General features: G+C 40.8%; 4 protein-coding genes and 3 long non-coding RNA genes across 14 annotated transcripts; 4 read left to right on the top strand and 3 right to left on the bottom strand.

Moving 5' to 3' along the window:
• The first annotated feature begins 4,872 nt into the window (after positions 1-4,872).
• Positions 4,873-9,776, top strand: LOC112843854 (uncharacterized). Of its 2 annotated transcripts, XR_003216387.1 has the most exons (4): positions 4,873-5,354; positions 5,634-5,695; positions 6,130-6,257; positions 7,706-9,776. It is a non-coding gene; the product is annotated as an uncharacterized LOC112843854 (long non-coding RNA). The 2 variants fall into 2 exon arrangements; XR_003216386.1 differs by lacking the exon at positions 7,706-9,776 and having other exon boundaries at positions 6,130-7,266.
• Positions 9,777-12,401: 2,625 nt separating this feature from the next.
• Positions 12,402-18,210, top strand: LOC102077477 (uncharacterized). Its single transcript, XM_019350940.2, has 4 exons — positions 12,402-12,420; positions 12,599-12,634; positions 17,058-17,318; positions 17,734-18,210. Exons 1-4 carry the CDS (start codon positions 12,402-12,404, stop codon positions 18,087-18,089), a joined length of 672 nt encoding a protein of 223 aa, XP_019206485.1. The 3' UTR covers positions 18,090-18,210.
• An 11,215-nt stretch (positions 18,211-29,425) lies between these two features.
• LOC102076924 (CXADR-like membrane protein) lies at positions 29,426-37,271 on the bottom strand. Of its 5 annotated transcripts, XR_002059716.2 has the most exons (7): positions 37,016-37,271; positions 36,202-36,528; positions 33,500-33,832; positions 32,485-32,652; positions 32,286-32,381; positions 30,834-30,918; positions 29,426-29,854 (listed from the first exon to the last, which is right to left on the bottom strand). It is a non-coding gene; the product is annotated as a CXADR-like membrane protein (long non-coding RNA). The 5 variants fall into 5 exon arrangements; XR_003216327.1 differs by lacking the exon at positions 30,834-30,918 and having other exon boundaries at positions 29,427-29,854; positions 32,286-32,378; XR_003216324.1 differs by lacking the exon at positions 30,834-30,918 and having other exon boundaries at positions 29,428-29,854.
• A 28,195-nt stretch (positions 37,272-65,466) lies between these two features.
• LOC109199278 (selection and upkeep of intraepithelial T-cells protein 7-like) lies at positions 65,467-69,912 on the top strand. Its single transcript, XM_019354577.2, has 4 exons — positions 65,467-65,720; positions 66,901-67,236; positions 67,475-67,684; positions 68,798-69,912. Exons 1-4 carry the CDS (start codon positions 65,660-65,662, stop codon positions 68,905-68,907), a joined length of 717 nt encoding a protein of 238 aa, XP_019210122.1. The 5' UTR covers positions 65,467-65,659; the 3' UTR covers positions 68,908-69,912.
• Positions 66,467-68,789, bottom strand: LOC112843865 (uncharacterized). 2 transcript variants are annotated; one of them, XR_003216406.1, is made up of 2 exons: positions 68,761-68,789; positions 66,467-66,755 (listed from the first exon to the last, which is right to left on the bottom strand). It is a non-coding gene; the product is annotated as an uncharacterized LOC112843865 (long non-coding RNA). The 2 variants fall into 2 exon arrangements; XR_003216405.1 differs by lacking the exon at positions 68,761-68,789 and adding an exon at positions 66,871-67,007.
• A 29,729-nt stretch (positions 69,913-99,641) lies between the features above and the next one.
• Positions 99,642-119,926, bottom strand: LOC102076757 (neural cell adhesion molecule 2). 2 transcript variants are annotated; one of them, XM_019354566.2, is made up of 8 exons: positions 119,582-119,923; positions 118,639-118,971; positions 109,786-110,124; positions 109,030-109,365; positions 104,974-105,066; positions 102,815-103,147; positions 102,308-102,397; positions 99,642-100,792 (listed from the first exon to the last, which is right to left on the bottom strand). In XM_019354566.2, exons 1-8 carry the CDS (start codon positions 119,649-119,651, stop codon positions 100,536-100,538), a joined length of 1,851 nt encoding a protein of 616 aa, XP_019210111.1. In that variant the 5' UTR covers positions 119,652-119,923; the 3' UTR covers positions 99,642-100,535. The 2 variants fall into 2 exon arrangements, with proteins under 2 accessions (XP_019210111.1, XP_019210114.1); XM_019354569.2 differs by lacking the exon at positions 102,815-103,147 and having other exon boundaries at positions 119,582-119,926.
• Positions 119,927-126,582: 6,656 nt separating this feature from the next.
• On the top strand, positions 126,583-129,663 carry LOC102076656 (butyrophilin-like protein 8). The gene is made up of 3 exons (XM_005464422.4): positions 126,583-126,735; positions 127,844-128,176; positions 128,857-129,663. Exons 1-3 carry the CDS (start codon positions 126,675-126,677, stop codon positions 129,108-129,110), a joined length of 648 nt encoding a protein of 215 aa, XP_005464479.2. The 5' UTR covers positions 126,583-126,674; the 3' UTR covers positions 129,111-129,663.
• Positions 129,664-144,179: the final 14,516 nt, after the last annotated feature.

Genomic DNA, 144,179 nt, shown 5'->3' on the forward strand with positions numbered 1-144,179 from the left:
ACCCCCTTGCTGACATGGAGGAAAGAGAAGGTGGACAAACAATTGAGCCAGATCCACCACCTGAAGGAGCAATGGCTGATGAGGATGATTTTGAACCAGTAGTACGACCTAAGCAGACTGCAGTTGGTGTTGTGAGTAAAGAACTTTCTGAACCGGATATCTTTGATGAAATTAGAGCATTTATGCGGCATTCCAGAAGAACAGAAGCAATACTGTTTGAACAGATTAAACAACTGAGTGACAATATACCAAGGCTGCAACATGATGTACATTCTGAACTTCAGCCTTCTGTCCAGAGTGACATTTCCACAGCAGCTGTTTTCCCAAAGCAAGAGACTGGGCAACTGCCTCCACTATCAGCTCTGCAGCCACCTCACGGAGTCGCTGAGCACCAAGCTGAGCTGCCTCCTCCATCTCAACCACTGCATGCACAGCCTCAAATGCATGTTGTTCAACCTGCTCCAGTGCAGAGAGCAGAAATGCACCATGGTGCTAAGCCAAGAATACCTGACTTCAGGGAAGGTGAGGATCCTGAAAGTTTCTTTGTACGATTCGAACGTATAGCTAAAACGTGGGGATGGCCACAAGTTGAATGGGCAGCTAGAGTGGTCACGTTATTGACTGGAAAAGCCCTTGAAGCTTATGCTGGCATGGATGAAGAACAGTCTGACTCTTATGATGCCATTAAAGCTGCAGTGTTATCCAAGTTTAATGTAACAGAGGAGACCTACAGATACCGGTTCCGGAGCACCAGTGTCCCAGTGGGTGAGAGTGTGCGTGAAACCTACAATCGGATAAAGGGACTCTATAAGCGATGGATGCATCCTGACAGTCGGAGCAAAGAAGAGATTGGTGAAACCATTATTTTGGAACAGTTTCTTCGTGTGCTGCAGCCAGATGTCCGCACATGGGTGAAGGAGCACAACCCAAAGACAGGAGGGGAAGCTGCAGATCTGGCTGAACGTTACCTGGCTGCTCATCGTGAACCTTCTAAGTCAAAGATGACTGTGGGGAGACCAAGGTTTGGGGAGGTAAAACCTCCAGGGGTGGCTAGTGTTGAAAGCTTGGACACTAGGGGTGGTAAGAAGCCTATACATTGCAGTCAAAGGTACAACCTCATTTGCTATTACTGTCAGCAGCCAGGTCATAAAGCTTCTTTATGTCCCCTAAGAAAACCAAAGTCAGTAGAGTTGTGTGTAGTTCCCTCTACAGGCCTTGAGGGTGAACTAACTGGTGATGGTTTAGTGCCACATAAGCATGTGGTAGATGTTTCAATAAATGGCCAAACAGTAAAGGCTCTTGCTGACACTGGTAGCTCACAAACCTTGGTTAAATCTTCTATGTTGAGCAATGTATTACCTGACTTTAACAAACCTGTAAATATTACTTGTGTTCATGGGTGTCAAAAAGATTATCCAACAGCAGATGTCACTATTGAAGTTGAGGGCCAAGCATTTATGTTAACTGTAGGAGTGTTGGATCAGTTAGCATATGATGTCATTCTGGGAGAAGACTTGCCAATCTTAGACAGTTTGGTTCGCAATAACTCTGAAGCCTATTCCTGTGCTGTTGTCACTCGTTCAATGAAAAGGGGTTTAGAACCACTGCCAGATGTAGATGAAGACTTATTTGAAGGAGGAAGTAAAATTAGGAAAACAAAACAACAACATAGGCAGGAGAAAAATAAAAACAGTGGTAGGGCAAAACTTCCGGAACCAACCTTACCAATGTCTCCACCTATTGATCTTCAGTGGGAGTTTCCCAATAATTTTAGAGAAAGACAGGAAAATGATCCATCTTTACAACCTCTCTTTAAGAAAGCATGCAACGTGGATGATGGAAAAGAAAATGCAGTAGGGCTTAAAAGAGTAACTGGAGAACCTTTCATAATAAAGGATAACCTTCTGTATCTAGCAGACATGGAAAAACCCAGACTTGTTGTACCAAAAGAGTACCGATCAGTAATTCTGCATTTGGGCCACACTGTACCATGGTCAGGACATTTGGGACAGGCAAAGACTTATAATCGTGTTGCTCAACGTTTTTACTGGCCAGGATTATACAAAGATGTGGTTGACTACTGCTAAACATGTCATGAATGTCAGAAAGTGGCTCCCACCAAACTTTCAGACCGAGCTCAGTTGCAAACGTTACCAATAATGGATGTACCTTATGAGAGAATAGCTATGGATATCATAGGTCCTTTACCTAAGAGCAGTAATGGTCATAAATATGCATTAGTCATTTGTGATTATGCCACAAGATATCCGGATGTTTATCCACTGCGTTCTCTGCAGGTCAAACACATTGTTCGATGCTTAGTAGACCTTTTTTCCAGAGTTGGCATTCCAAAGGAGATCCTGACAGATCAGGGTACCAGTTTTATGTCACATTTGGTAAAGTCTCTTTATGACCAACTTGGTGTAAAAGGTATTCGAACTACTCCCTACCATCCAGAAACGGACGGTTTGGTGGAACGATTTAATGGTACATTGAAGCAAATGTTGAGAAAGTTTATTGATGATACTGGCAAAGATTGGGATAAATGGTTGCCTTTTCTATTGTTTGCATACAGAGAAGTGCCACAGGCTTCAACTGGTTTCTCCCCTTTTGAGCTGCTCTATGGAAGGCAGGTTAGAGGCCCTCTGGATATGCTGAAAGAGAACTGGGTGGCTGGAGTGGCACCGGGGTCTACTGAAGTGGCTTCGACGACCAACATCGTTTCCTACATATTGCAGATGAGGGACAAACTGGAAACATACAGAGAAAAGGTTAGAGACCATATGCAGAAGGCGCAGCAAAAGCAAAAGGTATGGTATGACAAGCATGCCTGTGAGAGAGAACTAAAGACTGGTCAAAAAGTTCTAGTACTTTTGCCTACTGGACCAAGTAAGCTGCTGGCTAAGTGGCAAGGACCTTATGCTGTGGCCAGAAAAACCGGCCTAGTGACATATGAGGTCGTTTGTCCAGACAGACACAAATCAAAGCAACTGCTACATGTAAACTTGTTAAAAGAGTATCATGAAAGAAATGCCCCGGAACCAGTTGTAAAGCAAATCCTGATGGTACGGGATGTTCAGCCTGAAGACAGTGGCATTTTGGAGGTTGGAAATGCTGAGATGAGTCCATTCAGAGACATGCCCAAATCTGAAGACCCTCCTGAACATCTGACTGAAGATCAGTGGCATCAGTTGAATGAGGTGAGGCAATCTTTTCCATCTTTGTTCTCAGACAAACCGGGCCGAACAGATGCCATAACACACAACATCATCTTGAAAGACACAAAACCTGTTCGTCTTAAGCCTTACAGGATCCCAGAACGGATGATGGGACCGTTGAGGAAGGAGGTTCAGATGATGCTGGAACTCGGAGTGATTGAGCCGTCAAAGAGTGAATGGTCAAACCCCATTGTACTTGTTCCAAAGAAAGACTCCCCTCAACTACGATTTTGTTCTGACATGAGAAAGCTAAATAGTATTTCCTGTTTTGATTCTTATCCAATGCCACGGATTGATGAGCTACTGGAAAGACTAGGAAAGGCTAAATACATTACAACCTTAGATTTGTGTAAGGGTTACTGGCAAGTGCCTTTAGAGCCGTCCTGTAAAGAATACACAGCCTTCCAAATTCCAGGAATGGGCTTATTTCAGTACACTGTGTTGCCCTTTGGTCTTCATGGGGCACCTGCAACTTTTCAAAGGTTGATGGACATTATCCTTGATGGTTGTTTCAAGTTTGCAGCTGCCTACCTGGATGACGTGGTGATTTACAGTGAGTCTTGGGAGGAACACCTGCAGCATCTAAAGGTTGTGATGGCGAAGATCCAGAAGGCTGGTTTGACTCTGAATGTGAGCAAGTGTGCCTGGGCACAAGAAGTGAAGTATCTGGGATACATTGTTGGCCATGGACAAATAAAGCCACAAGTTGGAAAGGTAAAGGCTATACAAACAATTCCCAGACCTAAAACCAAGAAGCAAGTGAGGTCGTTTCTGGGCTTGGTTGGCTGGTTTCGGAGGTTTATTCCCCATTTCTCAACCTTGGCAGCCCCTCTTACAGATCTCACGAGAAAACACACTTCTAAAGTGATGTGGAATGACGACTGTGAACATGCCTTCCAATCATTAAAGAGACAGATTTCTGAAGCACCTGTTTTGCAAAGCCCGGATTTCTCCAAACCATTTGTTGTGCAGGTAGATGCCTCTAATGTTGGACTTGGAGCAGTGCTGGCACAGGGAGAAGCTGGTGAAGAGAAACCTGTGCTTTTCTTAAGTAAGAAGCTGTTTGACAGGGAAAAGAACTATTCCACAGTGGAAAAAGGACTGGCAATTAAATGGGCAATTGATTCGTTGAAATATTATCTCCTTGGAAGAGAATTTATTCTTCAGACAGATCACAGACCCCTGGTGTGGATGCACTCCAAACAACATCAAAATGCGAGGATACTGCGCTGGTGCCTAGCCCTCCAGCCATACCAGTTCACCATCCAGCATTGTCCGGGTAAGAAGAATCTTATTGCTGACTATCTTTCCCGTTTGCCGGATATGTGTCAACCTGAAGGGGGGGGTGGTGAGTAATGTTGGGAAGCAATCATGTAATAAGAGTGTTTTGCAGGTTACCTCTGTGGTGGCCATCTTGTTTTCCCAGTAAAAAGGTGGCCTGCCTCAATTGCAGCTCTTTTATAGGCCAGTCTGATTGGAGAAGGCGTGGTCTTTAGGGTATTTAAAGGGAGCAGGAAATAGATTGGGGGCCATTTTGAGAAGTTGCTATCTGTATGTGCATGATATTGGCATGAGATAATAAAGCAATTACTTCAGTCGAGACAAGTATGAAGCCTAATGTTTTCCTCACCGTGCCTCTCAGCGTAACAGAAGCCATTAATTGTTTATTGGTTAAAGGCGTTTCATGTCACCCAGAGGGCATTTGTGCAGATTTAGGGGACAGGGGCTAAAGTAGTTTGGTTATGAAAACAATGTCTGTGAGTGATGTCTGTTTATGGCTCAAGGCCTCGACTGAATTGTTTACTGTGCTTCACACAGCCTGATAAGGAGCAGTGGTACAGAGTGAAAATGATGAATTAACGGTGTGAGTTTTATTTCGCAGCGCCACATGTTTGTGATTGAGACTTAATTGAAGGAGGATCACACTGGGGAAAAAAAAGGGATTGGCCAGCCCTTGTGTAACATATGTGTTAAATACCTGTGAATTTCACCCAAAACACCTTCTTTTGGATTAAATATGTCATTTTGCATCTCACTCTCCTACCTGTGGGATCTGGGTCTGTGTGTGTGCGCTGCGTTGTGACGTAGGCGCGTGCATGTGTGCCCCGGTCACAGCTCCTTTCAGCATGGCCGGAGGTAAGTCAGTGCCACGTTGCTCTCTGTTAATTAAAGTTTGTTCAGAGCCCAAGCTGCAATGTAAATATAGCCGAACCGCAGCGTTTTTGTTTGTCATTAAGAGATTAATTCGGGGTAAGTTTTGTGGAGGGCGGAGTTCGCTAATATATGTTTTTAATGAGTTTTAGCCGAGAACGCAGCTGAAATGCTAGCATGCTAAGTTAGCCTGATCGCTAGCAGCTTGTGAGCGTACTCGCGGCAGTCTTTTTTAACAGCGTGCACCCTTTTTTCCTTCGTCAGGAGAGGTGCACTGGCAGACACATGACACACACGCAGATCACATCCATATTTCTGTGTTGCAGGTATGGAGATGTTCTTATGTTTTGGAGATGCAGTCTTTCATTAATTGTTTTTATGGTACAGTGTTGCATTGCCTGTTGCATGGCGGTTGTTAATGTGATTGTACTGAAGTGTACTGTTTGAATTATAAGCATTAGAATATTGAGTCCTGGTTATTGAATTGTATTTATCTGACTGTTTATTTGTTTTTGAATTATTTTGTTTATTGTTCTTATAAGTTGTTTTTGATGATTTTTCAGTGACATTATTTATTTTGTGCTTTTTTTTTTTGAGAGCTTAAGTTAATGTTTTAAAACAATTTGTTGTATTTGATTTATTATATTATTGCAGTGTTAATGAAGCTGCAGGCACAGCTCCTTTCAGCATGGCCGGAGGAGAGGTGCACTGGCAGACACATGACACACACGCAGATCACATCCATATTTCTGTGTTGCAGATGTACAGTAAAGAGCCAAAGACCCAGTACTGTCTCCTGCCTCTTACTTTCACGCCAGAACACAACGCAACGACAGCAGGCGTAACACTTGAACGGGTTGCACTTGGATTTTATTTACTTGGATTTACGTAAGCATCTTACGTGTATTTAATACCATTGCCTCAGGCTTTAAAGATCTGTACGAAATTCAACAACTTAATTTGTTCTCGTTGAGATGACACGATACAATCTAGTCAGAGTGTTCAGTTACTGAACTCATGGAATTCAGGAATAAGACCGCATAAGATTTCAAACTGCAGGAAAATACCAGGAGTTATAAGAGGCAGACAACGACACACACACCACATGCATGCCATTGCTATTTATTGTGGATTAACCTGTCAAGGACAAGAACAAAAGAATTCTGCATTAAATGCAGGAAATCATAGCTTTCCTGCATTTCCTAGATTGTTGGCACGCTGGTTAGTGCTGTTGCTCCACAGTAAGAAGATCCTCGGTTCAAGTCCACAGTCTGGCTAGTTTGCAGTGGTTTTTCTCTGGGTATTCTGGTTTCCTGCCACAATTAAAAGTCATGCAGTTATTAGAGCTAGGTTAATTGATGATTCTAAATCACCCGTGAATGTAAGTGTAAATGGTTGCTTGTTTTTATGTGATAGACTTGTGAGCTGTCCAGGGTGTACCCCGCATCACTTAAGGGTTATTTCCCAGCCCTCCTGCAACCAGGATAAAGATAGGAGGATGGTAGTTGTTGTAGACCCATTCAATTTTTATGGTAACCGGGATCTAGACTTTGTTGAACAGTGTGTAATATGAAGACAACATGTAGTATTTAAGTGACCAAGTAGTATTTGGATAAGAGTTATTAAATAGTGTTGCAATAAAATGACAGAATCGTGAAGGATTAAAATATTCCAAGAGCTCAACTTACTTCATCTGAACATGTTTCAATCGTGTTTTATGAACACAAAATGCACAGGTTTACTGAATATGAGAAAGTTGTGTTGATTTAACTCAGTTGTTTAAGTGTCTGACAAAGCAAAACATCAGGTGTTTCATCAGATTTGAGGTGTTACCTCCTTTGCACAGCATCACAGTTTCAGCTTAAAGCACTTGTTGCAGGCTGCTGAGTTTGTATCTTTTGCTGTGAAGTACAGCCAGGCCTTTGACCGCTTCTTGGGCATTTTTAATCACCAAAATAAAGCACCGAAATGTGCGCTGTTTTTCGGTCTGGTTACTACCGTTTATGTCAGAACCGGTGCTGTCATGGCACCGGATACCGGTACCCATCCCTAGTCAGCAGTACGATTTACTCTTTACTGTCTGAGTTTCGTTGACCTTTCATGACCTTTGAGTACTGCTGGTCTCTTTGTGTGAACACTTTTCACTGGAACTGGAAATCTGAGTTTGTATGAAGTTCTGTAGATTACAGATAATCACAAGTCCGACTCAGGATCCGGTGATCGGCTGAATGATGTACTCAGAGTTTATTTGTTTGTTTGTTAATAACACAGTGTTACAAATGTTAAATAGCTGCTTGTTTTGAATTTTTGGCCTTGTATGTGTGTTTGTGCTTCAGAGTCTGTGAGCTGCAAATGTTTGTATGAAGGACAGAAAAAAAAGGTCAGTGTGAAGAGTGTCTGTGTGTTTGAACAATAAACTACTGGATAATTTGATCCTGTTGTTTCATGAATGAGTCTCAGTCGCTCGTTACTTTGGTATAAATTATTTATTCTTTAATTTGTGTTGTTGGCAGAGAAGCTACATCATGTGAACTTCATCATCATGTCACATGTCATCACAGATTCAAAAGATGTAATATTTGTGCCCCCAGACACCAAAACATTGCCAGCAAATTGAAACAGAAAAAAAAAACTGTAAGCAAAAAAAAAGATGTAAGCATGAAAACTTTTTTTCTGTTTTAATGTCAATATTTACAGTGTCAATTAATCTTTTTTCATGATCAATATATTTATTTCAATTGCAATATTATTTTTCAGTTTCATTTTAAGGTGGCATCGTTTTAACCCCAACAAAACAAAACAAAAATGACAGAAAGTCTGATGTTTCCATCCTCAGTATTGGAAACATGTTAAACTGCATTTCCTATAAAATAAAATAGAATCATAATAATCATGGGAATTTATTGATCTAAATTCTGTTCTAGATTGAGTGGCAAAAAAAAAAGAAGAGCTGCTGTTTGTTTGTGCAAGTGCAAGAAATACACATAACATCCTTCTGCTAATGTTTAATATACTGAAATTAATTCTAATTAATGAAATTAATGCCCTAATAAATTCAAAGAACTGAAGATAAACAGGCCACAGGAAGCACTTTGTCACCTATGCTGTGATGTAAACTGTCGTGGTCCCTCAGACCTCGTCATGTGATCTGACATTTACTGTTTGATTTTGTTTGTTGTCAGGCAATCAAAATATTCATCATTGTAAAAACTTTATCATGAAGCATTTTTGATGAGCTACATTCCTCTTAAGTTTTGGTTTGGTTATTTATTCATTTCCATCCTTGTTCTTATTGATTTGACCATCACAGCACTATGAACTGTGGGTAATCCCTCAGGTCCACAGAGATGAGGACTTATAGAAAATGTGAATAAGGACTCAAAGTGTGTGCAGAGAGCAGTCATGCACTTGATAACATGGCAACAGGACGGCCCTGAGCCCTCAGAGGCCGACACAAAGCTGTGACTGTTTATCTGCACGTCTCAAACACTCCTCCATTTGTCTGCATGCTAAGTGACCCGACTGAGCTCAGGGCACCTGGCTGCAGCCACAGGGGGAGCGCCATATTGCGACCTCCACACTAACCGGAAACACGTCACTTCAGTTAAATTGACTTTGAGAGCAAAAACTAAATTGTGTATTTGTAACTATTGATGCTGCTGATAAATAAATTTGGTTCTAAGTGTTTTTTAACACTCTGGGTTTGTTAAAAAAAAAAAATCACCATCCCTTCAGCTTGTTCGTGGCCAAAAGTGTCCATGTGTTATGTTTTTGTTTCTTTGCTACTTTTTCTTTACATATATCATATCACAAATCACATACAAGGAGACAGGAGGAAGCAGAACTGAAAACAATAACAAAACAATTGTTATTGTTAGATTGTTAATATTAGATTGTTAATATCAACAATCTAATATCAATCCTAGATATTAGGGTGCAGGAATGACAGGTGCAGAGGCCATGCACAGAACTTGACTGCATGCAGAGGTGGAGCCCCTTACCCTACCCAAGTTAAATAAATGTTAGTGTTTGAAAAAAATGTACCTCTAAAATACTTTTATTGCACCATGTTCATTCACTCATGTGCTGTTGTAACATGAATCAACAGGCTGATTTGGCACCTCAGCATGCAGTCACGTGCTATAGAGTTTTACTGATAACCTACTAATTTTATTCAGTTATGTTGCAGCAGGGAAACATGGAAAAGTTTCGGGACACCGACCCTCGAGTTTGACACCCGTGCTCTTAGTGCTTCTTAGTCTTCTGGGTGTTGATCCTGCTCAGTCTGAAGGTGTGATGCCAGGTCAGATGGCCCAGGATGTGAGTGGGCGTTAAGGCGTCTGGGAAGGGATCTCAAAACTGGATTATAGATGGCAGACAGTTGGTGTCATAAAAGACTGCCTCTGTTCAAAGATGGTCGCTCACAGTGGACATAGACTGACCTCAGGAATTCACATGATAAGGTGGGGCCAGGTTTCACAATGAGCTCACCCGAAACCCTGGCTGATTGTGACACACACTTTCACACCTTGGCTCAGGCGATTAGATTTTTCATCAGGGGGTCCTTTTGTCCCTCTTTGGCGGGATACTCCCACTGGGTTTAAATCTGGGACTCTCGGCCATTTGAAGCTTCTCGGATGAGAGGTGAAACGTCTTCAAGCAACTTAAAGAAGTCCAGACGCTTTTCTTTCCAAGCTCCTTTGACTACGATGACCTGGATGACTGAGAACCTTCACAGACATGTTCCATGATGTTGTCGTTCTTTTTGCTCAAAGAGCCGATTCCGAGAACTCACGACCGCGGTGTGCTTCCCCAGATGTGATCCAATTTGCGCTCAGAGGTGTTATTCCGAGCGAGCCCCTCCAGAAATAATCCAGTCTGCACTCAGAGGTCTTATTCTGAGTGTTCACTGCAGCCGTAAGCTTCGCCAAGATCTTGTCCGTGCTGCACTCAATGAGCCCATTTTGAGAAACTCACGCCTCGTCCCATCATTTCAATCCCAGCGGGCAGCCTTGTGCGGGTTTGAACAGCTGGTTCTGCTTCCTTAATTCTCCAATAAGGGCCAAGCCAGCTCCGATCAGCAAGAAACCTGTTATCATGGTTCCAAATAGGTAGATATCTTCAGCGCTCAGGCTCACCCGAGCCCAAACTTCTCGTTGAGAAAAGGGTGTCAATTGCATTTAGGGACCACTTGATCCAATCCATAATTCCTCTTTTAGGTTTTAGAGAACAGACTGTGGTACTTAATATAATTTATCTTATTCAAAATCATGCATAATGATGATCCAGAGACACTTTTTTTTAATCTTTCACAGTCCTGCAGCCAGGCTCACTCACACAGACACCAATCTGCCAAGGATGAGCTGGATCATCTGTGAACCTTCCCTTAGTTATGATGCAATGAGCTCAGGCTGCAGCAGACATCCAATGATGAACTCAGCTCTTTCACTTCCCTCATGCTTCCTGTACACTCATCATAGTTTCAACATAATCACGATGGGCATGAACATCATGGTAATTTGGGGCTTTTAATGATTTCTGTGAACTGCAGTTTTTTCAGGGTGGAATGATTGTACAGCATAAATCCTTAATGCCTTTAAAAAACAAGACCACATTCAGATAAAAGTGTAAATGATCCGTCAATCAAGAATAATGTTGGATCAGTGTTTCAATGTTTATATCTTTTATTAGATGTACATGTGGTTTGGTTATTTGCCTTTTGCTTGAAAGTACACTGAGAGAGGACTTTTTCATTAGTCATCTAAATAGTATATTTTTTTAATATTAATGTCATTTTTTCATCTAATTGAATTCAACCTATTTGTATGATTGTCAGTCCGAAGAGTGAGAGAGGGGAAAGAGGAGAACGTGAGGAGCAAGTACAAGGTCAGGAAGAACAGAAATAGTGACATGCAAAACAGTTAAACTTAAAAAGAGAAAAAAACTAATTTTACTTATTAAAGCTGCTATACAGAATCTGCAAAACAAACTGGGTTGAAACATTTTTGACCCTCTTTACCAACATTCCAACATAACATTATCATTGATTGGGGAGATTAAAATTAATGATATATTTTATGTGGTTCAGCCACAACTCTGCTAAAACCTCAGCCAGTAATAGGTAGGCCAACTTTTGGACCATCTAGTTGTCTGTATGACTGCTGCAGTACGTACATCACATTTGCTCACTATCAAAAAGTGCCAAACGGAGCCCTGGTGGAGTGAGGAGCTGTAAAGAGAAGCAGAGCGCTCTGTTTATATTCTAAAAATGTTTTAAGCTTGTTCCAAAGATTCTGTACTGCAGCTTTATATGGTTCCCAAAAGCACACATACACTTATCAGTGTTTCTCAAACTTTTTACAGTGTGAGAAAATGTCAAGCTCTCAAGTGCCACTATGAAAGCATGAAACTCATAAATCTTACAACACAGAATTCCAATCTGTAAGTACGATATGTTCTTCATCTGTATGTACAAGACGTAATAATTACCTTAAACATTTCACCAGAAAACATGACTGCAGTTCTGTTGTCTTCTCCAGCCAAACTGGTCTGAAGCTTCAGTACCAGCAGTATTTCCAAAATTACTCAGTGATGTTCTGACTTTTTTCTGTCTAAACTTTGTCTAAAATAAAAGAATTTTTGTTCAGGAGCTTTCAAAACATGATTTTCTTTAAAGTCATCTTCATGATGAAAAAACACAGAACTGCATCTCCACTGAATGGAGGCTGTAAATTAAATAAACGAATGCATAAATGCATAAATGTTTCCCTGTCGAGTAGTCTTGGGGAGAAGAAAGTTCAAACACTTCCTCCACCCTGAGACTCTTTTTGTGGCAGCAATGTTTCCAGTTTTAAAAGACTTTGACCTGTTAATCTTCACCAGGTAGTGACAAAGAGTTAACATCCACCTTCTTTTTCTTTTGTGGCCTATTTCTGGCTTTCTCAAGTGGAAAACCTCATGAGAGCAGGACCTAGATGCACACATCGATAGATATAAAAAATAGCAAGTGGATGAAACGAACCCTGGCCATAAATGGGTCCCCGAAGACCAGGTGAACATTAAGAGTTGAAACATTTTAGGATGGGATTGATGATCTGAAGTAGATCAACAACAGTCTCACAGAGAAAGAGTGAAGAGAAAAGAGCGGGTGGTGGTGTTGCGAAAGTTTACAACTTCTGCTTTTTCCAAGTGTGAAAAATCAAAATAATGTGACTGTTGCCTCCTTTCAGTTCCCACTTTACTGCTGAGCTGCACAGGATACGGAGGTCAGTAACTTTCTTCTGTCAAACTTTGAAACTCACAAATTTCAAGGCAACAAAAGGACTGTATGAATATAATGACACTTTAACAGTGCAGCGCTGCTCCAGCCTTGATGCAGCTCAAAGATGTCACTCCTCTCGTTTCATCAGAAAAGCAGGATAACGGCTCCATAGCTTTCAGGGGAAATTCCCCACAATCACACAATCATCTATGAGTAAACACTGGTGACAGTGGGGAAAGAAAACTCCTTTATAACATTAAGAAACCTGCAACAGAACCAGGCTCAGGGAGGGACGGCCATCTGCAGCTGGGGGTGAGGGAAACACTGTGGGGGATGAATGACATGTAAGAGTGAAAATGTAAACTTTTTAAGACAGAAGTTGTGTGTGTGTGTGTGTGTGTGTGTGTGTGTGTATTAGAAAAGGATAATAAAAAGGTTATTTCTAATTAAACTGGTGCCTTTGTGACATTAGAGGGCGGTGACGACGGGAGCTGGAAGCTGCATGCCCGTTGACTTTAATTCATTGTATTTGCATTTGTTTAACACACAATAAACAATAAAAGTGAGACTTATAAATGCTTCAGCTCCACATGAGGCAGACATACTGGAGCAAGACTCTCTGAGAGAGTCAGGTGCTTCTCCACACAACAACCAGTCTGCACTGAGAGGCTTTTAGACTGACAGTTCAAAATCTCAGCATAGGGATTCACCAAACTGTTAATAAACCAGGAAACGTATAATCAGTAAAGAAATTTCAGGCAGGCTCTCGCTTTGATCAGTGAGAATGAGGCTGACTTTAACCTGATCCCTGTAAAACAGCTCCTCCTCCTCCTCTCCCAAAGTCAGCCAATGGTGAGAAGCCAGAAGCTCTCGACTGCCTGAATTTCAGCTAATGCCCAAAACCCTTAGCTGACGGTTTGAGATATGAGGTGGGGCTCCTCCCTGAGGTGGCCCTACCCCTAACATTTACCAATTCGATATGGCCGATTAGAAACATGGCCAGATTTATTGCCCTGAGGTGTTACGGGTTAGAGGTGCGGATAGAGCCCAAATGAACAGCGCAATAAAATGTGCAAAGATGCACAGAAAAGAAGATCAGACACCAGCGAGGGAGGATAAGAAAGACAGACGCAACAACATTGTCATCCCCTATGTAGCCGGTGTATCAGAGAAACTCGGGAGAGTTTTCTCCAAGCACGACATCCCAGTGTACTTCAGACCCAGCAACACACTCAGACAGAAACTGGTTCACCCGAAAGACAAAACTCCAAAACACAGACTGAACAACGTGGTGTATGCGGTACAGTGCAGCGAGGAATGCCCAGACCTCTACATTGGAGAGACCAAACAGCCACTTCACAAGCGCATGGCACAACATAGAAGAGCCACCTCCACAGGACAAGACTCAGCAGTCCATCTGCATCTAAAGGTCAAAGGTCACTCTTTTGAGGATGCCAACGTTCACATTTTGGACAGAGAGGACAGATGGTTTGAAAGAGGAGTGAAAGAAGCCATTTACGTCCACTGTGAGAGACCATCTTTGAACAGAGGCGGTGGTTTACGACACCAACTGTCTGCCATCTATAATCCAGTTTTGAGTTCCCTCCCCAGACGCCTTAACGCCCACTCACATCCTGGGCCATCTGACCTCAGGAATTCACATGACAAGGTGGGGCCAGGTTTCACAATGGGCTCACCCGAAACCCTGGCTGATTAGGTCCCACACCCGCTTTCACACCTTGGCTCACGTGATTAGGTAGAGGATCATCAGGGGGTCCTTTGTCCCTCTTTGGGGGGGATACTCCCACTGGGTTTAAATCTGGGACTCTCGGCCATTTGACCTTAGAACTGAAGAAGCTTCTCGGATGAGAGGTGAAACGTCTTCAAGCAACTCAAAGAAGTCCAGACGCTTTTCTTTGCAAGCTTCTTTGACTACGATGACCTGGATGACTGAGAACCTTCACAGACACAATAAAATAGCCTGAAAGTTTTTTTCCATCAATATGACCATGAGATCTTATAACCTCTTCATGTTCAGTCAGACAGCCGTCAGATGCTACAGAGCGTCTGCAGTGACACCCAAGAGGTGGCAGATGCGTATATGTAGAGTGCAGAGACCTGATGAAGAAACTCTGGAGGAGCAATGAAATTCCTCCACAGTCTGGGGTTATGCATTTAATCACAGAGCTAGTGAGCTCTGTTTTTACCAGCTAAAAGCCAGTGAAGTTTTTGGGCCATTAGTGACAAGGATCACATTGACTGCATCTGATTGGGCAGTTCTGAGTCTAATCGTCACCTCCAAGCTGCACAGAAGCCTGCAAGAGACACGTCAGCAGGCAGACATCAGGATGAGAAATCCACTTACACAGACTCACTATCCCTCTGTGAAAGAGGAAGATCAACATCAGCCTTTAAATCTAATTAAAAGAGTTATAACCTTTGGCCCTGGGAAATAGAAGTACTGCCTTCTGTAAATTATACTGCAGAGTCTCCATCAGATTACAGACGACAGCACTAACACAGACGAGTTCATCAGCAGCTCTGTTTCATACGGTACTCTGAATCCCTACACAGGATTGGTTAAAAATGATGAGCGAAAAAGCCACAAAATTCAAAGAACTGTTCAGACGGAGCCAAAATTCAGTAGAGATAGTTCTGATTTGGAAAGCTCAGAGATGTTAAACGAAGCACTGCCTCTCAGCACCCCCGTGCCCCCCTACGCACTAGCTCAGGCTCCTTCCCCACCAGAGATGTGACATGCCTTGTCCCAGTCACTAGTCTCTGTAGCGAGGGGTTGGTCCACCAGGGTCCTCGCCCCTTGGCTGCCGCCCAGCACACATTGCACCCAAACCCTACGGCACCTACTGTGGGTGGTGGGCCCATGTAACCTTTTCAGGTTGTGCCCAGCCGTGGACTAAGGGCCGGCCACCACCTACTTCATCACTGACAAGAGAAATATTTCACTTCATATTTTTTAGAAAACATCAATTTCTCCTCCTCCTTAATGTAAAGCATTAAAGTCTTCCTCATTTAAGACATCTGATGTACACCCTGAAGATTCTTGTTTTTGCAAAGAAAATTAATCACTCTGTCTGTCCAAATGCTGTACCTCCACTTTTTTAACTACTTTGTAAGGCTACTTTACTTTTCTAAGGCTTAAGTAAATTTAGGAGTGATCGACAACCACGTCAGAGCTCTGTGTTTGTTTCTATGGTTACAGTGCCCCTCCTGGTAGTTCATCTCAGTGCATATTTGACAGAGCGTAAACATTTCCCTGATTTAGTTTTAGACGGTAAAGCAGGAAAATATAAGCCTCTAAGGGGGAAATGCGACAGCTTCAGTAAAGCCAAAGTAGTTTTTTGGATCCTTAAAATCATGAAAAATAATTTCAGGATGACCAAAAGGACAGGTACTGCTGACGTAGTGATTTATAGCATTTGTGTAGCACTGCTGCTATATTTGTATTGCAGCAGTGCTACACAAATACATTCTTTAAAAATCATACATGTGATTTCCTGAATTGTTTCTTAAATGCTGTCTATCACAGTGGGAATGCATCTACTCCATGATTTCTAACTGGGAGAACTTGCAAAATTGCAGGGAGTTCAAATACTTATGTTCCTCACTAGTCTCACTTTTATTGTGATTATTTTTTTCCTGTTAAACAAACACAAATAAAATGAATTAAAGCCTTCCAACGGGGCATGCAGCCTCCAGCTCCAGTTCCTCCCAGTGTTACTGGAGGCCAAGGTAATGCCAGAGTAAGAATCTGGTTAGATACGATATTACTAAGATTTTCAGGGCCGAGTACAATAACCTGAATTTTATCTTCATTTAGAAGCAGAAAATTAGAGGTCATCCAGGTCTTTATGTCTTTAAGGCGTGTGTGTTATCTAGCTAACATGAACTAACATGTAGTGAGTCGTTAAATCTTTAAATGACATTTGTAGAATTTGCCCGCTTCCTCTCACCCACCAGTCAAAGCAGAGGGGAGGGAGAGAATCCTGTGCATACACAGAAATGAACAGCTGGCAGAAAATGGACCCTGGAACAAATGCTCATCCTCTGAAAACTATGAGGTCTGCAGATTTTTTCACTGTCAGCAGCAGTAATTTCCACTGAACCAAATAATCCTAAAAATGTTTTTAAACCTTAAACCTATGAAGGCCAAAACGTGCTGGTCAAGCAACAAAGTTGTTCTTCATATTACTAAAATGTTGGAGCTTGTGCCTCTTCAGATGTTTGCTCTTCTCTGTGCTACTTGCAAATAGCCTGCAAACGCCAGAAACCTCAGTCCTGTTTCCACAGCTTTATAACATCAACCTGGTAGAAAATTATTTTTTCAGTATTCAATCAGGCCACCAGGGGGCGGAGTTATTCCAGTAGTTTAGTAGTGAGTAATATCTGACCTCTCTTCTTCCTCACAGCTCGTCTGACTGTGAGTCCCAACAGCTCTAAATTTTCTGAAGGAGATTTGGTGGATCTAAACTGTGAGGACGAAAGCTTTTCTGATCAGACTCTGAGGAGAAACACAAGCAAACGACAGAGGACTAAGTGTGGAGATGGGTGGGGAAAGCTACATGGTCAATCGTGTTCGATCAGTACGCTGGTGCCTCACGACACCGGAGTTTACTGGTGTGAGTCCAGTAACGGTGTCATCAGTAACCTGGTTAATATCACAGTCACTGGTAAGCTGATCACTCTGACTTTACTTCTTATTTCATCCACAAATTGAGCTGAACAGCTGAGATTCTCTGTGCAGGTACATAGATTCTGTGCTGTTCTTCATTCATCACCTGCCTGACAGAGTAATGAAGGAGTGTACTTCCCTCCCTCTCCCTACTGTCCAAACAGAAACATATAAGCAGACACTGATGCTTTATATGTGTGTGTCAGTGTGATGTGTTGTAGTGTCAGGAGTCAGTATACAGCTACAAAGCTTTTTGTTCAGTGTATACAAACAGCTGTAGCTACAGAAAAGGCAGCATGTCAGTGAAAAATGAGGTTATACACAAATGACCCTCACTCTGATTGGCTACTGCAGAAGTGAGCAGTTGTACTTTGACCTTTAACCTCTCTGCTCTGTGTTGTTTCCTCTTTCAGGCCCGAAAAACATCACAGCTGAGTCTGGACAGAACGTCACTCTGACATGTCGAGCTCCAAACAACAACATCACAGCTGTAAAGTGGAGCAGAGCTGAACTGAAGCCAGATTATGTCCTTTACTACAGAGATGGTCACTTTGTTCCAGACAGCCAGCATCCATCTTTTAAGAACCAGGTGGATCTGCAGGACAGACAGATGAAGGATGGAGACGTGTCTTTGATTCTGAAGAATGTGACGACTACTGACACTGGAACATACAAGTGTCACATTGCTCAGGGAAAACCAAACCAAGAGAGACCCAGTTTCGAGTTCATCAACAGCACCTACCTTCATGTTGTTCCTCCAGCTGAGTGAGTAGAGTTGAGTGTGTGTGTGATCAGAGGTGAAGCTGCTTCCTGGTTGTTGATGTTTGTTTCTAAAGATGTTGTTGATGAGACTTTGTAGAAAGCAGCTGGTCTGAGTGATGTGATCAGAGTGCAGTAGATAATGTCTGACAGCAGTTTGAAGAGGAAATGGATTCTGTTCTGTTCTTCACTCATCACCTACCTGACAGCTGACACCTCACACCTGTTTCTCACCTGCAGGTCAGCCAGGAGGGTCTGTTGGACTGATTGTCGGTCTGTTAGTTCTTGCCTTGCTTGTTGTTGTTGTTGGTGGTGGTATCTTGATCTACAGAAAATAATAAGAAGACCCAGGTTTCATACCAGCCTCCAGCCGAACTGCAGTCTGTTTGAAAGGTTTTTCCAGCTTAACTGTGAGTCTTCTGCTGCTGTTCCAAGGAATATGATCTAGGTCCTGAATCTGGGCCCTGTGCTATGAAGCGAGTTCAACATACCCAGGGTATCTTTGCATTGATTTACGCTAACATTGTCAATCAGGATGAGCACATTCATATGTAAGGGGTGGGATGGGCATGTTTTACATGTATTGAACAGTAAGACTGGAAAGGAGCTGCTACATCAATAAAAGTTCAACCTTTTTGAAGGCAGGAAGAAAAGACTATGCCAAGTGTGTGAGTTAACAAATGTATTAGTATCATAAGTCTGTCTTTAATACATGGGAGAAACTGAAAGGTTATAATTAAGTATTCTGCTCTATGCTCTGGGAGCAAGTAAGAATCAAATGTAGGCTTAGTCCACTTGCTGTTGTTGTAAAGCCCACAAGTGCAAACAGGTGTCCCGATTTATATAAATGTTCATGAAACAAGAAAATTGTTGTAAAATTGTTTCCAGCCAAAAGAATACAGCTGCATCTAAAAGTCTGTATTTTTTTTTTTTTTTTTTTTTATGGAAAATGAGTGACAAAAACAAGCATAGCCTTCAGACTTAATAATTCATGATTATTTACCACAGGGTGGGACTGCAATGAGCTCCCTGTTGCAGCTACTGTGAACCAAAAGTTTTGCATGAGAGACAAAAGCAGGAAGAAAGCACAATACAGTTGCCCTGGGGCGGACTCAAAAACAGGACATTAATCACATGGTGTCTGTTACCTTTGACAAACAGGGCACTCACTTCACCTGCTGTCTTTGTGTCAGCAAAATTTAATGTTGGTCTTACTGCAACATTGCTTTACCAGAACACAAAAAACCAACACTCTTACAGCTACTCCTTGCTAAATAAATCGATTCCACTTATAAGTCCAACAGTTCTTGTGTGTTTATGACATGTTGTTTTAGTTCTCTGCAAAGGCCTCGGCCGATTCACATAGACTTGAACTGCAATATTAACTTTTTTGGCCACTTGGAGGCACTGTGTTAGTTGCGTATTTATATACCTGCACCTGAACAAAGGATGAGATTATATTTACACCAGCTATATTTGTGTGTACCTTAATCTTTGCAGTCATTTATAACACTTTATCTCCCTGGTAATAATTATTTGGCTATAGATCGGTGCAGAATTTCACCCAGCTTAACATTATACACGAGCTTATGATTAACCTTTATAGCGATGATATTAGACTGTCACAAATGTAGTTTTGCTTTCAGTCCTATAAACACTTTTCGAATATGAACACGAGTACTGAAGACAGAATCATTTATGCGACTTTCTCTTCATAGCATTTACATTTTAGGATAAATTGTTTCTATTTTAGTGAATCTGTGTTTCTTTTGCCCGCAATAATAGCTGAAGAGTGCGGTTCAGCTATTATTGGGTATTTAATAATATTAAAAAAAAAAAAAAAAAAAAAAAAAGTCTGTATTTATTACTGATGCTCACTGTGGAAACAGACTAGTGAAACGTGCACAGGTCAGAGGAATCCTCCAGGAATGCTGGAGACTCATTGGTCAGTAGGCAGTGATTTCATACCCGCTGATCTCTAATTTGGGACTTAACCTAATCAGCAGATATGAAACGGACAAACCGTCGGTACATTACGCATTGGGAATGAGAATGCTCTCGAAATTTGAATCAGCATTCCTGGTGGATCCCTCTAATGTCTGCACAAGGAGAATTCTATCTAAAGTGTTTGTTTTTCTGATGGGCATCAGTCATAAATCCAGATTTTTACAACTACCTGGTCATCCTCACCTGAGGAAAGACAGCATTTTCATGATATCGATGCAATAAAGTGTGTGTTAGGGCAAAATTAAATAACTGAAGCAAATAAATAAATGAATACAATAACAAATATAAATGTGATATAAATTAAAAATATAAATAAATTCAATAAAGTAATCAAATCTATGTCAATTATATCCTAATTAGGGATCCATCTGAATAATTCAATTCACCACTTTGTGTTGACTGTCTCAAAATGAGTTTGGACGTACCAAATCAAATCAAATCAAATCACTTTTATTGTCACGTCACATTACTGGTACACTGGTACAGCACATGTCAGTGAAATTCTTGTGTGCAAGATTCACAAGCAACAGAAGATAAATACAGAAAATACAAGAAACATAAGATACAAGCCAAAAATAAGAACAACAATGTGAGAATTATAAGAATAAATATATGTACAAATATAAGTCTCTATGCACATTACTAATATGTATACCAAATATATAAATATACATATTGTAACAGCAGTTTGGCGAGGAAGGAGCGGCTAGCAGGTCCAGTGGGCATGTGGTGTGGTGGTTAGCCAGATAACTCGAAGCCAGTCAGTTAAATCAAACAGAACTGTATTCGTTGTTTGCAACATAAGACCATACAAGCCAGGTCTCCACAGCTCTACTCTGCCTGTACATACATGTGCGGGGATCAGTAGTTGCCGGCGCCAGCACATTACAATGATAAGGTCTCTCTGAATAGACACACCAGCAGCATGTAGTGGCTGCTAGTGGTAGGGTGAGTACAGGAGAGGGCTCAGTACACACCCCTGTGGAGCACCAGTGTTCAGTGTGATGGGGGATGAGGTGATGCTGCCCAGCCTGACCACTTGGCGTCTGTCAGACAGGAAGTCAAGCGTCCAGCTGCAGAGAGAGCTGCTCAGTCCTAGATCAGTTTCCTGTCCAGCTTCAAGGGAACGATGGTATTGAATGCTGAGCTGTAATCTACAAACAACATTCTCACATACGTGTCTCTCTTCTCCAGGTGTGAGAGGGCAGTATGTAGTGTCAGGGCTATGGCATCATCAGTCGAACTTTTGTGGCAGTATGCAAATTTTAGAGGGTCCAGTTTGTCGGGTAGTGCAGAGCAGATAAAGTCCTTGACCAGCCTCTCAAAGCATTTGCTCACGATGGGGGTCAGGTCTTCCGGTCGCCAGTCTTTCAGTGATGAGATGGTGGAGGATTTGGGTACAGGGACGATGGTGGCCGATTTGAAGCAGGCTGGGACTACAGACAGAGAGAGGGAAAGGTTGAAGATGTGTGTAAACACTCCAGCCAGCTGAGCCGTGCATGACTTGAGGACACGGCCGGGAATCCCGTCCGGATCAGTAGCTTTGCGTGCGTTCACCTTCCTGAAGCACTTCCTCACATCCTCCTCAGACACAGTGTGCACACTGGCGTCAGCCGCGGTCTCGTCACTGTCCGGTCTCGTGGTGTTCGCTGTGTCGAATCTAGCGTAGAATACGTTTAGATCCTCGCACAGAGAGGCCGTGGGCTGCAGTCTGCTGGTTTTCCTGCTTATGAAGAAAACCAAATAAAAACTGTAAAAATAGGCTGTGTCTGTACACATTGCCATGGATAATGGAGAGATTAGAATAAGTGCATCCTGATTTAAAAATATTGGAGATTATGTATCGGAATTTCAGGAACAAGACCACGCCTCCAAACAGGCTCCTTCCAGTTGTCATCTATATAGGTTCCCCCCAGTTCTGCAAGCTGTTCATTCTCGTTTATGTGCCCCTCCCTCCCTCCTTGTTCTCAATTCTTTAACTTCTTCACTCCTATTTAGTACATGGGGATCTGTCAGGCCCGGGAGCCGTTGCCAGTCCCCTTCGAGGCCTTCCCAAACCGTAGCTCAATTCATGTCCAAGCATTCACCTTTACCTACTAAAATGCTGTCAAACCTAAAATGAGGACGTGGGCCCAGCTAGTGAAACCAGTCAGTATCTTCTTCCCCTTATCCAAACAAGGGTCTGGGGGAGAGGGGTTCAAGTTTTAATGTACTTCTTTAAATATTTCTTTTAAATATATAAATATTAGGTATGCTAATATTAGTGTGCCCTTCTTTTAATTGATTCCAATCCTGTAAATCAAAAAAATAAAATGAAAATCATCACTGTTTCTGTTTTCGTGGTCTGTTTTTCTCTGCCTGGGTTCTTTCCATTAGAAGTGAATAAAGTTGAGTGATGGTGTTCATGTAGGTCTGAGAGAGAGAGATGTTTCAGCACTAAAGGTTTAAAGATGAATAATGTTTTCACCCTAACGACACATTTCCTGACATGAAAACATTCATGAAGGAAACTTTCTATCAGTTATTCATTGAACAAAGTCCTCTCTGTGGAACACACGATGATTTGACTCAATGGAAGATAATAAACTGACAGCACTGACTTTCCATGGCTACAGTATTTAACAATAAAACTAAAATCAGAATTAAACTCAAATTGAGCCACAGTTCGCAATGAGGCTGTGACTGTAGTTAGAAACAAAACGAGTGCATGTTGCTGTTTGAAGTTCAGCTCCCCGATTGTTTATCACAGAGAACAGAGTTGTTCTTCTTCTGTGACTCTAAAGTACAAACTAAGCCTGATGTGTGAACACACTGCTGATCTTTGATTCAGCTGGTCAGATTGATGAGTGTCTCAGTCAGACTGAAGTGAACTCATCACTCCGTACCTCTAATGAACACCTCCAGCTGCTGTGTTAACATCTGCACATTAACTCCTAAATAACAGCTGGTTCGCTCTTAAAGCTGTAGCTCACTTCCTCAGTATTTTCTTTGTTAAGGCCTAATCGTTCCTATTCTGATTTTTGTTTTTCTGTGAATTTGGTGAATTTGGTGCCTATTCCTGATGTCATGAACCTATTTGCAGAAAGTCTTTCTACCTTAAAATTGACTCATGATTCCAATCTTTAGGAACCTAAAGGTGGTTTAACTGTCTGACTTAAGTGGCAGACTCTGTAAATATAAGATTATTATCAGTAGCATGTTGTACTGTAAATGCTTTGGACAAAAAGGTCATTTGTATTATTCCTCTCAAAGTCATCTTAAAGGCATCATGTGGGCAGAATAAAGCTGACAGGTAAATACTTTATGATCATCAAACAAGCCTAGTTTTGAATTCTGTTTCATGGCAGTCAGGCTGAGTCTGTGATTACATACTCAGATTGTAGTTAAATCAAAGTATTTTACTTGTAATTTTACAGTATTGTTATATTGTGAGTACTTTTTACAGATGTTCCTGCCTTCAAATAAAACAGTGCTAAATGTAACAAGTAGACAGCAGCACTGATGTCATCAGTTTGAAAAGCTTCCTCTGTGGTCCATTAAAGCCTTAAGAAGAATAGCATGATTCTAGAACATCACATTTTATAATATGACAGTAAAAATAACTCACAGAGATTGTGTTTAATATCTTCTTCCACAATCTGAGCTCAGAGCTCCCTTCATTCAGTAACAGAGGAGCTGCTGTCAGAGGGAAGCACTGCTGAGCATAAGTGGGGCGAGCCTGGGTCCAGCTATATGAGTGGTGTCTTGCTTTGGTCAAGATTTTGAATTGCTTGGCCTTTGAGGCCCGTGTGGAGCTCATAGAGTAGGCTGACACTAAGAGCAGACACTCCCACACTGAGAGAAGTGAAGTGGAAAATGTTGGTGTCACTGTCGTCTTCATGAGTGTGAAACCTCAGACTAACCTGCTGCTTTCTTTTAGTTCTGACTGCAGTGCTGATCTGCACGACACACCAAGGTCAGTGAGCCTCTGTTACCAGTGTCTGAAAGTCAGAAATAAGAAAAATAATCTGATGTTTTGTGCATTTATGTTCAGGCTGTGGTGCAGCTCTAAGACACCACATCCTCTCTGCTGCTGTCATGCAAAGATTTCTAGCTTTAACTGCTGCCTGAGCAAGAAGGAAGAAAGAAAAGACCCAAAGCTTAAAATCTGTATGTTTGCTGCTCTCTAAAAATGTTTGTGGGTCTTATAGACAACAGAACAGATAAGAAACTATCCCACAAGTACAAAATAACTTAAACAGGTTACAAAGATGTTGATTCTGAAAGATGTTTAAACAACATTAAAACTGAAACTTTATTTCTTTGGAAAAAGATTTTAAATCTAAATATAATGGAAAAAAAAATCAACACTTCTGCAAATTCATGAACAAAGTCAAACCCACGCTCCCTCCTGTGAGGCACCAGTGCTAACCCCATGATGATCCCATGATGCCCACACATGTGGAAACAACAATGTTCAAGTTTCCAACTCACAATCTCACAGACAGAAACATCATGTACATGCAGAGACAGACACTGCTGTGCAGTAACACCAGTCTGTGTATCTCAGGTGGATGTTGTTACAGGTGTTGGGTCATTTGTCAAAATCTTTTATGTATTTCATATGATCTAACTATTATAAAGGACAGGGGCTCCTTCTTTTAACCCTCTGGGGTCCAGGGTATAATTGGCCGTTTTTGACTACTTTTGATTTTACCTTTATATTTCACCTTTAAAAACTTTATCTTGAATTGTTTGGTAGCACAACCTCAAATATCTGAAATTTGAGTTATTTTTTCATTTTAGCATACTATATTAGCACAACTGATCTAAATACAGACAAAAAATTCAAAATCCGAGTAGAAAAAAGTTATATTTTTTACTGTAAAATCCACAAACATGTTTAACGAATCATTTTCATAACTTAAAATGCTAATAGAAATTGTACATTTCTAAAAATTATGCACAAGTTGTAACGGTATAAACAATGAGAGGTAGTGGATTGGCCAGATGCTGGCCGATGTGTAAAAATAACTCAGTTGTTTGGTGGTGGCTGTGGCGTAGCTTCCACAGAGGCCAGCAGGTAGATGAGGGAAAGTGGAGGCAGGAGGAGCAGAGACCCGAGGCGGTGAACTGAACTTCAGGTAGTTATGAGCTGCAGTCTATCTGGGTCAGATATAAACCAAGTTTAGGTGGAGTTTATTTTCGTTGTGCTGAGTTTTTACAGTCAGTTACAATAACTCGTACTGTGTACTAGCTAGCATGATGGAGTTTCTATACAGCTGGGTGGGTGCTATTGTTACACCCCTGAAAACAGGGGGAAAAGAATCACGAGAGTGATTATGACTTGCGTCTCTCATGCAATCATTTATTGCAGTCAAAATGAACAGAAACATTTCACATTCTGTACTGCTTAATGTCACATGGTGGAAGAAAACACTAAATAATAAACCGAAATACTAAAGTGCTTACTATACATATACTTGAGCAGGTTTCCTGACAAAGTCGCTGACAATAGCGGCGTTTTTAGCTCCTGCCGTTATCTTACTGGCCATTACACAGTACAAAACCGAGGCTCAAAGCCAAAGTATATGTGCACAAAACTGTAATATAATGCTTCTAAAGCTTACAAAACAACTAAGGATTACCTCTTAAATATCTTAACAGTGTACACATTGGAAATATATCAACTTTTAAACACTTTTACCTGAAAACAGGGGGAAAAGAATCACGAGAGCGATTTTGACTTGCGTCTCTCATGCAGTAGTTTATTGCAGTGAGGAGAACACGCGAAAGCCCCCTAGTGGAGGATAGAGACACTACTAATCGATCCCAAAAAATGCTTACTAGCCGATCACTGATGTATAGATTGCAGTTCTCTTAAGTAACATGAAAGCCATTAATATAACATGAAAAATAATGAACTCTTAACCATTTTCTTACCATATTTACATTATTTTTGTCCTTATATCAACTGATATGAATTAGTATTAAGTGAACAGTTTTATATGCAGTAGACCTTCAACAGTAGTCCTTCAACCTGTCACACTATGATGTTACTGATAGTCAACTTTATTTTATTTATAAGGTTAGTTATTAGAGTTTCCAACCGTCCCATAAAAAACGGAATCGTCTCGTATTCAGAGAAAATATTACACGTTTCGTATTGAGCTGAGAAGGAACAGTTCGTCCCGGACTTCAGCTACAATGGAAAAAAGACCCAAAGCTGAAGTTATTCTGTGTCTTTGCTGCACAGCTACCTCTTCTCCTCTCATTCTCTCCCCTCTCTCTCCTGTTTCTACTTCAGTCATGAGACTGATCAATGACCAGCTGATCAGCTTTTCTCTCTTGTTTGTTTAAGGCTCACTTTGCGCCAGAAAGAGGAAACCAGCGGATGTCGCGTTAAACAACAGCAGCACGTTTAAGCTTGATCAGCTGTTGTTAGAATTTATTTAATATTAATTTCTAGTATCAGCTGATGTTTGCTGGAGCCACAGCTGTAAAAGCTGCTGGTCATGATATCGGTTTGGACATGTGGTGAGAGGGAAACATGCAGATGAAACCAGGAGATGTCCTTACTGAATCATCAGAGCTGAACAGGTGATGGAGAAACAGGTTTACCTTTTAGGTGACGTGAATGAGTTGAAGGGAAGTTATGAGCTGTTTCTGAGAGACAAATAACACCAGGATCCTTTTCTACGTAGCTGACAGCTGGTAACTGTGCAGGGGCGAGTCTAGCAAAATTTTGCCAGGGGGGCAGGTAGGGCATTAACAGGGAGAGGGGGGCACAAAGAAATACTTTTCTTTCTTATTCTCATTTAAAAATGTCTACCTTTAATAAATAATTGTCTGAATCATTTTTTGTCCCAGTCCAGCCCTGGGCACGACACGCAGTGAATTAATCTGAGAGGGCATTAAAAAATAAATGGCCAGCGGTGCACATCGCAAATTAGCTCACATAGACACATTAGTTGTGCCGTTTCTTAATGACAGTATCTTAGCTAACAACCCCAACTACCAGATTCAACTTGTAATTGGCTAAAAATAACTTAGCCTACCGGTGAGAGTGACGTTGCTAGCTGGCAGTTTTTTCGAGCGATGTTGAAATTTCCACATTCCGACACTTCAAATGCTTCAGGAGCTGTCCGCTCAGTGCAGCATCAGTACCACGGAAATACATGGATACATCCGTAGACTCGAGACTGATCAAACCAGAAAGCTTTAATAAGCAGCTGGATTTGTCTCGCATTAACTTGTTGAGTTAATGCGACATCGAAATGCAGCCCCACTTTGTGGGGGTCAAAGTTTGCAGAACTACGAACACAGCTGGAATCCATAGCTGTGCGTGTTCATGGAGCTTGCATTTTCACCTGCTGGACATCACTACCTGAGTGAAGTTTAACTGTCTTCAGAACATTGCAGAGGCCTTATTGACAGTATTTGGCTCTACATATCTGTGTGAGCAGATTTTCTCTCACATGAGTGTCCTCAGAACTCACAGCTGTTATTTTAATCAGCCTGTCTCAGTTGTTTTAACGCTAAGTATCACAAAGTAATGTGGTAACATCTGGACTGACGAGTTTACTGTCAGCATTTCAATCGCTAGTTTAAAGGCTGTAGGTTGCAGCCATTGCTCTAACACTGTATAAATGTAACAGGGCTCAGTGCTGGTTCTAACAGTCTGAGCTGCTTCCAGCTTTATTTGTGAAGAGCACAGCAGCTTACAAAACCCGTAGCTAGCTCGTACAGCTGCGACGAAAAAATTTCATAAGCTAAGATGACCTTAAAATAACGAGGCTACGTGCGGTGATGCTAGCGTTAGCCATATTAGCACGTTACCTTCAACTGGTGGTCAGACTGAGTAAACGGGCACTCAGTCAGAGGTTGGCTCTCCGTTTCGCTGCAGGGTCCCTTCATTCTTCACATATCCGTGTCGAGCTGAGTGTAAATCCCGAGGCTGAACGGCCTTTGTACAAGCACACACCCAATCAGAGAGCTCCTTACATCCCACGGTGTGTCTAATTTGAATAGCCGCACGATTTTTAAAATGAAGTTGTTAATCCAACTGCTAATCCAGCAGCTAATCCAAAAGTTAATCCCTGAGCGAACAGGAAAGGGAAATGGATTTTGAAATGAGGAGTGGAATCGCCATTTTAAAAAGCATTTTGAAAATCACTTTATTAAACTGCAGTTCGAAAAAGGTTTTTGAAATGCAGTTTATTAAATTGGAATTCAAAAATGTTTTTTGAAATGAAGATTTAAAAGGCATTTTAAAAATCAGTTTTTTAAATTGGAATTCAAAAATGAATTTACAAATGCAGAATTTATTCTACAATTCATTATTTAAGCACAGAGTTCTTCATTTCGATGCGCATGGCTCTTGTGGTCCTCCATACATAGCGGATGTAGCAAGGTGTTACATACAGTTCGCCAACTAAACTATCTTAACTCTATTTTTCTCGACAGCATTTTTCTCCACTTTTTTATGACACCACCCTCGCAATATGGTATATAACATTACAGGACACAACACTATGATTGGCTGCTGTAGAAGTGAACAGTTGTACTTTGACCTTTAACCTCTTTGCTCTGTGTTCCCATATGGAAAAGATATATATAAATCTTATAAAGTTTGTATCTGTCTTGTGTGAAACTTTTATGAAAAGCATACAAGAGTGAAAAATTATATAAATAAAACTTGTATGTTTTGGATACTTATTAAAACAATTTATGAAAGTAATGAGAAAGTGGCCACTTTCATGAGTAAATCATATAAGCCTGATATTATTCACTATATGAAGTAGGCCACATCTTATGCAAGTCTTTTATAAGTTTTTTTTCTATTTCTTTTCCATATGGGTTGTTTCCTCTTTCAGACCAGAAAATCATCACAGCTGAGTCTGGACAGGACGTCACTCTGACCTGGGAGATGAATATGTTCTTATTTACCGGGATGAGCACTTTGTTCCAGATGAGCAGCATCCGTCTTTTAAGAACCGGGTGGATCTGCAGGACAGACAGATGAAGGATGGAGACGTGTCTTTGATTCTGAAGAATGTGATGATTATTTGTTCCTGTGCTGCCATGATTAGTGCCTCTGTGCTGTCTTTCAGTCCAGCTTTGTCCGGCTCCTGGTAGGACTTCTGGATGTCAGCCACTTCTTGTATCTGCTGGTGGTACAAACCGTGCAGGAACCTGTCCTTCCATGATGATTCCTCAGTACTCACCCTAGTCTCTGGAGGTTTTGCTACTGGCCACTTAATGGTTCCCGTTTGTCTAAGGCATCTCTCTCTCTCTCTCTCTCTCTCTCTCTCTCACACACACACACACACACACACACACACACACACACACACACACACACACTGAATGATGGTCGTGCTGTTTATAGTCTGTGGTTGTGGTTTAATGTTTGTTTCTGCTATGAAGGCACGTGTCTGACTGTTCGCCACAACCAAACCAGAACAAGTCAAATTCTCCATCAGACGTCTTTGTGAAACCCACAGAACCACATGAGGAAAAAAACTCTGAGACCAAACGTTTATTAATCCTGCAGAGAAACTGCTGTGGGAACAAAAGCCAACAAACATCAAGTCAATGAACTGACTTCCAGTAATTAGTTCTGGGTCATCAGAGTCATCATAAATCTGTAACATGTGGATGTCCTCTGGTCTGAGGTGCTGGGGGAACCAGTTAGAGACCAGTTAGAGACCAGCAGCTGGACGTCAGTGGTTGGACTGGTGGACTACTTCAGTGAAGAGTAGACGACGTCTGGCTCTGGTTTAAAGTCTGAACACAAACACACACAGTTCAAACAACAGGAAACATGATTACAAGCTTTGTAGTTCAATCAAGACCTCCAGTCTCCACCTCTCTGCATCACACACAGTCCCAGTTCAGACTTTACTGGGAACCAGCTCAGATACAAATCACAGAGCTTCCATACTGCTCACAATTTAACTGTATGTTGAAATCACATTGGGTGTGATTCAGAGTTCAGTGCTTTAATTAGAAAATCGACTGGATTTTCTATAAACGATTCTATAAATATAACATCCAGAGGTGGTCTGTTGGATTTAGGTCAGGTGAGCAATGTGGGCCAGTCAGTGGTGTCAGTTCCTTCATTCTCTTAGATTTAGTGTTGCCACATGAGGCCGGGTTTGTCGTGCATCAGGAGGAACCCAGGATCCACTGCACCAGAGTAGTGTCTGATAACAGGTCGAGGATTTCATTCTGAATCCTAATGGCAGTCAGAGTGTTGTTGCCAAACCTGGAGAGGTCTGTGCTTCCCTCCATGGTTATGGGTCAGTTACCATCACTAACCCACCACTAAACTAGTCATGCTGAATTATTCTAAAGGCAGCATAAAGTTCTCCACGTCTCATTAGACCTGTGCTCAGACTGAACCTGCTCTCAAGCAGGGTGACAGAGGTGGACCTGCCAACTGTAGTGTCAGAATCAGAAAGCCAAATGCAAAACTAGTGAAACATGAGAAGGGAAACATGTCAGTAACCTCCAGCTGTAAAACCATTCCTGTTTTGAGGGTTGTCTCATTGTTGTCTCTAAAATGCACCTGTTGAGATGAAACTGAATCTTGCTCTTCACAGATTCTGTGTATACTGTTGCTCCTCTTTCAAGATAAAGTAAAGCTTGTCATTTTTTTCTCCTACTGTCATGGCAGATTATCTTAGCTTAGCATCTTTGACTGTGGACAGGGTGAGCAGCTAGCTTGTCTCTGTCCACAGTCAAAGATAAAGAGCAGCTGTACCTGGGCCTCCTTGTTCTGATGGTTGTTTGTCCATAACGGACATCTTCAGTTCTCACTGCTGAGTAGATCACAGCTGAATCAGTCTCTGTGCAATAAACACAGTAAAATCACAGTGCTGTGATATTATTACACTACAGTCATGGAGACATTTCATTCTGTTCTTTTATGCTTTTTTAAAAAATTCAATTTTGTCTTTTCATAAACTGCAGCAGCTTTTCACAGTATTTATTTTTAATCTTAACACCTCTGCTGTGAAACACACTGAGCACAAAGAATTCAGGATGTTTCTGAGAAAAGGAAGAAGGGCGACCACAGAGGTGCAGACTGATGCACTTTTACCACAGAGCAAACATGCATGACCACTATTATCAGCCAAACCCAAACACTCTGCAGCAAGAAGCTCCATCAGTGTCAGACTAACTGGAGTCAAAAAGAAGCTGCTGTGTTTTACATGCAGATCAAGTTTAAAAGAATAAAAAGTCACTGATGGATGTAAAGGACATTCTGTTCAGTCTCTTCATATGTCTCATGTTCACATGAGCCATATCTTAACTGTGTGTGTACCAACACCAGATAACACACATGTGTGGGCCTCGTCTGAGCTCTGACATTTATGGCTCAGTCACAGCTGAATGTGATGTCATCCAACAACAAACACCTGCTGTAGAGCTGCAACAAAGTCCTTCCAGAAGCAAATCCACCCACTCTGTCTATATGGCTGAGGACACCATTTAAACACTGAGGCTTCAAAATGCAGCATCTACAACACTGTCACTCTGCCTCCAACCAGCCTTTATTTAGATCTAATGCTACAGTCTCCATGGTGATGAGTACAATTGACTGCGTCTTTACTGTGATAAGAAGCTGAAACTGTTGTGAACTTCAACATGAGTCATATTTCCTGTTTCAGAGCTGCTGATTGGCTCTTAGAGCCCTTTACCTTCAGGAGGTCATGGACGAAGCACTGAAGTCGTTCATAGAGAGAAATGTGAACTGATCAAGCAAAGAAGCTGAAACATTTCAAATGGAAGAAACTGAACTGTTTCCTAGTTCCTGTGACTCTGACCTTTGACCTGTGTATTTATTATGTTTAGCCAAATAATTGGAGCAGAACTTAAAATCTATAAGCTGTAAAAAGTTTAGATTTGAAGACTGAAAGAGACCCAGGAAGAGGTCACAGGACGAGGGTGACAGACTGTCTGAAGCAGTTAGAACAGGACAAGGCTGTTGGACCAGGTGTGTTTGCTTTTGAAACTGTGTCTTAATTCCACCTGTTTCACATACAAGGGTCTACAGGCAGGAACATGGGTGTGCCGTGGGCTCCCCAGTTTCACCCATTGTGGGTAACTTGTATATGGAAGACGTGGAAAAGAGGGGTTTGCTATCGTACGCTGAAACACCACCAAGTCATTGGTTCAGGTATGTGGATGACACCTGGGTGAACACACAAACCTCTCTCTCTGGTTTCTTTGACTGGAGGTTGTTGATGATTTGATGACTTCACAACACTGTATGTGATGCTACTGGTGATGTCATCTTCTCCATCTGCTGAAGTGAGTTAAAGTAAACACTTTTATGACTTAAGAATCTAAATTATGACCACAGAATGGAAATAAAATACCAAAATGAATAAAAACGAATATGTACAAACCTTCAAGTTTCCTGTGAACACATCGTCTCACCAGCAGAATCAGTAACACCAGTAGAACCACAACATAGACTGACCCAATGGGCAACAGCACAGAGAGAGGAGGAGGAAGAGTGATGGAGGTAGAACCAGCAGGTGTGGATGTAGGTGGAGGTGTGGTGGTGTGTTTGTCTGAAATAAAGCAAACACAGTCATTAAGTTGTCGTCACATTGTGAATGTTGAAACCTGCAGAAACACAGACAGGTGAGTGTGTCACCTGTGACAGTGATCCAGCTGTTAGTGAGGGGAGGGGCTGTGTGTCTGTGAGGGTGTGTCTCAGCTGGAGGAGCCAAAGATGACATGATGGTGTCCACATTGTTGGAAATGAGGATCTGATAATATTGATTTTAATATTGATTTATTTTCAGAACCACTGTGAGACTGTTTCTATTTTCAGTGCCTAACAGGGAACCTGAGTCTAAATTTGGTCAGATGAAGTGTGAGGTTGACCCCGTGAAGACTCCCCAAAGCTGGTGCCAGGACTCTAGCGGTCCATTTAAACAAAAGGCACTTAGAGTAAAACAGATATACGTGTGTTTGCTATACCATATATCAAACACAAGAGAAGATACGACCTCTCCTAGGAGGTGTGTGATCTATGCCAGAACACTCTGAAGAGGAGTGAACGCACTCCCCTCTTCATGCTACACAGAGTTGTTACAGACCTCCTAGGATGAGACATTCTTTCAATATGCCTTCAACTATATACTTCTAAACACAAATGATTACATGCAGTATTCTACCATATGCAAACTTATATCATTAATAGATTATACTGACTACTAAGTACAATTTTCCATTGACATTACCCAAACAATGCTGCTCTATAACTCTAGACTACCAGCCACAAAGACAACAGCTGGAGAAACATCTGTCTACCTCTGACATCCACCAGCTCATCCATACAACAAACACACATCAACAACCAAGAAGCAGCTTCACCTCTGATCACACACACACTCAACTCTCCTCACTCACCTGGAGGATCAACATGAAGATAAATGATGCTGAGATCCCATGAGTGTGTTTCTTCCATGAAGACATGACACTCGTATGTTCCAGCATCATTAATCGTCACATCCTTCAGAATCAAAGACACGTCTCCATCCTTCATCTGTCTGTCCTGCAGATCCACCCGGTTCTTAAAAGATGGATGCTGCTCATCTGGAACAAACTGATCATCCCGGTACAAAAGCACATATTTATCTCCCAGGTCATCTCTGCTCCACTTTACAACTATGATGTTGTTGTTTGGAGCTCGACATGTCAGAGTGACGTCCTGTCCAGACTCAGCTGTGATGATTTTCTGGTCTGAAAGAGGAAACGACACAGAGCAGAGAGGTTAAAGGTCAAAGTACAATTATGATCAGAATGATTGACTTTAAATATTTTGTTTATTTCCTTTGACATTTGAGTTTTTAGTCATGTTGGATTTAATGAACCTCTGAACATCCAGCAGGTCACCAGTGACCCACTGAGGGGGAATTTTAGCCTCATGCTAAACATGCAAAGTGTCAGAAACTACAAGATGTTAGCTTCCACAGAACAACAACATGTGCTGATAATAAGTGAACATAATGTGTGAGAGAAAGCAGCCTCTCATTATAAGACACTGTGAGTCTCTGCATGCTGCCTTTATGGAGCTACAGCTGTTTGTATACACTGAACAAAAAGCTTTGTAGCTGTATACTGACTCCTGACACTACAACACATCACACTGACACACACATTACACTTCTTTGTCTCTGTCACAGCTGGATTACAGATGTTAAGTGTCTCCTTCACACAAACTGAATCAATATGAACATAATTATTAGAGAAATATTATTAACATGTAAACAGGCTGATATTCTTTATCTCTAAAATAAACACAATTTGGTTTATACCGACTAGCTTTCACCTGGCAAGCAGAATGACACAGTAACAGCAGACATCTCCTCGTTACTGTTACTGCTGATCCTACACTTGATTTATCTAAATGTCAGAGTTTAATTGTACCTGCCTAACAGAGAACTTGAGTCTAACTGTGATCAGATGAAGTGTGAGGTTGTGATAGAGCTGGGCGATAGAACGATAACGATATGTATTGCGAAATAACTTTTTCTTGATAGAAAAATTAAACTATTGTGATAGGCCTCATCTCTCTTGTCCTCTTAACAAAAAAGAAGAACAGCCAATCCAAATTAAGTAGCGCAGAGCCGAACCAATTACAGCCACAGCGTCACGTCACGTGACTTGTTACGTACAGCACAAGCCGCACGTGTGTATTTGTTTGGGAAGCAGCCAGCCGAGAGCGTGAGTGTAGGTTATCGAAGAGAAAAACAGATGATGGTTCCAATGCCGGAGAGCTTGTCGAACGGAAGGGCCATAGAAGTTCCGTAGTGTGAAGGTATTTCGGCTATTTCAAGTCTGACAAAAAACAGAGTAGCGCGCACTGTAAATTGTGCCGAAAGCAAGTCTGGAAATACAATAAAGCGGTGCATGCTCAATCTGACTGAAAGCGCTAATTCGTCATTCGGCTTTTGTCAGACCAAAGTAACTGTTAAAACTGTTTGAAAAGCTAAGCTACACAACAAGGAGAGATTGAGAATTTCCTTTTAGTTCTCAGTTTATTTGATATTGACAAAAGTTAGTCAATTTTGTCTGTTCTTCTGTAAAACGACCTAAGATTTATTTTTAGAATTAATATTTTGTTTCTAAGTGGAATTGACAATTTAGTAGTCTGTTTTGTTTGTTCTATTTTGAAACTTAAACGCTTTAGCGGCTGCCTTTTGTGTAGTTTGCAATATTTGCCTTTATTTATCTGAAAAAGTCTCATGTTCCTTAAGTACATCTACCCTGTTGAACTTATTATGGGAAATAAATATTTAAATCAAGACAAGCTGCTGATTATTTCACATTTTACTTGTGAGCAACAGCACATTTAAATCTTACAAATATAGTTATTTGGCTTATATCGTGATATATATCGTTATCACCTGAAATGAAAAAAACAAATCGTGATATGAAAAAATCGCCCAGCTCTAGGTTGTGAGAAAGTCTCTGCCTGCATTCATAGATGTGTCCTTTCAGCTGCTCTGATCCAACCTTTGGTCTCTAAGGAAGAGGCTTCAGGGAGATGTTTGCTACGTTGGACTGTAGGACCATCAGAAATGTGTGCAGTAACAAAACAGGCAGCACTGAAAGGAGCTCTAAGTGTTTGTGTTGTTCAATGATTTGTGCACAACAACAAAAATGGGACCTCTCTCATCCATCAGTCATCATGTGGACATTTGTCTGACACACTTTGAAGCTGATGGACGTTTTTTGTCTGCACTAAGTACGTTTTCAGCAGCTATGGCACCGGCAGGATTCACTTTCACAGACTCACAACCAGCAGCTTCACCCCTCCCCTCCCCCTCCAGCTGTAGGCTTTAACATTGAGTTTCCCCACACATGTTTACAGACGAGTTAGAGAGCAAGAGAAGAAGAGACTGATTCATAAATGTCTTTGTTTCTGCTCTAACCTTACCCAAACAATGCTGCTCTACAACTCTAGACTACCAGCCACAAAGACAACAGCTGGAGAAACATCTGTCTACCTCTGACATCCACCAGCTCATCCATACAACAAACACACATCAACAACCAGGAAGTAGCTTCACCTCTGATCACACACACACTCAACTCTACTCACTCACCTGGAGGAAGAACATGAAGATAGATGATGCTGATGGTGCTCCATCGCCATGTTTCTTCCATGAAGACACGACACTCGTATGTTCCAGTGTCATTAATCGTCACATCCTTCAGAATCAAAGACACGTCTCCATCCTTCATCTGTCTGTCCACCCGGTTCTTAAAAGATGGATCCTGGCTGTCTGGAACAAAGTATCCATCCCAGTACAAAAGCACATATTCATCTCCCAGGTCAGCTCTGCTCCACTTTACAATGTTGATCTTGCTGTTTGAAGCTCGACATGTCAGAGTGACGTTCTGTCCAGACTCAGCATTGATATTTTTCTGGTCTGAAAGAGGAAACAATACAGAGCAGGATTTAATTGATTTAATGAACCTCTGAACATCCAGCAGGTCACCAGTGACCCACTGAGGGGGAATTTTAGCCTCATGCTAAACATGCAAAGTGTCAGAACTACAAGATGTTAGCTTCCACAGAACAACAACATGTGCTGATAATAAGTGAACATAATGTGTGAGAGAAAGCAGCCTCTCATTATAAGACACTGTGAGTCTCTGCATGCTGCCTTTATGGAGCTACAGCTGTTTGTATACACTGAACAAAAAGCTTTGTAGCTGTATACTGACTCCTGACACTACAACACATCACACTGACACACACATTACACTTCTTTGTCTCTGTCACAGCTGGATTACAGATGTTTCCACCCAGCCTCGTGTCTCCTTCACACACACAGACAAACTGAATCCAGATGAAAATAATCCTCCTGCACTTCTTGTTATCTCAGAGAGAAACTCAGTTTAGTTCAATCTCACCTGCTGGGACGAAGACATGGACGAACAGCAAAGTGGAGCAGAGCAGCGCAGTGCCAGCAGCCATCTCTGTGTCAGTATTTGTGCTGATCCGACTCTTAGTTTGTTCTAAATGTCTGAGTCTGTCACTGTTTTCAGTTAATAACAGAGTCTGACTGTAAATACTGACTACATCAGATTAGATTTAAGCTTGAAATAAAGCTGAAAGTCTGCTTTGAAGAACAGATCTGACTTTCAGCGGCTCACTCGGACTCTGCGGTTTGTGGTGCATTCAAGAATGGCAGCTGACGTCACTCCGTGGTTGAGCGCAGCAGTGAAGTTAAAAAAGGAGTGTTTGCTCATCATCAATATACTATAGAGGCTTTCACGCATCAGTAGAAATACAGACATATATCTTGTTGTTGTGCTGAAAGCTGCTGCAGCACATTCATGGACAGAGTCTGCTCACTGCTCCGTCTGTGGCTTTTTCAGCGAGTCACAACACTGCTGCGCACATTCAAAGACTCACACTTTCACCACTGTTTACTGTTACCAGGGTAACTGCTTTTTTACAGGACTGCTTGGATCTGGTTAGACATACAGATGTGATCCAGATGTTGTCTACAGATAACCATCCAATCTCAGGCTGGACTCAAACCTGTGAGTTTCTGTAACAGAAATAACTAGCCGACATTTTCCTTGGACATCACCGAGCTGCTGAGCTGCATACATCCTGTTCTTTCTGCTGCTGTTTAACACCTGCTGCTGATTTAGCAAAAGTACAGAAGCAGCTCTGTTTAGGGTTAAATACCTGGAACTTCTCTTTTATAATATTTTATAATATTTTATAATAATTTCAATTGAGAAGTGAAAATGTGTTCAGGGGTGGATTGTGAGATTTTTCTTTAAGTGGCAAAGCCATTGTTGTTTACACATATGAAAGTGTTACATCTGTAATATGTATTATAATACATGGTTAAAACGATTCAAATGCAGTAAGTATACACATTTCATATAAATATAGTCTATAACTTTATTTTCTTTAACCCAGATAAAGATAAAGATTTCAGTTAGACAGAATTTTGATTCTATGTATTGTGTAGCCTGTATAATAAATAAATATGTAGCCCATTAAGTATAAAATCTAGAAATCTACACTGTCATGACCACTTTTTAAAATCCACTATGTTAGCTGACATGTCAGCGCCCTCCAGAGGCCAAGAAACATAAGACTCATACAGGTCTGATTCCAACTCACATATGCATGTTTTTACATGTGCATGTAGAAAATCATCTTCTTGACACACTGTTGATAATGATGGATTTAAACTGAAAGTGATTCTTTATTTCAGTAAAGCAAAATGCAAACAAAACAACTAAAGACTAAACAACTAAAACCTAAACTGGGAAAAACTGAAAAACAAGAATAAAGAAAATAAAGACCTGAGATGTGGACCATGCATCATCAAAACCTGAACATGGGAAATGCAGTGAATAACACGCAGACAATCCAGCAACCAACCGAAGAAGAAGACAAAGGGCTTAAATACACAGAGGGATAACGAGGGAATGAGACACAGGGGGAGAGCTGAGCTGGGAGAAATCACATACAAGGAGACAGGAGGAAGCAAAACTGAAAACACTAACAGCACACGAGACTGTCAAAAAGGAAACATGAGACAGGCAGTGACAGACTATTAATAATAATTCAAAACAGTCACAGACCCAGAACCATGCCAATTGTAAAGTGGTATTAATTTAAAAAGAGTAAAATTGTATTTTTCACAAAAGTTGAGTTCTCCACTTGTTTCAGATTAGGCGAGCTTAGACAATGGCTTTGCAACAAAGTGAATCTGGGATGAATCGTTGTGGTCTGCAGTCCTGTGGTCTGGGCTGGTGGGCTTCCCTGGTGTTGCGTAGACTGGGACTGCTTGTCCCCACCCCAGAGTAAAGGGAACGATCCCCTGGGTCTGGTGGTGGATTGCTCCTCTGGGTGTTGATGCCTGGACCTGGGAGTATAGAATGTGTATGGGGAGTGTTTGTATGATGTTCATTTATGTGTGTCTCCATGTTGGGTGAGTGTGTGAGCATACATATATACATATATATATATATATATATATATATGTATATGCGAGAGGAACTGACCTGAAAGATAGGACCATGGCCAAGCTTGAAACCTGGATCCCCCGTAGCCGGTTACCAAGATTATGTGAAGTATCCTCAGAAGGTCTGCTCGATGATGTTAATGCAGCACTACGGACGATACCTACAGCCACGCTTACCGACACTAACAAGCTGATCTACAACACGGCAGCAGTGATCAGTGAGATGCTTGGCTATAAGTTGAACAGCCACAAGGGGCAGTACCCTCCATGGAGAAGGAGGCTAGAGGGCAAGATCAAAGTAGCACGGAGGGAGATTAGCCAACTAATGGAGTTACAGAAAGGTGCGACAAAGAAGGTGCATAAAAAATACAGCAAGCTGTCCGTACCTGAGGCCTTGGAAACTGCCAAGCAAAGACTCAAAGCATTGGCCAGCCGCTTGAGGAGGTACACCAGAGAGATAGAAGGCAGGAGAATAAACCAGCTGTTCTCCACAGAACCAGCAAAGGTGTACTCTCAGTGGCAAGGGAACAATAAGAGAACAGCACCACCAAGGCTGGAGACGGAGCAATAGTGGAAGAGCATATGGGAGAAGGACGCAACCCATAACGGCAATGCTCAGTGGCTAGTGGATCTGAGGGCAGACCATAGCGACCTCCCTGAACAGGGTCCAGTAACCATCACAGTGGCAGATATCCAAGCAAGGGTCTCCAGTATGAAGAGTTGGACAGCACCAGGCCCCGACATGGTTCACGCCTACTGGCTGAAGAAGCTGACTGCACTCCACGAGCATCTGGCAGCACAAATGAATGATCGGTAGTTGGATGGATGAGTGGGGCACAGAAAGGGATTGGCAAGAATACAACTAAAGTGTGCAGTTTACTTTGTGTGCACCAACACGGACTCCAATCAACTAGCGCCACCTCTGGCCAAGTGCCATAGCCTACAGCAGTGGTTCCCAAACTTTTTTTGCTGGGCCCCCCTTTGTTTTACAAGAAAAATGTTCGCCCCCCCCCCTTCTCGCGCATGCACGCGCGCACGCACAAACACATCCTCCAACCACACACACCCATATTTTGCTCCATTGCGGTTTATTTCACACCTCAAACATTTAGTAAACAATTAAGCAAATACAAGTAATCTGCAATAAATTACAGGTAGTAATAAAATAAACTCTAACTCTTTCACGCTACGTCCACACCTACAAGGGGATTTTTGAAAACGCAGCTGTTTCGTCCACACGTAAACGGCGTTTCGAATCACTGAAAACGGAGATTTTTTAAAACTCCTTTTTTAAGCTTAGGTGTGGACGAGGAATACAGAGTTCGTCACGCAACGTCAAAGGTATGTGCCTTTTTTCACGTCACGCTGTGCACCACGTTATTGTTTACATGAGATGAGTTGCAGAATGGCAGATAGAGACAAAATACTGTTACTGTTAATCTGACTATCTTCAGGTTTTACACGCTTACATACACACACGCAGTTACTGTCCCTCCATCTAGAAATGCAGAGGCGTCACGGTGTGATTATTTTACTGTAGTTGGGGTTTTTTTTCATGTGTAATAATATTCAACATTGCTATCAATACATTTTTCAAAAAATGTTTCTCTGTGCAAAATGGGTTTAAAAACATAAACAACTGTGGGATGCTGTTAGTCCGTGATTTGAACAGCCCAGCGCGTGCTCCCGACACAGGGGAGACCTACCTCGGCACTTGTGCAGGTGAAACCAAAGGGAAGATATGCTTCACCATATTTTCTAGTCTTTGGCTTAGAATGAAGTTGGTTTGGAAACATATTCAGCAATGCTTCATCTCCTGCTTTGCGTTTCTGTGGGCGCCCCATGCTAGCAGTGTCCAAGCGTTTTGGGGTTTTTTCCCCCCCTTTTCATACCGCGCCCCCGCTGCAATGGCTCTGCGCCCCCCCTCTAGGGGGCGGGCTCCACACTTTGGGAAGGTCTGGCCTACAGCCAGATCAAAGTGTGACACACTTCTGCACCACGTTTGAATTCGTTTTGTGCACAATACATTTATAACTTTCAATGTTGTCTGTTTGTGCATCATGCAAATAAACATTTGAAATGAATGAAATGACATCATGTATTTATTGTTGGCCTACATTTGTACAAAATTCCAAATTATATACACAAAGTCATAGGAATCACCACCCCTGTTCATCATGATTTTAATATTTTTGCCCATAAGAAAAACGTCTTGAACAAATATATGACACTAATATTTCACTAGTGTTGTAACGTCACATGTCGTTAGCGTAGTCTGCCTGTGTCTTTTCTCTGCAAATGAACATTTTAGAGTTGGTTGTTATATACAGTCTGTATAAGTGTGGTCAATCTAATAAACATTTGTAAGGAGATGGCAGTTACTGTGAATGTACAGCAGGTACACAGTTTTTAGTAATAAACAGTCAGACAATGACTCTGACAGTCTCATTCAATCTTGCAGATTGACTGCACCTTCTGCGGAAAGTGGTACCACACAGTGTGTGTGGACTTCCCCTGTGCAGAAGGCGACTACAAATGTTGTGGGTGCTAAATAAACAGAAAAAATTGATCCCTGTTGTCTTTGCTTACTGATTGTTTTTAGTCTTGACAATCCACATTGCTGGGATTGCATCTTTCAACATGTTTGTGGGTAGATTTGGAAGTACCAGGGGTAAGTGCAGCCACTCAGCCTCTACTCAATGTGATCCTAGAAGTAGGTGCAGATGTGTCACAAGTTAATCTAGTAGTAGGCTCTGGTACTTGGCCACAGGTGGCAGCAGTGAACTGACCTCCATTGGAGACTAGGGATGGGTACCGGTACCGTTCTGACATAAACGGTAGTAACCAGACCGAAAAGCAGCGCACATTTTGGTACTTTATTTCGGTGGTTTTTTTCGGTGCTTTTTTTTCCCCTGAGATGTCATACGCTTTGGATTTTAGCCAATCATTTTACCTTTGCAAGCGTAGTAGGCGGGCCCGGGTACGTACGTTCTCTTAGAGCAGAGCTACAGATTAAAAATGCCCAAGGCGAAGCGATCAAAAGTCTGGCTGTACTTCACAGCAAAAGATGCAAACTCAGCAGCCTGCAACAAGTGCTTTAGGCTGATACTGTGATACTGTCAAAGGAGGTAACACCTCGAATCTGATGAAACACCTGGCGACGTATAGCATTTTGTTAAAAGCCGAGAAATGCACCGTATTTGATAGCTTGCTGCGAGACCTCACACCGTGCACATCTACTGCGGGTGTGGTGCCTGTTATCGGACCCAGAGTTAGCAACATCCCCCAAAAACCCGAAGAGGAGAGTCCTGGGCCCTAGCCCTGTCAGTGTAGCAGAAATGATGACGGATGATGATTAGGGATGGGTATTGATAAGATTTTCACGATTCCGATTCCATTTTCGATTCTGTTTAACGATTCGATTCTTTATCGATTCTCTTATCAATTCTTTTAAAAAAAAAAAGGAGAACACTAAGGTCGATTAGCTTAGAACTTTGTTTTATATCTTCTCTTTGAACAAGATAGAAATTTAGGAGTAGCATGGCCTTACAAACCCAACAGTGAGATCTTAAGAGATCCTTAAGAGATCCAGCCTACGGCTCTTCAATGGGGTGTCACAGGGTCCCCGGGGAAAAAATTGTAAATGTAAAATAATAAAATAAATATTCTTCTGTAGCAATAACAAAGTATAACATAAATTATTCTGTAGCAATTACACAAGAATATCCAGTAATGTCCCTGCCTACAATTAAACACATTCACTTACCGAAAATCGAGGGCATCTGCTGTGGGTGCACAGTAATGGCAGGTTTTGTAATAAGGCAGATCGCGCTAACATAATATGCACTGTTAGTTGATTATTTACCTGCCGCATTAACGGGAGAGGACGTGCAAACGTTACCGCTGCTGCTGCTGGGTTGAGATTCACGAGACCGGAGCGGAATTAAAAAGATGACATTCATTTAAGGTTATCGCGTGTTTTGTGAGCAAATGCTTTTGTATATTCATAGTGTTTCCTCCCTTAAATGAAATATCTACTTTGCAAGTATTGCAAGTTGCCCTGTTGTCATCCGTTCTCGTAAAGTATGACCAAACTTTTTAGCGTTTGAGCCGCCGTGTTTCCTGCCAGGTAAATGACGCTCCGCGACGTGGCGATGTCATTCGGGGCGATGGGAATCGATAAGGGAATCGTTTGCAAAAATGGCAAACAATTCCAAGGAATTGAAACAGTGGAAACCGGTTCGCAACAAGAACCGGTTTTCGATACCCATCCCTAATGATGATGGCAGCAGCAGCTGTTCTTCTCTGCGTGAGTAGCTTCATGTTGTTCATGTGTAATTTACGTTGAGTAGGCTAACCACGTTATTAAATTAATGCACGTAAGGTGAACTAGCAAACACCGTCGTAGTTACATGCGGCTGTCTTCTTGTTTGATGCCAGATACTCCCTTCACCCTGGCCAAAAAGGCTAAAATAAAGAATAAAGAAAAAGTGGGAAACAGGTTTTTAGACAAAATTGGTGTTTTTTCCATTGATTAAGCACTGCTTCCAGCCAAGAGTGATACCATATATGCCCTATAGCTACAGAAAAGGCTAACATTGTTATCTTTTTACAAAAAAACAGCTAAACATGAGAGGTTTTTGGATCAATTTTGTGTTCTCCATTCTTTAAGCACCAGTTCGAGCACCGGCTTGAGCACCGGTTCGAGCACCGGCACCGTTTCAAAAGTACCGGTTTGGTACTGGTATCCGATAAAACCTAAACGATACCCATCCCTATTAGAGACTGCTCCAGCTGCTATGTGATAGTCAGTAGATGGGCTCCAAATTGAAGATCATCATATTAGATTAACCACACTTATATAACTACCAACTCTCTCCAGCCATGTTGGTGACTTACCTATATTGGCTGAAAATGTTCATTTGCAGAGAAAAGACACAGGCAGACTACGCTAACGGCATGTGATGTTACAACACTAGTGAAATATTAGTGTCATATATTTGTTCAAGACGTTTTACTTATGGGCAAAAATATTAAAATCATGATAGACAACAAGAGTGGTGATTCCTATGACTTTGTATATATAATTGGCATTTCTTACTAATGTAGGCCAATAATAAATACATAATACCATTTCATTTGGTTCAGATGTTTATTTGCAAGACACACAAACAGACAACATTGGAAGGTACAAATGTATTGTGCACGAAACGAATTCAAACGTGGTGCAGATGTGTGTCACAAGTTAATCTGGCCATAGGTAGGCTAAGGCACTTGGCCAGAGGTGGCGCTGATTGGCTCGACTCCATTTGAGTGCACACAAAGCAAACTTTAGTTGTGAAGCAAAAACGCTGAAATCGGAGTAATAACATGTACGAGGGGGACGATAACAAAGACAAGAGTCTCCCGATCGTTTACTCTTGCTGTCCCGTGAGCAACATCGGCGTGGTGTTAATTGTTTGCTGTTTTCGCGATCACGTCGCACATGAGAATGTCACCAGGTAAACTCGCGACATTTTTAAACATTTTGTTGTTCAACAGCATCAAGACTGATGGAGTGTGTTTGAGATAACCTCACAAGTGTCACAGATGACACATTTGGTGTTTATTTGCTGTTTTGTCGGTAGCAGCTCCTGAAACGCAAGACTGCCACACATCTGTTCGACCAACGCCAGTTAATCTACGCGCCAGTTAATCTGGAACAACGGCAATTTGGAGTAATACGGCGACTCTGTCTGCTCCAGATTTAAAGTTTTATTTATGTCTGTCTCTCTGCTGTTTTGATTTGTAGTTTGGGTTTTTGTTACACCACTGGTAGAAGGCCCTTTTTCTAGCTGCGGATCACCAGAGTGTTCCTGAAGTTGGGCTATCCCCAGCGTGTGCATATTAGTTTTGTGGGAATATATTATAATTTTCTTTGTTTCTTTTGTTCAGATGCGGAGGGCCTGACGTGGAGGAGACTGGGGTGCCTTGGTGGTGGGATCCTTTGAGTGTTACACACCTGCCTTTTTAGTTTATTAGTGTGAGTGTGTGATCGTGTGCTGCACTTGTGTATTGGTGAGTTTTCTTTTTGAGTTTGTGCGTGGCATCCCTGCCCCTCCACTCAAACTCTTATACCCTCTAGTGGCCCCCACCTAGTCATAAAAGCCTACACATTCACATTCTTTCTCTCACACGGCGCCTAAGCTACGACCTTGGCTCCCTGTTTATCTGCTCCTGCTGAGATGGGGCAGAAAACCTCTCTGGTATATTCTGTTCTCTTCTAATCAGACAAATAAGGCGATGACTCTCTGAAAACAGTATTTCTTATAACTCAGCCGTATAATGCATCATAAAACAATATCATTCATTCACAACAAATCGGCAGTCTAATGTAATGCAAATCAGTTTAACAAATGTAATAGTTATCACCTTCTTCTAATTCAGGAGAATAATGTAAACTAAAACTACATAATAATTCACAATCTTCAATTAGGGGTCTAACATGGCATAAAATAATATTATAATCCCACACTCCCCCTTTTGAGCTCTTTAGAATAAAGAGCTCACCTACACCCTGAAAACCAGTGTTGCTGGGTTCATTTCTTCTTACCCCTGAGGCCCTCTGTCCCCCTTTAGGTGAACCATATGTGAGATGACCTCTGTGTTTGCGCAGTTCAGATGCTAGAAAAACTATTATTACAACAACAATAGTAGGTACAGATGACAGGTCAGGGGATTATTCTGCCCCGATTTCAAACAACGATCTGTGTGTTTAGGGGTTACAGCTGTGTCCCCCTTTTGACCAAAAGCTTCTCGAATGCTGTTGGTCTGGTGTTCCAGGATTTTCGCCAACCCCTTCATGGACATTGCTGTGTTTACGGGATCCTTCCTCTCCAGGTCGCTAGTCGGAGCCCAAACGCCATGACACTTCATCCCAGTTGCTGTCTTGGCAGTCTCTGTGTCTGTCTCTGCTGCAAAGGATCCTCGTATCTCTGTGACCTCGTCTAGTGTCTGTTCCTTTCTCTGTAAGAGACAGAAAACCAACACACCTCTCTTCCTAGCCCTAATAATCTAATGTTGTTATCCATTGTTCCTCTAGTGATTCAAAATCGGTTTAGCACATCATGTTCAGGACCTCCTGACCAATACCTGCAATATATCAATCCGGACCGTCACGCCGAACGAAGCTTATGACCTTCAAAAGACCGAGTGCCAACTCATTATAAGCACATTTGCAATGTGTGTATTAAAATTATTAAAACCACTCATTTTAACAAAAGACATCAAAAACAAATTAGCCATTTTTAATTCTAACATTTGCCCCCCTTTTCACAAAAATCATGTGTTTCAGTCTTGTCATCCTGTGTTAGGGAATGAAATCAATTTAATTGTCATGTTAGATCTGGTCAGCTCCAGGCTCCGCCCAGAGCCTGCGTCCGCAGAATTGCCTAGAAACAAAACCTGTATTACTATGAACTTCACATATAAAACGCCCCCTTTTTAAATTTTATTCCCCCTGTTTTTCCCTCACTGACCACAGCACAGGGGAATCTATGTCTTGATTCAGCCATGAATCCAGCTCACCTGATTCATCACTGAGCCCCACCTTCACTGGCATCTGATAGTGTGGCACTGCGTATTCTTCCTTTAATGTCACTGTTTTCAATCTGTTAATTACAGTTCTTCAACATCAAGTAGACTGAGTCTATAACAAGTCAATACAGCTGTAAATGTGGCCAATTATCAATCTATTACCAATCAATAACAAAAGATAGCTTATATCTTATGCATGCTTTTAGTCAACCACTCACCCAGAGGATCTTCCATCCCAGAAAATTCCTGCTCCTCATTTAATAAGGCTGTCCTCCTTCCATGCCCTGATAACTGGTCCATCCAGAGCCATATCATCTTGAAATATACATACAACAAGCCAAACCACACCTTGGTCACACCGACCATTTTCCACCCTGAGGATGTCCAACGCCATCCCAGTCTGGACTGTGAAAGTTGACTTTAAGGTTTACTGTTCTGACATTCCTGTTTATTACATTCCCTGGTCAGATTAGCAAATCTCTGCACACTAGAATAAACATAATCAACATGGTCAACAGTTTATTGCATGTTATTTTAAAATATTATAGATTCAAACCTCCATCCTCATGTGGTTTGCTACATTATGTTTATCTAGAACTCCACTCTGTCTCTAAATGTTTGAAGAATTTTTCATGTTTGGTGTCAAATTCTAAGAATTTGACCATAAGTGAAATTTATGGTGTTATCACCCCTATCCAGGCTTACCTTTCACACTTCTGATGATATTCCTCCCTATTCTTTGCAAGTACCCCCTTTTGGTGGCGAGAAACTGTTGGTGTGGTCAAGTGGGTGCTGTAAAAACAAAAGCTCAGGACAGAACAGTTATCAGTCATGTGCTTCATACAAAATTTGCATATATTTTGATTTCATATTGATCCTCTGAGTGTAATGGTACACTTTAATTTGAATTGATCAAAACTAAACACAATAGGTTTTCTTTCTCTACTTTGCTCTTGTTCTTTTGCAGCACTGCATCCTATCACATGTCCCTGTTGGCTATATCTCTACTTTTTAAATTGCTGACCATTTCAAGAAAGAACCTAAATCACATGGGCCCGTGTTTGTTATTACATATCCCCATTTTGAATGTGACAAGGCTATGCTTCCCCTGTTATTCATAGGTATTGTTAAAGTTTTGGCTTTTTTCCTCTATAAAGTTAATTGGCTTTCTACAGTGGCCTGCTATGGTTAATAGTAAGTAAGTAAGTAAGTAAAATTCATTTATATGGCACATTTTCCCAGATAAAAATCACAAAGTGCTTCACAATAAGATCAGACATACAAGTTAAAATTAATTAAAAGCCCATTTGTATAAAAATGTCTTCAGCTGCTTTTTAAAGGAGTCAGTAGAGTCTAGACAGCGTAAAGACAACTGCAGGGAGTTCCACAGCCTAGGTGCCAGTGCCTGAAAAGCCCGATCCCCACGTGTTTTAAACCTAGTACGTGGGACCACCAGTAGCCTCTGACCTGAAGACCTAAGTGCTCGGGATGAAGCATGAGGTTTCAACAGGTCAGAGATATACTGGGGAGCTTCACCGTGCAGAGCTCTAAAAGTTACAACTAAAATTTTAAAATGAACCCTAAAATTTACAGGCAACCAATGAAGAGAAGCCAAAACTGGAGTAATGTGAGACCTCTTGTTTGTACCAGTTAAAAGTCTCGCTGCTGCATTCTGTACAGACTGAAGGCGATCCAGAGCTGATTTGTTGAGACACGTAAAAAGACGTGTTCAGTCATGAGTGAAATCAAACCTTTTCTTCACTTTAGCATTTAACATTCCTAACAATATAATGTGATACATTAATCGAAACACAGCTAATAAAACACAATTTTCTTAATACAAACATCAGTAACTCAAAATTAGCCACCAAAGGGTTAAGTCTGCAGCTCCACACTCTCATGTGAAGCTACATTCTCCCCTTCTGCTCTCTGTTATCTTCCTGTTCCTGCAAAAACAAAACAAAGCAAGACAAAACATCCACCCTTCTTTTACAGGCTGGGTGAACTGTTTGTGGACATTTATTAATCCTAAAGTCTGTGTCGTTTTGTCTCAGTATCGAGTCAGTCAAAACTTTTAGTCGTCAGTCTATCATAGTCCAGTCACATGCATACATTCACACACATTCATACCAGATATTGCTGATAATGGAGTCTCACGCGCAACCTATTCGAGTATCCATCACCAGCAAGATGACGTCATCATTTTAAAGGAAAACAGTTCCTTGTTTGTTTTTTTTGACTGGATTGACTTGCTGCAATCCTTTTAGGCTCAGGACTATCTCATGTGATCAGTGTCTCATATAAGGGAACTCATTTCATAGCGCTTAAAGTTCATCTCTCAGGCTGGATAAAGAGTGATTTGTTAAATCAGGAACTCACCAAATACCAAAATATCACCACCGGTGGATCACACCTCTCAGATGTTCTTATTTCAGTGCACTGTAACAGAAGCAAAAACAAACGTAACCAATAAAATACTCATATAAAGTAACAAACACTGGGGCCCGTTGCAAACATGTCCCAGCATAAAACCATATTTCTCTCTCTTAGAGAAAGAGAACAATCCAAACCTCACTGATGAAATCAACCTAGTGTTAAGCAAAACCAAAAATCAACCAAAACTTCACGAGAAAGTTTTTCTTCCTCCCGGGACAATATTGTGTAGGTGCCGTATCTCCTTTTTGCACTGAAAAAAAAAAACATGTTGGATTTACTTAATTCAATAGTGGACACTGGTTGCACACAAATGTTTTGCTTTGGCAGAAACTTAAACAACTGAGTTAAATCAACACAACCTTTTCATATTCAGTAAACCTGTGTTCATAAAACACGATTGAAACATGTTCAGATGAAGTAAGTTGAGCTCTTGGAATATTTTAATCCTTCACAATTCTGTCATTTTATTTCAACACTATTCGATAACTTTTATCCAAATACTACTTGGTCACTTAAATACTACATGTTGTCTTCATATTACATACTGTTTAACAAAGTCTAGATCCTGGTTACCATAAAAATTGAATGGGCCTACAACAACTACCATCCTCCTATCTTTATCCTGGTTGCAAGAGGGCTGGGAAATAACCCTGAAGTGATAGGTTACGAGGCGGGGTACACCCTGGACAACTCACCAGTCTATCACATAAAAACAAACAACCATTTACACTTACGGGTAATTTAGAATCATCAATTAACCTAGCTCTAATAACTGCATGACTTTCAACTGTGGCAGGAAACCAGAATACCCAGAGAGAAACCACTGCAAACTAGCCAGACTGTGGACTTGAACCCAGGACCTTCTTACTGTGGAGCAATAGCACTAACCAGCATGCCAACAATCTAGGAAATACAGGAACGCTATGATTTCCTGTATTTGATGCAGAATTCTTTTGTTCTTGCCCTTGACAGGTTAATACACAATAAATAGCAATGGCATGCATGTGGTGTGTGTGTCGTTGTCTGCCTCATATAACTTTATATAACTGTGATTTTCCTGCAGTTTGACATCTTACGCGATCTTGTTAATTCCGTGAGTTCAGCAACTAACCACTCTTACTAGATTGTATCGTGTCATCTCAACGAGAACAAATTAAGTTGTTGAATTTCGTACAGATCTTTAAAGCCTGAGGTAATTGTGTTAAATACACGCGAAATGCTTACGTAAATCCAACAGCTTTTTTTTTTTTTCCCAGTGTGTTCCTCCTTCAATTAAGTCTCAATCACAAAAATGGGGCGCTCCAAAATGAGACTCACACCGTTAATTCATCATTTTCACTCTGTACCACTGCCCATCAGGCTGTGTGAAGCACAGTAAACAATTCAGTCGAGGCCTTGAGCCATAAACAGACATCACGCACAGACATTGTTTTCATAACCAAACTGTTTTAGACCTTGTCCCTTAAATCTACACAAATGCCCTCTGGGTGACATGAAACGCATTTAACCAATAAACAATCAATGCCTTCTTGTTGTTTTAGCAGATTCTGTATTTGGATGTTTGTGTGCAGCATTTTGCGTATCAGCATAAGCATTTGTTAGTAAAGCATTCTTCATTGCATCAGCATGTGTGTGTGTGTGTGTGTGTGGATCACTTCTCAGTGAATTGAATCAGTAATTTCGATTTGTGTGCGTGTGTGTGTCATTTCTCACTCAATCAACGAGTGCATATGTGTGTTTCTCTTCATTCTGAGTCAATGTATGTACATGTGTGTTTGTGTTCATCACTTTCCTGTTCTGGTGTCTTGGGTAAACCACGGCCTGAAGCGTGCCCTGGGGTCCTGCCCTCCTCCTTTTCAGTCCGTTTGCGTCCATTGGTGCTGCTGCTCAAAGTTCTGTCCATACTGGTTCTGGCCCCAATTGAGGCAGTCCTTTTCTCCAGTGTCCTGCATCTTCTCCTTGTCCAGCTCCTCCTTAACTTGACCCTTTTGCTTCTGTAGCTCCTTCAGGGTTTGCTCCTGCTGTTGGAGCTTCTCGTCAGGTTTGGCGACCTCCTGCTCCAGCGAGCTCCGGCCTGATTCCAAGTCCTGTATCTGGGACTCTAAGCCTGACTGATGGGTTCAATTAGCAGCCAGCTCCTCCTGAGCCATACTCAGTTTCTGCACTGATGCCTTGAGCTCTTACTGAGGGCAGAAACCTCAGTCTTTTCCGTACACGTCAGATTGAAGTTTATTGATGTTTTGCTTGCTTTGCTCCAAGGCCTTCTGCAGCTCTGCTGTCCGGCTCTTCTCAGAGGTCAGCTCCTGGCCGAGCCCCGACACCTGTGCCTTCAGCTTATTTTCTTCTGGTGCTTTTGTCCATTCTGAGGTGCCTTCTGACCTCAGTTACTCCTCCTGTCTCTGGCACGCCCTTTTTGCTGCCCGATCATCCGTGTTGGTCCATCACTGTCCTGCACAGTTTTAATGCAGAGTTGTTAAGGTCAGCATTCTTTTGCTCGCCCTCACTTTTCATTCGGGCCTACTGGGCATCCCGTCACAGCTCTGTCAGCTGAAGCTGTCTGGAAATCTCCCCCGTGTAGTGAAACGGGCCTTGGATTTAACGCTCTCCATCTCCGCTGCATGAGATCGCTTTCCCACAGCACTGTTGACATTTTTAGATTGTTGTTGTGGGTCCAGCTGCTGCAGCATTTGGTCAGGGTCACGTCAAAGATGGTAGAGGGGAGAGCAGGAGTCCAGGTCAGCCTCGGCTTTCAGGGCCGGCAAAGCAGCCTGTAATTAAACATAAAGAGAAAAAACAAAAACAAAACAAAAACAGACGAACAGGAAAATGATGTTGTTTTGGCTGTGTTATTCAGAGAGGGGAGAAACACCGGGCCAGGCCCTGTGTCAGCCTTCTCTCCCCCCTTTTTATGTTTTTTCTCACCATATAATCAACTCATAACCCACCAAGTTGACAGGACAACACAGTTAGATATTTAAATTCTTAAGATCACATTTAAAAGCACAAAAAGGAATCTTCCTTAATTCAGTACAGGGGCGATTTTAGCCTAGGTTTGGGGGTGCTGAAGCACCCCAAAATGAGTCAAAGCACCCCCAAAGATTTCTTACTTTTTTTTGACAATATTTGCTGTTTGTGTGACACACTGCTAAAAATATAAAAAGCATACAGTACTTGGTTGAGACGGAAGATTTTAACAACAAAAGTATAGATAACCCTTCCCCCCCTCCCAAAATGGTTTGTTCCAGCTCACCCCCACTCTGGCTCTAGGGTCGTTGCTGCCAGAGCGATGGTAGCTGAGACGCAGCGGAGCGGAGGTGGAGTGCCTGGATTAAAACAGGACATATTAGCAGCATTTAACCTTCAGTTACTCTTTATGTATGCCGTTTCTCAATTCTCAAGTACGTGAGTACATACTCGCGTTCTCGGCGAGTACGTACTCACGTACTTGAGAATTGAGAAACGGCCTTTGTCTGAGTTTCGGACGAAATGCATTCTGGGATATTTAGTTGTACCAAGTCCACACAACTCACCACCGATGCATGCTTGATAAAACGGGCGGAGCGAGAACACATCCGGGACTTTTTCGCGTTCTCGGTTTGATGCGTACTTCGAATTGGAACAGTACTTGGTCTCCGACTGATGACGTATCACGAGTACACGAGAATGCACAAGTACGCATATTGAGAAAGGCCCGTAGTTAGATAGGAGTCATGTTTCTTTTTAGCTGAAAAACCTTACACCAGGTAACCTGCAGTGTTGAAAACGTGTTTTCCAATGATGTTTGCTACCCTACAATCCGTCCTACTCTGTAGTAAAATCAGCGACATTTGACCGTCCTGTTGCTCCCACTGAAATGTATACAGCCTATTTAAAATCTAAAACTTAAAATTGTCCGTAGCCTGCTGTTGTTACCGCTGTCCTGTTTGAAATGGATACTAACTAGCTAACTGACTGAATGTCCATTAACCTTATAACTCCTGTTGTGTGTGTGTGTGTGTGTGTGTGTGTGTGTGTGTGTTTGTGTAGAGAGAGACAGCCAGGTTCATAATGGATATAAGGAAGTTTTTTCAAAAACAGGAGCCACATTCAGGTAAAAGTGTAAGAACAAATGATCCATCAATAAAGGATAATGTTGGATCAGTGTTTCAGTATTTATATCTTTTATTAGATGTTCATGTGGTTTGGTTATTTGCCTTTTGGTTGAAAGTACACTGAGACAGGACTTTTCGTTAGTGATCTTAATAATTGTTTTTTTCATATTAATATAATTTTTCATGTAATTGAATACAATCTATTTGTGTATGATTGTCAGTCCAAAGAGGGAGAGAGGGGAAAGAGGAGAACGTGAGGAGAAAGTACAAGGTCAGGAAGAACCAGGTAAGAAAACAGACAGGGAACAGTGACAGGCAAAACAGAAACTGTTAAACTGACAAAGAGAAAAAACCTGATTTTACTCACACAATCAGGAAGTTGTGTCCTCCCTATATTAAAGCTGCTATACAGAATCTGCAAAACAAACTGGGTTGAAACATTTTTGACCCTCTTTAACAACATTCCAACATAACATTATAATTGATTGGGGAGATTAAAATTAATGATATATTTTTATGTGGTTCAGCCACAACTCTACTGAGAAACACTTATCAGTGTTTCTCAAACTTTTTACAGTGTGTACCACCTGATAAAAATGTCAAGCTCTCCCAAGTACCACTATGAAAGCATGAAACTCATAAATCTCACAACACAAAATTAGTATTATTAAATTAGTCAAATTAGTATCTGCAGTAAAGATTTTTTCATACATTGTATACATTCTACCACAGGCAAAGTGGCCTCGATTTTTATAGTTTTTTTATTAATATTTTGTAATAATTTATTCTGTTTTGGGAGTGTTTTTTATGTATCTATATTATATTATACATACACATTAAAAGTGAATCTCTGTCCAAAACATGCGCTCAGTTTACTTCTTACTCACTATGAGCATCATTTAAATAACCTTTATCAGATTTGATGGTTTTGTTACAGACTTCTCAAAAAAGTGTTTTGCTTTTCTTTCACAAATGTGGGGATATAATTGTGTTAAAATGTACAAAACGGTGATGTCATGTTTTGTGATGAGGACCCAGGCACAGAGAGACTTGATGAATTTAAGAATCTTATGATTTAATAAAGAAATTTGCAGACTTGCACAGAGATGGTAAAATTATGATGACTGATAGCAGAGATGAAGACAACAGACGATGAGGACAGGGAGGAACAGGGGTTTAAATGCACCAAGGAGACAGTCAGAGGGAACTCGGGACAACTGGAGACATTTAAGGATGCAGGGACTGACAGAGACAGGGAAGAAGTCTCATCGTGATGTGTAAAGTTTACCTTGCCTGGCTGGGCAGCTCTCTGGGTGCTCAGCACCCCCCAAAGCTCTGATCCTAGAATCGCCCCTGATTCAGTAATCACTTGTATTAATCAATCAGCAGAAAACATCTCACAATTTGATTCTTTTAACCACTAAATTTGTTGTTTCATCACTGGTTGGTCATACCAGAGTGTTTCTTTTTGAGGTCAAGTTGTTGTCCTGCAACCCAGAAAGTTTATTTGTTAGTAGTGGATAAACTTTATCATTTAACAACAGGTGTATGTTAAGTTTCGCTGCTTTAACCTTGCTGGAAAATCTGCACATGTTCATGAGTGTAAGCTGCTTTTCATTGCGTGTGTGTGCGTTTGTAGGTGGGTTATTTTAACTTTTTTTTTCTCAAACAAGGCATTTCTGTAACACGTGCCTTTCTCATACATTTCTCTGGTTGTGTGTGTTTTTATTTTGCTTCCCAAATTTTGATTTCCCACCTTAAATAACAGCATTCCTTGTGTTCAGCCAGGAATTAGAGCTTGGTTGTGAGATTCAGGGACACATGGCGCTAACAACAATTCAGCCAAAAACTTGCCTGAAAATTTCCAGTGATGGTAACCGATAACTGGAGGAGAAGATGTCCTTTAAGCTTCTTTTCAGGGTGGGGACAAAGTGACAGGTCAAGCTGTAAAATTTTGAGCCAAAGCTCGGCCTGTCTGTCGTCCCAGACAGTTAATCTATCCTTTCGTTTCGTCGCTGTACTGAAGTTTCCAGGTTGAGAGAAATCCACCTGTATTAACACAATAAAACATTCAATTACTCTTTCTTTCCTTAACACTTCCCCTCACTCCATCTGCCTAGATTTTACTCTCTCTCTCTCTGGGTGCATACTTCACACAGTACGGCAGTTGCCTTTTATGGGCATGCATAGTTCCTGTTACACACACACAGTTACTCACACCCAGCGGCTGCAAAGTCGTCTTCACGTTATCCATCCACACACTCAGCCACAATCATCCGCTCCTCAATATGAATGTATAAAACCAGTAATAATTATCCCTAGAAACACACACTCAAAAATTTTTTTTACTGTATTTAATCATTTATTCATACTCATTGCGACAAATGCAATTCATGTAAGGAAGATCCCCTATAGGTGAAATTTCAATTCGGCACGACCCCGAAATAAGCATGCCTTTTATCTAAATAAAATGAAATTATTACACCACATCTAGTGCTGAAATTCGTGCTTGATCACACCCTATATTATGATAAAACCAAAAGCAAATCAAATGTAACTGCTTATATTATTGAACTGAAACAAGAACCACTTAAAAATCTTATAAATCCTGCTTCACACCACAACAATCAAACAAATCACCCCCGCATTTATCACTCAAACATTATATTAACACCAAAAGGTAACTGGGTTCATCAAGCATATTTATCTGTGCTTTCAGGCTGGAAGAAAAAGACACTCACACTCTTATAGCATCCCATATACCTTGCTTGAATCAAAAGCATTTTTAAACTTTCAAATATTCAGCCTTGCAGCCCAAGAGAAATATGCCAACCGCAGTCATCAATCATATATTCACAGCAATAACTCAAAATTCATTTATACTATTATGGTGAACAAAACCAGCATCTTATTTACAGGCCTTTAACAGTATTTGCGAATCATAATTACAACACTCAATAACACGCTAAACAGGAAGTGAAAGTCCTCTGTGCGCTTCACAGCAGCCACCTCATTTGCATTTTCACACACCGTCTAAAAATAGCTCGCAGCGCTGCAGCGCGCTGACGTCACACACAGCCTCGTCTCACACACAACTCTATTATTTTATATTACAAAGACGTCTTATATTTACAATCACTCTCAGGCCTGACAGCTTTAGCGCCTACACAATTTTGACAAATTTAAGATAACGGGTCCAACCGAAGAAAGTCCACCTTTTTTGTAATCAATTAACCAGTATCTGTGCAACAGTTTCTGGCCTCATCTCTAAAGTCCCTAACTCAATTTAAAAGTGTTTCAACACCCAAGGTCCAACCTTTGCTACCCAAAAAAGCGCACACAAAGAGACTCAAACTCTTAGCTTGTTCCAGGCTGCCCTGTAATCTGCAGTCAAGCCAACTGTGTTATCCCTATTCGCCGATAGGTCGATGGCCCGCGTCCGAACCAAAGAGGGAGCACAACCTCCGGGCTCTGCGCTTCTTAGCAGCCGCCCCTGCCGTTCTACAATAATTTATAACACTTTGATACAACAATCAACACCCCAAAACAAGAGTATGACTGAGGCAGGTGCAACCTTGTGATCAATGGGGCCTCTAACCCACAAGATGACCAATTCCCTATCCAACTACTTGAGCCTCTAACTCAATTTACTTTACAAAATGCACTTTCAACGTTTTATTATCATTACTTCAGCTTAAATTCTCATGAGATTTTTTCATCAAAATCAAAACAGGCCTTCACCAGCAATTTCAGTGAGTAGACTTTAATTTTATCATGTCCAATTCGGCACACTTCGGATAAAATCAACAGGTAGTGCCTACCTCTTTTATAAAGGCGCCTGTCCACTCAGTTCGATTGCCGGATAATGTCTGCCCATCTGACCACCTCGGACTGTCCAAGCCTCCAACTTCCACCCCAATACCACAGGACGAGCCCCCAAACTGTTACAGATTCAAATATTGGGGATGGATACAAGAGGAAAACCAAAATAACAACACTGGTCTGGCCGGGTTGAGTCAAATGATGATTTGAATGAATACACGCGTGGGAGATGGACACCGTACGCAGACAGCATCAGATCTCAAAGTGGTGGAGCATTGCTCAAACTCTTATACCCTCTAGTGGCCCCCACCTAGTCATAAAAGCCTACACATTCACATTCTTTCTCTCACACGGCGCCTAAGCCTGTTTCTCACCTGCAGATGGATCAGGACCGGGTGGAACTGGATCTGTTGGAGTGATAGTTGGCCTGATAGTTGCTGGTGTGGCTGTTGCTGCTGGTTTATCGTTCTGCAGAAAACAAAAGCCACAGAGTCTGGATTCCTTCCAGCCTCCCGATGATCAGGACTAGACTGTCTGCTAAACTCTAAACTGAGTCTTCAGCCGGTGCTCTAAACTCTCAGTGCTGACACCAAACATGATGAAATACAGATAATCAATGTCATGCTGGGCATCATCATCACACTTGATAGCAGAACAGCGACTCCGATGATATAAATAGACAAAGTTTAAGGTTATTGTGGGATTATAATATTATTTTATGCCATGTTAGACCACTAATTAAAGATTGTGAATTATTATGTAGTTTTAGTTTGCATTATTCTCCTGAATTAGAAGAAGGTGATAACTATTACATTTGTTAAACTGATTTGCATTACATTAGACTGCCGATTTGTTGTGAATGAATGATATTGTTTTATGATGCATTATACGGCTGAGTTATAAGAAATACTGTTTTCAGAAAGTCATTGCCTTATTTGTCTGATTAGAAGAGAACAGAACATACCAGAGAGGTTTTCTGCCCCATCTCAGCAGGAGCAGATAAACAGGGAGCCAAGGTCGTAGCTTAGGCGCCGTGTGAGAGAAAGAATGTGAATGTGTAGGCTTTTATGACTAGGTGGGGGCCACTAGAGGGTATAAGAGTTTGAGCAATGCTCCACCACTTTGAGATCTGATGCTGTCTGCGTACGGTGTCCATCTCCCACGCGTGTATTCATTCAAATCATCATTTGACTCAACCCGGCCAGACCAGTGTTGTTATTTTGGTTTTCCTCTTGTATCCATCCCCAATATTTGAATCTGTAACAGTTTGGGGGCTCGTCCTGTGGTATTGGGGTGGAAGTTGGAGGCTTGGACAGTCCGAGGTGGTCAGATGGGCAGACATTATCCGGCAATCGAACTGAGTGGACAGGCGCCTTTATAAAAGAGGTAGGCACTACCTGTTGATTTTATCCGAAGTGTGCCGAATTGGACATGATAAAATTAAAGTCTACTCACTGAAATTGCTGGTGAAGGCCTGTTTTGATTTTGATGAAAAAATCTCATGAGAATTTAAGCTGAAGTAATGATAATAAAACGTTGAAAGTGCATTTTGTAAAGTAAATTGAGTTAGAGGCTCAAGTAGTTGGATAGGGAATTGGTCATCTTGTGGGTTAGAGGCCCCATTGATCACAAGGTTGCACCTGCCTCAGTCATACTCTTGTTTTGGGGTGTTGATTGTTGTATCAAAGTGTTATAAATTATTGTAGAACGGCAGGGGCGGCTGCTAAGAAGCGCAGAGCCCGGAGGTTGTGCTCCCTCTTTGGTTCGGACGCGGGCCATCGACCTATCGGCGAATAGGGATAACACAGTTGGCTTGACTGCAGATTACAGGGCAGCCTGGAACAAGCTAAGAGTTTGAGTCTCTTTGTGTGCGCTTTTTTGGGTAGCAAAGGTTGGACCTTGGGTGTTGAAACACTTTTAAATTGAGTTAGGGACTTTAGAGATGAGGCCAGAAACTGTTGCACAGATACTGGTTAATTGATTACAAAAAAGGTGGACTTTCTTCGGTTGGACCCGTTATCTTAAATTTGTCAAAATTGTGTAGGCGCTAAAGCTGTCAGGCCTGAGAGTGATTGTAAATATAAGACGTCTTTGTAATATAAAATAATAGAGTTGTGTGTGAGACGAGGCTGTGTGTGACGTCAGCGCGCTGCAGCGCTGCGAGCTATTTTTAGACGGTGTGTGAAAATGCAAATGAGGTGGCTGCTGTGAAGCGCACAGAGGACTTTCACTTCCTGTTTAGCGTGTTATTGAGTGTTGTAATTATGATTCGCAAATACTGTTAAAGGCCTGTAAATAAGATGCTGGTTTTGTTCACCATAATAGTATAAATGAATTTTGAGTTATTGCTGTGAATATATGATTGATGACTGCGGTTGGCATATTTCTCTTGGGCTGCAAGGCTGAATATTTGAAAGTTTAAAAATGCTTTTGATTCAAGCAAGGTATATGGGATGCTATAAGAGTGTGAGTGTCTTTTTCTTCCAGCCTGAAAGCACAGATAAATATGCTTGATGAACCCAGTTACCTTTTGGTGTTAATATAATGTTTGAGTGATAAATGCGGGGGTGATTTGTTTGATTGTTGTGGTGTGAAGCAGGATTTATAAGATTTTTAAGTGGTTCTTGTTTCAGTTCAATAATATAAGCAGTTACATTTGATTTGCTTTTGGTTTTATCATAATATAGGGTGTGATCAAGCACGAATTTCAGCACTAGATGTGGTGTAATAATTTCATTTTATTTAGATAAAAGGCATGCTTATTTCGGGGTCGTCTGTTCCCACAAACCCGCTAATTCTAGAGACTTATTCATCATGAAAGAAAACAAGACAGTCAGCGATCGATCGATTACTTGCGCAAGGGAGGCCTCATCTGTGTCCAGCACGAAAATGACCCCGACGATGGCCTCCTCTTTCTGCCTTTTATTGAGAGACAGTTCACACAGCAAAGCAACGCCCACATGGTTCTAAGACAAGGCTTTGTATGTATATGTGTGAACTTCTGTATGTAAGTAAGAATGTGTGTGTGTGTGTGTGTTTTGGGGCTGCGTTTGTGTGACCAAAGGGGTCATAAAAGCAGGAAGCTTACAACACAAGAAACAGATCTTTAAGATACGATGTATCTACAATAAAACCTCCCCCAACACAAAGTGGTTAGAGGTGCTCAGGATCAAAGGAATGGCTTTGATAATACTGCTTGAAATAAGACTGTACAAATTTAAGAAACACAATGGCAACATTCAACAATTAGACCTAACACTGTTTTATTGTTAGACAATAATGCTGGCATTTTTTATTAAAGTTTTATTTGGGATGGTGATATAATTTTGTTTGATTGCTAATATCAGTGGACTATTTATCATTATTATTATAATTATTATTATTATTATTATTATTACATTATTTTTTTTAATTGTGGCTGTTGAGCTGGACACTTCATTTTGCATTGTTAAAGGAAAACACTTCATTGGTGTTGTGTTACTGAACTGACCCTAATCAATCATCACGAATAGCAACTTTGCTATCCATTTCAGACACTTTAAAGAAAAAACACTCCACAGACCTTACTAGCATCACATGTACATAACTCAAGTGTCATCTTATCAATATGTTATGTGGTCTTCAATGTTTTTTCTTTTATTTCTGGCAGATACAGACATTTAATTTAAAGTCTTGATGTTGCATCTGTCTACATACTGTTAGTTACTAACCCGAATGAGCTGTTGTGTTTTATTTTGGGCTGGATTTACATAAATGCTCACTGAATGTGTTGGCAATAAAAAGAAATTTTAAAAAAATAAGTTGGATGTACTTAATTCATTTGTGTGGAACCTGTTGACATAATAGATTTATGTAAAAACTAATTAGTAAAGCACAAGGTGGCTGAAAATACAATATTTGAATTAATCTATCTTAAATTTAACATTTTACTGACACAAATAAGAAATGTGTTTAAGTAACTAATCTAAACTATCTAACCTGTAAATATATCATTTATGTTCATACAACATAATTTGATTTAGGTAGTCTTAAATATCTCTTGTTAATCCTAAGTAGTTTATTAAAATTAGATGACTTAAAGATTTTTGCTTTAAATTAACACAATGCAATTTCGTGGAACCTGTTGACAAAATAATTTTAATTAAAGTCAACGTTTCATTTTTTTGAGTGTGGACTTCCAGACCAGCAGGTTTAGGGAATTCTTTATGGGATCACCCACTGACCCCCCACTGGATCAGACTGAGCTGACAGTTGATTATGGCTGATACTGATCAGAATCAGCTGAATAAACATGTTAACTTAAACCAAAATGACAGTAAGAGAATATAATGTGAAAATGTGATGGTGATTCTAATATTAGGACGTTAACTAAAAAGCCTGAGTAGAAACGGCCATGAGAGATATCAGGGTGTGTTTGAGTTTGACAAGCAGTTATTAAAACTTGACACTCTGATATCTGAATGCTGACTTTTTAAATATGTGATTGAATAAAAATACCTTCAGTAAACTGTGATTGACAAACAGTTTTAAAGAGAAATCATGTTTGAAATAAAATGGATTCAGTCTAAAATTAATGTACTAATGAAATTTAAATGTGATGGAATTTCTGAGTTAAGAAGTGATGGCAATGAAAAAAAACCTTTGGCTTAGTTAACAGGGGGTGAAAGGTCAGAGATGGAGAGAACGCCAGGCTGGGGCTGAATATCAGTGAACTATATTCAAATCTGATTGGATGACAGGACAGAGCATAAACTGAAGCTCACAGGGTGATGCTCTGGGTCTCCTGCCTCTGTGAGATCAGCAGGTCAAAGATTCAATACCAAAGCTTCAGCGTTCCAGCAGCGACGCCGAGGGCAGTGAGCGCTGCCCCCAGCTGTGCACTCGGCTCTTTCTCTGCTCGTCTTCATCGTCCCCATGTTGGATTATAATTCTGTGGAAGATCTGGATTTCCATGGTGGATGGACGGCATCTTCCATCTCTGACAAGATTTGGGAACCGGCTGTATTCATAATATTTACGGAATCTTGCTGTCCAGTTTAACGGGAAAGCACCTCTCTCTCAGTGAAACATTCCTGCTTTATGCCCGTCGGCCTGTGGCAGTTGCTGCTGGGAGCAGTTATTACTGGGAGGGAGATGTTATCAGAGTCGTTATCACAGCACCAACACTTTGTCTCTGTCAGTGAACTGGGATGAGCTTCTTCTTCTTCTCTGCTGGACCTGAAACAAAGGCAGCTGTTACTGTGTTAGATTAACGTCTGCATGTTGAAACATCTTATTAAAAGTAAAGATGTGCACATACAGGCACGTGTCACAGTGACAGCTGATGATCTGACAGTGAGTCATGACTCTGTGCTCTTCCTCACATCACACAGGTCACTAATGCAGCTCTCACAGAGTCTCAGTCTTCAGAGCCCTCTGCACAGTGCTCAGGGACTTCCTCATATTTCATGTTGTCTGCCTGCACTGTGACTGTTTATCTGCACGTCTCAAACAGCTCAAATAGCTGCTGTTGACCCATGATATGGGTCAACAGCAGCTAGATATGATACTCCTGAAATTACATCAATCAAGTAAATGTAAGTTAATTTCACATAGTCAGGCTTTATGCGCTTTAGAACAGCACATCAACACCATATATGAGCGAGCAGAGTGAGGAATGGGGTTTTGACACACCAGCGTTCTCCATTCTGGGGCTGGAGGCTGGGAGAAGGACTCCAGCTGTCTGGTTGGGCTCACTCCTGGTGGCTGCTTGGCTGCCCGGTGAGCACTTATTATTATTATTTATTATTTACTGTTATTTAAGCATATGTTGGTAGTTGCTGTGGTTTCCTCCCTACTGTGTTATTTTTTCTCTCTCTCCCTCTCCTTCTGTTAACTTTCTCCCAACTTGTCTTACTTTTTTTCCATCCCCTGGTTTTGTCTGTTGTGAATCAAGTGAATCATTATACTGTAATGGTCGACTTGGGAAACTAAATCTGTTTGGCATCTTTTGGCCTTCAGACAACAATTCAGATTTTTACACTGCTGGACCGAAAAATATGCAGATTTATGGAACGTGTCCATAAAAGGCTGAAAATGTGTTTCACACAGACCTCATAGTCATCTGTGAGCAAGTCTCAAAGTCTGTTTATTGCTGCGCCACATTCACGGTCATATTGACTTTTCTGATAATAATCAGAGAGGAAGTGCTGAACTCCTCTGAGCTGTTACAGGAACAGATGTTGGCAGATGTGTCAGTGACAGAGTTACAGTCAGAGAGGTCAGTGAGCAGGATTTCTATCAGGATTCATGTCAGAGTTATTATAATGATGTCTGCTGGTTCACACTCACGGCTGCTTTGGACTGATTCCAGCTCAAAGAGCATCAACATGTTTTCATGTTTCCATCATGATGAGGAGCAGAAACTCTGAGGATTCTCCTGAACTCCTGACTACAGTAAGTCATCCCACAGTTTCTGTTTTATATTCTACATATTATTCAGTAAATTATAGATTATTACTGATAATCAGACACTTTCAGAGGGGAAAGGAGTAAAGAAAAATCAATTAAGTAGAAGTACAGAAACTCAAGCTGTACAAATACTCTGGTAAAACCTGAAGTACTAATTAAACTACTTTACTGAAGTAAAAGTGAAAAAGTAAAGGCTCTGAAAAGTACTTGAGTAAAAAGTAATCGGGGTTAAGTGGACGTGGCAGGTGGAGGAACTGACTGAGTGTGGAGGTGCAGCGTGGGATAAAGAAATAAGTCAGAATAATTTGTTTTTTGAGCTCCAGCTTTTTCCAGGCTGTGAAACCAGTTCAGTCTTTATCTGCAATGATTTTTTAAACCCAACAGATGGCGCTCTTCAGTGTCACACCAACACAGTGTCGACACAGCAAAATGAATGTGCCACACTCCATGAGGCTACATCTGATCTACTCACCATTATCTATGGGGATGAGTAACTATGACCTTCAGGGGACACAGCTGTGAGGGAGAACACAACAAAGAGCAAAAAAGACTGAGACAACATGTACACACAGGATAACATGTGGGAGCACAGCTAAGCCAATCACAGAGGACAAGACAGAGGAAGTAAAACTAGACACAGGAAGTAGAACTCACTGGTTCTCCATAAAGAACAAAGATTTGCTCTGTGTGGCTCCAACACAACTTAAAGACAATCAAAGGTGGACAAAGTTCTGCAGAACAGCCGCACAGGAGGTCATGACCTTTGACTTTATTCAGGTTTATCTCAATTCACTGACAGACAGAGTGGAGGTTGTCTCTACACGTCTACCTGTTGCATTGGAAACAAGTTTATTTCCTGTAACTGTGACACCTTGTTTTACCTGTTAAACAGGACAGCAAAGTGAAACAAGAGTCAGTTGGTTCAGCTGTTTGGCACAGAGGTCAGTTCAGCCACAGATTTACATTTTTAGGTTTTTTTTTCTTTTTTAATCGCTCACTTTTTTAAAAAACAAATTACTCACCTAAAGTAGTTTCTTTTGAACCTACAGACAAAGCAGGTGGATTAAACCAGCCTCACAGTTTTTATCTTCAAGTGGATTTTTGTTCCATCCTGATGATCAGACGAGTGTTTGAGGATTTAACAGATCTCTTAAGAACAACAGTAAGTGTTTGCTGCCTTTTTCTAAAATCATTTTCAGTTCTTTAGGTAAAACGTTTCAGTTTTCTTGGTTACAGTTTGGTTAACATCAACCCACAAAAATATTTGAACAGAAACTCCAAAAACGAGTGAAACTAAATTTAAAATATAATTTCATTTTCAGTGGATGTTAACCATGAAAAGCCTCAAAGATCATTGGTAGAAAATTCAAATTTCTTTGGTTGAACATATCACACTTCCAAAGAATCTTCCATACGTGACGCTTGTCTTGGAAGTGTTGAGTTTAAACAAGCAGCTGAACAACAGATCAGCTCTAACCCTCAGGGACATTCAGATTTATTTAAACCTTAAATTTAATCTGATGTGTTCAGGTTTAAACTCAGGTTCAGTTATTGAGTGAAAACACCAACAGACTCAGACATTTAGAACAAACTAAGAGTCAGATCAGCAGAAACAGAGAACATGGACATGTCTGCTGTAACTGCGTCACTCTGCTCCACGCTGATGTTTGTCCTGTTCGTCTCTGCAGGTCAGATTTAACTTTGACATAAAACAGGAAGTTTTGGCTGCAAAGTAAAAATAATTCCCTGAGACTTATTTTCATATTGTTTCAGTTTTTCAGTTTGTGATGAAACGAGAATCAAACTGCCGTCAGAAACAAAACGTTCTTCTGCTTCAGCGACTGAAACACAAACTGTTCATACATGACGACACATGAGAGCTTCTGATTTTGTTCTGTGGAGATCGTTCAACAACTGAACACTAAAACATTTTTCAATTTGCCGCGTTTGTTGTGACGCACTTATTTCTGCGCATCCTCAGTCCGACCTACCAAACGTGACTCTAACGCGACGTCCTCACGAGACACGGAAGAGTTTGAACTGCAGCTTTATCTTTATTTAAACCTTAAATGTAATCTGATGTGTTCAGGTTTAAACTCAGGTTCAGTTATTGAGTGAAAACACCAACAGACTCAGACATTTAGAACAAACTAAGAGTCAGATCAGCAGAAACAGAGAACACGGACATGTCTGCTGTAACTGCGTCACTCTGCTCCACGCTGATGTTTGTCCTGTTCGTCTCTGCAGGTGAGATTTAACTGTTAGAAACTAAACTGAGTTTATTTCTGAGATAAAGAGTCTCAGTCTGGTTTACATGCTGATAATATTTCTCTAACAATTAGTTTCTGATTCATTCAGTGTTGCGATCGACACAAAGCTGGGTGGAGTCTGTGTGTGTTGGTGCAGTTTGCAGCACAGAGACAAAGAAGTGTAATGTGTGTGTCAGTGTGATGTGTTGTAGTGTCAGGAGTCAGTATACAGCTACAAAGCTTTTTGTTCAGTGTATACAAACAGCTGTAGCTCCATAAAGGCAGCATGCAGAGACTCACAGTGTCTTATAATGAGAGGCTGCTTTCTCTCACACATTATGTTCACTTATTATCAGCACATGTTGTTGTTTGTGCAACAGAGTTATTGTAGTTTTGTATTTTCTCATTAGTTTTTATTCCATTTGGACTTTTTGTGTTTAGTTCAGTTTAGTTTCCAGATGATTTTCTTCTTTTTCAGGTTTGATTATTTATTGCTTGAAGAGTTTTTAATGGTTTTATTCTTTTTTCATTCTTACTGTTTGGAGGTTTGTGTCAGAGGCCAGATTTAGGAGCATCAGTACAGCTGTTCCAATAAAAGCAGTGACTCAGTCTGACAGACATCCAGAGTCTCAATGAACTCGTCCATCAACAACATTTGATCAAACTAACAGATTCTAAAACTAAAGATTTGTTTTTATTTGTTCACAAAATGGTTTCAGATGATGTTTTTCATCCATCTCAGTCTTTCTCATGAACTTTGTCTCCAAACCTCTCAGCCTGAGCTTCCCTCTGATCAACTCGTTCATAATCTCGTCCTTTCTGCTCTCAATGAAAATCTGAACATGTTCAGCTCGGCCTCCTGTCTTTGTGTCAGAGTCTCCAAAGCAAACATCACAGCAGCTCACTGCCATCTTTAAACCTTCCCTTTCACTCTTGCTGCTGTCCTTCTGTCACAAATCAGCCCTGATGAAGATGCTCGGGATCAGGTGAGGAGGAGGAGAAGACTCGCTGTGGTGACGCCTGAAGGGAGCAGCTGACACAAGAAGACACACAATCAAAGATCATCATCTAATAACAGAAGACAATCTTTTATTGTGTGTTTCTGATTGGCTGCTGTAGAAGTGAACAGATGCACTTTGACCTTTAACCTCTCTGCTCTGTGTTGTTTCCTCTTTCAGACCAGAAAAACATCACAGCTGAGTCTGGACAGGACGTCACTCTGACATGTCGAGCTCCAAACAACAACATCATCAGTTTAGAGTGGAGCAGAACTGACCTGACAGATAAATATGTGCTTTTGTATCGGAATGGTCAGTTTGTTCCAGACAGCCAGCATCCATCTTTTAAGAACCGGGTGGATCTGCAGGACAGACAGATGAAGGATGGAGACGTGTCTTTGATTCTGAAGGATGTGACGATTAATGACACTGGAACATACGAGTGTGGTGTCGTCCAGACAGGAACAGAGTATTTGAATCCCATCAACACCACCTACCTTCATGTTGTTCCTCCAGGTGAGTGAGTAGAGTTGAGTGTGTGTGTGATCAGAGGTGAAGCTGCTTCCTGGTTGTTGATGTTTGTTTCTAAAGATGTTGTTGATGAGACTTTGTAGAAAGCAGCTGGTCTGAGTGATGTGATCAGAGTGCAGTAGATAATGTCTGACAGCAGTTTGAAGAGGAAATGGATTCTGTTCTGTTCTTCACTCATCACCTACCTGACAGCTGACACCTCACACCTGTTTCTCACCTGCAGGTCAGACAGGAGGACAAGAGAAGGATGGAGGCAACAAAGATGGAGGAAAGGAAGACAAAGAGAAGGAGGAGGATGGATCTGTTGGACTGATAGTTGGTCTGTCAGTTCTTGTTGTGCTTCTTGTTGCTGGTGTTGTTGGTTTCCTGATCTACAGGAGATGTAATCTGAATCCTGCTGATCCACATGAAGCAGAGCATCTTCAGCCTGAATGTGAGTCAGATGAACAAACACAAAGATAAATAAATGATGGTGAACATCCAGCAGACGGCTGTAGAAAGCTGGATGTTCAGAGTCTGATGTTATTTCTCTGATGATCATCATGTTCAGACTCAGACCAACAGTGTGTGTCTGTGCTGTCTGTCAGTGACTCTGAACTACAGTTTATTCATCTTCAGGCTGTTCATGAGATTTACTGACACAAAGTCAAACTGTGTTACAAACACACATGAATTTCTGAGCTCTGATCTCAGAGTCAGTGAGTGTTTTTGTGTTGGAGCTTCAGCTGTTTGTAAGAACTTGTTCTGTGAGAGATGAACAACACAGACCTGAGATCAGCTGTTACACACACTGAATGAAGTGACAACACAAACGCTGTGTGATGATCTGAGTGTAGATGAAGGTCTGTGGATTATAGACGATCAATAATCTGCCTGATTGTGTTCAGGATCATTGATCAGTTACAAATGAATGAGCTGTGACTCAGTTTGGATGTAGAAATGTTGTCTCAGTCAAACTGAGCTCTTTCATGTTTCTATGAACTTTGTGTGTGTTGAATGCAGCAGGAAGAAAAACAAAGTGTGTGTAACAACCCTCTCTGTAACTGATGCTGCTTATTTTACACTCAGCAGGTTTCATCATCTTTTCATTAAATACAGCTGAGAGTGTTTTACAGTCACAGTGTTATGATTGTTATGAAGCTACAGATTTATGGAGCTGCACACTCAGAGATTTCTGTCTGATCCTGATACTCTGAAACTTTTATTGAACTTTTGTTACAGAACAAATATAAATAATGTTCAGCTCCATATTTACATGTGTTCAGCATACGTTACCATGGTGATTTAATCAGGTTTGTGAGAGAAAGACTCTGACTGTTTGCCCGACACAGCTCACTAACTCATCACTCTGGCTTGTAGTTTCTGACACTTTGCATGTTTAGCATGAGGCTAAAATTCCTCTTCAATGCGTCACCTGTTCATTAAATCCAACATGACTAAAAACTCAAATGTCAAAGGAATGAACAAAATATTTAAAGTCAATCATTCTGATCATGATTGTACTTTGACCTTTAACCTCTCTGCTCTGTGTTGTTTCCTCTTTCAGTCCAGAAAACCATCCCAGCAGAGTCTGGACAGGACGTCACTCTGACATGTCGAGCTCCAAACAGCGAGTCAGAGAAAATGAGCGAACAGCTCCATCAACTTGATTATTGATCCAGAGAGTTAGTTTCCTGCTTGGCTTCTCAGTGTCCTTGTCTAGTCTCGTCTACTTTTCTACTTTTCTACTCTTTCCCTGGAACTCTCTCACAGTCTGTTCTCTAAAACCTAAAAGAGGAATTATGAATTTGATCAACTTGTCCCTGAATGCAATTGACACCCTCTTCTCAACAAGAAGCCTGGGCTCGGGTGAGCCTGAGTGTCCTGGAGGGACATTCCCTGCCGGTACATGATGGACGGGTGGAGGAACTGGAGGGTCGTGTGCCTGGCGGGACTGTCAATCGAGGACATTGAAGACATCTACCTGTTCAGAACCATGATAACAGGGTTCTTGCTGATCGGAGCTGACTTGGCCCTGGCTTGTCGAAGATTAAAGAAAGTGGAGTCGGCTGTTCAAAACCCCACAAGGCTGCCCACTGTGACTAAAACTTCTCAAAATGGGCTCATTGAACACAGCACGGATCTTGGAGACGCTCGAGGCTGTCGTGAGCACTCAGACTAAGATCTTTGAGTGCAAAATTGATACCATCTCGGAGAAGCTCACAGCTCTCCAATTGAGAGACCAGTCACAGACTGTTGTACCAAGTGTGAAATTGACATGCAGTTGCTCGCACTAAAGGAAAACCACCATTATTTCGGCGCCAGCTGTGGCCTCAAGGCTGGAGCTGAACATAACAAATTCTCACCCTGATTACAGACTGTGTTTCGACTGTTCCTTGTTCCTCGTTGCTTGTCATGTGGTTTATGCTGTTGTGATGTAAATATGTGTGCTCTCTGTGCAGAGGAGTTTTTTTGTTATCTCTTCGTGGTACAGAGTGAAAATGATGAATTAACGGTGTGAGTTTTATTTCGCAGCGCCACATGTTTGTGATTGAGACTTAATTGAAGGAGGATCACACTGGGAAAAAAAAGGGATTGGCCAGCCCTTGTGTAACATATGTGTTAAATACCTGTGAATTTCACCCAAAACACCTTCTTTTGGATTAAATATGTCATTTTGCATCTCACTCTCCTATCTGTGGGATCTGGGTCTGTGTGCGTTCGTGTGTGTGTGCGCTGCGTTGTGACGTAGGCGCGTGCATGTGTGCCCCGGTCACAGCTCCTTTCAGCATAGCCGGAGGTAAGTCACTGCCACGTTGCTCTCTGCTAATTAAAGTTTGTTCAGAGCCCAAGCTGCAATGTAAATATAGCCGAACCGCAGCGTTTTTGTTTGTCATTAAGAGATTAATTCAGGGTAAGTTTTGTGGAGGGCGGAGTTCGCTAATATATGTTTTTAATGAGTTTTAGCCGAGAACGCAGCTGAAATGCTAGCATGCTAAGTTAGCCTGATCGCTAGCAGCTTGTGAGCGTACTCGCGGCAGTCTTTTTTTAACAGCGTGCACTCTTTTTTTCCTTCGTCAGGAGAGGTGTACTGGCAGACACATGACACACATGCAGATCACATCCATATTTCTGTGTTGCAGGTATGGAGATGTTCTTATGTTTTGGAGATGCAGTCTTTCATTAATTGTTTTTATGGTACAGTGTTGTATTGCCTGTTGCATGGCGGTTATTAATGTGATTGTACTGAAGTGTAGTGTTTGAATTATAAGCATTAGAATATTGAGTCCTGGTTATTGAATTGTATTTATCTGACTGTTTATTTGTTTTTGAATTATTTTGTTTATTGTTCTTATAAGTTGTTTTTGATGATTTTTCAGTGACATTATTTATTTTGTGCTTTTTGTTTTTGAGAGCTTAAGTTAATGTTTTAAAACAATTTGTTGTATTTGATTTATTATATTATTGCAGTGTTAATGAAGCTGCAGGCACAGCTCCTTTCAGCATGGCCGGAGGAGAGGTGCACTGGCAGACACATGACACACACGCAGATCACATCCATATTTCTGTGTTACAGATGTACAGTAAAGAGCCAAAGACCCAGTACTGTCTCCTGCCTCTTACTTTCACGCCAGAACACAACGCAACGACAGCAGGCGTAACACTTGAACGGGTTACACTTGGATTTTATTTACTTGGATTTACGTAAGCATCTTACGTATATTTAACACAATTACCTCAGGCTTTAAAGATCTGTACGAAATTCAACAACTTAATTTGTTCTCGTTGAGATGACACAATACAATCTAGTCAGAGTGTTCAGTTACTGAACTCATGGAATTCAGCAATAAGACCGCATAAGATTTCAAACTGCAGGAAAATACCAGGAGTTATAAGAGGCAGACAACGACACACACACCACATGCATGCCATTGCTATTTATTGTGGATTAACCTGTCAAGGACAAGAACAAAAGAATCATGCATTAAATGCAGGAAATCATAGCTTTCCTGCATTTCCTAGATTGTTGGCACGCTGGTTAGTGCTGTTGCTCCACAGTAAGAAGATCCTGGGTTCAAGTCCACAGTCTGGCTAGTTTGCAGTGGTTTCTCTCTGGGTATTCTGGTTTCCTGCCACAATTAAAAGTCATGCAGTTATTAGAGCTAGGTTAATTGATGATTCTAAATTACCCGTGAATGTAAGTGTAAATGGTTGCTTGTTTTTATGTGATAGACTTGTGAGCTGTCCAGGGTGTACCCCGCATAGTAACCTATCAGTTAAGGGTTATTTCCCAGCCCTCTTGCAACCAGGATAAAGATAGGAGGATGGTAGTTGTTGTAGACCCATTCAATTTTTATGGTAACCGGGATCTAGACTTTGTTGAACAGTGTGTAATATGAAGACAACATGTAGTATTTAAGTGACCAAGTAGTATTTGGATAAGAGTTATTAAATAGTGTTGCAATAAAATGACAGAATCGTGAAGGATTAAAATATTCCAAGAGCTCAACTTACTTCATCTGAACATGTTTCAATCGTGTTTTATGAACACAAAATGCACAGGTTTACTGAATATGAGAAAGTTGTGTTGATTTAACTCAGTTGTTTAAGTGTCTGACAAAGCAAAACATCAGGTGTTTCATCAGATTCGAGGTGTTACCTCCTTTGACAGTATCACAGTATCAGCTTAAAGCACTTGTTGCAGGCTGCTGAGTTTGCATCTTTTGCTGTGAAGTACAGCCAGACTTTTGACCGCTTCTTGGGCATTTTTAATCACCGAAATAAAGCACCGAAATGTGCGCTGTTTTTCGGTCTGGTTACTACCGTTTATGTCAGAACCGGTGCTGTCATGGCACCGGATACCAGTACCCATCCCTAGTCAGCAGTACGATTTACTCTTTACTGTCTGAGTTTCGTTGACCTTTCATGACCTTTGAGTACTGCTGGTCTCTTTGTGTGAACACTTTTCACTGGAACTGGAAATCTGAGTTTGTATGAAGTTCTGTAGATTACAGATAATCACAAGTCCGACTCAGGATCCGGTGATCAGGTACAGCTGAATGATGTACTCAGAGTTTATTTGTTTGTTTGTTAATAACACAAAGTTACAAATGTTAAATAGCTGCTTGTTTTGAATTTTTGGCCTTGTATGTGTGTTTGTGCTTCACAGAATCTGTGAGCTGCAAATGTTTGTATGAAGGACAGAAAAAAAAGGTCAGTGTGTGAGTGTCTCTGTGTTTGAACAATAAACTACTGGATAATTTGATCCTGTTGTTTCATGAATGAGTCTCAGTCGCTCGTTACTTTGGTTTAAATTATTTATTCTTTAATTTGTGTTGTTGGCAGAGAAGCTACATCATGTGAACTTCATCATCATGTCACATGTCATCACAGATTCAAAAGATGTAATATTTGTGTGTTTGTTATTAACGATCGTGCCCCCAGAGGCCAAAACAGTGCCAGCAAATTGAAACTGAAAAAAAAACTGTAAGCAAAATAAAAAAGATGTAAGCATGAAAACTTTTTTTCTGTTTTAATGTCAATATTTACAGTGTCAATTAATCTTTTTTCATGATCAATATATTTATTTCAATTGCAATATTATTTTTCAGTTTCATTTTAAGGTGGCATCGTTTTAACCCCAGCAAAACAAAACAAAAATGACAGAAAGTCTGATGTTTCCATCCTCAGTATTGGAAACATGTTAAACTGCATTTCCTATAAAATAATATAGAATCATAATAATCATGGGAATTTATTGATCTAAATTCTGTTCTAGATTGAGTGGCAAAAAAAAAAAGAAGAGCTGCTGTTTGTTTGTGCAAGTGCAAGAAATACACATAACACGCTATCCATCCTTCTGCTAATGTTTAATATACTGAAATTAATTCTAATTAATGAAATTAATGCCCTAATAAATTCAAAGAACTGAAGATAAACCGGCCACAGAAAGCACTTTGTCACCTCTGCTGTGATGTAAACTGTCGTGGTCCCTCAGACCTCGTCATGTGATCTGACATTTACTGTTTGATTTTGTTTGTTGTCAGGCAATCAAAATATTCATCATTGTAAAAACTTTGTCATGAAGCATTTTTGATGAGCTACATTCCTCTTAAGTTTTGGTTTGGTTATTTATTTGTTTTCCATCCTTGTTCTTATTGATTTGACCATCACAGCACTATGAACTGTGGGTAATCCCTCAGGTCCACAGAGATGAGGAGTTATAGAAAATGTGAATAAGGACTCAGAGTGTGTGCAGAGAGCCGTCATGCACTTGATAACAGGACAGCCCTGAGCCCTCAGAGGCCGACACAAAGCTGTGACTGTTTATCTGCACGTCTCAAACACTCCTCCATTTGTCTGCAGGCTGAGTGACCTGACTGAGCTCAGGGCACCTGGCTGCAGCCACAGGGGGAGCGCCATATTGCAACTTCCACACTAACCGGAAACACGTCACTTCAGTTAAATCGACTTTGACAGTGAAAACTAAATTGTGTATTTGTAACTATTGATGCTGCTGATAAATAAATTTGGTTCTAAGTGTTTTTAACACTCTGGGTTTGTTAAAAAAAATCACCATCCCTTCAGCTTGTTCGTGGCCAAAAGTGTCCATGTGTTATGTTTTTGTTTCTTTGCTACTTTTTCTTTACATATATCATATCACAAATCACATACAAGGAGACAGGAGGAAGCAGAACTGAAAACAATAACAAAACAATTGTTATTGTTAGATTGTTAATATTAGATTGTTAATATCAACAATCTAATATCAATCCTAGATATTAGGGTGCAGGAATGACAGGTGCAGAGGCCATGCACAGAACTTGACTGCATGCAGAGGTGGAGCCCCTTACCCTACCCAAGTTAAATAAATGTAAGTGTTTGAAAAAAATGTACCTCTAAAATACTTTTATTGCACCATGTTCATTCACTCATGAGCTGCTGTAACATGAATCAACAGGCTGATTTGGCACCTCAGCATGCAGTCAAGTTCTATAGAGTTTTACTGATAACCTACTAATTTTATTCAGTTGTGTTGCAGCAGGGAAACATGGAAAAGTTTTGGGACACCGGCCCTCGAGTTTGACACCCGTGCTCTTAGTGCTTCTTAGTCTTCTGGGTGTTGATCCCGCTCAGTCTGAAGGTGTGTTTGCCAGGTCAGATGGCCCAGGATGTGAGTGGGCGTTAAGGCGTCTGGGAAGGGATCTCAAAACTGGATTATAGATGGCAGACAGTTGGTGTCGTAAACCGCCGCCTCTGTTCAAAGATGGTCGCTCACTGTGGACATAGACTGACCTCAGGAATTCACATGATAGGGTGGGGCCAGGTTTCACAATGAGCTCACCCGAAACCCTGGCTGGTTGTGACCCACACTTTCACACCTTGGCTCAGGCGATTAGATTTTTCATCAGGGTGTCCTTTTGTCCCTCTTTGGCGGGATACTCCCACTGGGTTTAAATCTGGGACTCTCGGCCATTTGAAGCTTCTCGGATGAGAGCAACTTAAAGAAGTCCAGACGCTTTTCTTTGCAAGCTCGTTTGACTACGATGACCTGGATGACTGAGAACCTTCACAGACATGTTCCATGATGTTGTCATTCTTTTTGCTCAAAGAGCCGATTCCGAGAACTCACGACCGCGGTGCGCTTCCCCAGATGTGATCCAATTTGCGCTCAGAGGTGTTATTCCGAGCAAGCCCCTCCAGAAATAATCCAGTTTGCACTCAGAGGTCTTATTCTGAGTGTTCACTGCAGCCGTAAGCTTCGCCAAGATCTTGTCCGTGCTGCACTCAATGAGCCCATTTTGAGAAACTCACGCCTCGTCCCATCGTTTCAATCCCAGCGGGCAGCCTTGTGCGGGTTTGATCCGCTGGTTCTGCTTCCTTAATTCTCCAATAAGGGCCAAGCCAGCTCCGATCAGCAAGAAACCTGTTATCATGGTTCCAAATAGGTAGATATCTTCAGCGCTCAGGCTCACCCGAGCCCAAACCTCTCGTTGAGAAGGGGTGTCAATTGCATTTAGGGACCACTTGATCCAATCCATAATTCCTCTTTTAGGTTTTAGAGAACAGACTGTGGTACTTAATATAATTTATCTTATTCAAAATCATGCATAATGATGATCCAGAGACACTTTTTTTATCTTTCACAGTCCTGCAGCCAGCCTCACTCACACAGACACCAATCTGCCAAGGATGAGCTGGATCATCCGTGAACCTTCCCTTAGTTATGATGCAATAAGCTCAGGCTGCAGCAGACATCCAATGATGAACTCAGCTCTTTCACTTCCCTCATGCTTCCAGCACACTCATCATAGTTTCAACATAATCACGATGGGCATGAACATCGTGGTAATTTGGGGCTTTTAATGATTTCTTTGAACTGCAGTTTTTTCAGGGTGGAATGATTGTACCGCATAGGTCTTTAATGCCTTTAAATAAATAAATATAAATAAATAAATAATTTTTTATTTATATAGCACCTTTCTAGACAGAATCACAAAGTGCTGCACATAAGATTAAAAGTCATAAAAAGATTTAAAAAGAGAAAATAAAACAGGCAAATAATTAACCAAAAGCAATTTTAAAAAGGTAAGTTTTGAGTTGTTTTTTAAAAACAGCTACTGAGTCCACAGTTCTTAATGCTTGGGGGAGAGAGTTCCACAGTCTCGGGGCCACATTGGCAAAAGCTCTGTCACCCTTAGTCCTCCTCTTAGTATTTTTTATAGCAAGTAAGCCCTGATCAGATGACCTCAAAGACCTGCTAGGGACATAGGGCTGTAGCAGATCAAAGATGTAGGCAGGTGCCAGTCCGTGCACAGCTCTGTAGGTCAAGACCAGGATCTTAAAATCAACTCTAAATTTAACAGGAAGCCAGTGTAACTGAGATAACAATGGTGTCACATGCGAGTACTTGGAGGATTTGGTCAAAAGCCTTGCTGCAGCATTTTGCACAACCTGCAGACGATCCAGAGAACCTTTGCTTAGACACATAAACAGCGAATTACAATAATCCAACCGTGACGAAATAAATGCATGTATAGCAATCTCCAGTTCAGAACGAGATAAAATCGGGCTTAGCCTAGCCACATTTCTTAAATGATAAAAACAAGACCGAACCAGAGAATTGACATGCCCATCCAATGTGAGACTCGAGTCAAAGGTGACACCTAGATTCCTGATAGAGGATTTAACATAGAGTGAGAGAGGACCAAGGGCTTTCACTATCTGCGATAGAAATCTATCAGGGGCGCATACGAGGACTTCGGTTTTCCCCTCGTTGAGTTGGAGGAAATTTGCAGCCATCCAACGTTTGATCAAATCTAAGCAGTCATTCAGCCGCTGAAGCTTAGATAAATCCTCAGGCATAAAAGAAACGTACAACTGAATATCATCAGCATAACAATGATAAGAAATATCCTCAAAAGAGCCCATTATATGCTGGAGGGGAAGAAGATAGATTAAAAACAATAAAGGCCCCAAAACTGACCCTTGAGGGACACCATAAGTAAGGGAGGTAGAGGATGACCTAAAATCGGAAACTGCCACAGAAAAGGATCGGTGATGGAGATAAGAGGAGAACCAATCTAAAGCAGTTCCAGATACACCAACCCAATTTTTCAGTCTTTCAATGAGGATGTGATGGTCAACTGTGTCGAAAGCTGATGTGAGGTCCAACATGAGTAGAACAGAGCATTTTCCTGCATCATTATTCATCAAGATGTCACTTGAGACCCTAAGAAGGGCTGTCTCCGTGGAGTGAAATTGACGAAAACCGAACTGAAACTTATCATAAAGGTTATGTTTATCTAGAGCTGCCCTAAGTTGCTTAGCCACAACCTTTTCTAGAAGCTTAGCAATTAACGGTAATTTAGAAATAGGTCGGTAGCTGCTCCAAAAAGAGGGGTCAAGTTGAGGTTTTTTTAAAAGTGGGAGAATAGCAGCATTTTTACAATAAACTGGAACTATACCAGACGTCAGTGAAGAGTTGATTAAAGTGAGCACACATGAACCAATAGACTGGAAAGCATTTTTGAATAATGATGCAGGTATAATGTCAAGTAAGCAGGAGGATGCTTTCACTGAATTCACTAATTTCACTAGCTCAGGTAGTGAAACTGGAGAGAAAGTATCCAAGACAATGGGCCGGGATGGGGTAGAGATTGAGATAGCAGGTGCTGAGTATGTAAAACTCATTCTCACATTATGAATTTTTGCCAGCAGAAAAGAGAGAAAATTTTCACAGTCCTCATTTGATGAAATAGGGGCCGCAGGTAGAACAGGAGTAACAATGTCACTAATGGTGTTGAATAGCACCTTAGGATTGCCTCTGCTCTTTGTAACCAAGTGTGAGAAATGGGCAGCCCTCGCATCTATGATCGCATTATTAAAAGAAGCTAAAAGGTCCTTAAGATAGAGGAGGTGAACATTTAGATGAGTTTTCCTCCACCTGCGCTCTGCTTTACGACAATCACGCTTTAGACAGTGAATACTGTCATTTAGCCAAGGAGGAGATTTAGAGGCAGAAACACTCCTCGTCTTAACCGGACAGATTTCGTCTAAAATAGAACGGCAATAATTATTAAAAAGACTAGTTAAGAAATCAACATCATTTTGAGGAGATAGCTGTAAGTTAAAAGCATCCACAAATTTCTCCGCTGTGGAGGAGTTTAAGATGCGAGACTTAACCATCCGTCTGACGGGGGACAAAGGCTCATTAAAAGACAGGTTAAAAACAATAACATAATGATCAGAAATAAAAATGTCCTTAGAGCAAATAAGATCAATATTTAAACCCAAAGTAAAAACAAGGTCCAGTGTGTGTCCTTTGCTGTGTGTAGGACCGGACACATGCTGAGCAAAATGAAAAGAATCCATAATGTTCATAAAGTCTCTGGCGAACGGGTCGGAGTCATCATCAACGTGAATGTTGAAGTCCCCAACTATAAGCACCCTAGACAGCTTCATAGTAGCGGATAAGAAGTCGCTGAGCTCCGACAAAAATAACCTGTTATATCCAGGTGGGCGATACAACACAGCACAGAAAAAAGGATCCTTTTTACCAGTTTCGAGCAGCTGCAGCTCAAACGAGCGAAAAAATCCAGTTTTCACGGAGCGGCAGGAGAAACGGTCCTGGAAAGCCACGGCAAGCCCGCCACCCCGACCAGACAACCGAGGCTGGGTTATAAAACTATAGCCATCCGGGCAGAGTTCAATAAGTGACGAATAGTCTACATCCCGCTGCCAGGTCTCAGTCAGGAATAAAAGATCGAGTTTTTTAGATAATATAAAATCATTCAACAAGAATGATTTATTAGAGAGAGATCGAGCGTTAAAAAGCGCCATATTCAGTGAGCTAGAAGCCTCATTATTTGCAGAGGCTCGAGTTAAGGGACGTAAATACACAGGGTTCGAGCCGTCACGCTCGTAGAATCCACTCACCGAGGGAAGAAAAAGCCAGCCCGAAGAAGAGTCTGGATAAACCCTCCTAAGGTGGCACGGTCTCAAAGAGCCGGGCCCAGCGTATCCAAACAGGGCCGTGGAAAACAAGTTACCCACCATGGAGCTTTTCTGGTCACAGGAGACAACACATGCTCGACGTTGCTTACCAGCCCAACCACGCCGCCAGTACATCCTAAGCTTCACCTGAATACCTCCTCTTCTCCCTCTCCTTCTCCGTGGTCTAGAGGGACCACTGAAAACGCCTGACGAGGATCCAGCTAATGGAGGAGGAAGGAAAGTGCCAGAGGACGACGAGACATTGTGTGGCATCATAGAAGATCGGATGGATAGCAAAGCCAGGCGATCATACACCAGGGCAGCAAATACATCATTAAAACTGAGTGAGAACAGTAGAGCAGAAAAAAACAACGCAGCAGTAGTAGAGCGCAACACACTGCAACCGGCAGCGGCAGAGCCAAACACAGGCGCCATCATACCGGAAGTTGAAAGTTAAAAAACAAGACCACATTCAGATAAAAGTGTAAATGATCCGTCAATCAAGAATAATGTTGGATCAGAGTTTCAATGTTTATATCTTTTATTCGATGTACACGTGGTTTGGTTATTTGCCTTTTGCTTGAAAGTACACCGAGAGAGGACTTTTTCATTAGTCATCTAAATAGTATATTTTTTTAATATTAATGTCATTTTTTCATCTAATTGAATTCAACCTATTTGTGTATGATTGTCAGTCCGAAGAGTGAGAGAGGGGAAAGAGGAGAACGTGAGGAGCAAGTACAAGGTCAGGAAGAACAGAAATAGTGACATACAAAACAGTTAAACTTAAAAAGTTTAACTGATCATGGCCATTGATCAGTGTTCTTTGATCAGTGGGTTTTGGTCAGTGGTTGTTGATCAATGGTCATGGGAATTTGCATAATTATGATTAAGGAACTGACCTCACAGCCCATTGTTCCTTCACTGGGCTGGTTTCAGTCATTATGCAAATGTACTGTTTATAAGGTTTGGGGAAACCTGCAGTCAGCTGAGACTGAAGAAGTCACTTGGATGAGTGACGAAACGTTTCTCCCACAAAACGCTACGTCCAGATGAACAGATTCAACTTTTGGAGATTCCAACATAACATTATCATTGATTGGGGAGATTAAAATTAATGATATATTTTTATGTGGTTCAGCCACAACTCTATTAAAACCTCAGCCAGTAATAGGTAGGCCAACTTTTGAACCATCTAGTTGTCTGTATGCTGCTGCAGTACATACATCACATTTGCACACTATCAGAAAGTGCCAAACGGTGCCCTGGTGGAGTGAGGAGCTGTAAAGAGAAGCAGAGTGCTCTGTTTATATTCTAAAAATGTTTTAAGCTTGTTCCAAAGATTCTGTACTGCAGCTTTATATGGTTCCCAAAAGCACACATACACTTATCAGTGTTTCTCAAACTTTTTACAGTGTGAGAAAATGTCAAGCTCTCAAGTGCCACTATGAAAGCATGAAACTCATAAATCTTACAACACAGAATTCCAATCTGTAAGTACGATATGTTCTTCATCTGTATGTACAAGACGTAATAATTACCTTAAACATTTCACCAGAAACCATGACTGTAGTTCTGTTGTCTTCTCCAGTCAAGCTGGTCTGAAGCTTCAGTATCAGCAGTATTTCCAAAACTGCTCAGTGATGTTCTGACTTTTCTCTGTCTAAACTTTGTCTAAAATAAAATAATTTTTGTTCAGGAGCTTTCAAAACATGATTTTCTTTTAAGTCAACATTATAATGAGAAAACATAGAACTGCATCTCCACTGAATGGAGGCTGTAAATTAAATAAATGAATGCATAAATGAATAAATGTTTCCCTGTCAAGTAGTCTTGGGGAGAAGAAAGTTCAAACACTTCCTCCACCCTGAGACTCTTTTTGTGGCAGCAATGTTTCCAGTTTTAAAAGACTTTGACCTGTTAATCTTCACCAGGTAGTGACAAAGAGTTAACATCCACCTTCTTTTTCTTTTGTGGCCTATTTCTGGCTTTCTCAAGTGGAAAACCTCATGAGAGCAGGACCTAGATGCACACGTTGATAGATATAAAAAATAGCAAGTGGATGAAACTAACCCTGGCCATAAATGGGTCCCCGAAGACCAGGTGAACATTAAGAGTTTAAACATTTTAGGATGGGATTGATGATCTGAAGTAGATCAACAACAGTCTCACAGAGAAAGAGTGAAGAGAAAAGAGCGGGTGGTGGTGTTGCGAAAGTTTACAACTTCTGCTTTTTCCAAGTGTGAAAAATCAAAATAACGTGACTGTTGCCTCCTTTCAGTTCCCACTTTACTGCTGAGCTGCACAGGATACGGAGGTCAGTAACTTTCTTCTGTCAAACTTTGAAACTCACAAATTTCAAGGCAACAGAAGGACTGTATGAATATAATGACACTTTAACAGTGCAGCGCTGCTCCAGCTTTAATGCAGCTCAAAGATGTCACTCCTCTCATTTCATGAGAAAAGCAGGATAACGGCTCCATAGCTTTCAGGGGAAATTCCCCACAATCACACAATCATCTATGAGTAAACACTGGTGACAGTGGGGAAAGAAGACTCCTTTATAACATTAAGAAACCTGCAACAGAACCAGGCTCAGGGAGGGACGGCCATCTGCAGTGACCAGCTGGGGGGTGAGGGAAACACTGAGGGGGATGAATGACATGTAAGAGAGAAAATGTAAACTTTTTAAAACAGCAGTTGTGTGTCTGTGTGTGTGTGTTTGTGAATGTATTAGAAAAGGATAATAAAAAGGTTATTTCTAATTAAACTGGTGCTTTTGTGACATTACAGGGCGGTGACGACGGGAGCTGGAAGCTGCATGCCCGTTGACTTTAATTCATTGTATTTGCATTTGTTTAACACACAATAAACAATAAAAGTGAGACTTATAAATGCTTCAGCTCCACATGAGGCAGACGTACTGGAGCAAGACTCTCTGAGAGAGTCAGGTGCTTCTCTACACAACAACCGGTCTGCACTGAGAAGCCTTTAGACTGACAGTTCAAAATCTCAGCATAGGGATTCACCAAACCAGGAAACGTATAATCAGTAAAGAAATTTCAAGCAGGCTCTCGCTTTGATCAGTGAGAATGAGGCTGACTTTAACCTGATCCCTGTGAAACAGCTCCTCCTCTCCCAAAGTCAGCCAATGGTGAGAAGCCAGAAGCTCTCGACTGCCTGAATTTCAGCTAATGCCCAAAACCCTTGGCTGACGGTTTGAGATATGAGGTGGGGCTCCTCCTTGAGGTGGCCCTACCCCTAACATTTACCAATTCGATACGGCCGATTAGAAACACGGCCAAATTTATTGCCCTGAGGTGTTACGGGTTAGAGGTGCGGATAGAGCCCAAATGAACAGCGCAATAAAATGTGCAAAGAGGCACAGAAAAGAAGATCAGACACCAGCGAGGGAGGATAAGAAAGACAGACGCAACAACGTTGTCATCCCCTATGTAGCCGGTGTATCAGAGAAACTCAGGAGAGTTTTCTCCAAGCACGATATCCCAGCAACACACTGTAGAAATGTTTAGCTTATTTTAGAGTTTAGATATGTAGGAATGTTTAGTTTGCTTTAGAGTTTAGAAATGTGTTAAGATAGAATGTAGAATTATGGTAGAGACACTGACACTGCCCTGGATATAAATAAAGGCTTGACTGTGTCATGAACTTAGGAGAAGATCTTAGGAGACCCTCCCCAGTTGAACTGTGAAAGTAAGACAAAGAGGAGTTATTGCTGAGTGGAAATTCCCCAGAGGATACCTGTGTGGGGGTCTCAACATTTGTAACTTTATAACTGTGGTCTGGAAGGGAGATGGAGTTTTATGGCCGGCAGGGAGTCACGTACGCAGAGACACACACAGTGTTTAAGCTGTTACACTCACACATTCACATGCACACTCACTCATGTGCACTCACACATACACACAGGTACGCACATACATTCACTCTCGTGCACACACAGGCACTCACGTGCTCGTGCACATAGACACAGACACAGAGTTTCCAGCACACTGTGGGGGATTTATGATGGGGTCGCCTCTATAAAGCTGGCTGGAACTAACAAAGGGGTGAAGATTGTTTCAGAGGGACACCGGCCTCGTCTTCCCTTCTAGAAGTGCATGCTTAAATGAAGATGAATAAAGATGAATAAAGATTTTGTAAAAATGACTACTGGGTCCGGTGCCATTTCTGGATCCCTCGACGAATCAAAGAACCGGGGCGAAACTGATTTCGTAACAACACTCAGACAGAAACTGGTTCACCCGAAAGACAAAACTCCTAAACGCAAACTGAACAATGTGGTGTATGCTGTACAGTGCAGCGAGGAATGCCCGGACCTCTACATTGGAGAGACCAAACAGTCACTTCACAAGCGCATGGCACAACATAGAAGAGCCACCTCCACAGGACAAGACTCAGCAGTTCATCTGCATCTTAAGGATAAAGGTCACTCTTTCGAGGATGCCAACGTTCACATTTTGGACAGAGAGGACAGATGGTTTGAAAGAGGAGTGAAAGAAGCCATTTACGTCCACTGTGAGCGACCATCTTTGAACAGAGGCGGTGGTTTACGACACCAACTGTCTGCCATCTATAATCCAGTTTTGAGATCCCTTCTCAGACGCCTTAACGCCCACTCACATCCTGGGCCATCTGACCTCAGGAATTCACATGACAAGGTGGGGCCAGGTTTCACAATGAGCTCACCCGAAACCCTGGCTGATTAGGTCCCACACCCGCTTTCACACATTGGCTCACGTGATTAGGTAGAGGATCATCAGGGGGTCCTTTGTCCCTCTTTGGGGGGGAAACTCCCACTGGGTTTAAATCTGGGACTCTCTGCCATTTGACCTTAGAACTGAAGAAGCTTCTCGGATGAGAGGTGAAACGTCTTCAAGCAACTTAAAGAAGTCCAGACGCTTTTCTTTGCAAGCTCCTTTGACTACAATGACCTGGATGACTGAGAACCTTCACAGACACAATAAAATAGCCTGAAAATTCATTCGAGAAACCAGATGAGAAAAAATAAGAACGTTTTTTTCCTTTACATGACCATGAGATCCTATAACCTCTCCATGTTCAGTCAGACAGCTGTCAGATGCTACAGGGCGTCTGCAGTGACACCCAAGAGGTGGCAGATGCGTATATGTAGAGTGCAGAGACCTGATGAAGAAACTCTGGAGGAGCAATGAAATTCCTCCACAGTCTGGGGTTATGCATTTAATCACAGAGCTAGTGAGCTCTGTTTTTACCAGCTTAAAGCCAGTGAAGTTTTTGGGCCATTAGTGACAAGGATCACATTAACTGCATCTGATTGGGCAGTTCTGAGTCTAATCGTCACCTCCAAGCTGCACAGAAGCCTGCAAGAGACACGTCAGCAGGCAGACATCAGGATGAGAAATCCACTTACACAGACTCACTATCCCTCTGTGAAAGAGGAAGATCAACATCAGCCTTTAAATCTAGTTAAAAGAGTTACAACCTTTGGCCCTGGGAAATAGAAGTACTGCCTTCTGCAAATGGTACTGCAGAGTCTCCATCAGATTACAGACGACAGCACTAACACAGACGAGTTCATCAGCAGCTCTGTTTCATACGGTACTCTGAATCCCTACACAGGATTGGTTAAAAATGCTGAGCGAAAAAGCCACAAAATTTAAAGAACTGTTCAGACGGAGCCAAAATTCAGTAGAGATAGTTCTGATTGGGAAAGCTCAGACATGTTAAACGAAGCACTGCCTCTCAGCACCCCCGTGCCCCCCAAATCAAATCAAATCAAATCAAATCACCTTTATTGTCACGTCACATGTGCAGGTACACTGGTACAGTACATGCGAGTGAAATTCTTGTGTGCAAGCTTCACAAGCAACAGAGTTGTGCAAAATACAATAACGTGCAACAAGCAAAATATAAAAATGGTTAATCTAAAAAGTAATAAATATATGTACCATATATAAAGGTATATACATTACTGAATGTGTGTACTAAATATGTTTTTCTACGTGTGTGTGTGTGTGTGTGTGTGTGTGAGTGTGTATATACATGTTTTACAAATGAAATAGAGTAAACAATAAAATAAGATATATATATCTTATTTTTATATCTTATATCTAGGCACTATCTCAGGCTCCTTCCCCACCAGAGATGTGACATGCCTTGTCCCAGTCACTAGTCTCTGTAGCGAGGGATTGGTCCACCAGGGTCCTCACCCCTTGGCTGCCGCCCAGCACACATTGCACCCAAACCCTACTGCACCTACTGTGGGTGGTGGGCCCATGTAACCTTTTCAGGTTGTGCCCAGCCGTGGACTAAGGGCCGGCCACCACCTACTTCATCACTGACAAGAGAAATATTTCACTTCATATTTTTTAGAAAACATCAATTTCTCCTCCTCCTTAATGTAAAGCATTAAAGTCTTCCTCTTTTAAGATATCTGACATACTGTGGTTACAGTGCCCCTCCTGGTAGTTCATCTCAGTGCATATTTGACAGAGCGTAAACATTTCCCTGATTTAGTTTTAGATGGTAAAGCAGGAAAATATAAGCCTCTAAGGGGGAAATGCGACAGCTTCAGTAAAGCCAAAGTAGTTTTTTGGGATCTTTAAAATCATGAAAAATAATTTCAGGATGAGCAAAAGGACAGATACTGCTGACGTAGTGATATATAGCCTCTGTCAGTGCGCCCCAGGGTGGCTGTGGCTACAACGTAGCTTGCCATCACCAGTGTGTGAATGTGTGTGTGAATGGGTGAATGACTGGATATGTAAAGCGCTTTGGGGTCCTTAGGGACCAGAAAAGCGCTATATAAATACAGGCCATTTACCATTTTACCATATAGCATTTGTGTAGCACTGCTGCTATTTTTGTATTGCAGCAGTGCTACACAAATACATTCTTTAAAAATCATACATGTGATTTCCTGAATTGTTGCTTAAATGCTGTCTATCACAGTGGGAATGCATCTACTCCATGATTTCTAACTGGGAGAACTTGCAAAATTGCAGGGAGTTCAAATACTAATGTTCCTCACTAGTCTCACTTTTACTGTGGTTATTTTTTTTCCTGTTAAACAAACACAAATAAAATGAATTAAAGCCTTCCAACGGGACATGCAGCCTCCAGCTCCAGTTCCTCCCAGTGTTCCTGGAGGCCAAGGTAATGCCAGAGTAAGAATCTGGTTAGATACGATATTACTAAGATTTTCCGGGCCGAGTACAATAACCTGAATTTTATCTTCATTTGGAAGCAGAAAATTAGAGGTCATCCAGGTCTTTATGTCTTTAAGGCGTGTGTGTTATCTGGCCAACATGAACTAACATGAGTGAGTTGTTAAATCTTTAAATGACATTTGTAGAATTTGCCCACTTCCTCTCACCCACCAGTGAAAGCAGAGGGGAGGGAGAGAATCCTGTGCATACACAGAAATGAAGAGCTGGCAGAAAATGGACCCTGGAACAAATGCTCATCCTCTGAAAACTATGAGGTCTGCAAATTTTTTCACTGTCAGCAGCAGTAATTTGCACTGAACCAAATAATCCTAAAAATGTTTTTAAACCTTAAACCTATGAAGGCCAAAACGTGCTGGTCAAGCAACATAGGAAAATTATTTTTCAGTATCAAATCAGGCCACCAGGGGGCGGAGCGGTCTCAGAAGTTCAGTCGTGAGTAATATCCAACCTCTCTTCTTCCTCACAGCTCGTCTGATTGTGAGTCCCAACAGATCTAATTTCTCTGAGGGAGATGTTGTGACTGTAATCTGTGAGGAGGACCGATCTGATTGAACTGTGAGGAGAAACACGAGCAAACTGCAGAGGACTGAGTGTGGAGATGGGTGGGGACAACCAACTGGTCAATTATGTTTGATCAGTGTGCTGGTGCCTCACGACACTGGAGTTTACTGGTGTGAGTCCAGTAACGGTGTCATCAGTAACCTGGTTAATATCACAGTCACTGGTAAGCTGATCACTCTGACTTTACTTCTTATTTCATCCACAAATTGAGCTGAACAGCTGAGATTCTCTGTGCTGTTCTTCACTCATCACCTGCCTGACTGACAGAGTAATGAAGGAGTGTACTTCCCTCCCTGGGTGCTTCTTAATGTGTGAGGATATTCTCCATTACTGAGGGAAGACTGGTTTCCTTATTTAGATCTAAGGTCTGGATTATCTTGCATGTCTTGTGGCTCCCAAATGGCTCTTAATTTATTATCATCTGTAGCCTCATACTTTAGCTTTACTTGGCAAATGTGAGTGCTTTGTGTGTTGATAAACCCTTTTGCATGTAGTGTTTTTATGAAAAGCCTTTTAATTGCCTAATTTTGTGCTTTTGTTCTATTACAAAAGCAGGGCTTCTTACTGTTGTTTAATATTTTAATCAAACCTTAATAATTAATCAAACCTGCACTGTAAACAAATCCACAGAACAGAAACAAACTAAACTCAGCAGCCAAACAGTTTGTCCTCAGTGCAGGTTGACATTCAGAAAAATCAAATCCCTCAGCTTGGATGGGCTGATGTGGTTTCTCCTTAGTCTCCGCCCTGTTTTTGAGAAGACTCTCCGAAGGAACAGATGTTTCCACAATGCACAGTCTCCCCTCCATCACCTTCAACAGGTATGGAAAGACTGTGGCCTCGGCCTGCCACCAGCTTCGTGGGCCTTCTCCATGTTGGATGAGGAGCTCCTCAAGATAACATTTCATCTCCATCATAACATCAGCTGTAGTATTTCTCTTTGCAGCATCTCCTGTAGCTCTTTCATCAAAGAGGCTCCACACAGCAGATGTTTGTGGCTCCTCCTTCACTTGGCCCTGTGATGGTGGAGCTGGGTGGGAGTGCACTTTGCTGCTGCGGCAGTTATTCTCTGAAGTGCCTCATCAACAGCTCTGTTGTCACTGAATGCAAGCTTTTTAAACCTACCATCCAGTAATGCAGTTTCTGAGAGGACGGTGTTGAACTCCACACAGAAATTTTGGGTCCATGAACAAAGAGCTGCAACCACTTCCTTTACTTTCTGCACAGTTACTGTCAGTTGGTGTTGGGCTGTGACTCACTGAAGACCTTTGCAAAGCAGGAGCACTTTGGAGGCTGTGACATAGCTGAAGGAGAGAAAAGTGCAACTTTTAGAATTTGTTATTATTATTATTATTATTATTATTATTATTATGCGTCGTATAGCTTTTTGCAATTTAGTTTTGTCAATCATATATGTTGTTTTTGCTTTTAGTGACTGAATAGTAGTAGAAAAAAAAAAAACATCCTAGTTACCTGTCTGCATTTATCTCCACAGTCACCTCCTATGGTTGCAGGATGGTGCAACCATTCCTCTTGACTTAACGTATCAACAGGTGCATTGATCAGGGCCAGGGTAGAGATGAAGACATAGTTTGTTTCAAGAATGTGTTTCAACATATAAAATGTTGGGTTCCACCTGGTGGCACATTCTTGTTTAGGCCTCAACTCCGTCTGGCGCTGTGTGGACTTCAGCCTCTCTGCAGCTACTGTGCTTCTGTGGACAAACTTCAAAATTACCCTGTCCACGGTTGTTTTCACCACCTTCATTAGGTTTAATGTATGAGTCAGACATGGGTGGTGGGTCCACTTAGAATTTTTATGGCTTTGGAGATGTTTGCAGCATTATCACTCACACAGCACTTTGTCCTGTACTTGCCTCTCTTAATAGCTCCTCTACCAAGATTTCTGCAGTGTGTCTGTCAGTGATGTGAAAGCAGTCCAGCAGGCAAAATGTCATCTTATAATTTTCAATAAAGTGACAAGTGATAGACATGAAAGAGCAGGTGGTTGTAGAGATCCAGCGGTCAGTTGTCAGGCACACTGGTGGAGTTTTTTTCACCCTGTCTTGCCATAATTCACATTCTGTGTCATATAGTTTTGGGATCATTGCTATGGACAGTGGGTTTTGACTGTCCCACATACACTGGTAGAGTGTACGTGGGATTTAAGGCTTGGACAAAACTTTTAAAACTTTTGTCCTCCACAATGGAAAAAGGCTGGAAATCAGTGACAATCATTTTAGCCAGCTCCTCATCAATGCTGTGCTGTTTGGCTGGGGTCATCTGCTTTGGTATAAACTGACTTATTTTGATTTTTGTTGCAGTTAGATGGGTTATACTTGCACTACTAGTAGCTGCTGCAGCAGTTGTTGATGGTTTAGGACCAGACACTCCAGGGTCAGTAGATGTTGACCCAACTTGCCCTCTCTCCTCCAACTGCACTGTGGGATGGACAGTCTGTGCAGGTTTGTGGTGGAACCTGCTCTTACAGTTATTTTTATTTTACAGTGAATACACTCTGCTCTGCTATTCCCAATATCTTTCACCTGCAGCTAGATGCTGCTTTGTTTACAGGTGTCAGTCATATTTATGTGTTTTTGTGTCGCACTCGCACTCTCCTCCACACTGCTGTCTACCATCTCACAGGTACTGATGATCCTGAAATATTGATACTTCCATACCAGTGTCTCATGTTGCAGGATCAATTCCCATATGAAAATATCAATATCTAATTTGATTAGATTTGTGTTTAATTGTAAATAAGAAATACAGACAACAGTAAAATTGGCAATTATCGGGATAGTCAGTAATACCATGTTAATAGGAACTACAGACACAATCTGGACTTTGTTCACAGATCGTAACTGCATTTACGTTCAGCACAGAAATTATTCTGTGTGTGATGTATGTGAGACCACAGTTAAATACTGTGGCAACATAACAAGACTCATTTAAAAACGTTTGCAGCCGGCTCTCACTCTTCTGTTTCACTACAAAACAAAAGCATCGGCTAATTTGTGCATGACACATCACGAGTCACTGCAGACACAGATTCCTGTGTCATCCACTTCCAGTAGTGCACAGCCAGGATCTTGGAGGTCTGCAGGAGATGAGCGCATCTGGGTGACAACCCGTCTCTCTGTCTACTGTCAAAACAAAAACATATAAGCAGACATTGATGCTTTATGTGTGTCAGTGTGATGTGTTGTAGTGTCAGGAGTCAGTATACAGCTACAAAGCTTTTTGTTCAGTGTATACAAACAGCTGTAGCTCCATAAAGGCAGCATGCAGAGACTCACAGTGTCTTATAATGAGAGGCTGCTTTCTCTCACACATCATGTTCACTTATTATCAGCACATGTTGTTGTTCTGTGGAAGCTGCAGGAACTGTGGAGTCTTTCGAAAATTATCTGGTGCTGATATTGAAGCATTTCTGAGAACTCCAGAGCGACAAAACATTTTATTAAAGCATTTAATATTAAAAATGAGCTCCTTAGTTATCAGACACCGTTCATATAGAACCTACTTTTAAAACTGTCAGTGAAAAATAAGGTTTGACACAAGTGACTCTGATTGGCTGCTGCAGAAATGAGCAGTTGTACTTTGACCTTTAACCTCTCTGCTCTGTGTTGTTTCCTCTTTTAGGCCCCAAAACTATCACAGCTGAGTCTGGACAGGACGTCACTCTGACATGTCGAGCTCCAAACAACAACGTCACAGTTGTACAGTGGAGCAGAGCTGAGCTGGGAGACAAATATGTGTTTTTGTACCGTGATGAGCAGTTTGATCCAGAAGGCCAGCATCCATCTTTTAAGAACCGGGTGGATCTGCAGGACAGACAGATGAAGGATGGAGACGTGTCTTTGATTCTGAAGGATGTGATGGTTAATGACACTGGAACATACGAGTGTCACATTGCTCAGAGAAAACCAGACCAAGAGAGACTCCGTTTGGAGTTCATCAACAGCACCTACCTTCATGTCCCTCCAGGTGAGTGAGTAGAGTTGAGTGTGTGTGTGATCAGAGGTGAAGCTGCTTCCTGGTTGTTGATGTTTGTTTCTAAAGATGTTGTTGATGAGACTTTGTAGAAAGCAGCTGGTCTGAGTGATGTGATCAGAGTGCAGTAGATAATGTCTGACAGCAGTTTGAAGAGGAAATGGATTCTGTTCTGTTCTTCACTCATCACCTACCTGACAGCTGACACCTCACACCTGTTTCTCACCTGCAGGTCACACAGGAGGACAGAGTGCAACTGGATCTGTTGGTCTGACAGTTTCTGCTCTGTTTCTTGTTGCTGGTGTTGGTGTTTTTTGATCTACAGACAATCACGCCCTTTTTTCCTCAAAGATTTGTTTGTCAGCTGAACGCGTTGATTGAAATGATTTCACTCTATTTGTATTACAGATGACTGAACAATACCAAGCTCAGGACAACATCTGAGTTTAGATTTGATGACTCGTTTTACATGTCATAGCCTTTAAACGTTCATCCAAGTCCACGAGTGAGTTAATCAAATGTAGGATAATAGAAAAAGAGCATAGATTTATTAGCTGTCGTTACATTAAAAAGTAAAAGGAAGGTAATAATTTTCCAAGAAAAATTTACTATTATTATTGTTTTCAATTCTGCGTTTGCTTCTGTCCTGCTAAATTCTTTAAATAAAAGTTCCTGCAGTTAAAGTCTAATTGTGGACGTTACATTCTTATTCCTTTGTGAAACAGTATCGTAGCCTTTAAACACTCATCCAAGTCCACGAGTGACTGAATGAAATGTAGGATAATAGAAAAAGAGTTTTTAGTTCTATTCAGACATTTGAAGAAATGCAGACATTTATTAGCTGTCATTACATTATGAAGTAACAGGAAAGTAATAGTTTATCAAGAGAAATTTACTGGAAAACCAGCAACAAACAGCTGGTATAATAGAGCTGCCACATACATTGGATACAGCTAGATATAGTCTTCTGTTTGTATTTAAATACAGCTGTTAGAAAAGTGTCACAGAGACAAAATCATGTGTGTGAACTCATTTTTCACACCTGTCTCAACACAACAGGTCACGGCCTTCTCTTTTAAAAGATCCACTTTAAATGTGTTTTAAATGTACGCGATCCAAAAGGAATTTAATATTTCATCTTTAGTTTGTCAGTTAGCATCAGGTCAGATGGATGATGCTGGGTGAGATGGAGCAGACAGAGACTGTCATCACAGCTGAGAGGAAGCAAAAGTCCCAACATCGAGGCTTAAAAGTGATGTAGAGAGCTAAAGCTAAAGCTCTGCTTTCTTTGTACACTTCTGCTAACAGTAACTAATGAGAAATGTAGTGAAAATTGTCCAGTTTTGTCCTTTTATATTCTAACAAATGTGAAGTATAAGATAAGATCATCTTTATTAGTCCCACATGTGGGAAATTTGTTTTGTTACAGCAGAAAGTTACATAGCAAAAATTAGAGAACACTGGAGTAGAATAAGAATAAGATACTGTACACAACTGTACCGGATAGAATAGAAAACAATAATGGGATAAAAATAGAAAACAAATTCTATATACAACTGAGTGCAAATACAACTTTGTCAGAAAGAGTATTACACTTAGTCCTATTGCACATGTGTGGGTTTGATCAGCTGCAAAGTCTTTGTTGTGGAGTCTGACAGCAGAGCGGAGGAAAGACCTGTGAAATCCCTCCGTCCCACATCATGGCCACTGAAGGAGCTGCTCTGAAGTGCTCTGAAGTTTTGTGTTGATAAATACAGCTCAGATCATACTGAGCGGATAGTTGATTATGACTGATACTAAAGTATGTGTGTGAGAGAGTTTGGACGCTCTGATATCTGAACGAGTCTTTAAATATGTGATTGAATAAAAATAAATTGAGTAAATTGTGATTGACAAACAGTTTTAAAGAGAAAGTGTGTTTGAAATAAAAGGGATTAAATCTATAATGAACGTGTTGATGACGTTTAAATGTGATGGAATTTCTGTGTTAAGAAGTGATGGCAATAAAAAAAAACCTTTGGCTTAGTTAACAGGGGGTGAAAGGTCAGAGATGGAGAGAACACCAGGCTGGGGCTGAATATCAGTGAATTATATGCTAATCTGATTGAATGACAGGACAGAGCATAACCTGAAGCTCGCAGGGTGATGCTCTGGGTCTCCTGCCTCTGTGAGATCAGCAGGTCAAAGATTCAATACCAAAACTTCAGCGTTCCAGCAGCGACGCTGAGGGCAGTGAGCGCTGCCCCCAGCTGTGCACTCAGCTCTTTCTCTACTCGTCTTCATCGTTGCCATGTTGGATTATAAAGAAAAAATTTAGGAACTGGTTGTATTCATAATATTTAAGGAATCTTGTTGTTCAGTTTGACGGAGAAACACTGGGATAAAACACGTCTTAAGACCTGGATGTGCCAGTCTCATCTTCACAAAGATAAGAACAGAAAAAGCATTAGCTCAGAGCAGGTAATTTTGATAAATGAATAAGGTTAATTCTGTATAATTTATTTGTGGTTGTTTGTGATTCTGAGTTTGCTTTGCTTCTGCTAAACTGTTTGAATAAAATTTCCTTTGTGGAGCTCAAAGTCTAAATTGTGGACGTTCTTTTTCCTTTGTGAAACAGTAAAGAGGCCTTTTAAAGTCTCCTGGGGCCGACTGAAAACCCTCCCAGACTAAAAAGCACCTACTCAGGTCTCCAGCTCTTATCAGAGGAGGCAGTGAAGACACCTGAACTTCAAGGCAGTCAGGCTGAGTTTGTGATTACATACTTAGATTGTAGTTAAATCAAAGTATTTTACTTGTAATTTTACAGTATTGTTATATTGTGAGTACTTTTTACAGATGTTCCTACCTTGAAAATTAAACAGAACACTATCGCTATAAATAGTAACACAATCACTAAGGCCGGGTGATTTTTACCCGATATAATATGACCAATAAAAAGTAATCAAATATATCAAAATATGACAACACATGACAAATTAGAGTGGTCGTCTTTTACTTTCAACTGTGCCATGTCTAACAAAATGAAAAAAAAAACTCCTAAAACAAAATAATGACTCTGGAAAGCTGGTCTTTGGTCCACCCATTCCTGGGACATTTGAGACTTCCCTGGTGAAGGCACAGGCTCCTCGACACGCAAACAGCTGCAGGAGAGAGAAATCATGTAAATGTATTTGCTCGGGTGTAAATCACCCAGCGATAGTGTTCTAGGGTTAAATGTAACAACTAGACAGCAGCACTGATGTCATCAGTTTAATGGACACAGAGGAAGCTTTTCTAAGGCTTAAAAAGAATAACATGATGCTAGAACATCACATGTTATAATATGACAGTAAAAATAACTCACAGAGATCATCTCCGCTGTTTTGCTTCACAATCAGAGCTCAGAGCTCCATTTATTCAGTAACAAAGGAGCTGCTGTCAGAGGGAAGCACTGCTGAGCATAAGTGGGGCGAGCCTGGGTCCAGCTACATGAGTGGTGTCTACTTTTGGTCACAATTTTGAATTGCTTGGCCTTTGAGGCCCGTGTGTCGCTCATAGAGTAGGCTGACACTAAGAGCAGAGAGGCCCACAGTGGGTGCACACACAGGACATAGATCCACAAGCACCTATCTGTCGCTCATTTCTATTTATCGCTTTCCGTTGAAGAGGAAGAAGTGTTTCCTGTTTGAACCACTTCCTGCTTTGTACTGAAACACCTCCTTCGCATCATGTGGAAAACAAAGGGAACCTGCTGAGGCTCAAATAACTCTAGCTCAGTGTCTGGAGTGGTCCCAGGCAGAGAGGCAGACAGGTGCTTGTGAGAGCTCTGCTTCTTTAAAGAGGGCGCAGGTGGAACGAAGGCAGTTGGCTCATAGCTTCACCGGTGAGGACCTGATATGAAGCAAACTGGAACGCTGGACAACTGGACCCTGTAAGCTCCTCACAGTAAGACTAGTGGAAATGAGGCTGGAAGGTTGGGCAGCTTGGACGACACTGGAAGGCTAGACGTGGTTCTGGATTATGCCCTGGGTCAGGAGAGCCCAATAAGAGAGAAACCAGGTCGTCCAATGTGATGGAAATCTCAGGTTGAGGATGCTGAGCCCGCCGATGTGAATAATTCTTCTTCTTCTGTGGAACCAGCTTCCAGTTTGGATTCAGGAGACAGAAAGCATTTTATTTGTTGATAAAGCTAATAGTTAGCACTGGATCATCCCTTGGTTATGATAAAAGAGTCTCAGGCTGCTCGGGGGGACATCCAATTTCCGCTACAGTCATCAAGGTGCTTTATGTTGTAAAGTACGGCCCTACAATAACACCAAGAAACCTCCAACGATCACACGACCCCCTATAAGAAAGCAATTTAGCGCCAGTAAACAGGAAGAAAACTTTTAAGAGAAACAAACCTCCAGCAGAACCAGGAAGAGGGAGGAGCGGCCTTCTGTGCGACCAGCTGGGATAAAGGGATGAAGACAGGATAAAGACAAGATGTGGAAGAGAGCCAGAGATGAATAATAACTAATGATTAAATACAGAGGTGACCACCTCTGTATTTATTTCACTCACCACGTGATCCCATCTGCCTGGACTGTCTCTCCAATCTGTTTAAAGCTTTAAGCAGTGAAATCAATAACCAATGATCTCAGTGATCACAGTCTGTGTGAACACTGTCACAGTCTGTGAGCTGCAAATGTTTGCATGTAGGACACAGTGTGAAGGGTGTCTCTATACAATACACTAATGGATCAGTCTGATCCTGTTATTGTTCTCTGTTATGTCATTAATGAGTCTTAGTCGTTCATTGTTTTAATTTAAATTATTTATTTTTTATTTTGTGTCATTGGCAGAGAAACTAAATCATGTGAACTTCATCCTGTGTTCCTCAGCTTTAATTTTTCTGTTAATAAACACTTAGATGTAGATTTATTATCTGTGTTTGTTATTAACAATTTAATTCTTGCATTCTTGGAATTAAAGCTTTCTGAATGACACATGGGCGTGCCTTATTTACAGTGAGCTATAAAAGCTGTGACTGTGGAAAATGAAATCACTGCCATATATAGTTGAAGCCGTAAACAGTGAACGAACTGAACCAGTACATGTAAATAATATAAGCAGAACACATTAGCTGTGTCCCAATTCATAGGCTGCATTAAAAATTATCATAAAAACGCAATTAGACTTTAGAAACAATGAAATATCTAAAGTCTCCACTAAATCAGGGTCAGATGTGTGTGGAGGTCTAAGAAGTTTGCTGGATGAGAATTATCATGTGCAATGCTCCAGTTTGACCACACGGGGGCAGTGCTGTTACACACTCAGACTGCAGAACATAATAACAGTGTTGGAGTGTGAAAGTAAATCAGCTTTTCTCTCAGTGTATCCAGAGTGATTTCTGATGACATCAAACTGTTTGTGTGTCTGTTGTCACAGCAGCAGCAGCCATCAGTGACAGCAGCACACAAAAGCAACACAACAGCAGGTTCAAATACTCAGAGGAACAATTCATTTCTAATGTCTGACCAGTGTGTAGTTTATGTGTCTGAGTTCAGTTTAAGAACTTTAAAATACTGATCACAAGTTTCAAACAAACAACATATAAGAACATAAGATGGAAACAAACACATACAGAGTGAAACTGTGTCTGTTTACTTCCTGGTTTCCTGGTTTTTGTATGTTTGTCACACTTAAATGTTTCAGAACAAACACATTAAAATATTAAACAAAGAAAATACAAAATGAAGTTTGTAAATGTTTGTTATTAAGGGAACAAATCCAAAGCTACATGTTCCTGATCTGAAACATTTAAGTGTAACAAACATACAAAGAACAGGAAATCAGTTTGAACAGCTATAATCAAACTGTCAACCTCACACTTTTTACTAAAAACTCAGAAAATTCTCCACTAACATCACTTTGTATCCACTGCCACACTAAGGGATCCTAGAAAATAAAATAAAACACATTCAAAGACTATTTTCTGTTGAGAAGTTTCTGGCTGTTATTATATTTTCTAAACAAGGAAAACTCCAAACCCGACTCTCCAGCTGCCCTGGAGCAGATTGTAATCATTGCACCAGACGAGCTTCAGCATGTTTCAGACACACCTTCATGCTCAGTGCAGCCGTTACCTGTGTGCTCTGAAAGAAGCAGGAAGATTTAGGGTCAGATTTACTAACATGTGGAGCAGCAGCAGCCACATCACAAAATTAAGCATGTTATTTATTTGTAATTTTGAGTTTTATATCTCTTGGAGATATATCTTTGATATACTTATAAATGCACCATGTGGTAATCTGTATACTGCTGTACTGACAATAAGCTCTTGAATCTTGAATGTGTATCTGTAAGAGTTTCACTGTCAGGACAAAAAACTTAAATGAGTCACACAGATGTGAATTACAAAGACTGTTTCACTGTAACTGCAGGAAGTGAAACATTCCTGCCTCATTACCATTTGCCTGTGGCAGTTGCTGCTGGGAGCGGTTATTACTGACAGGGAGATGTTATCAGAGTTATCATCAGCTCAGAGTCGTTATCACAGCATCAAAACTTTGTCTCTGTCAGTGAACTGGGATGAGCTTCTTCTTCTCTGCTGGATCTGAAACAAAGGCAGCTGTTACTGTGTTAGATTCATGTCTGCATGTTGAAACATATTATTAAAAGTAAAGATGTGCGCATACAGCCACGTGTCACAGTGACAGCTGAGGATCCTCAGAGTCCTCTGCACAGTGCTCAGGGATTTCCTCATCTTTCATGTTTTCTGCCTGTTTGAATTCAAGCACCATCGTCTATAACTGAGCCTCAAACAGCCTCAAACAACCAGAGCCTGAAAATAAAAAGCCTCTCTGGTGGAATTATGCTCATATTTAAAATTTATGTCAGTTACTTTATTTTCTGAGGGGTTTTTTTTTTTTGTTTTTTTGTTCTTAAATTAGTTTTCAGAGCTAAGAGTTGAGTGCAGGGGTGTCAAACATAAGGCCCGGGGCCCAGAATCAGGCTGGCAAAGAGTCCAAATCGGCCCAATGGAAGTTTTTTCCGGCAGCCTCGCCTCTGTCAGTGCGCCCCAGGGCGGCTGTGGCTACAATGTAGCTTGCCATCACCAGTGTGTGAATGTGTGGATGACTGCATATGTAAAGCGCTTTGGGGTCCTTAGGGACTAGTAAAGCGCTATATAAATACAGGCTATTTTTTTAAAGAATGTGAAGGAGGAACTTCTCTGCCATTCATACAAAACCAAATGAATGAAGTAACAGAAAAACAATTAAATGACAGAAAGTTCCTGTTTTTTTCACTATTTACAGAAATTTTTAAAAAGATATTTTCTTTGCATTAACAAAAACCTTTTTACAGATTTTTAGATGAGCTACATTCCTCTGAACTTTTGGTTTGGTTATTTATTTATTTCCATCCTTGTTCTTAATGCTTTGACCATCACAGCACTATGAACTGTGGGTAATCCCTCAGGTCCACAGAGATGAGGACTTATAGAAAATGTGAATAAGGACTCAGAGTGTGTGCAGAGAGCCGTCGTGCACCTGATAACATGACAACAGGACGGCCCTGAGCCCTCAGAGGCCGACACAAAGCTGTGACTGTTTATCTGCACGTCTCAAACACTCCTCCATTTGTCTGCAGGCTGAGTGATCTGACTGAGCTCAGCCTCCATTTTCTACAGGGAGACGCTCAGAAGGGCTTTGGGGGTGTCCAAATCCTCCTGAGGATCCAGCCTTCGCAGTCTACGTGGGCCGGCTCCTCCGAAGGCCAGGTAGGCCAGAAGTACACGGCTGTGAAATGGGACGGTCTAGCCTTCAGATTAGCATCACCGCTGCCTCGGCCGTCTGCTCCTTGCTATCTAAAATATAACAGAATGCTGTCGTAAATTCTCGATCATCTCACACTTCTGTTTAATCGGTTTTCTGTGTGACATTTATTCAGCTTTGTGAAAACTACAATTTTAATCTCAGCCAAACTGATTTACTCATGAACAAATAAAACACTTAAAAAAGCCAAACAATAACATTTTTAAGTTATCTAAGAGACTTATATATCATGTTTAACCTGAGTAGCGAAATAGCGGGGGTCTGAAAACGATGCTATTGTTGGCGCGAGTGACTATTGAACCCCCCTAGTTAGCTATCAGTCTGGTGGGTAACAGACGTCTCCGAAAATGTCGGAGCACTTTTGCAAATATGTGATGTCTTGATAAACCGAGCAGATATTTGAAGTTTACACAGCTACATTCTCGCGTGAAAATATGTTAACAGTTTACTTTGTGACCCAGAAAGATTAATAAGAGTAATGTTAAAAATACAAATGTGGCTTCAGGAGGAATTTGGAAACTCCCTTTCACTCTCATTTCACAGGAACAGCTTTGCTTCGGTTTTATCTGCAGGTGCTACACAGAACACATCCTGTTCAGTCTGTTTGTGTAACTGACTCCAGCTCAGACTAAAGGCTGGATCAGCTGGTTCAACAGCTCAGCAGTTTGCATACTTTTCAGCCGGTTCAACCGTTCAACAGTTCCTGAGCAAAGAATGAGCCGATGATCAGCTCCAGCGAGATCAGAGACGGTCTGAAGTTACCTGTGATTGCTGTGACAATCAGAAGACACTTTTGTGAGGCTAATCTATAGACAAGAAGTCAAAGAATACAACTTGCCAAAGAACATATGGACTGGCCTTAAGAGAAATAGAGAAACATTTTGTGGACTGATGAAAGTAAGATTGTTGTTTTTTGGGTCCAAAGGCTGCAGACCCCAAACACTGAATTCAAGCTACAGTCTCTGAAAACTGTGAAACATGGCAGAGCAAGCATCATGATGGGGTCTGTTTCTCTTACTATGGTATTGGGCCCATTTATCTCATATCAGGGATCAATTTGCTTAAATCAAACTACTTGAAGAGATCACGCTGCTTTATCCTGAACAGGAAGTGCCCATGAAATGGGTGTTTAAACAAGACAACGACCCCAAACACACCAGTAAGTGAGCAGCATCTTGGTTCCAGACCAACAAAATTAGGGTCATGGAGTGGCCAGCACAATCAGTTTATTGAGTAAATATTTGAGTTTTTGATTACTGTTTTCTTCATAAATGGAGACAGACAGACAGACAGACAGACAGACAGACAGACAGATAGATATCATTGTCTTTGTTTTTAAAAACCAAACTTTTATTTCCAGAGACATAAAAAAAAAAACAAAGTTAAACAAAAAGGGAACAGCTGAGCAAAATACCATAAACACAAAAACAAGCTGTTTAAAGAAGGTCACAGAGACAAGAGTACAGAAGTGGAGCAGGGTGGAGCAGTTCAGTGATGTATGTGGAGGCTTCACACTGTCAGGCCATAAAAAACTGAACCTCTAACAGTGGAGAGATGTTTGGAGTTAAAGCTTTGTCAGGCCAGAGAACAGAGCATTAGTCCATCACACTGACCTCACTGCTGTAATGATTAAGTCAGAAATCCAGAATCCACTTCAGGACATGTATGACATCTGTTTTCATGTCACCTTTAAAGGGTTCAGCCATGAATTGGGTCTCAAGCCATATGAGACCCAATTCTGTCTCATTAAAGATGCACAAACATGAGTGTGTACATCATATTTGTGAGTTTGTATGAAAATGTTTTCACAGTGTCAAATTTCCCTAAAATCACAATGTTCCTTAATTTTAGCCAAACTGGTGGATCTGAAAATCCATCTGAACAGATACGAGTCAAATTTCTCCCAAAACATGGTCAGAGTACAAAAGATTGTATCATCTGTACAACAGTATAAAATATTTAAATACATTCATTGTCGTTTATTTTGGGTCAGTTTAGGAAAAGTCACCAAGTTTCAGCCCAATCTGAGTCTATAACAGTTTGTAAACTCTGTCAAATTTGATAAGATGGATTAACAAACTAAAAAAATGTCAGCTAAGGAGAAGAAAGTACAAGCTGTCTTCCAGTGGGCTGGACTTAAGGAGGAAAAAGTCACATGAAGCATCATCAGTTTCTTTCTGTCCTTGATCATCTGTTTTTCGTCATGTTGGGTAACAGTGACTTCATGGAACATCAGGCTCAGCTTTATTCAGCTTTGAATACTTTACTGACCTTTCAATTTCTTTTTTACGTTTCATTCTCTCTTTTTGTTTTATTGTGCTAAAACCCCTCTCATATTTTCTGCAGATCAGATTAATAACAAGAGCAACAACAACAAGAAGCACAGCAGAAACTGACAGACCAACTATCAGTCGAACAGATCTGCCCTCCTTTCCTCCATCTTTGTTCTCTTGATCCTTCTCTTGTCCTCCTGTCTGACCTGCAGGTGAGAAACAGGTGTGACGTGTCAGCTGTCAGGTAGGTGATGAGTGAAGAACAGAACAGAATCCATTTCCTCTTCTAGTTCAGAAGAATAGATTAATACAAACTATTCACAAAATGTATAAAGTGAGAAAATACTGGTGGATTTTTCTTAATTTAATAAAGGAAACAGATGATCTGACTAAATATGACTAAAACTGATCCAGCTGTTCTTTATACTTTGACTGGATTAAACGTTTTAAACAAACTTAAAGAAGTCCAGCTCCTTACAATAGTTTTTTACAGTTGTTACACAGACAAACTGTGTATTATGGCTTTTATGTATTTGCTCTGGCAGGTAAGTTTATAGCACAAAGATTAATGCATTAATTTATCAGCAGTTTATCACAGCTGGTCACAGAGATGCTGATGATTTCAGCATGAGAGGTTCAAAGCCACACTGTGATCAGTCTCAGGAATTTGGAAACTGCTTACAGATCAGTAACTCTGCTCAGCTGGTCTCATTACAGCAAGAGGGCAGCCATGTTTTTAACACAGCTACACTAAAGATATATACTTTACAATAAGCACTGCCTGTATTCACATAAACTGCCAGCTTAGTTTGATTTGACCTAAACATGACAGACTGACAGCAGCCGTCCTCTCTCTGTAACAGCAACACCTGAAACATGCAGGGAGCACCGAGTCTGCTCAGCTACACATGGACTAAACTCTAAGGTTAAACTATCAGGACATAAGTCAGTAAATTAATGAATAAAAAACTAGCTCAGCTGGAGTCTCACATTGTCACAGATGAGGATGATGACACTGACTCCAGAGTGAGCAGGACACATCTGTGCTAAAGAAAACTGATGGAGGCCATCTGAGTGTGGATGGATGCTGGACTACAGCAGTCAGTCAGACGCTCGTCTCCATTTGTACGCTTTGATGCACTTCATATATATATAAAGGGTAACTTGGTTGGATGGGACAGAGCGCTGTGATCATTGACCAGATCACAGGTACAGCAGAGTTTTAGCCTGATGCTAAAGAAGCACATTTTCAAACACATGATTTACTTTTCAAAAGTCTCAAGCCAAACATGACCCCTGACCCCACAGGGGTTGTTAAAGATGTGGTGGGAGTTAAAAAAGATTGGAAATTATATCCATGAATTGTCACATCAGCCAGTGAAATAGTGCAAACGTGCTTTTGTCGCGTTTTGTTCTGGTTGTTTCAAAGCAAGATGGTGACTGTTCTTTTGGCGAGATCACCTGTTTCCTGTGTCATCTAAGTTTCATGTTTACAGACGAGTTAGAGAAGAAGAGACTGATTCATAAATGTCTTTGTTTCTGCTCTAACCTTACCCAAACAATGCTGCTCTACAACTCTAGACTACCAGCCACAAAGACAACAGCTGGAGAAACATCTGTCTGCCTCTGACATCCACCAGCTCATCCATACAACAAACACACATCAACAACCAGGAAGCAGCTTCACCTCTGATCACACACACTCAACTCTACTCACTCACCTGGAGGAGCAACATGAAGTTTGGTGCTGCTGGCTTGAGACACAGGTCCTTCCGTTCGCTGTCCAGACTCAGCTGTCATGTTTTTCTCGTCTGAAAGAGGAAACACAGAGCAGAGAGGTTAAAGGTCAAAGTACAATTATGATCAGAATGATTGACTTTAAATATTTTGTTTATTTCCTTTGACATTTGAGTTTTTAGTCATGTTGGATTTAATGAACCTCTGAACATCCAGCAGGTCACCAGTGACCCACTGAGGGGGAATTTTAGCCTCATGCTAAAGATGCAAAGTGTCAGAAACTACAAGATGTTAGCTTCCACAGAACAACAACATGTGCTGATAATAAGTAAGAACAAGTCAACTCTAGACTACCAGCCACAAAGACAACAGCTGGAGAAACATCTGTCTACCTCTGACATCCACCAGCTCATCCATACAACAAACAAACATCAACAACCAGGAAGCAGCTTCACCTCTGATCACACACACACTCAACTCTACTCACTCACCTGGAGGAACAACCTTGTATACGAAGCTGATGTTCTTCCATGACCCTGTTTCATTCATGAACACACGACACTCGTATGTTCCAGTGTCATTAATCGTCACATCCTTCAGAATCAAAGACACGTCTCCATCCTTCATCTGTCTGTCCCGCAGATCAGACCGGTTTTTAAAAGATCGATGCTTCTCATCTGGAACAAAGTGACCATCCCGGTATAAAAGCACATATTCTGGCTTCAAGTCAGATCTTGTCCAGTTTAAAACTGTAACGTTGTCGTTTGGAGCTCGACATTTCAGAGTGACGTCCTGTCCAGACTTTGCTATAATGATCTTTGGGTCTGAAAGAGGAAACAACACAGAGCAGAGAGGTTAAAGGTCAAAGTACAATCATGATCAGAATGATTGACTTTAAATAATTTGTTTATTTCCTTTGACATTTGAGTTTTTAGTTATGTTGGATTTAATGAACAGGTGACGCACTGAGGGGGAATTTTAGCCTCATGCTAAACATGCAAAGTGTCAGAAACTACAAGATGTTAGCTTCCACAGAACAACAACATGTGCTGATAATAAGTGAACATAATGTGTGAGAGAAAGCAGCCTCTCATTATAAGACACTGTGAGTCTCTGCATGCTGCCTTTATGGAGCTACAGCTGTTTGTATACACTGAACAAAAAGCTTTGTAGCTGTATACTGACTCCTGACACTACAACACATCACACTGACACACACATTACACTTCTTTGTCTCTGTCACAGCTGGATTACAGATGTTAAGTAAAAACAGACTCCACCCACCCTCGTGTCCACACAGACAAACTAAATCCATATTATTATTATTATTATTATTCTTAACAACATGTAAACTAGTCGATCCTGTTCTATTTTTGTCAGATAAACTCAGTTTAGTTTCTAACTGTAAACCTCACCTGCAGAGACGAACACGACGACGACAGCAAACAGCAAAGTGGAGCAACGTGGTGCAGTTAAGGCAGACATTTCCGTGTCATTATTACTGATGATTTAGCGCTTTTTTGGTTTGTTCTGAACTCTAAATCTGACGGTAATTTCAGCGAATAACCTGAGTTTAAAACCGGATGAGATTAAATTTAAGGTTTAAAAAAAAAGCTGAAAGTTTTAAGCAACTGACTCCACACTTCCGATTTAACTACTACTACTCTGTTGCCAACTCCTCGGTAAGGGAAATTTCTATTGGCTGTCTTTAAATGACGTCACCACATCAGCAAACGTATGTAACTGTAAAAGACACTGTCTCTTCCACGATGTCATTTCTCTCTCCTACAAAGTCTTTAAAAAAACAAAACAAAAAAAAAACAAAAAAACACAACACCCTAAAAGAATTTACTATATATTTAAATGACATTTCTTTTAGCAATTATTGTTTGTTTTTATGTCACAATTCCAACCCTCATTCTTTATGATTGGAATGATGCATTTTAGAGCATCGATTTAGTTTAGACACAAACCAATCTACCGCTGCTCCCAACCTGCGTTCAGTCAGTGCGGAAGCAGCGGCTTCGTGTACGATTCGTTTGTAGTTTGGAGTCGTGAACATCTTCTGCGCTGACAGCAGCTGGGGGCGACTGCTGTGTGTGAGCGCCTGTGAGCGCTTTGGCACGGGCGAGGTGCTGACGGCAGCACCCGCTGTTTGTAAGAGCGAAACCGTGGTCATACGTCTCCAATAACACCAAAAACATTGCCAGATTTGTCGCTGGGGGGAAAAAAAACCCAAAACACTAAGGGTGTCTGAAAACTTGCTAAATATTGCGACAAAGTCTCTAAGTTGGCAACACTCTGTCAAATTTGATAAGATGGATTTACAAACTAAAAAAATGTCAGCTAAGGAGAAGAAAGTACAAGCTGTCTTCCAGTGGGCTGGACTTAAGGAGGAAAAAGTCACATGAAGCATCATCAGTTTCTTTCTGTCCTTGATCATCTGTTTTTCGTCATGTTGGGTAACAGTGACTTCATGGAACATCAGGCTCAGCTTTATTCAGCTTTGAATACTTTACTGACCTTTCAATTGCTTTATGTTTCCTTCTCTCTTTTTGTTTTATTGTGCTAAAACCCCTCTCAGCTTTTCTGCAGATCAGATTAATAAGAAGAGCAACAACAACAAGAAGCACAGCAGAAACTGACAGACCAACTATCAGTCGAACAGATCCATCCTCCTTCTCTTTGTCTTCCTTTCCTCCATCTTTGTTGTCTTCATCCTTCTCTTGTCCTCCTGTCTGACCTGCAGGTGAGAAACAGGTGTGAGGTGTCAGCTGTCAGGTAGGTGATGAGTGAAGAACAGAACAGAATCCGTTTCCTCTTCTAGTTCAGGAGAATAAATTAATACAAACTATTCACAATATGTATGAAGTGGGAAAATACTGGTGGATTTTTCTTAATTTAACAAAGGAAACAGATGATCTGACTAAATATGACTAAAACTGATCCAGCTGTTCTTTATAAATTGACTGTTTTGTCTGCAGACTGTGAGAGTTCGTTAAAACATGTCTGAGACTTTTGGAAGGTCAAATCCTCGACTCTCTGAACCTGTTTGTTTATTATGAGGCTGAAACATCCGAACCTCGTATTCAGATTCAAGCTCTGTGGGAGTTTCCCCCCCAAGAGGGACATGGACCCCCTGATGATCCTCTACATAATCACAAGAGCCAAAGTGTAAAAACGGGTGTGGGTCACAATCAGCCAGGGTTTCGGGTGAGTTGATTGTGAAACCTGGCCCCACCCTATCATGTGATTTCCTGAGGTCAGATGGCCCAGGATGTGAGTGGGCGTTAAGGCGTCTGGGAAGTGTTACGGAATAAATATATATTCTTAGTAGAGATGGACCGATCCGATATTACGTATCGGTATCAGTCCGATACTGACCTAAATTACTGGATCGGATATTGGCGAGAAATAAAAAATGTAATCCGATCCATTAAATATCAAAAAAAGCACCTCACAAAACTTGCGACACGGCGTAACTCGGCTCATAACCGTAGCACGTCAGAGCAGTATGCCTCATGTGATAGAGCGGCTGTGTGTATTTGTAGCTTCGCTACCAAACCAGCATTTCATCTCCGAGGAAGTTATCCCAGAGAGAAGTAAAGCAAGTGTGTAAGTTCATTCTGAATGTTTGTAAAGCGTTCCAGTGTTAATCTTAACAACCGATATATGGAGCGAGTGCCTCTCTCTCTCCCTCCCCTTCCTGCTCCTACTTCAATCATGAAACTGCTTAATGATCAGCTGATCGGCTTTTCTGTCGCGAGTCCGTCTCTCTTCTTTGTTTTTGGTCCACTTTGCACCAGAAAGAGGAAACCAGCGGCGGAACAACAGCAGCACGTTTAAGCTTGATAAGCTGTTGTTAGAATTTATTTAATATTACTTTCTAGACCAGGATCCTTTTCTATGTAGCTGACGGCTGGTGCAGGGGCGGATCTAGCAAAGTTTAGCCAGGGGGGCCGATAGGGCATGAACAGGGAAAAGGGGGCACAAAGACATACTTTTCTTTCTTATTCTCATTTAAAATATCTAGCTTTTAATAAATAATTATCTGAATCTTACACCCAAAGTTTTAATCTGATGTAAAATGTATAGAAGTCCATTACTGTATATAGTAACTGTTAAGTCTAATATACCCTAGTAAGCTATAGTACTTTTTCCTTTGGGAAGGTACCATCTGTGCAGCCTGCAATTCTGTTGAAGAAAGATGTTGAATCTATTTAATTATTCTTGAAAAATAATTTAATTCTGTGCATTTTTTTTTCACCCTGCATCAAATTAAAGTTGATTACATCGATTAATCATCATGAGGTGGAGGATTTCTTTCTTCTTCTTTTTTGTTTGCAACCCTATTAGTTAGGTTGCTTAATATTTCTGCTAAGTACTCTTTAAAATCCCAGAATAGGGAGGATGGAGTAGGTTTAAGTTTATTAGATTGATCAGTGTTGCTGAACTATGAAATATTTTGGGCGCAGTGTATTTTTTACATACAGGTATAACAGAATAGCTTTAGTGTTGTTGTTTATTTAAACTTGAGTATGAACTTATACAAAATGCAGCAAGATATTAAAAAAACAGTTTTATTGATTAAAAAACACACTATATCGGATTCATATCGGTATCGGCAGATATCCAAATTTATGATATCGGTATCGGACATAAAAAATAATAAATAAAGGCCTCTATAAAGCAAGGCCAGATGTGAGAGAGAACTAGGTCAGAGCGTGACAGGCCTTAGCAACAGAGGCTTAAGTTAGTGGAAGTTAAAAAAAAAAAAACAGGAAGTGAAGAGCTGCAGAGGCAAAATACTAAGAACAGGAAACCACACAGAAAAAGTGGAACTAAGTAACACACACACACACACACACACGGAGTTGTTTTTATCGAAACTATGTGTGACGTATGACTAATTATATTATACATGTTTTGGCTTGTAAAGCTTCAGACTTCCGGAGGCTTTAGCCTTGTGCATATCTCCATTTCTGGAAATGAATAAAAGAATGATTTAAGAGTTTTGACCAACTGAGTCGTGTTCTCTCTATTCAGTAAAGGGAATAAAAGGATCGGGTGTAATAGAAGGGATCTCAAACTGGATTATAGATGGCAGACAGTTGGTGTCGTAAACCACCACCTCTGTTCAAAGATGGTCGCTCACTGTGGACATAGACTGACCTCTTTCAAACCATCTGTCCTCTCTGTCCAAAATATGAACATTGGCATCCTCGAAAGAGTGACCTTTGACCTTTAGATGCAGATGAACTGCTGAGTCTTGTCCCGTCGAGGTGGCTCTTCTATGTCCATCAGATAGGTAGGATCAATAGGATCAGCAGGTGCTCCATGACCCTCTTGGGGGACACTCCCATAGGGCTTAAAAATCTGGGAGATCCACCAGTTGATCTTAGAACTGAAGAAGCTTCTTGGATTAAACGTTTTAAACAAACTTAAAGAAGTCCAGCTCCTTACAATAGTTTTTTACAGTTGTTACACAGACAAACTGTGTATTATGGCTTTTATGTATTTGCTCTGGCAGGTAAGTTTATAGCACAAAGATTAATGCATTAATTTATCAGCAGTTTATCACAGCTGGTCACAGAGATGCTGATGATTTCAGCATGAGAGGTTCAAAGCCACACTGTGATCAGTCTCAGGAATTTGGAAACTGCTTACAGATCAGTAACTCTGCTCAGCTGCTCTCATTACAGCAAGAGGGCAGCCATGTTTTTAACACAGCTACACTAAAGATATATACTTTACAATAAGCACTGCCTGTATTCACATAAACTGCCAGCTTAGTTTGATTTGACCTAAACATGACAGCGTGACAGCAGCCGTCCTCTCTCTGTAACAGCAACACCTGAAACATGCAGGGAGCACCGAGTCTGCTCAGCTACACATGGATTAAACTCTAAGGTTAAACTATCAGGACATAAGTCAGTAAATTAATGAATAAAAAACTAGCTCAGCTGGAGTCTCACATTGTCACAGATGAGGATGATGACACTGACTCCAGAGTGAGCAGGACACATCTGTGCTAAAGAAAACTGATGGAGGCCATCTGAGTGTGGGTGGATGCTGGACTACAGCAGTCAGTCAGACGCTCGTCTCCATTTGTACGCTTTGATGCACTTCATATATATATAAAGGGTAACTTGGTTGGATGGGACAGAGCGCTGTGATCATTGACCAGATCACAGGTACAGCAGAGTTTTAGCCTGATGCTAAAGAAGCACATTTTCAAACACATGATTTACTTTTCAAAAGTCTCAAGCCAAACATGACCCCTGACCCCACAGGGGTTTTTAAAGATGTGGTGGGAGCTAAAAAAGATTGGAAATTATATCCATGAATTGTCACATCAGCCAGTGAAATAGTGCAAACGTGCTTTTGTCGCGTTTTGTTCTGGTTGTTTCAAAGCAAGATGGTGACTGTTCTTTTGGCGAGATCACCTGTTTCCTGTGTCATCTAAGTCTCATGTTTACAGACGAGTTAGAGAAGAAGAGACTGATTCATAAATGTCTTTGTTTCTGCTCTAACCTTACCCAAACAATGCTGCTCTACAACTCTAGACTACCAGCCACAAAGACAACAGCTGGAGAAACATCTGTCTACCTCTGACATCCACCAGCTCATCCATACAACAAACACACATCAACAACCAGGAAGCAGCTTCACCTCTGATCACACACACTCAACTCTACTCACTCACCTGGAGGAAGAACACCAAGGTAGATGATGCTGATGAGCTCCCGTGAGTGTGTTTCATTCATGAAGACACGACACTCGTATGTTCCAGCATCATTAATCGTCACATTCTTCAGAATCAAAGACACGTCTCCATCCTTCATCTGTCTGTCCTGCAGATCCACCCGGTTCTTATAAGATGGATGCTGGTTGGCTGGAACAAGGTTTCCATTCTCAACAACAAGCCTACATACATCTCCCAGGTCAGTTCTCTTCCAGCGCACAACTCTGATGTTGTTGTTTGGAGCTCGACATGTCAGAGTGACGTCCTGTCCAGACTCAGCTGTGATGATTTTCAGGTCTGAAAGAGGAAACAACACAGAGCAGAGAGGTTAAAGGTCAAAGTACAATTATGATCAGAATGATTGACTTTAAATATTTTGTTTATTTCCTTTGACATTTGAGTTTTTAGTCATGTTGGATTTAATGAACCTCTGAACATCCAGCAGGTCACCAGTGACCCACTGAGGGGGAATTTTAGCCTCATGCTAAACATGCAAAGTGTCAGAAACTACAAGATGTTAGCTTCCACAGAACAACAACATGTGCTGATAATAAGTAAGAACAAGTCAACTCTAGACTACCAGCCACAAAGACAACAGCTGGAGGAACATCTGTCTACCTCTGACATCCACCAGCTCATCCATACAACAAACAAACATCAACAACCAGGAAGCAGCTTCACCTCTGATCACACACACACTCAACTCTACTCACTCACCTGGAGGAAAAACAACACTCAGGTAGATGATGCTGAGAATCTTCAATGAGTGCGTTTCTTCCATGTAGATATGACACTCGTATGTTCCAGTGTCATTAATCGTCACATTCTTCAGAATCAAAGACACGTCTCCATCCTTCATCTGTCTGTCCTGCAGATCCACCCGGTCCTTAAAAGATGGATGCTGGCTGGCTGGAACAAACTGATGATCTTGGTACAAAAGCACATGTTTATCTACCAGGTCAGCTCTGCTCCACTTTACAACTCTGGTCTTGTTGTTTGGAGCTCGACATGTCAGAGTGACATTCTGTCCAGGCACAGCTGGGATGATCTTTGGGTCTGAAAGAGGAAACAACACAGAGCAGAGAGGTTAAAGGTCAAAGTACAACTATGATCAGAATGATTGACTTTAAATATTTTGTTTATTTCCTTTGACATTTGAGTTTTTAGTCATGTTGGATTTAATGAACCTCTGAACATCCAGCAGTTATTTAAATGTTTTAAAGTGGAGTTTTCATAGTTGAACATGTTCTGTTGTCTCGTTCTCTTTAATCTCTCTCACACTCCTGTCACACTGGTGTGTGTGACTGCAGCAGCATCTGCACATGTGCAGCTGTCGGCTGCGCCTCCTACACTCAGCTTCAGTCTAACCCAGTGGTTCCCAAACTTTTTTTGCTGGGCCCCCCTTGTTTTACAAAAAAAATGCATTAATTATACAGACCATAATTAATGAATGGTCTCAAACCTCCTGCCAAGTTTGGTGCCACTGATTTACTATGAGCAACTCCCAGCCTAAAACGCTAAAAACAAAACTTGACCTGTCTAATCTTCGGTGGTGTACCGGGCTCGAGGCAACTTTAAACGCGAACTCGAGAGCAGGCAGCAGACCAGAGATATAGTCTCCTACCAAACTCTGAAGCGTACCCCCACCCAGGATAACCACCAAACACAGTAAACTAAAACAACAAAGCAAAACAACAAACAAGTGCTTCGATGGAAGGGCAGCTCAGCTACCCAGCTGAAACACACTAACTAAAGAGAGTTTGCTCAATTACAGTGAACACCATCACTCACCCACCTAAAAGCAATACAAAAAACTGATATTCAGCCTCCACTAAAATGTCCAAACAATCCCGGACTAGCCCCCACTTATGTTACGACCCGGCTCAAAAGCCGCAACATAAAAAAAGGAGACGAATAGCAGAGTGTAGGTGAGAAGAGGTTTTATCTTAAAATGGACTACCAGGTTGGCTAAAATGGCCGGTGCCACCAAGGCAAAGACAAGTGAGCTCCTTGGAGGCTTCTTCTTCTTCAGTCAAGTTTAACGGCAGCTTGCATCCAAAACTGTTGCATTACTGCCATCTCCTGGCTGTTAATCGTCCGTCACTCCTGAATCCTTAGATCCTCTTGATGAGACCAGTATTTCTCAAAAAACGAAAAACCAACACTTTCCCTTCACCATGACTTAACTTATTAACCACTTGTTCAAACGTAAGTTCCCTTCCACCACTCATTTCACCCCACATCACCCTCCTGTGACTTGCATACTTCCTACAACTAAGGAGTACATGCTCAACCGTCTCCATATCAGTGCACACATCACACAACCCAGTCGGATGTTTTCCTATCCTAAAAAGAGCACCATTTAAAAAGCAGTGGCCCGTTCGTATTCTACTGATAACAACCTCCTCTTGTCTCTTTAATCCGCTACTCCTCTTAGCTTCTATTGTTTTTTGCACCCTATATAAATGTCTCCCTTTTGTTTCATTATCCATGCCATTTGCCAGAAGTTCTTACTTTCTGTCCAAACTACACTTTTCCCTTCAGATTTTGACAATGGTATCTGTACATCTATGTCGACTCTTTTAACAGCTGCTTTGGCCAACCTATCTGCGCTTTCATTACCCAAAATACCCACATGAGCCGGAGTCCACATTATTACCACGTTTATTTTGGTCAGACAATCTATGATGAACAAAAAGAATGTCATACAGAATTTGCTAATGGGTAGTTGTGTATCCTTGTTGAATACTTAATAATGCGGACAATGAATCACTGCATATCAGGACTTTGGAGACTTTGCTGTCTTCCAGCCATTCTAGAGCCAGCAGTATGGCATACAATTCAACTGCATATACACCCAGACGAGTTGATGTTCTTTTCGCAATCTTGATATTTAACTCCGGAATTACCACTGCTACACTAGTTGCTTCAGTCTTAGGATCTTTTGACTCATCTGTATACACCTGTAAAAAGTCACTGTATTTGCTGTCTAATCTGTTATAGAATTTTTGACAAATATCCGTGGTCACTTTCCTCTTTTTAGTGTCCATTAATGATCTGTCTACGTCAATATATTTCAATGTCCATATGGGTCGTAAAGGCCACAACACTGTCTGATTGAAGTCTTTGTCATACACTTTAAAAGTTCTTGCTCTATCATCCCCAACCCACCCAAAACTATTTTTAAAAACCTTTCCTCTTTCCCAACAAGTCCCTAACACTTTCTTAACAGGATGGTTTTCGTCATGACCTTTCAAATTTATCCAATAATTAACCAACAGCTGTTGCCTTCTAATATACAGCGGCATTTCTCCCGATTCCACTTGTAGAGCACATATTGGTGTTGTTTTTACTGCCCCTAAGCAAAGTCTCAGTGCTCGAGCTTGAATTACATCCAGCTTCTTCAAGGAAGTCTTAGCCGCTGATCCATATACCACACACCCATAATCCAATCTTGATCGAATCATCGTGAGATAAATACTCTTAAGTGCAGCAAAATTAGCACCCCATGTCAGTCCCGCTAAACACCTCAAAATACTAAGAACCTTTTTACTTTTCCCCACAACGTGCTCTATGTGATGTTTCCAAGTTAATCTCTTGTCAAAAACCACACCCAAAAAACGAAAACAATCCACCCTTTCTAACTCTTTCCCATACAAGTGTAAGCGTTTATTTCCCCCAATTTTCTTATTTGTAAAAAACATTACTTTAGTTTTCTCAACAGAAAATTTAAAACCCCATTCTACACCCCACTTTTCTACTTTACCTATCCCCTCTTGAAGTTTGGTCGAGATGGTCAACATTCTTCCCCCTCACCCATAACGCTCCATCGTCAGCAAAAAGTGATTTACCATAACTACCAGACACATCTTTAAAAATATCATTGATCATAAGTGAGAAAACCATTGGACTAACTACACTTCCCTGAGGAGTTCCATTTTCTATCACACACGGCTCAGAAACATGCGACCCTATTTTAACTTGAATTGTTCTGTCACATAAAAAGTCTAACACCCAATTAAACATACTTCCTCCTACCCCTGCTTCATGTAGCTTAATCAGTAGACCGTCTCTCCAAAGCATATCATATGCCTTTTCTACATCAAAGAAGACAGCAACCACCACCTCTGTATTAACTTGCGCCTTCCTGATATCATCTTCCAGACATAAGACAGGATCCATCGTCCCTCTTCCTCTACGAAAACCACTCTGATAGGGTGCTAAGACATTTCTTGACTCTAAAAAGTGAACCAACCTCTCATTCACCATCCGTTCCATTAGTTTACACATATTGGAAGTCGGAGCAATGGGCCTATAATTTCCAGGATCGCTATGGTCGTTCCCTGGTTTCTTTATCGGTACAATCAGCGCTTCTTTCCACCGACGTGGGAGACGCCCTACTGTCCATACCTTATTAAACAACATTAGCAATTTATTTAATGCTCCATCACTGAGATGTTTCAGCATAACATAACATATCTCATCCTTCCCTGGAGCACTGTTCCTAGTTCTGCCCAGAGCTCTTTTCAGTTCTCCAATAGAAAAGGGACAACCCATTACATCTGCAGTACTTTCCTTCCTCCCTAAAGCGTCAAGATGTCTTTCTTTAGTTCTCTCTCTTCCTCGTTTACTTTCCTCTGATAAATTTCTCCCACTATGTACATCAACAAAAGTACTTGCCAACAAATCAGTCTTTTTCCCCATCAGTAACAGCTACTCGATTATTCTTTTCAAGAATTGAATAACTCCAGTCTCTTCTGTCTCCCCCCATTTTCCTGATCATCCCCCACACTTCCCCCAATTGAGTATTACTACCAAGTGTACTACAGAAATCTCTCCAGTACGTTCTCTTAGTTCTTCTTATTGTACTTCTGACTCTTGCTTGTGCTTTTTTGTAGTCAATTAAGTGTTGAAAATTATGAGACCGTTTGACCAACTTAAATGTTCTATTTCGTTCTCTAACTACTAACTGACATTCATCAGTCCACCATGGGACTGCTCTCCTTCTAACTCTCCCTGTTGTCTTTGGAATAGCCTCCTCAGCAGCGCTTAGAATACATTGACTGATTTTGTGAGTCATATCTTCGACACTCAAATGATTTTGAACTCGTAAAAGCTTCCTCTCACAAACCCTACTAAACTTCCCCCAATTCGCCTTCCCAAACACCCACTTCCCCCCTAACGTTTCAGGTACCTGCATGTGACCAAACCTTATTTTACTCACAACCAGATAATGATCACTACCAAACGACTTATTGTTTACTCGCCATTCACATAATGGCGCCAAAGAACTAGAAGCAAAAGTCAAGTCTAATACGGATTCCTTACCAGAGCTAATATCAGTTCGTGTCTTCCTCCCATCATTCAAACATACAAGATTTTTACTGTCCAGAAATTCCTCTAACACTCCCCCATTGTAGTCTGTTTTGTCACTCCCCCATAACAAATGGTGCGCATTAAAATCCCCACACCATATAATATTTCCTTTCACATCCAGTTCCTCCAGCTTATTTAACTAACTTTTTACAAGGATTATAAAAATTAACAACCAGAATCACCTTCCCTCCCATCCAAACCTGTATCACTACATACTCAAAATCCCCTTCCCTGTCACCTATCTTGTACGGAATACCTTCCTTAATCAACGTAAGACACCCACCACCAGTCCCTTCTTCCCTATCATACCTAACAGCAATATACCCATACACTCTAAAATCCAAAAAAGGCTTCAACCATGTTTCCTGAATATAAATTAGGTCAGGTTTTTCTGTCTGTTCGTATATAAACTGTTTAAAATCTTGACCATTTGACAAGAGACTCCTGGCATTCCACTGTAAGATTAATATGGTTACAAGAACTAACCACCACATTATCCCTCTTGACTTGCCTGACTAATTAGTTCACCTCTTATATCCTCCCACCTGATATTCTTCATGTCTAAACTATGACATGCCGCCTTCACAATAATCTGGATTCTCTCTGTCTTGGACTTCTCATCTGAAGTTGCATTTATTACCCCCGCAACGAATGTCACCATCTTCTTGTTCTCTTCTTCTATTTTCCTTTCAACCATTGCCATAACCTTCTCCATTACTTGTTTCTCCTCTACCCTGTGTTTCCCAATCTGTCTCTCTTGCTCCACCATTTTACATGCCTCTGCATATGTCACTCTCTGCAGTATCCTGGTTTTTTGAATGACTGTCTGCTGCCTCAACACTTCACACCCCCAAAAAGCAACACTGTGCTCCCCTCCACAATTACAGCATTTAGGTTTTACTCCCACACCACACTTCCCATATTCATGATCACCAGAACATCGAGCACATCTCCTCTTCCCTTTACACACTTTGGCAATATGTCCAAATTCTTGGCAATTGAAACACCTCATTGGTTTAGGCACAAACTCCCTCACACTGAATCTTATTAATCCAAAGAAGACCTCTTTTGGTACTTCTTTCATGTCAAATTCCACCACCACAGTTTCCGTTTCTACTTTCTCCGGACCTCTCGTCATTCTCCTTGCTCCTTTAACTTCCCCATTTCTCAGTTTCAAATTCTCCATCAGGTCTTTCATATTTACATTCAACGGCACACCCACAATAACTCCTTTATTTCCACTAGTGCTCCTTTCCCCTACTCTTGCAGTAGTCTTCACTTTGACTTTGCACACCCCCACAAGTTTCCTTGCTCTTTCCACCTGCACTTCTGTGTTACAACCCACCAGTAAATTTCCATCTCTGAGGATCTTAGCATACTTGATTTCCCCAACTTGTGCCTTAAGTGCTCTTGTCAGCTTAAGTGGATCTATTTTCTTCACACCCTCTTCCTCAAACCTGACAATGACAGTCATACTCAGATTCGTTCCTTCTTCATTACCTTCACTGTCAGTCCCTTCCGTACTACCCTCACTTCTCTTTTTCCTCTTCCTTTCACTAGCTCTGCGCCTCTTCCCCCCCTTTCCCACTTTTTCCCACTCATTCTCGTCATCCTGACCGCCAATCTCTTCCGCTTCACTACCATCCATACTATTCCACTCACTCCTCCCGCTCTCCATCGGGTGCCAACCCTGGTCTATGAGAAGAAGTCTGCAGGAGACCGTTACCGGACCTGTACAGGCCTTCGGCCGACTCTCCTACTTACCTCACTCACACACCAAACCACCAAAAGACAAATCACAAACCACGCCAGTTAACTCAGTGAGGAGCAGACCCTGTACCTGGCGTCGACCACAATAATCGTCTCCCCTCCTTCTTCGCTCCTTGGAGGCTTGCCTCAGGTATGCTTTTATCCACACCTGACTAGGTGTGGCCAATTAGCACCAGCTGAACACATTGAGATGATTAGGGGCTGCAGAGGGACGTAACATGCTCCATTGCGGTTTATTTCACACTTCAAACATTTAGTAAACAATTAAGCAAATACAAGTAATCTGCAATAAATTACAGGTAGTAAGAAAATAAACTACTAACTGTTTTATGCTACGTCCACACCTACACGGGTATTTTTGAAAACGCAGCTGTTTCGGCCACACGGAAACGGCGTTTGGAATCACCGAGAACGGAGATTTTTTAAAACTCCTTTTTTTTGCGTTTACGTGTGGACGAGGAATACAGAGTTCGTCACGCAACGTCAAAGGTATGTGCCTTTTTTCACGTCACGCTGTGCGCCACGTTATTGTTTACATGAGATGAATTGCAGAATAGCAGATAGAGACAAAATACTGTTACTGTTAATCTGACTATCTTCAGGTTTTCCACGCTTACATACACACGCAGTTACTGTCCCTCCATTTAGAAAGGCAGAGGCGTCACGGTGTAATTGTTTTACATGTAGTTGTTTTTTTCCCTGTGTAATAATGTTCAACATTGCTATCAATACATTTTTCAATCCCTCTGCAAAATGGGTTCAAAAACATAAACAACTGTTGGATGCTGTTTGTCCGTGATTTGAACAGGGGGAACAAATTACGGCAGGATCAGCCTGATATTATTTGTATCCCACTGTAACTTTACTGTATAAAGAGCTAACATGTCCAAAATGTCAGGAGTAGTTAGTTATTACAACAAGTGTTTGTGAACTAAAAATCAAGAATGTGGGATTCTGTTTGTCCGTGATTTGAACAGCCGAGCGCTGCTCTGATGAAGGGAAAACCAATTCTGCAGGGGAGACCTACCTTGGCACATGTGCAGGTGAAACCAAAGGGAAGATACTGTATGCTTCACCATATTTTCTAGTCTTTGGCTTAGAATGAAGTTGGTTTGGAAACATATTCAGCTATGCTTCATCTCCTGCTTTGTGTTTGTGTGGGCGCCCCGTGCTAGCAGTGTCCAAGCGTTGTTTTTTGTTTGTTTTTTTCCCTTTTCATGCCGCGCCCCCCCCCACAATGGCTCTGCGCCCCCCCTAGGGGGCGGGCCCCACACTTTGGGAAGGTCTGGTCTAACCTGATGTGACTCTAACTCTGTTCCTGCCATGTGATTGGTTCAACCTGACGCTATTTTCATTGTTGTGTTACCTGTCAAAACAAAGAGGGAATAAATTCTATTGACTTTCTATTGAGTGTGTTTCATGTTTCTACTGAGGAAAAGTTATTTTGCAATAATGATCTTTATCATTTGATCGCCCAGCTCTAGATTACAGTGAGAGACATTGAGCCCACACAGACTCCATCTACCCTGATGATGCCTTCACACACACAGACAAACTGAATCAATATGAAAATAATTCTTCTGAACTTCTGGTTTCTAACAGCTTAATCTGACCTGGAGAGACAAACAGCAAAGTGGAGCAGACTGACACAGTTACTGCAGACGTTTGTGTGTTATTATTACTGCTGATCTACATTATTATAAATGTGTGAGTCTGTAATCTCAGTGACTAACAGAGAACCTGAGTCTAAACCTGATCAGATGAAGTGTGAGGTTGTGAGAAAGTCTCTGCCTGCATTCATAGATGTGTCCTTTCAGCTGCTCTGATCCAACCTTTGGTCTCTATGAAGAGGCTTCAGGGAGATGTTTGCTACGTTGGACTGTAGGACCATCAGAAATGTGTGCAGTAACAAAACAGGCAGCACTGAAAGGAGCTCTAAGTGTTTGTGTTGTTCAATGATTTGTGCACAACAACAAAAATGGGACCTCTCTCATCCATCAGTCATCATGTGGACATTTTTCTGACACACTTTGAAGCTGATGGACGTTTTGTGTCTGCACTAAGTACGTTTTCAGCAGCTATGGCACCGGCAGGATTCACTTTCACAGACTCACAACCACCAGCTTCACCCCTCCCCTCCCCCTCCAGCTGTAGGCTTTAACACTGAGTTTCCCCACACATGTTTACAGACGAGTTAGAGAGCAAGAGAAGAAGAGACTGATTCATAAATGTCTTTGTTTCTGCTCTAACCTTACCCAAACAATGCTGCTCTACAACTCTAGACTACCAGCCACAAAGACAACAGCTGGAGAAACATCTGTCTACCTCTGACATCCACCAGCTCATCCATACAACAAACAAACATCAACAACCAGGAAGCAGCTTCACCTCTGATCACACACACACTCGACTCTACTCACTCACCTGGACGAACACTCAAATAGACGATACTGATGAGCATCAATGAGCCGGTACTTTCCGTGAGGACACTACACACGTATGTTCCAGTGTCATTAATCGTCACATCCTTCAGAATCAAAGACAAGTTTCCATGCTTCATCTGTCTGTCCTGCAGATCCACCCGGTTCTTAAAAGATGGATGCTGGTTGGCTGGAGCAAACTGTCCATCCTGGTACCAAAGCACATATTCTGGCAACAGGTCAGTTCTTTTCCACTCTACAGCTCTGGTCTTGTTGTTTGGAGCTCGACATTTCAGAGTGACGTCCTGTCCAGACTTTGCTATAATGATCTTTGGGTCTGAAAGAGGAAACAACACAGAGCAGAGAGGTTAAAGGTCAAAGTACAACTATGATCAGAATGATTGACTTTAAATATTTTGTTTATTTCCTTTGACATTTGAGTTTTTACTCATGTTGGATTTAATGAACCTCTGAACATCCAGCAGGTCACCAGTGACCCACTGAGGGGGAATTTTAGCCTCATGCTAAACATGCAAAGTGTCAGAAACTACAAGATGTTAGCTTCCACAGAACAACAACATGTGCTGATAATAAGTGAACATAATGTGTGAGAGAAAGCAGCCTCTCATTATAAGACACTGTGAGTCTCTGCATGCTGCCTTTATGGAGCTACAGCTGTTTGTATACACTGAACAAAAAGCTTTGTAGCTGTATACTGACTCCTGACACTACAACACGTCACACTGACACACACATTACACTTCTTTGTCTCTGTCACAGCTGGATTACAGATGTTAAGTAAAAACAGACTCCACCCACCCTCGTGTCCACACAGACAAACTAAATCCATATTATTATTATTATTATTCTTAACAACATGTAAACTAGTCGATCCTGTTCTATTTTTGTCAGATAAACTCAGTTTGGTTTCTAACTGTAAACCTCACCTGCAGAGACGAACACGACGACGACAGCAAACAGCAAAGTGGAGCAACGTGGTGCAGTTAAGGCAGACATTTCCGTGTCATTATTACTGATGATTTAGCGCTTTTTTGGTTTGTTCTGAACTCTAAATCTGACGGTAATGTCAGCGAATAACTGAACCTGAGTTTAAAACCGGATGAGATTAAATTTAAGGTTTAAAAAAAGCTGAAAGTTTTAAGCAACTGACTCCACACTTCCGATTTAACTACTACTGCTCTGTGTTGCCAACTCCTCGGTAAGCGAAATTTCTATTGGCTGTCTTTAAATGACGTCACCACATCAGCAAACGTATGTAACTGTAACGGACACTGTAGGAGAGAGAATTGACATCTTGGAAGAGACAAAGTCTTTAAAAAAAAAAATACACCCTAAAAGAACTTACTACATATCAGGGGTGATTTTAGCCCATTTTGGGGGTGCTTCAGCACAGGACAATATTTGCTGTTTGTGGGACACACTACTAAAAATATAAAAAGCATACTGTACATTTTAACAACAAAAGTAGAGATAACCCCTCCCCCCTCCCAAAAATGGTTTGTTCCATCTCAGCTACTCTGGCTCTAGCGCAGGGGTGTCCAAACTTTTTTCACTGAGGGCCACATACATACAAATGTAGGAGGGGCTGGGCCACTTACTAGAAATTAGGTATATAACCTTAACTGTAGCGTATTAAAGTTAGAAAAATCACTTAAAAGTGGTCAAATGTGTTATATTGTTGAATATAATTAAAGACAAAACTGCCTTCATCACAGCTTCCCATAAATGGATCTTTATTGATTTATTCAGAAAAAGCTTTGGTAGCTCATTCTCAGAACAGCAGCAGATTTCTTCTTAGACAGAAGATTTACAGCACAGAGAAAAAACAATAAAGGGGAAAATGGGACGGGTACATTTCAAGCTTTTTATATAAGTTCTTAGGCTTAGCAACACACCTGTTAACGTTCGTTTGAAACGGTTATCAACATTAACAGACTGAACTGGACTTAATAACATGAGTGCATAATTTTAGTAAATTATTCTGGTGAGTATCAGCTGCGCTGGGTATGTAAATCGGGCCATCCAGCTGCGGTGCTGATCGTGCGCCACTCGTGGCAAAAATCCGGACAAATGTCACTTGATCAAGGAGCAGATCTGCATCAGATGAGATCAGCTGACTTTGCGTGTGCGTGCGCTGTGCACAGCGGTGTGTACTCTGTGTGTTAACAAGAAAAACGCATATAAGAAAGTGGCGCGCAAAAGAATTGATGCGCATTATTGATATTTGAAGCATGTGTACCTGCACATTAACACACGGGTACTGTGGAATATATTTTTTACTCACCTAAAGTGCTCGTGCTCTCGTCCACTCCCCGCAAAAAAATTAGCAGCTGTGCGGTGTCTGTGGCATCAGTGCTCGGATCGCATGCGATGGAGTAAAAACAAAAGCACAGCTTTATCAGACAGTTGCAGTTTAATGTTGGCTGACGAGTCTTCAATGCGTGGCACAACTGTATTTCTGGACATGCTGACGTTGTTGAAGTCCTGCACTTTTTCCGGGCACATTATTTCGGTGACTTTAACGAGGCAGCGTTTTATGAGGTCTCCATCTGAAAAAGGCTTGCCATGTCTTGCGATGAGTTGGGCGACCTCATAGCTGCTATTGGAGCCTTTTCCTGGACACGAAAACAATACTGTTGCTGACCCTGCAGGAGAGCTACCCTTTGCTTTAATTTCTGCTCTCGCTCAGCACCAGTGTAGGATGCATAGGCCTGATGTTTGGTTTCATAATGACGTCGTACATTATACTCTTTCATAACTGCCACAGTTTCAGTGCAGATCAAACAGACGCACTTCCCCTTGAATTCTTTAAAGAAATATTCACTCTCCCACCGTGTCTGAAATTTTCTGCACTCACTTTCTACCTTTGGCTTCTTTGGTTCTGCCATGTTTAGTAACTTGGGGTAAATTTCTTCTGTGATTGTCCTTTTTGGTGGAGCAACTGCCTTGATCAACAGTAGCTCCCCCTGGTGTTAAAACTAAGAAGTGCAATACACTCAAGCAAAAGTTGAAGTGCGGGCCATTTTCTATTCTATTTATAAAATTACTTGAGGGCCAATTAAAAATGCCCGCGGGCCGGACTTTGGACACCCCTGCTCTAGCACCATTGCTGCCAGAGCGATAGTGGCTGAGACGCAGCGGAGCGGAGGTGTGAGTGTCTGGCTTAAAACAGGACATATTAGCTGCATTTAACCTTCAGTTACTCTTTATATAGTTAGGTAGGAGTCAGAACATGTTTCTTTTTAGCTGAAAAACATTACACCAGGTAACCTGCTGTTACCACTGTCCTGTTTGAAATGTAATGAGAGAAACTGGTTATTTTATCATATGTGCATGTGCCGATATTGAACCCAAAGTACTAACTAGCTAACTGACTGGATGCCCATTAACCTTATAACTCCTGGTGTGTGTGTGTGTGTGTGTGTGTGTGTGTGTGTGTGTGTGTGTGTGTGTGTACAGAGATAGCCAGGTTCATGATGGATATGAGGAAGTTTTTTCAAAAAAAGAAGCCACATTCAGGTAAAAGTGTAGGATCAAATTATCCATCAATAAAGGATGATGTTGGATCAGTGTTTTAATATTTATATCCTTTATTAGATGTTCATGTGGTTTGGTTATTTGCCTTTTGGTTGAAAGTACACTGAGCGAGGACTTTTTTTATTTGTGATCTTAATAGTATTTTTTAATCTAATTGAATACAATCTATTTGTGTATGATTGTCAGTCCATAGAGGGAGAGAGGAAAGAGGGGAACATAAGGAGGAAGTACAAGATCAGGAAGAACCAGGTAAAAAAAACAGACAGGGAACAGTGACAGGCAAAACAGAAACTGTTAAACTGGCAAAGAAAAAAAAACAAACAGCTAATTTTACTCATACAATCGGGAAGTTGTGTTCTCCCTATATTAAAGCTGCTATACAGAATCTGCAAAACAAACTGGGTGGTCAGCCCTGGCACTGCATTACCATATTGAGCTTCAGTTAGAGGAAGTCACAGTTGCCAAAAACTTTTTGAAGCTCAAGAGTGAGGCTGGTGCCATTCCAGATATGTTAACATTGTACAATCTTCTGGATAATCAGATTTTCCCCACACTGAAAACTGTTATTCAGGTTGCCCTAACAAACCCAGTTAGCAGCTGTAGCTGTGAAAGGTCTTTTAGTGTCTTGACTCAGCTCCACACGTGGCTGAGAAGTACCATGGGTCAAAGCAGACTCCAGCACCTGGCTGTGATGTCATTTGAAAAAGAGATGCTTGAGAAACTTGACCACCAAAATGTGATAGACAGATTTGCCAACCTCAAGGTGAGGCACATAGGTTAAAAGAAAAGTCTGTGAAGGTTCTCAGTTAAATGAAAAGAAAAAGTCTGCAGAGCCATAGTAGTATCTGCAGTAAAGATATTTTAATACATTGTACCAGAGGCCAAGGTGTCTCCATTTTTCTAATCTTTTAATAATATTTTGTACATTTCAAGGACTCTTCTATTTTTGGAGTGTATTTTTTATGTATCTGTATTATATTATACATACACTTTAAAAGTGAATCTCTGTCCAAATGCACTCAGTTTACTTTTTACTCACTATGAGCATCATTCATTACTCTCCCCCAGTAATTAAGGTTAGGATATGTATTTTTTTTTAAAAATCCAATCCATTCTTCTTTAGCAGCATTTAAATAACCTTTATCAGATTTGATGTTTTTGTTACAGACTTTTCAAAAAAGTGTTTTGCTTTTCTTTCACAAATGTGGGGATATAATTGTGTTAAAATGTACAAAACAGTGACGTCATGTTTTGTGACGAGGACCCAGGCACAGAGAGACTTGATGAATTTAAGAATCTTATGATTTAATAAAGAAATTTGCAGACTTGCACAGAGATGGTAAAATTTTGATGACTGATAATGGAGATGAAGACAACAGACGATGAGGACAGGGAGGAGCAGGGGTTTAAATGCACCAACGAGACAGTCAGAGGGAACTCGGGACAAATGGAGACATTTAAGGATGCAGGGACTGACAGAGACAGGGAAGAAGTCTCACCGTGACGAGTAAAGTTTACCTTGCCTGGCTGGGCAGCTCTCTGGGTGCTCAGCACCCCCAAAGCTCTGATCCTAGAATCGCCCCTGCTACATATTTAGAACTACAACCTTTTTATGTCACAATTCCAACCCTCCTTCTTTATGATTGGAATCAGTGCATCGATTTATTTTAGACAAAGAACAATGTTGTACATCTAGCCCTGCTCCTGTCAGTACGGGAGCAGCGGCGTCGCTCGTGAGAGATTCATTTGCAGTTTGGACCGTAGGGTGAACATCTGTTCTGGCAGCATCTGGGGGCTGGGCGTATACTGTCCGATTTTTGGCTCGGTGAGCCGATTTTTGAGTCGTTCGACGGTTTTGGGGATCGGCCGAGTTTCGCCTTCATCGTGTAGTATACGTGGGGTAACGAGAAGAGATTAACACATCACGACCAGCTCCCGATCATCAATCGTGAGGATTTCAAACCTGTTTGAAGTCCTGTCGACCGTCGTGAGGCTGTCACTGCAGCCGCTCACACTGCGCACGCGCAAACACGTAAACATCGGTGAAAAAGACGGAGCAGCACAGTGCAGCGTGTGATCTGGACACAAGTGACGGAGGCACAACTTGTAGAACTTTGGAAAGCTCATCGGAGCGTTTTCGATGTGGCCTCACAAAATTATCACGACCACAACAACCGTGAAAATAGTTGGATTTACATTGCTGCTCAATCACAGCTGCCTGATCAATGTTTTTCATTAGCAATTGAGCAAAGTTGATGGTGGTGATGTGTGTATGTCTGTGTGAGTGAAAGACAGAGAGGGAGAGCGAGCGACAGATTTTCTGTTATAACCTTCATTTTATGGGCGCACAGTTTGAGCACTCAGGTCGCATCAGAGCATCGGGCCGTATAGTGTGAGACCTGCATCGTGACCTATGAACTTCTAACCCCTGCGAGTCAATCGTACAGTTTGAGCAGGAGCTGAATAACGTGACTGAAAAAAATCGCACAGTGTATGCCGAGCTTAAGGGTGTCTGAAAACTTGCTAAATATTGCGACAAAGTCGCTAAATTGGCAACACCGCTACTACTACTACCTCTTCCGCAATGATGTGTTTTCCTCTGATTGGGAGAGAAGAAAGGGGAGTGTACGGAAAGATTCAATTGTCTGTTTGAGATTGTCATTGTTATTGTTCTAAATAAAGTTTATTAAAAAAAAAATACGACTACCTCTTCCTCTTTTTATCGCAGTTCGCAAACAACTTCAGGTGCCTTAGTGGATCGGAACAGCTTTTTCTCATATTCACAGCAGTTGCTCTCCAAAGCCCAAATATTGTCCTATTAATTACATCACCTGTACTGCTTTGAAATATTTCTTTTACCTTTAACTGAATACAATTCTTCTGTCATTCAAATTTGAGTATTCGTTGCTTTCCTGTTATTTACCACATACATGTTCAAATGTCTCCTCTTGTCCACAAAATTCACAATTCCCCGTGTCACGCTTATTCATATTTTTAAGTGTGTAGTTTAAACATGAATATTATAAATGTGTGACATCAGCCCTCTTACCTTGTGTAGTAAATGAAAATCAGGAGTTGTTTGTTCGTATAACCATGGTGGTAAAACTGAAAATGATACTGCTGAACTAATACTTTTGTTACTAATTCCTTTCTAATGTATTTCTCCCTGTAATTTAACCAAAACTTCTTATTGATTCCCTTTATTTTTCTTGTTTCTGACAAGGTTTAACTATATCATGTGCTATATGTTTTTCACCATGTCATTATAGTTATGTCAAAATCTACACAGATGCATCAAAGAATACAGCCAACCAAAGTGGGATAGCCTTTATAGTTCCTCAATTTAATATCAAGGTGGGGAAAAGGATCAGTGACGGTTTATCAGTGTACACAGGGGAAATGCTTTCAGTATGTTAGCAGTCCAGTGGATTGAGGAAACAAAACCACTAAGATCTGTGATATGTTCAGACTCGAGCTCATCACTGGCCAGTCTGCAAGACAGCCACTCAGACTGCAGACCTGACATTATGATAGAGATCCAGCAAACATTGTTCAGACTTGTTATGATGGGGCTTGTCACATTCTTATGGGTACCAGCGCATCATGGAGTTAAAGGAAGTGAAATGGCAGATAGGACAGCAAAAGTCTCAACAAGGAGACCGATGGTAGATGTGGTTATTAGTGTGAGTGGGACGGAGCTCAAGAGCAGAATACGATAGAAAATGAAGGAAAGGTGGCAAAAGCAATGGGAGGAAGAGAGGAAAGGGTGGTGGTTTTATAAAATCCAAAGGAAAGTGGGGGAAATGAGAAGTACAGGACGAAACAGGAGAGAGGAGACGATTATATCTCGACTGAGATTCGGACACACTGGTTTAAATAGCACATTATTTTTAATAGGTAAACACTGTACAGGGGAGTGTGACTGCAGTAGGGAACAGGAAACAATAGGACATGTTTTACTGCATTGTCAGAGGTATGATGTGGAGATGAGACAGCTGGTCAAAAGCTGGACGATATGAAAGTGAAGTTGGGCTGGATTGATTTATTTCGCATGAGCTCTGTAAGTGAAAGTTATCAGGCTGTAATTTGGTTTTTAAGGCAGACCCATTTGTTCGGGAGGATTTATTTATTTATTTATTTATTTATTTATTTATTTATTTATTTATTTATTTATTTATTTATTTATTTCATATCGGTCCACACTCCACACCAGTTGGTGGCGGTAATGCACCATATTGCTGTTTGCCGACCGCCAATAAACCCTATACAGAAGAAGAAGAAGAAGAAATCGAAAGAGTAGCGTCTGCGTGAGCGTCTCAGAGACAGATTCGCAGTCAGTGACTGTCAGCTTTATTTAAACCTTAAATGTAATCTGATGTGTTCAGGTTTAAACTCAGGTTCAGTTATTGAGTGAAAACACCAACAGACTCAGACATTTAGAACAAACTAAGAGTCAGATCAGCAGAAACAGAGAACACGGACATGTCTGCTGTAACTGCGTCGCTCTGCTCCACGCTGATGTTTGTCCTGTTCGTCTCTGCAGGTGAGATTTAACTGTTTTAAGCCCAAATATATCTGGCTGCGACATAAAGATGATTAAATAGTATCAGCCTCTTTATATGTTAACAAAATTTCGTAAAGAATTACTTTCATATGGATTCAGTTTCTCTCTGTGTGTGACGGAGACACGAGGCTGAGTTGACATTTAACATCTGTGAGAGAGACAGAGGCTGTGTCCCAATTAAGAGACCACGCGTACTACGTACGGTGCGTACTACAAGTACGGGAAGTGCGGAAGTGAGAGGCTTGTGAAATGGGACGGTCTAGCCCTCGTCGCGCTGCTCAGGTTGCCTAGCAACCATGATACTAACTACGAGAAATGTTTCATACAGCTTTGTTTGACAGAAATGAAGGAGAAAAAATGTTTTGTTGGTCATTCATTTTTGTCATGACATCACTTTGATTAGTTGAGTATCTGAGGCTGAGACCACGGAGACTGTAAAACATGATAGTTGGGCTTCATTTCTGTACTGAACAGTCATTTCAAGATTAGTTAGTAAATAATAATTAGCTAATGTTGTTCATGAGACTAAAGTCATCTCACTGTGGTAATGTAAATATAATATGGCCAATATTATATGTATTGTCAGACTATTATGATATATATATATCATATCATAATATAGAGAAACAGAGAGAGAGTGCAGGACAGACAGACAGGTGACAGTCTCAGGTGCACACACTGCTACAAAACAGCACAAGAGAAGGAGGATTTAGTGTTTGTGTTATTACGAGTGCTAAACAAGAAGAGTTCCAGATGGTCCAGTGGACACATGTGTGACTCCTGTGATTAAAGCATCTTTCTTTCAGCTTAACGAGTGAACCGTCAGCTCGTTCAAACACACGTTAAAGTCCGTTTGGCTCGACACCACCGAACAGAGGCAGCAATATAACATAGCTAACATTAACAGTGCAGTGAATCCTGCTTGTGCCGTCATATTCAGATATTATTTACTATAGTATATATATATATATATAAAATGTGGCCTTTAAGGCTGCAGACCCTGAATTGGGATACAGCCGTAGACGGCTGCTATAGATTGAAACAGTTTGACCTTTAACCTCTCTGCTCTGTCTTATTTCCCTTTCAGACCAGAAAATCATCACAGCTGAGTCTGGACAGGACGTCACTCTGACATGTCGAGCTACAAACAACAACATCGCAGCTGTAAAGTGGAACAGAACTGACCTGGTAGATAAACATGTGCTTTTGTACCAAGATGGGAAGTTTGTTCCAGCCAACCAGCATCCATCTTTTAAGGACCGGGTGGATCTGCAGGACAGACAGATGAAGGATGGAAATGTGTCTTTGATTCTGAAGAATGTGACGATTAATGACACTGGAAGATACGAGTGTCGTGTCCAGACGAATGAAACTCACTCATGGGACCTCATCACCAACCTGACTGTTGTTGTTCCTCCAGGTGAGTGAGTAGAGTTGAGTGTGTGTGTGATCAGAGGTGAAGCTGCTTCCTGGTTGTTGGTGTTTGTTTGTTGTATGGATGAGCTGGTGGATGTCAGAGGTAGACAGATGTTTCTCCAGCTGTTGTCTTTGTGGTAAAGTGAAACAGATTACAGAGTCAGATTAATGTCTGAGCTATTTTAGGGCTCTACTCAGAGCTTTCTGTGTCAGACACTCTCTTTTTACCTGGTTAAATCACCATGGTAACTAATGTTAAAAACATAACCTGGTCATGTTCAGAGTTTTTGTTTAAAATCAGCTCTGAGTATTTTCATGTCCAGCATGTATTCAGTGTGATGTTGATTCTCTGCTGGGGGAAAATCGACATACATTATGTATAAATTACATTTTCTACAAGTAACCATTGATATTCAAAAATTATATTTGCAGCTTTTTAAACCGTATCTCATTAAAACCACTGAATGTTACATCACACTCACACTGGGATGTCTGAGTTTTCATTTAGTGATGTGTAAAATGTGTAAATGTTTTCGTACTTGATTCTAATCTGTTGCCCAGGCTGTTGACATTAAAGCTACTAGAGGATCAATTATAAGCTTCATCAGGATATTTATCCCCAAGAATACATTTTAAATCCAATTAATTTCATTTGATCAGCTGACACCTGTTTCTCACCTGCAGGTCCGACAGGAGGACACACTAAGGAAGGAGGAAAGACGGATAAAATAAAGGAAGACAGAGGGAAGGAGGATGAACATGTTGGAGTGGCAGTTTCTGCTGCGTTTCTTTGTGCTGCTCTGCTTCTTGTTGTCGGTGTTGTTAGGTTTTGGATAAAAAGACGACTTCAATCTAAGACTTACGATGATCCAGAGATCACACAGCCTCTTACCTCTTCGCAGGAGGACAGTTACACAGATGACCTGAAGATAAGTTAACATCCAGGTTAATTTCATTGAAATTAACTTTAAATTAAGCAGGTTTTTTTGTGTTGGTTTAAAATATCAACCTCATGTGGCCTTTTCTTCTTTAACTGCAGCACAATGTGAAAAAAACAAGTTTGTATAACAAGCTTGTTTTAGGTGCTATTATTTAGTTTTATATATTTGTATTTTTTATTTTTGTTACTTCAAAGTAAATCCAGCTTATCAACTTTACTGCTCACAGAGGGATGCGAACGCTGTATGAAACTAAAAATTCATGTAGCTGAACTGTAGATATTTCTCTCTGACTCTGAACTGTGAACCTCGCCAGCTTCTTCTATTCAACAAGTTCCTTAATGTGTCTTCATGTATATGTCTCATCTTTACATTTATACCTGTGTAATGTTGTTTTTTATTATCTATGTTTTTGTAACGTACAGAGGTGAAAGGTTTAAAGGTTTTCTTTAAGTTCTTGCAGTTATGAAATTATGATCTTTATGTGTTTTGTGAACAGACTTATGATTGGCTGTTTCATGTGATGAACCAGAAATAAATGAAAGAAACAGAGCGTCCCAGTTTCATGGTGATGTTGTTCATCTGCTGCAGATTTCAGGCCTGACACTTCTTCTTTTGACCTCCACATGCACATCATGCTGCATAACAACCATTATACCAACATGCAAGTTGTTAGCTTGAGGATCACCTTGTAGCAAAAACACTATTTTATAACTGGACAGAATGGTGTACATCACTTTAATGCTGGATTGCACTAATCCTCAGTCAGAAGGCCGTACATGCAAGAGAATGTTTGTTTTATATGCAATGTGACGGTGAATGAGGAGCAGACAAATTAAATTGTTTTTACAGCTCCAAATACCAACAACAGTCACCTCAAGGTGTTTTATATTGTAAGGTAGACTCTACAATAATACATGATGTGTCCCATAACAATCTTCTTATGGAGTTTCATCATCCTGATTTTGTAAGCAAGCAAAAAATGCATGGTGCATTAAGGATTCTGAACAATTCCTAAATGCACCACAAGATGGCAGTCCAACACAAAGAATAACAGTTCACAATGTAACGCCTCTGTTTACCAGAGGTAGAAGAAGTTCAAACATGGAAATGAACAACTAAACCAGGGGTGTCGAACTCTAGGCCTCTTGAGCCGGTGTCCTGCAGGTTTTAGAGCTCACCCTGGGTCAACACACCAGAATTAAATGATTAGTTCATTACAAGGCCTCTGGAGAACTCAAAGACATGTTGAGGAGGTAATTTAGCCATTTAAATCAGCTGTGTTGGATCAAGGACACATCTAAAACCTGCAGGACACCGGCCCCTGAGGCCTGGCGTTGTCCAACCCTGGTGAACAAGTGCAGACACTATCAAGCCGACTACTGAGCCACGGTTACATTTTGAGAAGAAGAAAAAAATACTCAAAGGATCGGTTACTCTAATCTGTCTGATTGCGTCCTGCTGTACCACTAATCATATTGATATCCTAAGATGTAACCAGTGATATCCTTGCATCCATTTTGTTGTAGTTCTTGATACACAAATTTACATCAGTTTGTTCTGAACAAACAAAGTTTACATCTGTTCAAAGTCTGGATGCCGATGATAATGTGTTTATTTTGTGCTATAATCACATATACTTCTGTGTTGCCAAATCCACTTGACAAGAATATTATATTAGGTTATCTAGTGTTGGCATAAAGCACAGCAAACCAAATGTGCAAAGTCATGAGTTTCCTTTATCAAAGAAAAAACTATTTTCTGAGTTATTTCTTGTTAAATTGCCCATTTTTCTCATACATTTCCACTTTAATCTGGAAGAATTTGAGTCTTATAAATAAATTGGTAATTTGCTGGTTCATCCTTTGAGTTAGGTGCCTTTTTATGTTTTTTAATGATTCATATGTCAGTGTTTTTAACAACAATAAAAAACGTCTTTTATTTAAAGGACAAAGGCACACAGCGTTACAGACACTTGAACACTTTATTTACACGTTTTTTTTCACCTTTATGCTTGTGCACCACGTCTCTCTCTCCCTACAGGTCGCAACACCCTGCTGAAATAGGGAAGGCATGATTAGATGATGGAGGACAGGTGTGTGGAGCATCCCCTGACACCACACCCCACTGCTTCACACAACCCTGCAGCTGAGCCACAAACCACGCCCCACCACAATGATATATTACTCCGGTAGCTGGACCCATAAAGATGACTCAGCACACAAAGGCTCTTAACTAAAAGAGTTTTATTACAAGGAAAAGACTTAATAAGTGTTTATGATTGGGGAGGCTGAGTGACTTCAGTGTGGGAGGAGCATAGGAGCTCTGTCAGAGATGACATATGTTGGTAACTACTGTAGTCAAAAGGATAAGTAAAGATATCACACATTTAAAACACATAGAAACAGCAAAAATCACTTTTGGCACAAATTTTGACTTATCCAGGTAATTATTGGTGAACATCGGGTTTTCTATGAAGGTGGTTCACTTCAAGGTAAATCATCATGGTAACTTGTGCTGTCACATTAACATGCTCTGGTGCTTTTTATTCATTTTTATTCCTTTAGAATTTAGAATGAGGTGGGTATTTATTACTACTGTACAAACATAATTGAGCTTGACAGTCATGATGCATTCACAGCAGTAACAGGCACACACCTCCCTCTAGTGGTCACATTAAGTTCAAACATAGAAAAAGTGTTCGACACCTATAACATAGTCCTGGGATCCCTTCCAGGCCATTCAACCCCCCACACTCACACCTTGACCCATGTGACCTCAGTAACTCAGTTGACAGCAGGGTGGGTCAGCCACTCTCAGGACCACTGCCAACATCACAACCTCACTAGGAGTTAAATACCTGAGACTCTCCATCAGCTTTCAGAACTGAAGAGGTGAAGCATCCTTGTGACCATAATCAGAGGTCCAGTTGTCTTCAACTCAAACTCTTAAAAGTACCATGACCTGGATGATGGAGCATGAGGGAGTGCATGCATGGTTAGATAATAATGCTAACAGCTAACACTGTCGCTTTTCCCGTGTCCCGTGTTTCATGACTAGTCACCTTGTCTCTGTGTTAAGCTTGTGTGTCTTACGTCTGAGTTTCGGGAGGTGTGTTTCCTCTTTTATTTTGATAGTTCTTATCCTGTGTGCAGTGTATCTAGTCTTGCTTCCCCTTGTCTCGTAAGGTCGGATTAGTCCCAGCTGTGTTCCCCTCCTGTTTCCTGTCTCCTATTCCCCCTGTGTATATATGGTGTGTGTTTCCCTCAGTTTCCCTGAGAAACTGAAGGGAACACTTGGATTGTCTGCGTGTTTTACTGTGTTTCTTGTGTTTCATATTTAGCTTTCCCCAGTCTGGTTTTTGTTCATAGTGTTTTTACAGCCAGAAATAAAGGCTCGCTTTTGCTATCTTCCACCCTTGTCTCTGTACGCCTGCATTTGGGTGGACAATCACCTCACTCCATGCTATCTGCTTTGCCAGATGTGACAAACACACTGTTAATTCTTACATAAAGTCAAGTATAATCAACATTTTTGTGTTATTTAGTTATTAAACAGTGAACATGACAAACTGAACCAGTATATGTTAATAATTAAAGCAGATCACGTTGAAATCGACGGGATGCTAGCCTCCATGTAAAATACAAAGACAGTTAATGAGCTGCTTCAACAGCTCACAGAAAGTTGTAGTTCTTGCATGTTATAATGTTATAATATCATAAATAGATCTTATTGTTTACAACACTCACATCCTCCATCTTTCTCTCGTTGCTCACATGTGCCACCCAGCCTCCACGATCTCTGATCAAGCTCCACTCGCCTGGGTAACTTTATATCATTTTGTATCATTTTGTCAATTAATTATAATTTATATACAAAGATCCAGCCAGTTCAGTTGAGTTATTACTGGCACTGATTTAGGGCTTTTAGTGTGAGTTAAGGTTTTAAACGAGGCAATTCAAATCAATGAGAGGAGGCTGAAAGAGAATCAATATGTTCATGATATCAGGGTTAGTTCTCTTGACAGAAATCACTGGGCACTGTATGATGTCCTGAGGACTGAGACTAAAGTGGAGCTCAGGATTTCTCCAAAGGATAACTGCATTATTACACATTTAATCCACCTTAAATGTGTGTGGAACAGCTGACCAGACTATTAGTCAATCTCATTTTGCGTGACTCATTTAAATATCCTGCTCAAAGTGAAACTCTTACAAATACATATGCAATAAAGCCGAATGCAAAAACACTGCTGTCCATGGCTTTCATTCACAAAGTGACTCTGAGCTTCTTTGATAAATCCAGTGGCTTTTTAATGTTAATGCTTTGCACTGTCAGTAACTCTGGCCCTAAATGTTTTCCAGTTTTGTGATGAAGAGATATTTTTACAGGCTGCTCTCATTTAAATATAATTTGCATAAAAGCATCAGGGTACAAACACACTGTGTGCATTTTGGTTTCCACAGCAGAGATCCTGCACCACATTTTTAATGAGACCTGTATAAAGTCATTCAGATTCTCAGCACACTGCTCTTCTCTTTTTCTTTTTTCCAAGATATGTTTATTGAGCAATTCACATGCTTGTATGACAATGGAATTTACAGCATCAGATAGTTGCTCTGTTTTTGTACATTTACATCACAGGCTCTTCTCTTTTTCTAAGTCCTTATCAGGTCACCTACCCACTGTGATGACATCCAGGTAAAGGAAAACTGGTCAGGAAAATGAGACTAAGTGGATGTAATAAGTTGCTGTGATTACAGCAGAACTGCCAGAGAAACATAATTAAAGGACTGAAATGTTTCTTTGCAGCCAAATTATTATTAACTGGGAAGTGGATTCCAAGATTTTGAGGATTTGAGATATTCTTAAGTGGGTTACTGGTTCCAGATGAATGTGACGTGCAGTTAGTGTGAAGCAAGTTTAATTTCTAAAAACTTCATCTGAATTCATGACAAGCTGTCCGACTTTATGTGACATGATATAAAGCCGAAACAGGAAACATCCTCCATTACTGTTTTATATCTGGTGTGCTCTGCCTCAAACCATGGACACTATCCTGAAGTCCTGTTTGTCTCATATGTTAGATTCACATATTATCAGGACATCACTGCTCCAAGGCAGAATCAGTCTGATGGAGTCAAGTCTTTGCCAAAGGAACCACAATTAATTCATGAGCAAATATTAATATAATAATATAATTATACAGGTTTAATCCATCGATCAGTTTTGCTGCAGTATTTGGGGCCGGGTCATGGGGGCAGCAGCCTAAGCAGAGACACCCAGACCTCCCTCTCCTTGGCCACCTCTTCCAGTGTATCCGGGAGAACACCAAGGCGTTTGCAGACCTGAGAGATATAATCTCTCCAGCGTGTCGATTAGTGTGTTTGCAATAATATAATTTCACAGGTGGAGGTATGTGCAGGGACTGCAGGTAGTTTAGCAAGTAACGTGATTTGTACCCCTGCTCCTGTGTGCTGGGAGGGCCTCTGAGTCGAAAACACAACCGGAGTGTTTGCAGAGTATTTGGTTTTATTCAAAACCAAATACGTCAGTGAAACAAATTCTCATTTCTGACTTCAGGGATTTGTTTGTCTGTGAATGGATGTACAGGCTGGTCTGATCTGTATTCTTTTGATACAGAGGTCAGTTTGCCCACAATTTCTTTAATTTTATCTTTTGACTTTTCATTTTTGAGTGATTTACTTTTGTAAAATGTTTTGCTCACCTGAAATGAAACATAAATAAGTTCCTGCTGACGTGACTCTGTTTTCATCTGTGGATAATTTTTCCATCCTGATGATCAGAAGAGTGTTTGAGGGTTTCAGATCCTTCAGAACAACAGTAAGTGTTTAAAATGACGTCTTTCAGTTTCTTAGATAATCTGACAGGTTGACTGAAGTCTGTGAGCTTCAGTGGATTAACACATTGTTAATGTTAATCCATGAGAGCCAGTGTTAACTCTTCACTTTACTGGTTACAGATGAAGGTCATGTGGAGTTAGTGTGAAGCATTTGATTTACTGTTACTGCTGGTTTCATCTGTGAAAACACATCTTATGAAACTAATTCAGTGTGGGGGTTTTATCATCTGAAGAAACAAAAGCTGTCAGACTTTATCTCTATATTTTTTAAACTAAGTGTTTGATGCTGTTTGTTCTGCTGCTTCTTTATTCCTCAAAAAAGTTCTATAGAACAGCTTTTATGGAGGTAAATGCTGCTTCCTTCATAGTACAATATGCATTTTTATACAGAAAAAATACACAAAATATAAAATATATAAATGACATCCATTTAAATTTGATATATTTTATATTTTGTATATAATTTGTTCACCTTTTTTTAACCATGCACTTCATCGTCCAACTACAGTCCAACGTAACACATCACAACGTCACGTGGCTCAATTTCTTTTTGAGATCGTGCGAACGGGTGACAGAAAATTTTTTGATCTTTATTTAAACCTTAAATGTAATCTGATGTGTTCAGGTTTAACCTCAGGTTCAGTTATTGAGTGAAAACACCAACAGACTCAGACATTTAGAACAAACTAAGAGTCAGATCAGCAGAACCAGAGAACACGGACATGTCTGCTGTAACTGCGTCGCTCTGCTCCACGCTGATGTTTGTCCTGTTCGTCTCTGCAGGTGAGATTTAACTGTTAGAAACTAAGTTTTTAACAGAGTCTATCTGTGAGATAACAAGGAATGAAGCGAATGAGCCTGGGTTACGCGTTAATGATATTTCTCCAAGAATTATTTTCATATTATTTGGTTTGTGTCCGTCGGTGTGATGATGCTAAAGTCAGTTAGCAGCGCTGCTTTAAGGTGAAATAATTTATATGGAATCAGGTTTCTGCCAGAAATATCACACAAGATATAACATCATCGCGACCTGTAAAAAAGAAAAAGACAGGACAAAGACACCTTGTGAAATAGAGCCAGAGACCAAAGATAACTAATGATTAAATATTGAGGTGACCATCTCTGCATTTATTTCACTCACCATGTGATCCTATCTGTCTGTCCAATCTGTATGAAGCTTTAAACAGTGAAATCAGTAACCAATAATCTATAACCTGCTGTGACTGGTCACACTGATCAAGCATCACTGTCAGTGTGTTTAAAGATGGATGACCTCAGGTGGTAGAGCAGGTCTCTTACTAATTGCAGGGTTAATGGTTTGATTCCAGTCTGTGTGCCATATATCCTTGGGCAAGATACTAACACTAGGTTGCACTTAGATAAATCCAGCAGACTAGGAATGTGTGTTAGATAGAAATCAGTGACACAGAAAAAAGTGCTTGGGTGAATGAAGCAAGTTATATAAAGCATGTCTGAGTAGGAAAGCACTATATAAGAACTAAATGTAGTTTAGTCTCTTGTAATGTCTAATGTTCTCCCTCTTCTTCAGCTCAGTGCTCTCTGATTGGCTGCTGTAGAAGTGAACAGTTGCACTTTGACCTTTAACCTCTCTGCTCTGTGTTGTTTTCTCTTTCAGACCAGAAAATCATCAAAGCTGAGTCTGGACAAAACGTCACTCTGACATGTCGAGCTCCAAACAACAACATCAGAGTTTTAGAGTGGAGCAGAGCTGACCTGGGGTCAGAATATGTGCTTTTGTACCGGGATGAGCACTTTCTTATGGACAACCAGCATCCATCTTTTAAGAACCGGGTGGATCTGCAGGACAGACAGATGAAGGATGGAGACGTGTCTTTAATTCTGAAGGATGTGACGATTAATGACACTGGAACATACAAGTGTCGTGTGTTCATGGAAGAAACATGGCAATGGCAGTCCATCAACAGCACCAACCTTCATGTTGTTCCTCCAGGTGAGTGAGTAGAGTTGAGTGTGTGTGTGATCAGAGGTGAAGCTGCTTCCTGGTTGTTGATGTTTGTTTCTAAAGATGTTGTTGATGAGACTTTGTAGAAAGCAGCTGGTCTGAGTGATGTGATCAGAGTGCAGTAGATAATGTCTGACAGCAGTTTGAAGAGGAAATGGATTCTGTTCTGTTCTTCACTCATCACCTACCTGACAGCTGACACCTCACACCTGTTTCTCACCTGCAGCTCAGACAGGAGGAGACACAGAGGATGGAGGAAACAAGGAGGATGTACCTGTAGGACTGATAGTTGGTCTGTCAGTTCCTGCTGTGCTTCTTGTTGCTGCTGTTGTTGGATTTTTATTCTACAGAAAACATTTTAAAAAACCAACAGAGTCAGGAAACAAACCAGCTTCCAGCTGAACTTTGAGTCTTCTGTTGCTGTTCCCAGGCTTCAATGCAGACATGAAATACGATCTAGGTCCTGAATCTGTGCCCTGTGCTATAAAGTGAGTTCAACATATCATGGCAACATGGGCAACATCTGACCAATCACACAGATGATTGTAGCTGAGTGGCTGATAAAAAAAAAAAAAAAAAAAAAAGATTTGAAGAGCTTAGACATAAAATAGAAAAGTACCACAGCTGCTGCAGACAAGGCAGCTGAATGAGATGAAAAACAGTAGTTTTTATTTTAATATTAAAAGCACTTTGTGAATATGTGAAAGCTTTACATGTATTGAACAGTAAGAATGGAAAAGCTGCTATATCAATAAAGTTTAACTTTTTGAAGGCAGGAAGAAAAGAGAAAAATACCAAGTGTTTGAGTTAACAAATGTATCAGTATCACAAGTTTATCTTTAATGAATTAAAGAAACTGAAGGTGTTTTCATAAATAAATGCAATAAAGTAGTCAAATCTATGACGAGTGTATCCTAATTATGGCACAATACAATTCACCACTTTGTGTTAAATGTCTCAAAATGACTTTGAACATACCAAGTATGCTTACAAAAGAACTGAAAAAAATATAAATAAATATAATTAAAAAATAACAGGTATGGAAACTTTTTAAAAGGTTTAAATAAAGTATTGAAATGCCTTTGAGACTTGGGATAGGCTCCATGTGTTTTATTCATATACTTTGTGTGCATTGGCTGTGCCAGTGGATGTTGTCATAGATAATGAAGCTGTCAGAATAAGTGTATCCTTATTTAAAAATAAACCATCAGTGCATCGTCTTCCACTTACCCAAACAGGGGTTGTGGGGGGGATTGGGGCTCAAGTTTTAATGTACTTCTTTAAATATTTCTTTAAGATATATAAATATGATTAATATAAGATTAATAATGTGCCCTCCTTATAATTTATTCCAATCCTGTAAATCAAAAAATAAAATGAAAATCACTGTTTCTGTTTTCGTGGTCTGTTTTTCTCTGCCTGGGTTCTTTCCATTAGAAGTGAATAAAGTTGAGTGATGGTCTTCATGTAGGTCTGAGAGAGAGTGAGAGATGTTTCAGCACTAAAGGTTTCAAGATGAATTATTTCCTGACATGAAAACATTCATGAAGGGAACTTTCTATCAGTTATTCATTGAACAAAGTCCTCTCTGTGGAACACATCATGATCAGACTCAGTAAAAGAGAATAAACTGACAGCACTGACTTTCTGTGACTTCACTATGTAACAATAAAACTAAAATCAGAATTAAACTCAAATTGAGTCACAGCTCCTAATGAGCCTGTGACTGTAGTTAGAAACAAAATGAGTGCATGTTCTTTGAAGACTGTTTATATATCTTAAAGAATTCTTCTGTTTATCACAGAGAACAGAGTTGTTCTTCTTCTGTGACTCTAAAGTATAAACTGCCTGATGTGTGAACACACTGCTGATCTTTGATTCAGCTGGTTCAGATTGATGAGTGTCTCAGTCAGACTGAAGTGAACTCATCACTCCGTACCTCTAATGAACACCTCCAGCTGCTGTGTTAACATTAACATCTGCACATTAACTCCTAAACAGCTGGCTCGCTCTTAAAGCTGTAGCTCACTTCCTTAGTATTTTCTTTGTTAAGGCCTAATCGTTCCTATTCTGATTTTTCTTTTTCCTTGGATTTGGTGCCTATTCCTGATGTTATGAGCCTTTTTGCAGAAAGTCTTTCTACCTTAAAATTGACTCAAATCTTTAGGAACCCAAAGGTGGTTTTACTGTCCGACTTAACTGGCAGACTCTGTAAATATCAGATAATTATCAGCAGCCTGTTGTACAGTAAATGCTGTGGACAAAAGAAGCAGGTAGTTTCATTTATTCCTGTTAAAGGCATCGTGTGGGCAGAATAAAGCTGACAGGTAAATGCTTTATGACCATGAAACAGCCCACCTATTTGTACTTGTGGATGTTAAATGAAAACGTGTAAATAGACTGAACCTAGTTCTGAATTCTGTTTCATGTCTAATCTTCAGGTTACTCTGAGCTTATTGTATTTAAACTGTATAATTAGTATAATTCCACAGATCTTCCTGTGTCTTAATAGCAGGGCTGTGATACTAATTTTTGCTGGTTCTTTTCTTGAATTGAAATAAGCTAAACATCATGAACATAGCCGATAGTTTATAATCTTTGTGGCCAAAGCACTTAAAGCAAACACACAGTCACACAGCACGTTTGAAAAGCACCTGATGGTTTCATTCATTTCATTTCATTTATTTGTTCATTTCAGGCATAACAAAATACATATATTGAACATAAAGTGCACAAAACAAAAAACAAACAAAAATTACCTGAAAAGGAGTGGGACGAAGAAAACTTATTAAATCCCACCCCTATACTCACTCATCAACAAAAACAATAAGCTTCCCGCAGCTACGCCCATCGTTGCAAAGCATCATACATATACATACATACATATATATCTACACACACGGACATATATACATACATACGCATTTTTTTTTGAATCCATACCAGCAATGGTAAGAGAACAGACATTACAGAGCACACTAAAACCATCATTGAGTATACTGTGACCAGACCAACTGTTTGTAGAGGAATTTAAATCTATGAATATTTTTGCATTGTTTCAGTTGTAAACTCAGACTGTTCCAGATTTTCACACCACATACAGACACACAAAAACCTTTACGGGTTGTTCGAATTCTGGGTAATTTGAATTTTCCGAAGCCTCTCACATTATAACCTCTTTCTCGAATTTCAAATATAGTTTGTAAATTTGCAGGTAGAAGTTTATTAAAAGCTTTGTATAAGATTATGGATGTATTGTAATTAACCAGATCCTGGAATTTAAGTAACTTTGCCTGAAGAAAGAGTTTGTGAGTATGATCTAGATAACCAGCCTTGTGAATAATACGCAGTGCTCGTTTCTGTACTGTAACTAATGGATTAGTTGTATTTTTATATGTGTTTCCCCACACTTCCACACAATATGTAAAATATGGAAGGACCAGGGTACAGTACAGAATACGAAGTGCATCTTTATCAAGGTATGGTTTCACTTTGTTCAAAACTGCGAGGCTTCTGGAAATTTTGGTTTTTATGTGTCTGACGTGGGGTTTCCATGAAATTTTATTATCAATTACGACTCCCAAAAATTTGTTTTCACTCACATTATCAATTGGTACACCTTCAATGATAATTGGCAATTCTATATTATATTTTAAATTACCAAACAACATTGCTTTAGTTTTACTTATATTTAATGATAATTTATTTATATCCATCCATTTTTTTTATTAATTTTAGCTCCCTGTTTACGGTCATTACAAGATCAGTGTAATCATCGCTGCTGAAAAATATGTTGGTGTCATCTGCGAACAGTATGAGTTTAAGTACTTGAGAAACATCAAAAATATCATTTATGTATACATTGAAAAGTTTTGGTCCCAACACTGATCCTTGGGGAACACCACATATAATACCAAGTTTCTCTGAATGGTAATGCCCTATGCTAACATATTGTTCCCGACCCATTAGGTAACTTTTTAACCAGTTACCAGCTTTCCCTCGAATACCATATCTTTCCAATTTATCCAATAAAATTGAGTGATTGATTGTGTCGAAGGCCTTTTTGAGATCAACAAAAATACCAACTGCATATTTATTTTTATCCAGTGCATTAGTAATTTCTTCTACTGCCTCAGTTATCGCCATTGAAGTGGTTCTTTGCGTTCTGAAACCATACTGACCAACATTTATTATTTGATGTTTTTCAAGGAATTTTTCTAATCTTGAATTAAAAAGTTTTTCTAAAATTTTTGAGAATTGAGGCAGTAGAGAAATAGGCCTATAATTGGTAAAACTGTGTTTGTCATTACTTTTGTATAGTGGTATTACTTTCGCAATTTTCATTTTTTTTGGAAAACAACCGGACTGAAATGATAAATTACAGACATATGTTAAGGGACTAGCAATATTCAGAATAACCTGTTTAACTACAGACATATTTACGTCATGATAATCCATTGAAGACTTACTTTTACATTTTAATGTGATATTTATTACTTCTTTCTCATTTGTAGCAGAGCCCACACAGCACCTGTCACATGGTCACATGCTCATAGCTGATAATAAAACATCAGTTGCTTCATCCTAGGATCTCTTAACCGGATCGCTGGTGTTCGGGTAAGTTGTAACCCACATCAGATTTGAGGGTTCTGCTGCTGAATAAGCTTGGAGGTGTAATTTCCCTCCCCGCCACAAGGAGGCGAGTATGTCTTGAGATGACTTTCTGTTAGTCAACAGTTCCTGTTGTTAAAGCCATTACTCAAGATCCCGGTAAGAAAAGCTTAAATAAAAGTTAAATTCACAATTTATCTTCACATACTAGTAGTTAAGTGATGGCCAAATGAAGCTTTCTGAAGCTTGTATTAAAAAACGATTCATTACTCGAAGCTTTTCAACACAGTCTTCTCTGGTGACATCTGGTGGCGAAAATTATGAAGAGTAGCTTGACTCTACAAACTAAAAAGAATCATTCATGAAATCATTAGTGGAGTTCTGTTTGGTATTTGATATTGGGCTACCGTTGCGTCGCTTTGAACATGTAATTGTTTTTTTTTTTCCTCTTTTTTTGAAGGGGAGGGGGGGGGCTGAAAAAATGGTTATGCTTATTTGCTTAATACATTTTGATCAATAAACTTTCCCTATTTAAACATGCACCATGGTGTGGCCTTTCTTTGCTTATGACTTCTTGATGTTGGTAAATACAATAAGTGAGAAATATATATAATACACATATAATAATCAGAGATGGGCAGTAACGCGTTACTTGTAACGCGTTACTGTAATCTGATTACTTTTTTCAAGTAACGAGTAATGTAAGGGATTACCATTGCAAAAACAGTAATTAGATTACCGTTACTTTCACATAAGAACGCTGCGTTACTGCGTTACTAAAACCGTGATTTTTTGCGAGAGTGTCTCATGACAGTGACGTAAGCGAGTGCGACGTTTGTGACAACAGCTATGCGCAGATCAATAATGGATAATATATCGAGTGCGGGAGAGAGTATGAGCGTGCAGCGTTTAAAGCGTGGAAGTACTGACCTTATTTTGAGTTTGATTCCATAAAAAGTGACAAAAACATTAGTGTCCGTTGTGCGTGGGAAGAAAATTTCTTTTTACAGCGTAAAAACCGATAAACTTCCAAGCAAGCACCGAGTGCGCTACGACTGTAATGAGAAATTCACAGAGAAACTTGTGGAGTCTTCAACTGACCGCTGCGGCACACCTGCACCAGGGTAAACCTCCGCCTACCCCACTCCTGCTTTACAGGTGAAAATAGAGCAACAGGGCCGCTGAGTCTTTGATTTTATTTATTTTCTGCTGTGTTTTACTTGCATCTATTTGAAAGAGTGAGTGTAAACACAAAAAATTATTTTATTTTATATGCTGGAATGTGCAGAAAATAGGTTTAAATGTTAAACAAATTTCTTCCAGTCAGAGAATGTTGCATATAATTAAATTTTTGCTTGATGCATAAAGTTAAAAGATTTAAAGTTTAAAGTTTTAAAAAGAGACGTTTCCATTTGATTACATTTTGTATGATGGATTATGCAGAAAAAGTAGAATTAGGCTGAAAGATCTATCGCTTTATCACCTATTCAGGTTGTAAATCGTGTTTTTAAAAAGTAACTAAGTAATTAATTACTTTTGAAAATAAGTAATCAGTAAAGTAACGGGATTACTTTTGGGGGGAAGTAATCAGTAATTAGTTACTGATTACTTTTTTCAAGTAACTTGACCAACACTGATAATAATGTACAGCACATTATGGAGAATGCTTCTGCTGTGAGGTCCTGCCTCCATGTACTTATGCAATTAATCACTGGACAGCCGGACAGGTATGTTTATAAAAAAATATTATATTAGGCCAATTTTCCTATACATATTTTTGACCTGGGGGTAGGATTGATTGTGAACTGGAAAGGGAAAATGCTCAGGGGGCTAAGTAGGGCTGGGTATCGTCACCGATTTCTAGAATCATTTTGATTCAATCAACAATTCGATTCAATTTGATTTGAATCGGGAAAGTTTTCCCTCAGACAGTCAGAAATATTATAGTTCTGATCATTTATCACTATATATCCATATTTTTATATCTATAAAAAGAAAGCTGACACTGTGAGACTTCATCAGAGATGTAAACATCACAGCAGATGCCTTTGTTTCAAAGTAACTCAGAATAAAACACAGAAAAAACGTGGCCTGGCTTTTCATAGCAAAGAAACCTCCTTAAAAATATTCTGCAGTAGATCAAAAAAAAGAAGAAAACCATGAATCAACATGTGAACATTACCTGATGCTGCTGAAATAAAGGAGAGCAACGTTACAGAGGTTGAATTAGAGACACAGCTAAGCATTTTGCAATTTCGCATGATTGTAAAAAGTTTACATTTCTTCAGTACTGAACAACAGAAATGAGACTTCCTTGTCAGAAGTCAGTACATAACGGTAGACCGGTGGGTAATGAGCAAGCGAAAAATGCAGAAAACAGATTTGTAGATGGGAAACTGTTCTTGAAGTACACTGAGAGAGAGAGCTGTGCATGAAGTGTGATTTTATCATGGTGGAAGCAAAACAGAAAAGAGGGAATTCATGATGTTGTTTATCTGAAGCAAAATGTGAAGTGTGGTTTGGATCTTCTTTTGCTGGAGGTTCAGTCAATTTTGTTTGGAGAGTGATGAAACCTGCAGCAGCAGAATCTAGCGGGGGAAAAAAGGTAAAC

This window comes from Oreochromis niloticus, linkage group LG3 (genome assembly GCF_001858045.2).
Source record: "Oreochromis niloticus isolate F11D_XX linkage group LG3, O_niloticus_UMD_NMBU, whole genome shotgun sequence".
NCBI lineage: Eukaryota > Metazoa > Chordata > Actinopteri > Cichliformes > Cichlidae > Oreochromis > Oreochromis niloticus.

What these genes read in the sequence shown, in the direction of transcription:
- LOC102076757 (XM_019354566.2), bottom strand. Translation starts at nt 119,651, where the DNA reads ATGTCTGCCTTAACTGCACCACGTTGCTCCACTTTGCTGTTTGCTGTC. An exon ending in GAGTGTTGTTTTTCCTCCAG is followed by an intron (nt 109,366 to 109,785) that starts GTGAGTGAGTAG and finishes TTCCTCTTTCAG; the next exon opens with ACCTGAAAATCATCACAGCT. An exon ending in ATCTGTTCGACTGATAGTTG is followed by an intron (nt 103,148 to 104,973) that starts GTCTGTCAGTTT and finishes TTCCTCTTTCAG; the next exon opens with ACCCAAAGATCATTATAGCA.
- LOC102076656 (XM_005464422.4), top strand. Translation starts at nt 126,675, where the DNA reads ATGTCTGCTGTAACTGCGTCGCTCTGCTCCACGCTGATGTTTGTCCTG. An exon ending in TGTCCTGTTCGTCTCTGCAG is followed by an intron (nt 126,736 to 127,843) that starts GTGAGATTTAAC and finishes TTTCCCTTTCAG; the next exon opens with ACCAGAAAATCATCACAGCT. An exon ending in GACTGTTGTTGTTCCTCCAG is followed by an intron (nt 128,177 to 128,856) that starts GTGAGTGAGTAG and finishes TCTCACCTGCAG; the next exon opens with GTCCGACAGGAGGACACACT.
- LOC109199278 (XM_019354577.2), top strand. Translation starts at nt 65,660, where the DNA reads ATGTCTGCTGTAACTGCGTCACTCTGCTCCACGCTGATGTTTGTCCTG. An exon ending in TGTCCTGTTCGTCTCTGCAG is followed by an intron (nt 65,721 to 66,900) that starts GTGAGATTTAAC and finishes TTCCTCTTTCAG; the next exon opens with ACCAGAAAAACATCACAGCT. An exon ending in AGAGCATCTTCAGCCTGAAT is followed by an intron (nt 67,685 to 68,797) that starts GTGAGTCAGATG and finishes TTCCTCTTTCAG; the next exon opens with TCCAGAAAACCATCCCAGCA.
- LOC102077477 (XM_019350940.2), top strand. An exon ending in GAGCTGCACAGGATACGGAG is followed by an intron (nt 12,635 to 17,057) that starts GTCAGTAACTTT and finishes TCTTCCTCACAG; the next exon opens with CTCGTCTGACTGTGAGTCCC. An exon ending in GGTTAATATCACAGTCACTG is followed by an intron (nt 17,319 to 17,733) that starts GTAAGCTGATCA and finishes TTCCTCTTTCAG; the next exon opens with GCCCGAAAAACATCACAGCT.